At 46.2% G+C, this 144,179-nt stretch overlaps 1 protein-coding gene across 1 annotated transcript; it reads right to left on the bottom strand.

Annotated features, from left to right (window-relative positions):
- Positions 1–8,623: 8,623 nt before the first annotated feature.
- Positions 8,624–117,144, bottom strand: NXNL2 (nucleoredoxin like 2). The gene is made up of 3 exons (XM_069625659.1): positions 117,023–117,144; positions 70,395–70,996; positions 8,624–19,996 (listed from the first exon to the last, which is right to left on the bottom strand). The coding sequence occupies exons 2-3, from the start codon at positions 70,691–70,693 to the stop codon at positions 19,825–19,827; spliced, it is 471 nt and encodes a 156-aa protein (XP_069481760.1). The 5' UTR covers positions 70,694–70,996; positions 117,023–117,144; the 3' UTR covers positions 8,624–19,824.
- Positions 117,145–144,179: the final 27,035 nt, after the last annotated feature.

Raw genomic sequence — 144,179 nt, forward strand, 5'->3', positions numbered from 1 at the left:
CACATTTTCCTGAGGTTGGTCTACCATGATTCCATTTAATTAAAAACTTCAAAAAAGCCCAGGCGATCACACACCCACCATGCGGATGGTTGAATTCCTCACAATCACATTGCATAAACAGTTGAATGTCTGGTGGGGTGTGAATTCAGAAACGCGAGAATAGGGATATTACTCAGGGGTGCACGAATCATAACACTATATAGACTAAATTCTCATATCCAACAAGACGATGGGCAAAGTAAATGATTTCACCATTTTGCAGAAGGCCACTGACAGATTGTCCTGACCAGGTTGGGTTCATAGAGGGTAATTAGAGGGATCAATTTAGCCATGGAATTGGAGACCCTAAAATAATTAGACAATAACTGAAATAGATTGAAGTGGATATAGCAGAAGGAGATAGAGAATATGAAGGTAACAAAAGCAAGGACAAACTATGGAACATCAGAAACATTAGACCTGGCTTCAATGAGTTGGGCCACCAATTTGCCTCTTGCCAGAACTTGTGGGCAGGCCATTATTCCATGATAATGACCCCTCTTTCGGTCTACAGGGCTATATTACAGACATATTTCAAATATAAAATTCAGTGGTCATTCTCATGTTCTCTAAATTCTTGTTGCTTTTATGCAAATGGCCAGGTCTGGGTTCCTCAAACAGATTGGGTGCTGCTCGACACGGGCTGGCGCCTGCCCACATCACTCTAGCTACCACATTCTCTACCACCCATCTTCTGCGCAAGGGGGTCAGGGTTTCCTTGAGTCCATATTTTCCACTTCCATTATTAAACATAGGAACTGATATCAGGGTGAAGGGTGCTGGCCAGAATTAGGAGGCTGCGTGGGTACAAAACCCTATTTCTTGAATCTTTTCTGCTTCCCTTATGTGTATGCATCCCCTACTTTTGAAAGAAAAGCGTGTATCAGAGGATAATTTGGACAATTTGACCATGTGACCTATGAAAGTAATGTAAGATGGCCTCTATACATGGCAAGAAATCTATACATTCAGAAAATACCTAATACTGACGAGATGCCTGAAACACCTGAACAGAATATTCATGAGGTTGGTGCCCTATTGTCATAGAGGTTGAACACCTGATGCTAAAATGCTACACCTGCCATGGGAATTCAAAATAGTGCAGAACCTCTGGATCAAGAGGACTGGAGAAAAAAAGAATTTCTTGGGGTTTTGCATACCAGTAGATCCTATATGTATAGTGCTGTCTAACAGCTAGACCTCCCTCAGCCCAAAACACATGTGCAGGTACTTCTATGCTGTTAGATAAGTTCTGTTTCCAATTGAACTAGAAGTGTCACTTTGTAATGACATGGAGGAATGTCATTGTATGTTGACACACCGAACAATAAAGACCACCAGTTTTCTGAGAGGACTTTCAGTTGTTTCTACTGAGCCTTGACACAGCTTGTGCAGACTCAGATCAACACGATTGAATTCATCAACTTGGCACGTGGTAATTTTTAAAGGATCCATACATTTAATGTAGATGTAAAGAAGTATGCACATAATTTTTGGTTGATTGATAATGTTGTGTGCATATAGAGATTAAGTCTATACTACCTCTGTGGAGGGTGGTGCTTTGTTTCCTTATAGCCTTAATAAAGAAATGTAAAATAAAACAAATATGGCCTCTATGATCCAGTTATCATGTTTATCTCACTTAATTTATACTTTTTTTGTTTTATTTTTTATTAAGTGTATCTGGTTTACAGTATACATTTGCACTTTGCATCATCAGTCGATTGCAATCAAATGGGATAACTTAACCATAATAATCAACAATACCTAAAATAATTCATTCATCTCTTCCCAACATTAAAAGCCTAACAGTCTCGACAGTGTATTATTACACATTATAATTCAGTGTTGTTTGCTCCTTATAACATATAGTTTCACTAGCTTACAGCATATTCAGTTATAATCGAAAATCCATCAATACAATCTTCACCAGGCAATTTATATACATCATTAATAAAGTGTATAGTGCAGTAATAGTCTGTTTGCTGGTATCAGAAAACAAAGAGACCCGTCGTAGAACTGCTTGGTCAGCCGTTTTGCCAATAAAAAACTTCTGAAACCATCGCTCTCTGAGCATACATATTTCCTGACATTATGTGACAAAATGTCTCTAGGACTCGTTGCTGGTCTTACAAAGTCGACCCAGTCTTTGTTGGGACTGTTATCCAAGGTTCATCAATTGCACCTGAGAAAGTCTTACTGGTCAGAAGAGCATGAAGGTGAATTTACAGAGATTAAATGACAGACCTTGGATGTCCCCAGCCTAACTGGTTCTGATAATGGGTACCCCACCATTCTGTATATTGATGCAAGTGATGTAGGCATTGGCAGTCTTCTAGGGGAGAGTCTGGGGCAAGGAAACAATGACTGCTTTTCTGCTAGAGCTGTGAGAGTTCCTTGAGTGTGATACCTAATCATAGCAAAGGAGGCTGTTGGGGCTACTGTGCCATCCAGTGATTTAAAACATATCTCTGGGTGAGGTGTTTCACCCTGAGAACTGATAAGAAGTCTCTTAAACAGGTGTTTGCCAGAGAGGGGCTTGATGGAATGAAGGAGAGTGAGGTCACTACTAAATCAGTTATTTGTTTTCTGAAAGGGGAGGGGACAAGTTCCCTGCCAAGATCATTACAGACAATGAGAACCGCCTGGCCTACCTTGCACAACCTGGGTGTGATTCCCTTGGGAGGTCCTGCCTTCCTTGCACTTAACTCGGGGTCCTGGTGTTCTGGTGCACTTCTCCCCTCTCCTCTCCCCTGCACTTCTTGTCTGCGCACCTGCACAATCTAAATGATACTAGCCCCAGTAAGATCATTGTCCTGTTCCCCCAACCTTGACTGGTTTTGCCTTTAAACACTTGTGTATAGGTGCATTATAAATAACTAATCAATCAATCAAACTGGTTTCAAGGGAGATAGATGCTTTTCTGCAGGAGAATGGCATGAAGTGCACACAGAGTGCTCTTTACTATCCAGAAGCTAATAAGGGAATAGAAAGGTTTAATAGAGTCATGATGGTTAGTCTGAAATGAGCACTCAAATCTAATGTTTACTGGGAGTCCGAGGTGCAGGAAAGTTTACCAGCTAAACTTGTGTCTTCTTACTGATTTGGTGCCTTTTGCAGTATTGAGGAGGAAGAAACTGAACACCCGAGTTTGCATGGGATGGATGGGTTGCGTGCAGTTGTGTGAGTAGATTATAGCACGTTATGTCAGAGACTTGATAATAGGCAATGGAAATCAAAGCAGGACTATAAGTTTTCCTTCCAACATTCCGTCATTTTGGAGGGTGGGAGAATAAGGACCATATTGAATGTTTGGAAGCTCATTTAATGTTTTTTTAAAACAATGGTTGAATGAAGGGAGGTGTGTTTGGTTTTCCTCCACTTCTCTTCAGTTCCTGTCACCCTGCGGAGGGAAGCGCAGAAGCAAGCTTGGCGGTATCACATTGTGTGGAGTCATCGGTCTTCCATGGAACCCCATTGTGTGCCGGGTTGCCCATCATTCTTTGAATCTGGGCTGATTTATTCCATGGCTGTGTGTCAAATTATGCAAAACAAAAGAGGTGGTGGCTTGAAGGTTTGGAGTGAAACCTAATCTCTGGCATTGCTCTGGGCATCCCTCCAGACCATTGTTCTTCAGCCTGCCAAGCCATTACAGAAGGAGAAAGACCATATGCAAATCAGACCCGGTCTCACCCAAAAGGGGCAGTCCAGCTCAAACTGCTAGGTCACATCCCTTCTGCACAAGACCACAAGCATGTATCCTCCTCAGGGGGCATCATCAGTGAGGAGTAGCTTAGATCTCTAGGCCCAGCAGGCTTGGGACCCACATCTCGGCGTACACATCCGACTCTGGGTGATTTATGCAAAACCGAAGAGTTGATGGCTGCAAGGTTTGGAGTCAATCCTAACCTCTGGCTTCGTTCTGGGCAACCCCGCCAAGCCATTACAGAATGGGAAAGACCATATGCAAATCAGACCTTGTCCCATCCCAAAATGGGCAGTCCAGCCCGAACTGCTAGGTCAGATCCCTTCTGCACAAGACCACAAGTATCCCCAGACATGTTTCAGCCTCATTTTTCGAAACATGTCTGGGGTTGCTTGTGTTTCCGCGCAGAGGGGACCTGGCTTAGCAGTTCTGGCAGGGCTGCTCCCATTGGTGGCAGTACCTGGCAGATTTGCATATGACTGGACCCCTATTGCAATGGGGCAGCAAGGCTAAAACAGTGATGTGGAAGGTTGTCCAGGCAATGCCAGTGGTTCAGAGTAATTCGAAATCTTCCACCCATCACATTTTTGTTTTTAGTTTGTCTCCTTATATGAGAGAGGGTATGCCTAGACATGGGTCCCTTGCTCGCTGCACCATAGGGACCCAATCTGCACCTCACTGAGGAGGCCCAGCAATATCTAGGGTTGCTTGTGTTATTCAGGTATGAGTGATATAAGATGCGAGTAGGAATCAAATGCACTAATAAGGGTAACAATGTTGTGTATTACCTGAGGGCAGACTGCTGGGAGAACTTGAAATTGAAAATGTTGCTCCTGAAGTTAAAACAGAAGGAACCACAGGTGTATCACCCAACTGCAAAGATGTACATATGTATCTTTCATGTCCAATGAGCAGAAGAAGTTGTCCTGGCTGGCCAATGGAAAAGGGTGTTGAAGTGACTTCATGGTTTGAAGAAAATGACTCAGCCCCTGTAGGTGTAAAATGGGCGCTCAGGCGCCTTGAGACCTTTGTCCTAAAAAACATGACTGATTAGATGGTACTTAATTCAATGACTGGAACAGGTACACTATGGGTTCTTCTGTGGTAGTTCCAGGGTCCATGGGGCCACAGCTTCTCTCTTCTTTGCAGAATAATGGTGTAGTGTGATACGCTGCATCTTGCAAAATTATTGGCAGCATTTTTTCTGTGGTTGCGGAATATGAAATCCTGTCTTAGTATAAACAAGTTCTAGCAAGTTAGCATCCTGTAAATAATCATTGAGATAGCAGTCACTGCCAAATATCCAAGTACTCACCTCACACATGTATGCTTGCCCAAGGGGACACATTGAAGCATCCAGGTAATAATTTGACGCCACGTTGTTTGTGTGTTTTTTGTTTTATGGTCCTCCATTCATATTTATGTATTTGTCTGGCAAAGCACCAGAATATCACATTGCGGGTCCTTTATATCACTGAGATGAGGTGGCTTTCAGGCTAGATGAACGGACCCACTACCAGGATGCTGGCCACAAGGATCATCGATTCGGAGTCATGCTACATTAGTTCCGGCCAGATAACAATCTGCCAAGTCTTGTCATCAGCCCGGTCCTCTGGTTGTGGAAGGTGGGCTCCAGAAGGTGCTGAATGAGTGACAAAGGCCTCCTTGAAAAGGGCATTCTTTAATAATATCCAATCCATGAGCGTTTAAATGCAGAAAAAGAAATCATAGGAACTCTTGAGAGATGGGATATTTAATCAGCCAACAAAGCTATCTACTGAAGATAATACCACTGGGTGATACCCTACATTCATGTGGCTGTGGTGTTGCCTCGCAAACTGGTGCACATGTACTCACATGCGCTCTCATTTCTTTCCAGTTCTTAGCTGCAAGCAAGGAGCCCATCACAATGATATGAAGATGTAGACCACAAGCACACACTATCATAGTGTACACAAAGGAATACACAATTCACCCCCTGTCACGCATACAGAAACAAACACACCAAATAAAATACATTGCTGTTGTAATAGAAAACATATTTGTAACAGACAACATGGGTTCTTATGGCAATCAAGTCTATTTTGAGTACTGTTTTTCTCCTTCCAAAGATGGTTTCCTCTCTTCCCGGGTGCCTGCATCTTGCCTCAACCGCTTCGCTGCTCAAAAATGACTGATTAGTCAGGATGTATGTTAAAAGAACGTATCCCAAAAGATCAAATTACAAAATTACAGAGCCCACTTGCCCACATTTTGTTATTCGATCTTTTGGGATTTTGCCCGTTTGTCCCCCACACTGCCTTTAATGTATGCGGGGGGGCACCCCAGCAACCCATGTAGCCCATAATACCGAACCTGGGGAGCAGGGGAAACCCCTGCAGCCCCCGCTCCCTCTTTCGGTATTATGGGCTTCAATGTAATCTACTATGCCGAATGCACACTAAACGTGCATTCAGCATTTTAGATTCAGTCTTTTTGTCTCTTGTGTGTCTGAAGCTGGAGTCTCCGTGCAAGATTCTCCCTGGGTCCGTGTACCTTCCTCAATTTAGGGACTGCTCTACAAGCAGACGAGTTATTGGTGTTCTCCCTTGTTGCTACAGTCCTGGCACAATGTCTGGGAGCTCTGCATTCTAAATGCACATGACCTGAAGACCAGCGCTGCATACCCCCCTTTCTACCATTGAGGGCAACACTCAACAGCTTGCTTGGAGGAACCTTGGCAGCCTTCTTGGGAACAGCATGCTGGCCACCCATGACTGCCAGACCATCGGAGCCTGCGGCGGTGAGTTGGAACCTGGCACATGAAATAGCATGTTTCCAGCTGACTGTTGAGATATAGGGGCACCATCTCACCAGCTGCTTTACAGGGCCACATGCGGTTCTGGTACAGACCACAATCTGCTTATTTGTCCTGTGGGGAACTCCGCTGGGACCTATTGTGATAACGCTGGTCCGGAATACCACCTGAGGAGCTGCGACCATCCTCTATCTACTGTCCCTCCACCACGAAAGAGAACTGTCAGCCCGGTATTGCCAATACACAGTGAACTGCCTGATTGGGATATTCAATATCCTTGGAGCGCCCTCATCCCCCGCCAGTGATCCTCATTTTCACAGAGGATGACAAAAGGGAGCGCAAAAAAACAGTGCTCCATGAGCCAATACACCGATCTGCACCTAAACCATCAACCACTGGCGGTGCGACTGCAGACATAGAATCGGTATCCATACCGATGGAACTCATCGAAACTCAGTGCATGAAGGCATGCATGCAAGAGGGATTTGCCAAAGTGCACCGCAAGCTTAATGACATGACCAGCACCATTGACTCCATTAAAACATGTATAGATAAGACAGACCAATGTTTAATGGAGACTGAGACAAGAGTGGGCACAGTGGAAGATGATATGTTCACCATTAGAGTTGAGCTGGCTACACTTTACAGACAAGTACTCTCCAGGTGGAAAAGAAGAATGATGACTTAGAATCACGATCCCACCGCAATAATAGTCGCATTATAGGAGTCCCTGAGAGTAACACCGAAACCTCACTGCAACTGTAGATAGAGACCACCCTGTTGTCACTTCTGGGGAACACAGTATTATCGCTGCAGTTTGCAATTGCACGTGCCCATAGATCCTTGGCTCCTAAATTCAAACTCTGAGGGCCTCCATGGCCTATCATTGCCCACATTCTCAATTACCGAGATCGTGATGCTATTCTTCGGGCGGCCCACGAACAAGGAGACCTGATGCTGGGATCGAACAGGCTACATATCTATCCCTACTCCTCAGTGGCTGTTCAGCAGGTGAGGAAATCCTTCTTAGCAGTCAAAAAACGGCTGTGTGATAGTAACTTGAAATATGCAATGTTATATCCCGCCAAACTACGAGTAGAATGGAACAACAAGGCTTTGTTATTCACGCCACCTGGCGAAGCTATGAGGTTTTTGGATGAAACCTTACCAGCATCCTTAACTCCGAGTATGAAGCTCAGTTGTTGTCCTTGTGAAGATCTACTAGTCTCGTCAACCCTTGCACATTCTGTGGATCACTTTACATGGACAGTTTTGCATGCCCTTGTTCCTGCTCTGTTGTTTTCTACGATGCTGAGAGGGGACACTTTCTTTTCCACAGTACTGCGGTTGACAGCAAACTTCCTACCCCCTGTGGGGACAATTATATAAGAAGTATGTAAGCACTCATCCTTTTTATGTGTGGACCCGTGCACCAGCTTCCAAATGCAATGTTGTGTTAATGGTTGGGGATGTTCTTTGTGGGGTATCATCACCCCACTTTTTTTAGGGGATGCGGGAGACGGGTGCTGGGGGGTTGTTGGGGTTGTTAAAACACACTATATTTACAGTTGAGAGAGAAACGGGCACAGAGGGGAACTCCGGAGTAGTGGGGTGGTTGGGTGAATATGTTGGAGGAGATAATACATAGAGATCTGCACTGGGATGGGAGACATAACCTGCCTTAGTTGAAATATATGTGGCCTTGGTAATCCAATCAAACGACGGAAGATACACCTGTATTTTGAAAGACACACAAAGTTGAAATCTTGTATTTGCAGGAGACCCATGCCCTTTCGGCGGTCTGCGAGGCATTCGCTAGGAACTGGGGTGGGAACCGCTTCTATACGTCATATTCCTCACAGTCTAGGGGAGTTATGACACTGGTGCATAAGTCTCTTCCATCCCGCTGCAAACATGCAAAGGTAGACCCTTTAGGTAGATATGTCTTGGTGTATGGGTCCCTGGGCGGAGAGAGAAATGTTACTGATGAATGTCTATGATGGCCCTAATATTTATGACTCCCAGTTTTATACTGGCGTTATTGATGAACTGGCCCGATATCCACTGATCCTTATATTGTGGGGGGGGGGGGATTTCAACACTATTCTTGACCTGAAACTAGACAGATCCACCCACACTCAGAAGGCTCTTACACTGGCAGCCTCTACTATCAAGGAGAGCATGCACTCGCTTAGGCTGGTAGATGCTGGGAGAACACTGCATGCTGATGACCGCTCCTACTCCTTTTATTCAACGGTTCATGATTCCTTCTCCCGTATTGACATGTGGCTCATTTCTGATACATTACTTGGAGGGCTCAAGGACACCTGTCTGCTCCCTCGCACCTATTCTGACCATTCCCCAGTTAGTATCTCCCTGACATTACCAACACTCTCCAGGCCTCGTAACAACTGGCGTTTTAAATCATTAGCATTACAGGATGCAATGTTTGCATCCACTATTGATGATCACGTGCAATTGTTTTTCGATAACATGTAGTCTCTGTGCCCTCAGCCAGAATGCTCTGGGAAGCCTTCAAGGTCTACATTCGAGGGATAGCAATGTCGGAAGCCTTCAAGGTGTACATTCGAGGGATCGCAATGTCGGCAGAGTTCAGTGTCCTTAAAGCAACCCGACACAGTATAGCACAATGTGAGGGCAGACTGAGGGAACTAGAACGAGAGCTAGCTAATGATCCCCATATGGCCACATTAGCACAGATCAAGGAGGTCATCGACACCTTCAGGATGCATGCTGAGTGAGTAGTTACATTTTATTGATGCCCCTTTGTCTGCTAGGAAGTACGGGGAGGGTGACAAGGCTTGTAGACTGCTTGTCTGCATGGTGCATCAGGAAAATGGCAATGGGTGCATTCCATTCATAACTGCCACCTCTGGTAACTTAGCACACACATCTACGGCCATCAATGAGGTGTTCACAAGCTTTTATGCTGACCTCTATAGTAACAAAGACACACGCATGCTAGAAGAAATTGATACATTTCTTGATACTCTGCCGCTCAGTCAGCTTTCACAGGATACCAGGGCCCTACTGGATCTCCCGATCTCTTTACCCGACATTATTCAGGCAATTGACCATCTGACATCTGGGAAAGCCCCTGGCACTTATGGCCTCACGGCTGAATTTTTTAAACGCTACAAGGAGACCCTCGTCCCATACCTTTTACAATTGTGGCAAGAATCCCTCGTGTTCCAGTCGCTTCCTGGCCTCGCTTTAATACAGATGTAAAGGTGTTGGCAAAAGTACTGGCCACTCAACTGATGCCGATCATGTCATACATTATTTACCCGGACCAGTCGGCGTTCATCCCGGGGCAGTCCACAGCACTGAATCTGTGGCGCCTCTTCAACTTCTTGGTACAGATAGACCCTTTAACATCTTGGTACAGATAGACCCTGGGGTCCAGGCAGTGGCTGCTACACTAGATATTTAAAAGGCATTTTATTCTGTATCTTGGCAATTCATTTATGCCATGTTATCAAAGTGCGGGTTTGGCCAGACATTTCTTGATATGATGATATGCGGACCCGTGGATTGAACCTGTGTTGCTCCGTGTCGTCTTGCTTCCAAGGTGCGCTTGTTGCCGCTGAGCTATCCTCCCGAGACAAATCTCTTGAAGCTTTACACCTCCTTTATGCATCACCAGTAGCCAGGGTCAATACAAATGGGTTGCTCTCCTCGCAATTTGAGATAGGCAGAGGCAATCGTCAGAGATGGCCCCTGTCACTCCTGATATTTGATATTATTATTGAACCATTGGCAGACCTAAAAATAAGACGGCACCGTGGGATCAGAATGGTGGGGGAGCCGCAGATAATTTTCCTTTATGCAGATGATGCATTCTTGTATATTCGGAACCCCGAGGAACACTTAATGCCTATTATACAAGATATTCTAAACTTTGGAGAGCTTTCAGGTCTCCAGGTGAATTGAAACAAATCAGAGCTCTTTCCCTTCACAGGCGTCAACCCCCCACCCCAAGATCTACAGGGATTCGAGTGGGCCCCAGTGACCATGCACTACTTGGGGGTGACAGTTGCAAGACCTGGCCCTACGCTACATTACTGTAACTACACTCTGTATATGGCTCAATTATGGCGTAAACTCTCAAGCTGGGCCCATCTACCCATCATAATTGTTGGTAAGATAGCACTTCTCAAAATGACTGTACTCCCAAAACTTCTGTATCTCCTCTTCAATGTACAATTGTGGCCTGGGCGATAATTTTTTCAAGAATTGGAAAGCGAAATGTGTACATTTGTATGGCACTCTGGGACAGTACGGTTGAAATGGGAAACGTTAGCACAGTCATATGATAGGGGAGGGTTTGCAGCCCCTAACTTCCAGCTGTATTGGCTGGCCGCACAGGCACAATTTGCGGCCTCCTAGTTTGATGACAACTCACCCACCCTCACACACAGCTGGAGAGACACTCAGCGGGTGATAGGGATCTGCAATTGCTAGTTCTCCTTGCCAGATTTTCTCATGACTGCGTATTCGATCCTGCTAGCGTCACAGCATTGGCCTGGCGTAAAATATGGAAGGAGATAGGTGTAACTGGTCCATATCATGAGGACTTCCCCCTTTGGAATTGTGTCCCCTCCCTGCCGCACGTGGATACTGGCACTCGTGGTGTCTGGATGCAACACAGGTTCCACACGTTAGGATCGCTGTATGCGGAGGCTAACTTCATTCAGGCCTCTGACATCACTGGGCTTGTGTGCAGTATGACCTCACAATGGTTGCAATATGCGGGCCTGCGCAAGACATGTAAGAAACTGGAGTTGTTTCCCAGTTGAGCCTGAGAATGATGCTCTGCTGGTGTTTGTTCTGACGGCGTGCGACAGTTGAAGCCGAGTGTCATCCTTATATCACTTGATTCAAGCTCACGCTGACATACCACGCCACAATGCACGTGCTAAATGGGAAGGGGACCTCCAAATTAGATGTCACTGATGATCTCTGGTCTGATATGTGTGCACAAACACGCAAAGTGTTGTATAATTCTCGATTCCAACTGATATAACTAAAAGTGCTGCATCAGTATCACTACACTCCAGATAGGCTACATTTGTTTTCTAATGAGGGGACTGGGGCATGCCCACATTGTAATTCCGCCAATGCTAAATACTACATGCTATGGGACTGTCCGCAACCTATGCCCTTTTGGAGTGATGTGTGTGCGACGTTGTCGGAAATTAATGGTAATGCTGTTGATCCCCTACCATTGCTCTGTTTGTTCCATATCTTTGCCTCATCTTTGGGCATCATGAGTACATTTGTACGACTGTGCCTCCTCCTGGCCAAACGCTGTATTCTGCTACGCTGGACTAGTGCGCATACTCCCAACAAGGACTACTGGTTGAAAGATGTGGTGTGGGCTAACGATATGGAGGAGCAATGGGCACATATGCAACCACCTGAATCTCACCCAAGTGATACATGGAACCCACTTAAGATGTACCTTCTACGAACAATGTCCACACCGGATGCAGTCTCAGCCACCAAGTCGATGTGAACTATACCCTCCTGTTATCAGAGACTTTATAGGAGGGCTGTATGGGCCCACTCCACTGTGAACTCACGATTCATCCGTTTGCACTTTGTATTACCCAAACCCAGGTCCCGTTGGCCTGACCTCTCTACTGTTAACGATATCCTGCTGTTTCGTGACATGTGTTACCAAGAGTGCTAATAAAGAAAGTTTATTAAAAAAAAAAAAACGAAAATTGACAGCTTATACCTTGCCTTGGCATGTACTTCATATTCACAATTAACACATAATGCACCATGTCTTTTATAAATACTCTTCTTCGTATTAGAAGCTTGTATTGCATTTAAAAGTAATGTATCTGTGGCTTTATTTTAGTATGTATAGGAAAGCACTTATTTTACACCCAAAACTATATGTAACATTCAAAATGACTTTACATATTCAAATGGCTAGATTTCTCGTCAGTGTATTTACAAGAAGGGTTACCCATCAGGGCTCCATCCCCCCAGATGTGCAATCCTTGCATAGACTCCCAGTGAAAGAGAACTGTAAAATGAAGGTCCAAGTCCTTGTCCACAGGCTCTCTATACGCTGGTCCCAAACTCCTTCCCCCAATCCATTTCCCGGCACAAACCGTGAGAACTCCTCTACTCCTATGACATGAACTTGGTTAACCTCTCAGCTTCTACTCCTAATCCCTTGGGGTAGGAAGATTTGCTGTAGGAGGTGTTGCCCTTGGGGAACACTATCCTTCAATTTCTCTGCTTTCCTTGGCTATTGGAAGCCTGGTTCCTCTCTCAAGTGTTAATTTAGCCCCTTCCCTAGCAGGTCCTCTTTCCAGGTCCCAAAAGGTTTTGTTGGAACATTTTGCACCTCGAAAATGTCGACAATACATAAATAATATGCCACCTTCCAATAAGCTGCTGGTCGTGTTCCCATGATCCTCTGTCCCCTCCCCAATAATCTGATGGCAGCTTGCATTTATCCTCCTTCTAAGTTGTTTGTTCTGCTAGGTTAATTTTTAGTATTCTTTTTGCTGAAGCGCACTAACATAATTCTTTCAAAGCTGCAATGGTGTGTTATGGATTTTATTTTGTTTTTGCTGTTGCCTATCTAGGGCTAGAAGAGGCTTTAATCAGATCATAGTGACACAGATGCAGCCAATCCTGAAAGTGGTCTTGCCCGAGATAAGCAACCACGCTGTTTCCCTTAATTAGACCAACTCTAAACCTAGAACATGCTTCTTACAGCAGAATAGCATAAGACATCACCGCAGTCTCCTATAGTGACCAACGGAACTGTCCCAAAGTCAATTTAGTTCCCATATATGGCCAGTTTCGGAGACTCTCTCAATTAAGAAAAGCGCATCAGCTGCCTTTTTTCAGGGAAACTCTCCTGCAGCAGATGAACAGAATGATGTGATGACAGCACACAATGGATGTGGCTTAATTCACATTTGACAATATCTCAGTAATACACTGATTGGACCTTCCGCGTTTTAAGGGAGAGCTCCCACAACTGAAATGTTCCTTGACAATCCTCGCTTTAGGACTGCAAGGAACGCAGCACAAGAGACAGGAACGCAAGCCCTTAATGCTTCTGCTAAACCAAAGCAAGAATGAGGCAAATGTTCAGGTGGTAGGGGCCACCCAGAGGTAGTTGATTCAGATAAACAATATGCCCGCTTACAAAATCTATCTGGGGCCCACTGTCCTCAAAGACTGAGTTATTGTGTACCGAATCAGTGAGGAATTGCAACCTTATTCTGTGGCCCAGATCTCCTGCTGATTTCTTGACCTTCCACTTCAACCTCCAGTGAAATGCTGTGAGCATGCAAGGGCTGCAAAATTACAAAGCCCCTTAGATCCCACAGGGTGGAAACCTCATCTCCCAGAACAGAACAACATCCCAGCTTTAATGAGTGTTTCCCCAGACTTCCTTTTATTCTTGTGTTTAATAAATGCCAGTAAAGGTGTTTATGAAAAGTAGTGCGTCAGACCAAACGCTATAAACACTATACTGACAACCCTGAAAATTGGACTCTGACATTTCTTCCAGCAGATCCGAGACACAAACATTAAACCTGTCTAGATTGAGCAAGCTGATTTTGGATCTATGTGTTTGCATTGTGATAGCAATGCTGTACCTTATGGCAGAATTCATTGGCAAGTGTGATTCCTGCTGGCTTGAGTTTTCTGGTCTATGGCCAGAGGGTAAATGCTGTGTCTTTTGGCAGATTCTTTGTGTAACTCTTTTCATGCAGTCCCCTTGAGCCCTACGCTTGCAGTCTGTAGAGCGCTGCACCAGAAGCTCAGACAAAGAATGTTGCGCTCAAATCAAGTCATGCTGTGCCCCGAGCTTCCGGTACCGCTCTCTGCAGATTGTAAGCAGGACTAGGGAAGACCAGGGAAGACTGAGGCCGGAGCCTGCAGCAGATAAGTGGGTGAAGGGGTGGAGGGTGCTGGAAGGTGCTGCATAGTGGTTAGGGCTTTGGGGGGCCCCCAACAAAGAAAGGGAAGAGGGACATGCCCAAAAGATCACGCCTGCGGAATTGCGATGTTTTGTGCTACAATCCACAGTGCAACCTTTTGTGCACGGCCTTCAGACAGAGAGCCGAGCCCTATACTCTTCTTTTCATTCTGCCGCTTCCCCAATATCCAGGAGTAATGTGCCCTTTTCCTGGGAATAGCTAGGAAGTTTCGCCCCATAATCAACTTTTTTATTTCTTTCATGCCTTCTTTTAAAGTCGAATTTGTCAGACTACTCGCTCAGCAGTGTTAATCACCCTGTATGGTACTTTTTGGTTGATGTTATTTTGGGCAAGTAACCTCAAATAAACCAAATTTCCAAGCTCATGACGAGGAATCATCCCTCGGATAATAACCTTAACTTTTCTGAAAGAAGAGGCGGACTGCACTTTACGCACTTCTTATATGCCACAGGCCAAGCGCAATGAACCTGAAGGAAGGTGCGGACCGCACTTTACACATTTCTTATATGCCACAGGCTAAGCGCAATGAACCTGAAGGAAGGTGCAGACTGCACTTTACACATTTCTTATATGCCACAGGCCAAGCGCAATGAACCTGAAGGAAGGTGCAGACTGCACTTTACACATTTCTTATATGCCACAGGCCAAGCGCAATGAACCTGAAGGAAGGTGCAGACTGCACTTTACACATTTCTTATATGCCACAGGCCAAGCGCAATGAACCTGAAGGAAGGTGCAGACTGCACTTTACGCACTTCTTATATGCCACAGGCCAAGCGCAATGAACCTGAAGGAAGGTGCAGACTGCACTTTACACATTTCTTATATGCCACAGGCCAAGCGCAATGAACCTGAAGGAAGGTGCAGACTGCACTTCACACATTTCTTATATGCCACAGCCCAAGCGCAATGAACCTGAAGGAAGGTGCAGACTGCACTTCACACATTTCTTATATGCCACAGGCCAAGCGCAATGAACCTGAAGGAAGGTGGGGACTGCTTTTGTAAGGCATCTTAAAGGCAGTGGACATGGTGAACTATAATTTTCATTAAGTGGTCTTGGATGACCTTTTCAGAGTTACCATTCCAAAGGCACACCGCTACTATGCAAATGCTCTTAAAAAAGCAGAGACCACCTTTTAGAAGTTGTAAACCATGTGATAGAAAGCTGGGACCATCCCTACCAACGCTTGCAGATTGCACATCCCGTACCTGCTCGTTATGGTGTACACTTCAACTTGAAATGTTTAAACATGCGAATTCCATTGATCCATGCATATAACGTTTACTGAAGCCCTGGTGATCTGTCCACACTGATGGGTTTATTGTCTTCTTTAAAGATCCTCTAATCTGAGGGCACCGGATTTAGGTGAGATTCCTAAATGTGAGTTATTTATAGGCTTTGCAACAATATTGTAATCTTGCAGCTACCTTCCTCCTTCTTGGGGACCATATTGATGTCCATTCCTATATTGAGGTGCATTAAGGAGTTAGGGAGAAATCAGCCATCATCACCTTTGCTTTTGGACCATTTTGAGTCAGGTTGACACTTCTCGAGTAATGCCGGAATCACTGCAAGCAGTATAGAGACAATTGGGAACTGATGTAACTGCTGAAGACTAGATGGCACCCCGAGCTACCTACATACACACTGAAAACATATGGAGGTGATATTTGATTTTGTTTCTTTTTTTGTGCATGTATAATGGTCAGGGTGCTGTGTTTTTTTTAAGCTATTAGGGAGGAGGGTAGAAATGGGAAGGGGAGAGTGTCAAGGGGGCATGAAAGATAAAGAGCAGATACAGGTCTGAAATCAGGTATACGCCATTTGTGGACTGGAATAGATGGGGGTCCAGTCTCCTATGCAGCTACATATAGGGCCTCATTAAGAGGTCGCAGTAACCCGCTGGTGCCACTGGCGGGTTGTCACCGACCCAGAAACACCAAAACCGCCGCCTGGCTTCCTGGTGCCACCGGGACATTACAAGTCCCGGCGGAGCAGGATGTCTGGTGGCAGATTCAGTACCTCCCCATTCCTGTGAAGTCCTGTAGGACCCATGGGAGTGGGGAGACGGAAGCACAGGCACAGTTGCTAACAGTGCCGGTGCTTCCGTAACGATTCTGCCTACCGGGGCGGAGCGCCATGGCAGGGTAAGACCTGCCGGGTGCTATGGCCCCTACAGGCAGACTCGTAGTGTGGCGGTCCAGACACAAGGGTGCAGGTAAGTTTGGGGATATACAAGCAGGGATATACTTTCTACGTTGTGCTAATTTTGTTTCGCCTTAGGTTGCAGAAAGCACCACCTATTGGTTGAGCAAAAATGAATGCTTTAAATGTGGAGAGGAGCAGCTGGGCGTCGATCCTGAGTACAGTTTTGCTCTGCTGCGGAGTGTCTCATGAGCAGCCATTTTACGGTCCAACATTTTTCATTGCATTATATGTTGTTGCAAGCCTTGAAGCTTGGCAGTATCTCCACAGTGAACACAAGTCCCTTTACCAGGTCTACTATTCATGGTATGTGCGTAGACACTAATTTGCGCTCGACGTTGCACTTTTGAACGTAATTGCAATGAGCGACATAGAGAGAGGCTTGCTGCTGTTGTCCTCGTGGCCGAGAACGAACCATGTTTTCAATGAAGTAACTCTTACATCATGTTTTCAGATGGCGAGATTACCAGATCAGTGTGCTTACTCGTGTTGTATATAAATAACATCCCTAATGGACATTGTAAAAAAGCGGTGACGCGCCATTGTGCGAGAAAGATTTGTCTCTATGTCAATTACTGAAAAAAACATTGGCTTTGCCAATTCTCGGTAGGACGGGGCTCGCTAATGTTCATATAGGGCATGCTTCGTTAGAACTTTCAGACCGTTAGGACCATTTAAGGCTTCATGCTACAATGTTTTTTTTTTTTTTTTTAATTTGACGAAAAGGAAAAATGAAACTGTATCACAATAGTGGCCGCACCAATGTAGCCCGTTCTTGGTTCACGCAGAAACCTGGCGCATCTAATTTGAAACTAATCTTTTGATGCACGGCATGGGCAAACCATGGCCTTTGTACGGAAGAACTGGGTCTCAGAGTAACCAATCGGATGTCCTATTAATTTCCCCTCTGCAGCTCTAAAGTCACATTTGTCTAAACATACATATCAGCTTCATTGTATTAACACAAATACCAGTTTCCTTTTCCACATGTAGTTTTCAAGTACAATTGATATGGAACAAAACGTGCAAAGTGCGATTTAGACATTTCTTGTCGTGTTTTATATTTTTAGCTACAAATGAACTGATGAAAATTGGTGTGTGCTCTTCTTTTTGCACCATTATCCTTAGACCTTCCCAAGTTGTGTTCAAATAGTGAATGTAATTCAGCATGTATACGCTTGTCTGTTGTGCTCGCTCTTTCAATCTAGCAAGGTTCCTAAAAACCCAAACTCCTTAGCATTGTCAGTGGTCCCATATTCCATGCCCATGGACATCTTTAGACGCCACCTGTAGATGCCAACTCAGTGGCAATATTTATGCTCTCATCTATTTGTTATTTATTTAATTTTGGGCATTTCTTAAGCGTGCCCCTGGCTTCCAGTAGCAATGGGCAGCTGTTTATCTTTAGGGATTAGAGGGTTTCATGAGATGGTTTGGTTCCATGTGAAAATGTCCCCGCAAAAATGTCGCCATGCAAGAATTTCTTTTAAATGGAGCGGCGGACATCCCCGTAACTCCTGGCTCCCATTTAACCCATATATTGTCCCCATATATAAAGTCGCCTATGCCGTTTCCCGGCGATTATATATGGGGACAATATTACCTGATACTGATGGTTTCAGGTGGAGAGCAGTGCTTTATAACATTACCTGATACTGATGGTTTCAGGTGGAGAGCAGTGCTTTATAACATTACCTGATACTGATGGTTTCAGGTGGAGAGCAGTGCTTTATAACATTACCTGATACTGATGGTTTCAGGTGGAGAGCAGTGCTTTATAACATTACCTGATACTGATGGTTTCAGGTGGAGAGCAGTGCTTTATAACATTACCTGATACTGATGGTTTCAGGTGGAGAGCAGTGCTTTATAACATTACCTGATACTGATGGTTTCAGGTGGAGAGCAGTGCTTTATAACATTACCTGATACTGATGGTTTCAGGTGGAGAGCAGTGCTTTATAACATTACCTGATACTGATGGTTTCAGGTGGAGAGCAGTGCTTTATAACATTACCTGATACTGATGGTTTCAGGTGGAGAGCAGTGCTTTATAACATTACCTGATACTGATGGTTTCAGGTGGAGAGCAGTGCTTTATAACATTACCTGATACTGATGGTTTCAGGTGGAGAGCAGTGCTTTATAACATTACCTGATACTGATGGTTTCAGGTGGAGAGCAGTGCTTTATAACATTACCTGATACTGATGGTTTCAGGTGGAGAGCAGTGCTTTATAACATTACCTGATACTGATGGTTTCAGGTGGAGAGCAGTGCTTTATAACATTGCATTTATTTCCGCCTCTCATTTTGGGTCACAGGGGATTGTCAGGATTTACAGTTAGTGGGAAACATGCAGAAGTGCTAAAAGGAGGAGTGGGGTTTGCACAGGGATGGGGGGGCTGTAAAGGGTGGTCATCAGGAGGCATAGTGGGCTGGGTGGGCCTGGGGGAAGAAGGTGATGCTGTCACCTTGGTCATCTATCACCACCCCCCCGCCGGTGAACTGAAAGAGGTTCCTGAAGGCTCCATTGGGGTCCAGAGGTTCTCGCCCCTTGAACAGTGAAGTCACATGTTACATAACTTCACCCTCAATTACTGTCATTCTGAGGAGGTGAATGCTGGTATTACCTATTCCCAATTTGATATTATATGTACATTAAATGCAGCACCAGCTATTTTACTATTGTCGATGTGAAACTCTATGAGCTGTCCTCATGTTACGTCTGTTCCCAATGAATGCATGAATGTGTTTACTGGATAGTGAGCAATTTGAAGATCAGAGTGGTAGAACGTTGATATCTGCACGTTTTTCTCAGATCAATGGTGGAACAGGATGGGTCGTGAGGTATAGTGCACTGAAAACTAGCCCAGTTCAGGGGGATTATGTGCAGCCATAAATTGTAGGTACACCATGCTCCCACATGAAATGGATTTCAGGGAGCTGTGTTATACTACCATTGAAATACACGTTATGCAGTGCATATTATTGCATTGTTCACTGTCCTGTTTAGTCCTTTGGGAGTTCATATGTTATTTAAAAATATTCCATCTATCCTCTTGCATCATTTGCTCGGAAAATTCTGGAAGACGTCCGCCACCTCCAGCCAAGTGCGGAAGCAGGCCAGCCCGCGGTCACGGATCTGCTTTCTGCCCTTGTCAGTGATGACCTCCCCGCTTTGCTTCACTATCACCAGCTTTGGAATGGCCGTGATGTTGTACTTCTTCTTCAAGTCACTGTGAGGACACAAAAGAAAAAACTCAAGTGAACGTCAAATATCATGCATGGAATATTGCCTCATCTTCAGGGTAAGAATCATTAACAGCACCTCCTTTACATATAACTTAACTGTTTTTATTGACGGCTAGTTCAACAAAATAGGGGATTGGGTCTCAATTCACAGTCCAGATAAACAGGCATCCTATTTAGTATAGATGTATTATATAGAGCTGAATACACTCAAGACAGATTTTTATTACAAAATGAACATTGTTCCCTGTGCAGAAGTTAAGGAGATTTTAAAGAGTTTGCCTTAGGTGATTTATCCGTGGAAAGGCAAAAAGAATCATTCATATAAGTCAAGTCAATTGATCACTGAAAGAGCTCCACAAATCCTGGTTCCATGGCATCCTTGACCTTAAAAACTAAAACTACATTTTTTTGCAGAGGGTAATCAGGGCCATAGCACGCTTGATTTCTCCTACAAGAATTGCCCTTTAAGCAGCGTGCTCATGTGCTCCAAAAAAGGCCAGATATTTATCAGCTTACAATGCAGTAAATAATTGAGTATAATACTTTTTTTAAAATCACTTATATAGACCTATTTGTAGGGATCACCAGGATAGATAATTGAACGGTTCACACATTAACACTCATCACGATTACTGAGCTTGAGGTGTGAACCCTGATTGACTGTTCCCTGTTGCTGACCTATGGAAAACTGGAAAGCAGTTGACGATGGGTGTGCCATATGGGTAGCACCTTTTAACAGACATCCCACTCCTCTGCCCAAGGAAAAGGGAATATCAGTGACCACCTTACTTTCCGAAAATGTTCATACATTTCCAATTCAATTGTAAGAGTTCTCTGTCACCTACCGTGGTTTCCTGTTCAGGTCCTGTTTCTTTTAGCTTCTGTTACACCCTTTTTTCCTGCTTAAAAAAGCATTGTGAAACTGCCTGCGGCAGCATGTGATTCTATTTAGGCTCAAAGAAATAAAGAAAGAGGAAAATTTGCCCAGCACCTCACTGCTGTAACACCAAAAATCCTGGATTTGCATAACAGAAGAACGCTAATCACCGACTTGTCACTGTGACAACCAGGGGCCTTTAAACTTCTGCTTCCTTTGGAAGGAGCGATCTTCTAGGACATCTCCATTACTGATAGGGTGTAGCGGTCTCTCATTTAGAGAGTGATGCTAGGCTGAGCAATACTGATGAAACTACCCCAAACACTGTATTACCAACCATCGTGTCCCCCAAACCTTTGAAGTCTGCGCAACCTCTATCCTCTTCCATCCATGGTCAGCGAGCTATCCCCTACAATTTCTTGTGACTTATTAATCTCTTTTGTTTGTAACTCAGCAAGCCCCCCTTTTTGTCTCCAAGGAATCCTCCATTATCCATTGTGACTTTTGTTGCTGTATCAGTAACCCTTCTGCTCTCTCTTCAATTCACATTCTTGACCACTTGTCCACATTTTGCCTAATTTAAATTACCCCCCCCCCCACACACATGCCAGACTTCACCAGTATTCAATCCTTCAAGAAACACAGGCTGGATCTCACATTTCAACTCAATATAATCACCTTCATTAGATTGCGACCAGATCACTGACAATACCTCCCCGTGTCAACCTATCATCTCACCTGGGGAGACATATACAGGGTAATTCATAGAATTTCGCAGAAAAGTGCCGCAAGCGGCTGGCGCAGAGTGTCCGCGTGCGATTGTCTGCGCAAGGCGCGTGCGCTAAAACCAATTTCCGCGCACAGCGTATTCATGGATTTTAGGCTCCCAAACCAGCCGTGGCGCAGAGTATCGCAGCGACCCTGCAGCAGCGCCAGTAACGCCCCCAAGAACGCCCTTGCGCAAGGAAAAGCCATCAAAATCGCTAAATCATCGCAAAGGGCTGCGCTAACCCTGGACCAGTTTACAGGGCTGCCAAACAAGGAACGCAAAGCGGGTAACGTTTATATCAGGGGTACGCGGGAAGTTTTACATGCGATTAGCCAGGGTAAGTGTATTACAGGGGTACGCGGGAAGTTTTACATGCGATTAGCCAAGGTACGTGTATTACAGGGGTACGCGGGAATTATCACACGCGATTTGGCTGGGTACGTGTATTACAGGGGTGCGCGGGAATTATCACACGCGATTTAGCTGGGTACGTGTATTACAGGGGTGCGCGGGAATTATCACACGCGATTTGGCTGGGTACGTGTATTACAGGGGTGCGCGGGAATTATCACACGCGATTTGGCTGGGTACGTGTATTACAGTGGTACGCGTGAAGTTTTACACGCAATTAGCCAGGGTACGTGTATTACAGGGGTACGCGTGAAGTTTTACATGCGATTAGCCAGGGTACGTGTATTACAGGGGTACGCGGGAATTATCACACGCGATTTGGCTGGGTACGTGTATTACAGGGGTGCGCTGGAATTATCACACGCGATTTAGCTGGGTACGTGTATTACAGGGGTGCGCGGGAATTATCACACGCTATTTGGCTGGGTACGTGTATTACAGGGGTGCGCGGGAATTATCACACGCGATTTGGCTGGGTACGTGTATTACAGCGGTACGCGTGAAGTTTTACACGCGATTAGCCAGGGTACGTGTATTACAGGGGTAAGCGTGAAGTTTTACACGCGATTAGCCAGGGTACGTGTATTACAGGGGTGCGCGGGAATTATCACACACAATTTGGCTGGGTACGTGTATTACAGGGGTGCGCGGGAAGTTACACACGCGATTAGGCTGGGTGGGTCCTCACAGGTGTTCCCTGTACACCCTCCACGGCCCCTGCAGGCAGCCCACAAAACAGGGGACTACCCTGCACACCTGCTCATGTCTCCCACCCCACACCCCGCCCAGCAGTGTGGGGCACCCTCCACCAGGCCCCCACTCATGTCCCCCATCACCCCCACCCCCAGCAGTGCAGGGGCAGCCTCCACCAGGCCCCCACTCATGTCTCCCACCCACCCCACCCCCCAGCACTGTGGGGCACCCTCCACCAGGCTCCCACCCAGGTTTACCACCACCCCCACCCCCCAGCAGTGCAGGGGAAGCCTCCACCAGGCTCCCACCCATGTCTACCACCACCCCACCCCCCAGCAGTGCAGGGGCAGCCTCCACCAGGCCCCCACTCATGTCTCCCACCACCCCCACCCCCACCCCCCAGCCACCATGGGCAGCCCCCACCAGGCTCCCACCCATGTCTACCACCACCCCCACCCCCCAGCAGTGCAGGGGCACCCTCCACCAGGCCCCCACTCATGTCTCCCACCCCCACCCCCCCAGCAGTGTGGGGCACCCTCCACCAGGCCCCCACTCATGTCCCCTATCACCCCCACCCCCAGCAGTGCAGGGGCAGCCTCCACCAGGCCCCCACTCATGTCTCCCACCCACCCCACCCCCTAACACTGTGGGGCACCCTCCACCAGGCTCCCACCCATGTCTACCACCACCCCCACCCCCCAGCAGTGCGGGGGCAGCCTCCACCAGGCCCCCACTCATGTCTCCCACCCCCCACCCGCCCAGCACTGAGGGGCACCCTCCACCAGGCCCCCACTTATGTCTCCCACCCACCCCACCCCCCCAGCACTGTGGGGCACCCTCCACCAGGCTCCCACCCATGTCTACCACCCCCCAACCCCCAGCAGTGCAGGGGCAGCCTCCACCAGGCTCCCACCCATGTCTACCACCACCCCACCCCCCAGCAGTGCAGGGGCAGCCTCCACCAGGCCCCCACTCATGTCTCCCACCCCCCACCCCCCCAGCACTGAGGGGCACCCTCCACCAGGCTGCCACCTATGTCTACCACCACCCCCACCCCCACCCCCCAGCAGTGCAGGGGCAGCCTCCATCAGGCCCCCACCCATGTCTCTCATACACCCCCACCCCCCAGCAGAGCAGGGGCAGCCTCCACCAGGCCCCCACTCATGTCTCCCACCACCCCCACCCCCCAGCCACCATGGACAGCCCCCACCAGGCTCCCACCCATGTCTACCACCACCCCCACCCCCCAGCAGTGCAGGGGCAGCCTCCACCAGGCCCCCACTCATGTCTCCCACCCCCCACCCCCCCAGCACTGAGGGGCACCCTCCACCAGGCCCCCACTCATGTTCCCTATCACCCGACCCCCCAGCAGTGCAGGGGCAGCCTCCACCAGGCCCCCACTCATGTCTCCCACCACCCCCACCCCCCAGCCACCATGGGCAGCCCCCACCAGGCTCCCACCCATGTCTACCACCACCCCCACCCCCCAGCAGTGCAGGGGCACCCTCCACCAGGCCCCCACTCATGTCTCCCACCCCCACCCCCCCAGCAGTGTGGGGCACCCTCCACCAGGCCCCCACTCATGTCCCCTATCACCCCCACCCCCAGCAGTGCAGGGGCAGCCTCCACCAGGCCCCCACTCATGTCTCCCACCCACCCCACCCCCAGCACTGTGGGGCACCCTCCACCAGGCTCCCACCCATGACTACCACCACCCCCACCCCCCAGCAGTGCGGGGGAAGCCTCCACCAGGCCCCCACTCATGTCTCCCACCCCCCACCCGCCCAGCACTGAGGGGCACCCTCCACCAGGCCCCCACTCATGTCTCCCACCCACCCCACCCCCCAGCACTGTGGGGCACCCTCCACCAGGCTCCCACCCATGTCTACCACCACCCCCACCCCCCAGCAGTGCAGGGCAGCCTCCACCAGGCCCCCACTTATGTCTCCCACCCACCCCACCCCCCAGCACTGTGGGGCACCCTCCACCAGGCTCCCACCCATGTCTACCACCACCCCCACCCCCCAGCAGTGCGGGGGCAGCCTCCACCAGGCCCCCACTCATGTCTCCCACCCCCCACCCGCCCAGCACTGAGGGGCACCCTCCACCAGGCCCCCACTCATGTCTCCCACCCACCCCACCCCCCAGCACTGTGGGTCACCCTCCACCAGGCCCCCACTTATGTCCCCTTTCACCCCCACCCCCCAGCAGTCATGGGGCACCCTCCACCAGGCCCCCACACATGTACCCCTGCACCCCCCCCAGCAGTGCAGGGACACCCTCCACCAGGCCCCCACTCATGTCTCCCACCCCCCACCCCCCCAGCACTGAGGGGCACCCTCCACCAGGCTCCCACCCATGTCTACCACCACCACCACCCCCCAGCAGTGCAGGGGCAGCCTCCATCAGGCCCCCACCCATGTCTCTCACCCACCCCCACCCCCCAGCAGTGCAGGGGCAGCCTCCACCAGGCCCCCACTCATGTCTCCCACCACCCCCACCCCCCAGCCACCATGGACACCCCCCACCAGGCTCCCACCCATGTCTACCACCACCCCCACCCCCCGGCAGTGCAGGGGCAGCCTCCACCAGGCCCCCACTCATGTCTCCCACCCCCCACCCCCCCAGCACTGAGGGGCACCCTCCACCAGGCCCCCACTCATGTTCCCTATCACCCCCACCCCCCAGCAGTGCAGGGGCAGCCTCCACCAGGCCCCCACTCATGTCTCCCACCACCCCCACCCCCCCAGCCACCATGGGCAGCCCCCACCAGGCTCCCACCCATGTCTACCACCACCCCCACCCCCCAGCAGTGCAGGGGCACCCTCCACCAGGCCCCCACTCATGTCTCCCACCCCCCCCAGCAGTGTGGGGCACCCTCCACCAGGCCCCCACTCATGTCCCCTATCACCCCCACCCCCAGCAGTGCAGGGGCAGCCTCCACCAGGCCCCCACTCATGTCTCCCACCCACCCCACCCCACCCCCCAGCACTGTGGGGCACCCTCCACCAGGCTCCCACCCATGTCTACCACCACCCCAGCAGTGCAGGGGCAGCCTCCACCAGGCTCCCACCCATGCCTACCACCACCCCCACCCCCAGCAGTGCAGGGCAGCCTCCACCAGGCCCCCACTCATGTCTCCCACCCACCCCACCCCCCAGCACTGTGAGGCACCCTCCACCAGGCTCCCACCCATGTCTACCACCACCCCCACTCCCCAGCAGTGTGGGGGCAGCCTCCACCAGGCCCCCACTCATGTCTCCCACCCCCCAGCACTGAGGGGCACCCTCCACCAGGCCCCCACTCATGTCTCCCACCCACCCCACCCCCCCAGCACTGTGGGGCACCCTCCACCAGGCCCCCACTTATGTCCCCTTGCATCCCCACCCCCCAGCAGTCATGGGGCACCCTCCACCAGGCCCCCACACATGTACCCCTGCACCCCCACCCCCCAGCAGTGCAGGGACACCCTCCACCAGGCCCCCACTCATGTCTCCCACCCCCCACCCCCCCCAGCACTGAGGGGCACCCTCCACCAGGCCCCCGCTCATGTCTCCCACCCACCCCACCCCCAGCACTGTGGGGCACCCTCCACCAGGCCCCCACTCATATCCCCTTGCACCCCCACCCCCCAGCAGTCATGGGGCACCCTCCACCAGGCCCCCACACATGTACCCCTGCACCCCCACCCCCCAGCAGTGCAGGGACACCCTCCACCAGGCCCCCACTCATGTCTCCCACCCCCCACCTCACCCCCCAGCACTGTGGGGCACCCTCCACCAGGCCCCCACTCATGTCTCCCACCCACCCCCACCTCCCAGCAGTGCAGGGGCAGCCTCCACCAGGCCCCCACGCATGTCCCCCTGCCCACAGGCCCTGACAATCCTCAAGCATGGGCCTCATGGCCAGCCACCACAGCCCAAAGACACAACCAAGTATTACATGCGCCCATGATACTATTCCAATGGAAACAATGTAAATGAACACATGTGTCTCACACACACACAATGGTTGCAAGTGAACCTGAAAACCCATATCATGACATGCATGAAAACAATGAGATGAAACCACACATTGAAGAATGAAAAAATCAAAATAATGTATTAAAAACAACAGTAATGGCCATCAAAATTAAACAAAATACACAAGTAAAAAAAAAAAAAAATTAAGCGGGCTGTCCCTTTTCAAATTAAAATCAATAAATGATAATCCAAAAAAATGTCTTCCAAAGTTCAAGTCCATAAAAAGGAAATGAAGGGAAAAAAGAAATAGAAAACCATTGCTCCATGGAAAAAAATATTCATAGTAAAATAAATATCCAAATGCAAAGTCCAACTATGTACAAAGTATTCAGGGTCCATCATCCCAACAGAAGAAATGAAACCTACAAAAAAAACTAATGGAAAAAATCTAAAATGGAACTATATACAAAAGGTGGAGCAGTGTCCGTCGACTCCAAATAAAAATAAACAATAAAGGAAACCTATCACTAAATAACTATATACAATGGCGGAGGGCCAGTCCAGCGGCTCACTCAGTGGTGTTCCGGGCCAGGGCATCATCGAACTCCTCGTCTATGTCCCGGAGGCGGTCCTGTTCCATGGCCCCGAGGGTCCGCAGGGACGCCAACATGTTCACCTCCAACTCCCTGCGGATTGCCTCGAGGCACTCGGCCCGCCTCAGGGCCCTCCGCATGGAGTTCTCCGCCCTGACCATCGTGAGCCGCGCCTCTTCCGCCCGCCGCCGCTCCGCATCTATGGCGTGGCCCATCCGCTGCCACACGGAAGACACTTCCCGTCCAGGGTCCTCCTGCCCTCCGGCCGATGCCTGCCCCTCTGATGTTGAAGGCCCCGAGCTATCGTGGCTCCCACCTACAGCCTCCTGCTGCTGCAGCTGCTGCTGTCCATGTGCCCTGTCCGATGGTGCCTGCACATCCTCCTCCAGCTGGGGTGCAGTCATTGATGTGGCCACCCCTGCTGGACGTCCGACTCCCGACTGTGGCAGGGATCTGTTGTCCACCAGCCTGGCCGCACGGTCGGAGGCAGCTCCACAGGGCACCCAGGTGACACATGGGTGGGAAGATGGCATGGAGGACGACTGGGGCATAGAGGGTTCTGTGGAGGAGGGGGTCGGAACAAGGTCCAGGAAACGGAGGAATCCAGCCCTGATGAGCTGTCCCAGTGGGTCAACGCGGTCAACGAGCCATGCGAGAAGACGTGCAGACTCATCATGAAAAGACTGCAGGTCAGCTCGCATGGCCCGTTGACGCAACGCCACCCCACCCTGGACAGGCTCAACCTGGTGGAGGATAGCCACATCCGCAGGGAGAGGAAGGCCAGGTGTTGTAAACCAATCCCCTCCCTGAGAACGGGTCTGGAGGTAGGCATCCCCGCTGGTGCAAGATGATGCAGTGACAGGAGCAGGGACAGGATTGCACACAGGCACCTCCGCGGCGGCCTGTGCTGCCTCCTGTCCCTGATCCTGCACTGCACCACTAGCACCAGTGGAATCCCCACCTCCAGACCCTGCCTCTGTCACTTGCACGGCCTCCTCCTCCTCCAAACCCCCCACCAACCTGGATGACTCCGTGCCATCTTCCTCCGTTGGGCCCTGTGGGGTCCCAGCTGCCCCTTCTGCTGCCGAGGAGTCCAACTCCAACCTCTGCCTCTTGGACCTCCCCTCGGCAGCTGCGGCCTGGGACACGGCACCGGACTCCTCACTCCCCGACGAGATCAGAACCTGGGAGGGGATCCGGGCCTTGCGTCTCCGGCTGGTGGTGCGACCCCTGCCGCTGTGCTCTACAGCACCTTCTCCGTCCTCTTCATCAGTTGACGCTGCAGACAGGGAGAAAGAAAACACAGGCATCAGGGCACTGTACAATGGACTCATACACACATGACAGTTATACGTGAGTGGCATTGGTAAACCTCAGACATGGCATCACAATCCCCAACACACATGTCATTTCAACTTGCACACATGAGCCATACCACAGCCATATTGCAACAGCCAGCACCATCCATTCACATACAACAGCATGAGCAGCCAAAGGTCATCCACACATCACATGCAACATATGGAGTACACTACACATGCACACACACCACCAAACTTGCATGCATGTGTACACCTCCGCCAACTGTCGCAGTGTTCCGATCGACATCCATGTCACACCTGACAATCATTCCTCCACATCCTGTGCCATGCAAGCCCACACACACAAGCACCATCCATGTGTCACACATGAGACCCCTCGCATGTGTCACCCTCACGGCCCTGTACACCCTCCCTACTTGCCCACACAAAAATGTTCAACCTGCACACTCCTGGCACACCACCACACGCACAGCTTACAATCAGTATGCATGTACACTTACCGCTCGACTCCAGACGGGTCTGCCTCTCAAGGACCTGGACGTGGAGCGCTGGGGATATGCGTTCCAGGACCCTCATCTGATCTTCCGACAAGTGGCCCCGGCGCCCCTTAGCATCCGCTGCCTTCAGGAGGCACCGGGCCTTGTTGAGGGTCCTGGACCTGAAGTCCTCCCAGCGCTTCCTGACATGTTCGTAGTCGCGGACTGCCACCTCCTCCGCGTTGATGGCAGTCACGATGTCCATCCAGATCCGAGTCCGTCCTTCCTTCCTTGTCGGCGCGCAACCTTCCGAAGAGGGCATCATACTGCCCCAGGACATGCTCCACCAGGACACCAACTTCGGTGGCAGTGAAGCTGGTGCCCCTCTGCCTCCTTGGCCGGGGGTTGCCACTGGTGCCAGATGTTGCAGCGCCCGACATGGCAACCCCAGAGGCAGGAGTGCGTGGGCAACTGGGTCCTGGGGCTGGGCAGTCGGGCGATGGAAAAGCAGTCGGGAGTCTTCGGTTCCAGCAGGGGTGGTCACAGCAACAGCACCCCTGGCTGATGTGCAGGCAGCAAATGTCAGGGCACGTGGGCAGCAGGCAGTCAGGCAGCAGCAGATGGCAGGTGGGAGCGTGCTCAGGGCTCTGGGGGGCAGTAATTCGGCCTTCTGGCAGGAGCGTGGTCTTCCGTGTGTGAACGCATGGCCAGCTTGATACGGAGTGATTTTGCACGTGAAAATCCAGCACGTCTGCGTGTAATTCGAGGAAAGGCCCTTAGCACGTAAGCGCGTCAGCACACGTCTGTACATTCATTGGCCCAAAGGCCACCAGCGTATGCGCGTCTATGAAGTCACGTGAACGTTGAATATGGCACACGTTTGAAATGTTGCGTGTTAAAAAAATAAAAGACACGTCCGAGTATCAAAGCGTGTAATTGGTGGAAATGGCCTTAGCGCGTAAACGCGGAAGTGACAAAGCGTGTAATTGGTGGAAATGGCCCTAGCGCGTACACGCGGAAGTGACGCTGGACCTGCATAAAAGGTACGTGTAGAACACCATTTCCTTGTACGTGCTTTTCGTGGAGAGCAAGTGGGTGAAATCTGTACTTCTTGTCGTTTCACACGCGATTTACTTCACGGCGTTTCAAGTTCGTACTCCCTGTTACCTCTGACAGATTTTTCTCTTTTTTCTGGTTTTCCTGGGCCTGTTCCCTCAAACAGCGTTCCCTTCTACTGTTGTCCTGTCTCCTCAGACAGCGTACAATTCTTCTTTTGGCGGGGGTGTTGCCAACGTGCACACGCGCTTCTTTTTCACGCTCTTTTTCCTGGCAGACGGTGAGTCATGCACGTATCTAACATCTGTGCTTGCCCCGTGTGTAGCCTACCCCTTCAGAGGTCATTCTAGGCTGCGTACACGCATACGTTCATTCTTGTGTTACTGGGTGCCACAGCGTAGTGCAGGTTTATTTTTCCGCACACGTGGTCTAGGAGGGGTTGCGTGCACGTTATCTCTCTTTTTTGGGCTTGCTGTGCGTTGCGTGACCCGTCATCTTTCCCCAGGGGTCACATTCAGCCTTGCTAGAGCACTAGGGTACGATTACCATCTGGTACCCAACCCCTTTGACCCCCAATTGCCCAGGACAATAGTTTACAGCCACTCCCATACGCACATTAACATCAGTGCCATGGTTGGGAGGCGAGGAATCCGTAAGGGTGGAAAAGGTGGACGAGCCACAAATGGTGGCCGTGGTGGATCCAGTAGGGGACGTGGTCGTTACTTGCAGGGTGACCCTGTCCCCCCAAGTGTGGAGGACCAGTCAAGGGCACCCATAATCCCCCCCGCCCCCCCTGTTTGAGGGTGATGTGGCTGACACCATCCATGCTCAGCCCATGTTGGACCAGCCCCTTGTGGCACCAGACCTGGCTGACTCCATGGCTGACTTCCAGGTCAGCAGGCCTATGACACGTGCGCTGGTGCACGTTGATGTCATCAGGCCACGTGGATCAGGGGCAGCAAGGTCATCTGATGCCCCAAGTAGGCAGGGTGGAGAGGCTGCAGGGGCAGCTGCGGCTCCATCCACCCCAGCTCTCACACACCCAGCCAGGACAGTGTCGGTCCTAGTCCATCCTGCTGACATTCCCCCTGACACCATTACACTTGAGCCAATGCCTGCACCAACTCCCATGCTGAGTGTGCAATCCCACACTCCTGATACAAAGTCCACCAGGGCTCCTGCCCCTAGTGTCCAGAGCGGCGTAGGACACTCAGGATCCCCACCACCTTCCAAGCGGAAGAGGAATAGTGCTTGTCCGGCACAGGCTGATGCCCCAGACACGGCTACACAGTCCGGCCCGTCGAGGAAGCCCAGCTTCACGGATGCCAAACTGAATGCACTTGTCGAGTATGTGTCCGCACATGATAACGAAATGGTCATTGTTGCAGGATCCAAGACCACACTTGCACAACGCCAGGCACACTGGCAGACCATTGCGGACATCGTAAGTGCCCTTGGAATCGTGAGGCGCACAGCCAATGATTGCTATAAGTGCTGGAATGACCTAAAGTGCAGGGCAAAGAATAAGCTGGCCTCAAGTCATGCCGCAACTCTAGTGACTGGAGGTGGGTCTCCAGTAGAAGACATGGAACTCACTCCACATGAGTCAGTCGCTGGGACCTACGTCACGGAGGAACAGATCCAAGGCGTGGGAGATCTGCCAGATTATGAGGCATTGTGCGGTGAGTGCACATGCATGTGTGTGTCATCCATGTGCATGGTGTGTGTGTGAGGGCTTCTGTTTGTGTGCCAGGTGAGGGTGTGTGCGCCTGAGTTGTTTGGGTCACTGATGTGCTTCATCCAATATATTCTGCGCAGCAGCATTTGGCCATAGCAGTATCCCTTCTGCCAACAGTAGACATCTAGCCCAACAGCACGCCAGTTGTCCTTGAAGTGTCACCTTGCCACAACATTGTTGCTTATTTTTCTCTGTTCATTCAGGCAGATTGTTTGCATTCCACCACTTTTACTAGGCATTTGTCAGTCCTCTAGTCACATGTCTGACATGGCTATGGTAAAGTGGAGTGACTTTGTTACCTGGATATCATTTGTTTAGACATGTCCCAGTGCAATCGGACCATTTTGGACTGGCAGCTCCAGGTGAAAAATCAGACCTGTTTGAATTAGAAAAGCTATTACATGAGGGAACTGGACTGAATGAATAAGTGCTGCCCTCCTCTCCATCTTCACTCAATAGCAATGGTACATGCTATCTGTGTGATGGCATGTGTATTTCACCTGGCAATCACAGGCCAATGTGTGATGCCACTGCTAGGCAGCATGCAGCAGATGTGTTGATCTTCCATCTTGGTGTCATCAATGTGTGCCATTTGCATCCCCCTTCATACGGAGTGAGGGTGCATGCATGGGAGGGTTTTAGTCATGTGGGACATGTGTCAATCAAGTTCTGTTGCTTCTCAGCCCTAATTGTGTGCCATAGTGCTAATGCCTGTTTCCATTTCTTTTCTTTCATGTCTTTGCAGGGGATGACGCACTTGATACAGCTGGGGTTGTGGAGATGGTGCAGACCCAGGAGGGGTCTCAGGCCCGACCGACCACCAGTGAGGGACGTGGTGTGGTGGTGGGTGAAAAACCACAACTGCTGCAGGTCGTGCTCTCAAGGGGTGTCTCTGGGTGCACCTCCCCCGAGCTGTATTCAGGTGTCAATTCGGATGATGAGACCTATGTGGCATCGCAGGTGAGTGTTCCTGGGAGGGATTCTCTTCTGTCCGACCCACCTGCACCAGGGTTAGTACCCTCAATGGGGATGTCAGTGTTGGCAGGTCCGCCTTTGGTGGTTACGGATGCAGGGTCACACTCCGCAACATCTGATCCTGTTCCTGGGCCAGCAGATCAGAGGGGGAATGCAGTCCTGCAGCCTCAGGCAGTGCCGGCACAGCAAGGCGCATTTCGCCTTGCCCCAGACAGGTGTGGTGCCCGCCGACGTGGTGGCCGTACGCCACCTGGCAATACCGCATGGGAGCAATCCATATACGGTATGGCTACCCAACAGGCAGCATCATCAGAGATGATGGCTCAGGCCATGGATAGGGTGGCCACTTCCATTGTCCCCCCAGAAAGGCTGATGGAGCGACTGCAGCAGGCAACAGACCCCATCTGCCAGTCACACAGGGAGGACATGTTGGCGTCCAACAGGGACAGGCGGGCGGCACTGGCGACTCTGCAGGATGCCCTTTCCATAGAGTCCCAGGGCCACAGGGAAGCCCTGAGGGTGGAACTCAGTCAGATCAGGACGACCCTTGTTGAGCTCGAGGCTTCAACACAAAGAGCAGCTGGAGCGTCTCACACGTACGCTCTCAGCTGAGATGCAGGCAACTCGGGCGGAGGTCCGGTCATCCCGTGAGTTGTTGCATGGGGACCTCCGCACGATTATCCTCCAGAACCAGACCTTCCACACTCGCATGCTTGCTGCCATGGGGGAGCAGACTAGGGCTTTGCGTGGGCTGCCTCCCATAGTGCCACCACCTCCTGATGCAGCTGCAGAGTCTGAGGAGAGCGACCACAGTGATTCTCTCACAATAGGGTAGCCGTGTCGGCCACAAGCCCATGGAGGTGTTTTTGTTCCCCAGAATCCACACAGGTGGGTTCTGGTGTGCATCCTGACCTCGGGCCTCCTGGGTGGCCTCCCCCACCCCCCCCTGGCCCATTCATGGCCATTTTTGATTGTTTTATTTTTTATTTTTTGAATTTTGTTTTCATATTTTTTTATTACAGTGTGTTGCCTTGTGTGGCTCCCGTGGGCATCCGCTGTATTGTGGCTGGGCACATGCAGGCTTGTCCTGATTTTGGGTTAGATGCTTGGGTTTGTGAGACACACACCCCTCCTGCTTCCCGTTTCCATGGGCTTGCAAAGGGTGTCCCCAAGTGACATTGACTTACACGGTGACGTTGGACTCCCACTACATGTGTGGGTAGTCTAGTCCATACTGTGTATACATTCCTAGTGCATATTGCTGTTGTGTTGTACACTGCATGTTGCATAGATGTGTAACTCATCATCCATGTCTACCTCCTAATTTGCAGGTCCTTTCCTCATGTCTACACAAGGCCCTCTACTTTGGAGATGGAGTCCATGTTGGCAGCAGTGCACCTACAACTCTACATGGCGGCAACACTGTACAGTTGGAAGTGGTGGGAGTGCAGGCATTTCCAGGTGGTGAGACTACTAATTTCTTACATTCGTAATGTCATGTTAATGATAGTTTTGAGGGTCAGTAGCTGATAGGTGTTATTGCTAAATACCTGCTCAAGTGTGTTGTTGGTCCTGCATTACTGTGAGCATTTCAGGTGTCGCGAGTTTCAATTAGGGACACTGTACTTTGTGACACTTGTGTCATGTTGTGGGGATTACTTTGTTTACCCGCACATAGCATGACATGGCATGGTGTGTCGTGTGGCGGTGCTGGGGATGGGTTGGGTGACATGGCACTGTCCTCATGTTGCATTTTGCAAGTGGGTATTCATTTTAGCTGCATGAATGTGTTTTTTCACGAAACTGCATTGGTGGTGTCTGTGTAGGTAGGGATGCACACATTGTAACACTTCCAGGTGAACAATCTCAGGTTGATATGGTTTTGACGGTTGATTCTCCAGACATTCAGGATCATTGTCAGGTTGAGTCATCATTGATTGTCAGATGGTATGTGCCAGGGCAGTGTGCACTCCACAGGGGTGTGATTTCTATGTGAAGTAATTAGCCACTAGCTGTGTACGGGCTGCCTCCCCCCGTGCCCTTTCCCCTCCCATACGCAGCGGGCGTGCATGTGGTTGGGGATGTGGGGGCACCACCATGTCCATGGCCAGGCCCCGGCGTGTTGCAACGTTGTGCAGGACACATGCTGCCACTATGATCCTGCACACTACTGGGGGAGCATATAACAGCTGCCCGCCAGAACGGTCAAGGGAGCGAAAGCGTGACTTAAGCACTCCGAATGTGCACTCCACTATGCCCCAGGTTGCAATGTGGGCTGTGTTATATCTTACCTCGGGTGGCGTGGTGGGGTTCTGAATTGGCGTCATCATGTGGGGGCTGAGAGGGTAGGCACTGTCCCCTGTGGAGGTGGTGATGGGTATCATTGGTGGGGTTGTGACCTTGCTCAGTATCTGACATGCATGCATGTGGAGTGGCATTCATACTCACCAAGCAGCCATGTATCGCCATGCCGCCCAGCTTCTAGGTCCCGGCTTAGGGTGGACATTCGGTAAATGAAGCTGTCGTGGGTGGACCCGGGATAATTGGCATATACTGAGGTGATGATTCCCTTGGCATTACATACTACCTGCACGTTGATGGAATGCCAGTGCTTGCGGTTCCTATAGATGTGCTCAGATGCCCTGGGGGGACGTAGAGCCACATGGGTGCAGTCGATGGCACCTAGCACTTTGGGGAATCGTGCTACACCGTAAAAATCCAGGGCAACAGCACGCCTTTCTGCAGGTGTTCTGGGCAGGTATATGTGCCTGCGGACTGATGGGCGTGCAGTGATGATGTTCAAGACCTGGTGTAGGCAGCGTGACTGCGTGGCCTGTGACACCCCACCCACTATGGCACTTGCCTGCTGAATGATCCAGTGGCTAAGAAGTGCAGTACATTGAGGACCTTCTCCAGGGGGCGGAGTGCTTGGGAGCACAGGGTGGGTGATGTGAGGTCATCCTCCCACTCACTCACCAGGTCCAGTATTATGTGTGGTGGAAACCTGTACCTCCCATACACCTGGTCATCAGGCATCCCAAAGAGGCTGGTTCTGGGTGTGAAAATTCTGGCCCTGACTATCCTCCTCCTCCTCCTCCTTTGGTAGCCCACGGCCACTGCTGTTAGGAACGGTATATTCATCCTGGCGTCTGAGCTTGTTAGTTTTTTGCGCGCAAAGTTATGCGTCGCGGGTCGACGTATGTCTGCTTCCTACTGGCGTACGTGTTTCTTTGCGTGTGTTGTAGGCGAGCGTGTGAAACTTCCCGCGCACCCCTGAAATCCACAGACCCAGGCCAATAGCGTGTGGAAATTCCCGCGCACCCCGGAATGCACGTGTGCTGATGTACTCGCGTGTGTAAGTGCCCACGCACCCCTGAAATACACGTACATAGGCCAATCGCGTGTACGCGCACTTTTGTCCAATTACACGCGATGACACTCTGACGTGCAGTCTTTCCACGTGTGCTCCGTCATCACGTGCTATGAGGGAAACACCCATGCGGGTCACGTCACAGACGCGCTTACGCGCTGAGGGCCTTTGGTCCAATAGAATCGCGTATGCGTGCTGACGCGCTTACGCGCTAAGGGCCTTTCCTCGAATTTCACGCTGACGTGCAGGATTTTCACGTGCCAAATCACTCCGTATCAAGCTGGCCACGCGAAAACACACGGAAGACCACGCTCCTGCCCAGAAGGCCGAATGACTGCCCCCCAGTGCCCCGAGCAGCCTCCCACGTGCCATCTGCTGCTGCCTGCCTGCCTGCCTGCTGCCACCGTGCCCTGCCATTTGGTGCCTGCACATCAGCCATCTGCAGGGGTCCAGTTGCTGTGTCCACCCCTGCTGGAACAGAAGACTCCCGACTGGGATAACATCGCTCCACAGCCCAGCCCCAGGACCCAGTTGCCCACCCACTCCTGCCTCTGGGGTTGCCATGTCGGGCCCTTCGACATCTGGCACCAGTGGCAACCCCAGGCCAGAGGGGCAGAGGGGCACCAGCTTCACTGCCACCGAAGTTGGTGTCCTGGTGGAGCATGTCCTGGGGCAGTATGATGCCCTCTTTGGATCGTCCCACGCCAGCAAGGAAGGACGGGAGAGGATCTGGGCCGAATGTGTGGTTGCCATCAGAGGGGGTGGCAACCCGCAACGTCCAGAAGATCAAGAAGCGCTGGGAGGACTTGAGGTCCAGGACCCTCGTGAAGGCCCGGCGCCTCGTGGAGTTCAATCCAGATGAGGGTCCTGGAACGCATACGCCCAGCGCTCCACGCCCAGATCCTTGAGAGGGAGACCCGTCTGGAGTTGAGCGGTAATTGGCCAAGCATTGCTGTGTGAGACAGGGCATGTTGCGGTGTGCTGGTTATCTGATACTTGCCTGTATGTGTGACATAGGCCATGTACGCATGTATGTGTGTAGGGACATCATGGTAATGCATGTGCGACCAGTGATGTGTGAACCACATGGTCGTTGCATGTGTTTAAATGCGACATGGGGAGCCCTATGCAGATTTTACACATGAGAGCATGCCAGTCTCTGTTCCTGGACATGGGTGGGGGTGAGGGATGGGTGCTGATGCCAGGTACATATATGGTAGCCATGTCTGTGTGCCTGACCTGCGTGTCTGTGACTTGTGAATGCCATGGATGCATGACACATGTCTGTGACAATGCACAGATTCACTGATGCAGCCTAGTTATCCTTGTATCCGCTGTGTTTGGGGTGTATGAGGCCAGATGGATGTGACTGAGGTGAAGTGTGTGCATGTGATAGGCATGACCCATGATGCATGTGAGTTCCATATCATTGTATGTTTCAAGAGTCCATTGGACATGTATGGAAATGTCCACGGCATGCACCATGCCTGTTACACTGTGTGTTTTGCCTGGACTGACCCATGTGTTGTGGAGGGACATGATGGAAGTGTACTTTGACAGTGGTACTCATCTGCTATTGCTTCCTGTCTAGGGGACCATTGTACAGTACCCTGATGCTTGTGTTCTATGTCTCCCTCTACGCAGCGGCTAGTGAAGAAGAGGGCGGAGACGGCGCTGTGGAGCAAGGCGGCGGGGATGCCCCCACGGCTGCAGCAGAAGGGGTGGGTGAGCCCCCACAGGGGCCTGCTACGGCGGAAGACGGTGAGGAGCCATCCAGGTTGGTGGTTTCCACAGAGGAGGAGGAGGCCGCCGCTGAGGCGCACATGGGGCCTAGTGGGGGCATCCCTGCTGGTGCAAGTGGTGCAGTCCAGGGGCAGGAGGCAGCACAGGTCACCGTGGAGGGGCCTGTGCATGTCGCTGTCCCTGACCCTGTGAGTGCACCACCATGCACCAGCAGGGATGCCCCGTCCCAGGCCCGTCCGCAGGTAGAGGGGATGTCCATGTCACCTGACTCCCCTCCACCTGTGGACGAGGGGACCCGTGGCCGTATGGAGAAGGTCCTGATTGGGGTCGCGATGCGCAGGGGTGCAATTCGTGATGACGTGCGTGCTTCCCGGGCGGAGCACGCACGTCATCACGAAGAGCACAGTACTGACGTGGCCCAATTGGGATCTTCCATGTTCGGGGGTTTCCTGCATGTGTCGGCCAATCTGGCGGCCCTCTCCTCCTCTGTGGAGGCTATACGCCGGTCGTTCTCCTTGCCGTCTTCCGGCCAGATGCTACCAGGGCCCACTGTGGACCTGCCCTGACCAATGCAGCCAGCTCGGTGGGGATCCCATCCCTGCCACAGTCGGGAGTCGGAGGTCCAGCAGGGGTGGACACCACAGCAACTGTACCCCAGCAGATGGAGGATGTGCCGGCATCATCAGGCAGGGCACGTGCACGACGGCGTCGGTGGATTCCATCAGCCTGGATGCCGTCATGCTGGCAGAGGCGGTTGCGTCGGAGGCAGCAGCAGAGTCAACGTGGGAGGCATCATGGCTCGGAGCCATCAACATCGGAGGGGCAGGCATCGGCCGGAGGGCAGGAGGACCCAGGACGGGAAGTGTCTTCCGTGTGGCTGCGGTTGGGCCAGCAGATAGGTGCGGAGCGGCGGCGGGCGGAAGAGGCGCAGCTCACGATGGTCAGGGCGGAGAACTCCATGCGGAGGGCCCTGAGGCGGGCCAAGTGCCTCGAGGCAATCCGCAGGGGGTTGGAGGAGCAGATGGCGTCGTCCCTGCGGACCCTCGAGGCCATGGAACAGGACCACCTCCGGGACATCGAAGAGGAGTTTGATGATGCCCTGGCCCGGAACACCACGGAGTGAGCCGCTGGACTTGCCCGTCGCCTTTGTATATAGTTCTTTAGTTTTAGGTTTCCTTTGTTTCTTCTTATGATTTGGAGTCGACGGACACTGCTCCACTTTTTGTATATAGTTGCATTTTAGTTAGGGTTTTTTGTAGGTTTCCTTTGTTCAGTTGGGCTCATGGACCCTTGGATGTTTTGTACATAGTTCTTCATTGGATTGTTTTATTTTTTTGTTTTTATTTATTCACCATGGAGCAATGGCCTTTGCATTTATTTTTCTCTCTTGGATTGATTTTATTTTTAATGTGATTTTGGACAACATTTTTTTGAATTTGGATTTGTAGTTTTAATTTTTTTTGACGGACATGCAGCTTATCTTTTTTTTATTGCCATTGTAGTTTGTTTCATTTCATTTGCATTCAATTTTTTTTAATACAATTTTGTTTTCATACTTCACTGTGTGGTATCATCTCATTGGTTTCATGCATGTCATGTTGGGTGTTTTCCCATTCAATTGCAACCATTGTGTGTGAAGGACATGGGTTCATTTGCTTTATGAACATTGGGGGTGTAACATGTAATTTCCATTTCCATGTGGGTGAATGGGTTACTTGGTAGAGCCTTTTGGCTGTGGAGGCTGACCATAACGCACATGATTGGGGATTGTGAGGACCTGGGTGCAGGGCGACATGAGTGGGGGCCTGCTGGAGGGTGCCCCTCAGTGCTGGGGGGTGGGGGGTGGGGGTGCAGGGAGACATGAGTGGGGGCCTGCTGGCAGGTGCCCCACAGTGCTGGGGGGTGGGGTGCAGGGAGACATGAGTGGGTGCCTGGTGGAGGCTGCCCCTGGTGGCTGGGGGGTGGGGGTGATAGGGGACATGAGTGGGGACCTGGTGGAGGCTGCCCCTGCACTGCTGGGGGGTGGGGGTGACAGGGGACATGAGTGGGTGCCTGGTGGAGGCTGCCCCTGGGGGTGGGGTGTTAGGGGACATGAGTGGGGGCCTGCTGGCAGGTGCCCCACAGTGCTGGGGGGTGGGGGTGCAGGGAGACATGAGTGGGTGCCTGGTGGAGGCTGCCCCTGGTGGCTGGGGGTGCAGGGAGACATGAGTGAGTGCCTGGTGGAGGGTGCCCCTCAGTGGTGGGGGTGCAGGGAGACATGAGTGGGGGCCTGCTGGCAGGTGCCCCACAGTGCTGGGGGGTGGGGGTGCAGGGAGACATGAGTGGGGGCCTGGTGGAGGGTTCCCCTCAGTGCTGTGGGGTGGGGGTGCAGGGAGACATGAGTGGAGGACTGCTGGCACGTGCCACACAGTGCTGGGGGTGGGGGTGCAGGGAGACATGAGTGGGGGCCTGCTGGCAGGTGCCCCACAGTGCTGGTGGGTCGGTGCAGGGAGACATGAGTGGGGGCCTGGTGGAGGGTGCCCCTCAGTGCTGGGGGGTGGGGGTGCAGGGTGACATGAGTGGGGGCCTGCTGGCAGGTGCCCCACAGTGCTGGGGGGTGGGGGTGCAGGGAGACATGAGTGGGTGCCTGGTGGAGGCTGCCCCTGGTGGCTGGGGGGTGGGGGTGCAGGGAGACATGAGTGGGTGCCTGGTGGAGGGTGCCCCTCAGTGCTGGGGCGTGGGGTGCAGGGAGACATGAGTGGGGCCTGCTGGCAGGTGCCCCACAGTGCTGGGGGGTGGGGTGCAGGGAGACATGAGTGGGTGCCTGGTGGAGGCTGCCCCTGGTGGCTGTGGGGTGGGGGGTGGGGGTGGTGGGAGACATGAGTGGGGGCCTGGTGGAGGCTGCCCATGGTGGCTGGGGGTGGGGGTAATAGGGGACATGAGTGGGGGCCTGTTGGAGGCTGCCCCTCAGTGCTGGGGGGGTGGGAGACATGAGTGGGGGCCTGCTGGCCGGTGCACCACAGTGCTGGGGGGTGGGGGTGCAGGGAGACATGAGTGGGGGCCTGGTGGAGGCTGCCCCTGCACTGCTGGGGGGTGGGGGTGGTGGGAGACATGAGTGGCGGCCTGGTGGAGGCTGCCCATGGTGGCTGGGGGGGTGGGGGTGATAGGGGACATGAGTGGGGGCCTGGTGGAGCTGCCCCTGCACTGCTGAGAGGTGGGGGTGCAGGGAGACATGAGTGGGGGCCTGGTGGAGGGTGCCCCACAGTGCTGGGGGGTGGGGGTGCTGGGTGACATGAGCAGGTGTGCAGGGTAGTCCCCTGTGGTGTCGGCTGCCTGCAGGGGCCGTGGAGGGTGTACAGGGAATACCTGGGAGCACCCAGCCAAATCGCGTGTAGAATTTCCCGCGTATCCCTGAAATACACGTACCCAGCCAAATTGAGTGTGGAAATTCCCGCGCACGTACCCGGCCAAATCGCGTGTGAAACTTCCCACGCACCCCTGTAATCCACGTACCCAGCCAAATCGCGTGTGAAACTTCCCGCGCACCCCTGAAATCCACGTTCCCAGCCAAATCGCGTGTGGAAATTCCCGTGCACGTACCCGGCCAAATCGCGTGTGGAACTTCCCGCGCACCCCTGAAATCCACGTACCCTGCCACATCGCGTGTGAAACTTCCCGCGCACCCCGAAATACACGCACACGTTATTTTTCAGTCACCGGGTGTCCGTGTTTGTGGGTACCCTTTTGCACGTCATTTGTCCTGGAGGGCCACAGTATAGGACATTCATCATAGCTGTATATAGGTGCTATTTGTTGGCGCACCTTTTGGCGCACATTTATTACAGGCGCAGAGACGCTACCGCCTGCTTTCTTGTGGCGGTCGTGTTTGTGCCTGTGCGCTGGTTTGACCGTGCACTGTTTTGCCCTATTCGATTCCATGAATACGTGTTGTAGGCGAGCGTGTGGGCGTTCCGCGCACTTGCACCCTGTACTTCCCCCGTGACGCCCACATTTTGGCAAGTTGTTCCCCATTCCGAGTGTTACGCCCCGTGTTCCGCCTACTTTTGTTGTGTGCGCCGCGCTATGTGCGATTTTCGCTGTGGCCTGTGCGATTTTCGCTGTGACCTGGCGCACGCCGTTAGATGGCCTGTGCGCCAACTTGCGCTGCACACTTTTTTAGCGCACATCCAATGGTTTTCTCACGCACGGCCTTCCAAGAATCGATGTGCGCTGCTTTTCGTGCGAATTTCGCACTTGCACTGCGATTTTCGCTATTCCACTGCGAATCGCACGTTTTTGGCCACTTGCGCCGCGCTAATTATTCCATGAATCGGCCTGATAATGTATCAGCCGTCTCAATGTGTCGCAGGACCAAAGAACGCCATTCCACCTACTCTTCTTAACGTCTTCTTTTAGCCAGTTGTGAATGTTTGAAACTCACCATAACGAAAGCCCTATCACATAAGATGAGATACACCTCTCAAAGAATGGGCCTTGGTCTTCAATTGAGCCCTTAGACCTCAACAGATTCCTATTACTTGACCAATAACTCTGCACAAAATAACAGCATCTACCACATTTCACAGACTACTGGAATTATGCTAACCCCTACACCAAATTAATACCCCACTTGTTACTACCCCCTTAATGCACTATTTTCATTTAGTTGTCTCCACTTCATGAAAACTGATCCTGAAAAGATTTTAAAGGACTTCTTGCAGCCATTTGTGTCTTTATGGTTGATGTATGGGATATTTGGAAATGAGTGCCAGGTTTGTCCTTTAAAGGTTTCAGAAAATAGTCACCCACTACTTAGGAGTGCCTGAACACCATGAAAACAGCAGCAGTGCATGCTATATATCACAATAACAACATACCATAGCATACATTTTTGGGGAAATGGGGAAAGACAAGGGCTGAGGCAAACTATTACCCTGGTGCATTAACTGATGGATTTATCAGAGTCATTATTACTTTGGTCCCATGCAAGATATAGAATTTGGCTTATCCTTGGTCAAAGATATGTTTACATTTCGCAGCCCTTTCTAGTAATTTGTCCAAGAAGGATACATTGGAAAAAGGCCTAGAGTAGAAGCAGTCTATGGCTGATTGAGCAACAGCCGTCAAGCAACTGTTCAGAGTTTGTCTGAGCCGATGCACTAAGAGCGGGTGGCATGCCCGTTGATTACACATTTTTGGGTGGCATACACTGGCCATCAATCCCATACATTTTAATTAACTAGCTGCCCAGATATGGTCCTGTGTGAATTGAATGTAAGTGAGACATGAGGTTCCCGCATGGCCGTTGGAGAAGAGCCATCTAGAAAGATGATCCTGCCGTTGAATGTTTCCCCACCTACTTACTTGTTTTTACCTATTAAGAAGAATATAGAAAAAGTATGCTTTTTATAACATGTATGACTGTTGCTTACATATTAACTACGGATTTCCTTTATTGTTATGACTATGAGTTGGTCCACAAGAACCCAGCTGCGGAGGGTGGGTGGTTAGGGGGCCTGCTAATGAACATCCGCCACCCCCATATATTTTGCAATTCATTTAAAGAGAGAACATCTGGATAATTAGTCATTAAAACTAAGTAGTGTTCTTTATGGAACATACTCAGTGCGTTAGCCAATCAGGTATGAGGAATTCTGGGCACCCATCACAGTAGATTGCCTGCAATGTCTCCCTCCCTGATGCTGGGCGGCCATGAATGCTCCCTGTGGAGATAAGGCACCCTCCACCCTCCCTGATGCCCCACACCCATATTCTCGGTGCAGTGGGTTAAAACATTAGCTCAAGCAATGACATCAAATGTTTTGTACTTAGTGGAGTTCTTGTAACATTTGCAAGGAAACTCAGTCACAATTAGTGTATGCATGCTACAAACATAAGGCTGTTAATGTCAAATTACTTGTGACAATGAGTAGCACTCATCCAATAGAAGGGCAAAAGGAGACCAACAAAAAATATATAAGGTGAGATAAGTTGCTCTTACTGGATGCCATGGTGGAGAAAACAAAAATGTGCCTTATATGCCAAACTTTGCACAGTGTCTGAAGGGCAGAGGACCACTCAACATGTCCAGAATCCAGGATAAAATATGGAGGAATGTATCAGTGAACTCCTTTGGTTCATTATCACCGGGTTACGGCCCATGGATGATTATTGCTTAGTAATATTAATGTTTTTCTGTAGTAAAAGTACAGGTGTCCACATCCATGCCATCTAGGGGGGCATCTGCAGATGTACCCTCTATTGAGCACCAGAGTGTTAGAACATAGTCAAAATTACCAATGACTGGCCTCTCAACAGGGAGTAATATAACTAATGTATAAACTCATGGGCTTTGCTAGAAAATTAGTCCTAACTTTCAGTGAAACTCTCTAATACATTAGAGAGTGTAAAAGTACTTTTGATCAATACATCAAATGCCTAGTTACTTAATATATACTTTCCAAGAAAATAAACATTAACATTAGAACTTGCTGCTCTGTCTACCTAATCAGGTGGTGCATTTCAGAGTACTCGGACCTTGAAGATACCTCAAAATACATGGCTTGTTCTGTGGCACATTCTCCCTATGCTCTAATTCCAGATAGGGAATGGTCTTGGTGTATAGCAGAACCTTGTGAAAGGCTAATGTAATGACAATGATACCGGGCCTTCAATATTATCCAGTTCATTCAGAGAACTAAAGATGACATGGTCGTAGTCAGGGACATATCACGAAATACAGACAACTGGTCGAAGAAAAATAGAAACCTGTATATGATTAGAAGGTATGGCTACAACTCAGAGACCAGGCAATTGTACCCTAACCCACCACTCATGACAAGCTCATATCCAAGTGTTAAAGGCCATATATAGGTACTGAGTAATTAGCACACCTAAAATATAGAGTCCAATTGCCTGATTGCCACAAGAAACATATAATTTATCATATCAATTCACTGATGTCATTGAAGAACAACAGTAACCCAAACCTTATTGCCTGCCTGAAGGTTCAGAACAATCCCCCCCTCTTAAGATCTAGGCGCTGCCTTGATACCCAAAGAATACCCTGCTCTTCGAGAACATGAACTGCGAGACTAAGCTGTAAGGAATGTGATCAAAGAGATGTTGGACCTATAAGTCATAGGCCAAACCAATCCCAATGGTCCTCTCCAATAGTCTTTGTGAGAAAGGTTGATTGAAGGAAGCTATTTTAAATTGATGTTCGTGAATGTAATAAATGATTGCCAGTTTAAGCTTCCCCCTTTACATGGTTGGATAAATCGATAGAAAAGATGGGGAATTTCACAATTCCTTTCGATACAGACCTCACAAAAGGCTGCTGGCAAGTCCCCTTGCTCACAAGGGTTAAGAAACAGCCATTTCCACTCCTTAAATAAATGCACTGTTTTATCCTTTGGGTTGCATGGAGCCCCAGCAACTTTCTAACAACTATTGGATTTGGTTTTAAAGCCATTTCAGAAATGGGTCAGAACCTATATGGATGGCACGGTTATCCTTAGCGAATCCTGTGAAGATAACACGCATCATCTATACTTGATAGACCATGCCTTGCCAAGAGGGCGAGGACCGATCCAGTGAAGGGTTGTTTATCTAAGTGCACTGTTAAGCATTTGGGCATTTGTGTGGAGAATAGTATGGATTAACATCAGACTGAAAAAAGTGGGCTCAGTACACAATGTACCAGTCCAAGCCCCAAGAAGGAACCGCAAGACTATTTAGGGCTAATGGGCTAGTACAGGTTTTGTATGTAACTTCTATACCATAGCGGAACAGTTGACCGTGTAGTTAGCCAGGAGTCCCATAGACATAAAGGACGTTCATTCCTTGAAGGAGGCATTATGTAGCCCTCCTTTGCTAGAGATGCATGATTTCTCCCAACCATTACCAATAGATCTAAAATAGGCGCATGAGTGGTATTGTCCAAGAAAAAACAAGGCTTGGATTGAACACATTCCTATACATTAAATGAAAGGAATTACTCTATTATAGAACTAGAGTGGCTGGCACTTAAGTTGAATCTAGAAATCTTTCAAAATAACCTAATGGGCAGAACACTTTGCCTTATTGAAAATCGTGTCCCACCCATGTGGTTGGCAAGAAATGAAGTCATTGCAGGATCAGGCACTGGTTTTATAACCTAGATTCTTATGTTCTTTCAATGATATACCTAGAAGGCAAACTGCAATTTAATGTAGACTTCCTAAGCAGATACCTGACACCGGCTGATGACAAATGTAGGTGGAGCAGCCAGTAAGGAAAGAGCGATGTGATGGCGTCACCTTTGAGGTCAGCCTAGTGGGTGACTAGGGATTTTTAGGGTCAGGGTAAGCCACCAGCTCCATGGTGTGACACATACAGGTGGTAAATGGAGGATTCCCTAAGAGCTCCCTTAGTGCTATTTCTGCACCCTCATCCCTAGTCAGGCAGCGCTGCATGTTAAGACTTATTAGCACGTGGAGAAAGTTATTGACCTCCTATCAGCCAATCAAAATGTTTCAAATGCAGTCACTGTCTGCCGGTATTGACTATTTTCCAGCCATCTAACTTCAAAAGCAGCCAGGGAAACAAGTGAAAACATTTCTCTGCATTCATGACAGCAATGCAATTTCCAAGTAAGATTTCTTTCAGCAAATCCCTAAAACCATATTTAACACACCAAAGTTAAAGCAAAAAAAGTGAAAAATTGCATGTAAAGCAGGCTTCGGCTCACCCACTTTTACAATAAAAATGCCTACATTATAAAGACCACCTTGTTATTTAAATATTACAAAATAAAACAATTTTAATTTTACTAACATGTTTTCTGTACTTTCCACACTATTTAACTAGCATGTTTAATTTCACCACCAGAACTCCAAAACATGTATCGCTATTACAATCATGTGCTAATAGTCTTATAGACCTTGGTGAGGGGGTCATTATCACTTGGGATAATCGCCCTTCCCCAATTTATGGTCTTCGGAGTGAGGGAGGGTTCTCAGTGCTACCATCCTATGAGGGAATGAGATTTGGGGAAGAAACCTTGAGAACATCAGCCCCAGGGTATGTTTTCCATGATCAGTTCTTCTGTGGGTACGTGCAAGGCTCTGGCCACGGATCCACTGGTGGAGAGGGACAAGCACACAGCGGAATGGGGGCCAACTATAAATGCACAGCATCAGGGAAAAACAGGCAGACTAAGCTTAGGTGACCTGCACATAAACACTGTGAGCAACAAACATACCTTCATACTTTTCAGTGGAAATGCTGAAGCGCTTGGCTGCCATGGCTGCCGGACAAGCCATATGAGAGTTCAGACAATGGGGACCAAGGCAAGGCCTGGCTTAGATTATTAGAACAATCACCTAAATATAAGTGGAAGTACATTGAATGGCCATGGAGAGGAGGTGGAACCATTAGGTACGTAGTTACCTATCCCGAAATAATGGGGGAATGGACCCGCCAAACAGCAATTTCATGGAAAGCATGAGTGCCCAAGCTAAACTATGAAAAGAGGTAAAGGGAGTTAGGACAACATTCCATACGTGTTTTGAGATTTTAGTGAGGGCAGGAAGAGAAGGGAAGAACCAAACGTTGCAAACTAGGCCATACTGTAGAAAAGGTGAGAAATCGGTGGTGGCCAAACCAAATGAGTCGCACTGTAAGAAAACTCAGGGTAGAAGCGGGCAAACAGGCTGGGGGGCTTGATCCAGAAACCGGAAGGAGCTAGGGAACATTAAAGAGCAACACAGCGATCTGGGTTAGTACCTGCTGGGGGTGCTAGCCCTAATCCTGGCAAATCCTAAAAGCCACCAGAGATTAAGAGAAGCTTGGAGCCTGCAGATTCGAACCCCAGCATGTGATGGGCGAAAGCACAAGAGGGTCACCATTGGGAGGGGTCTATAGCTATTGAAGCCTGATAAAAACCTATGCAGGGCTAAAAATAACAAGACTTCAAAGATCCATGGATGTCTGCATCACTGTTACCATTTGCAAAGACCATGCAAAGAGGTTTTCTGGGGCACGTAAAACCATCATGAGACTGTGAGTGACTTGATGGACTATTTCCTGAGTGTAAAGCCACAGCAAGTGTGTGGATCAGAATAGGAATCAGGCTTTGGGCCTTAGATCCTTTAGCTTTGGAACCCCGTCGGCATCATATTCGCCCACAGGACTCCTACAATTCATAAAATAACTCAAGACGAGTCGCTCCTCCTCAACACTTAGGACATCACGTCGCCTACCACCAAACTTATAATGACCGCCATAGTCAATAATTAATTGCAAAGTTATTGTGACAAGCAAATAGATGAGAATCGAAGACGACTCCAAGATGTCAAGCTAATTAGTGTATCTTTAGAGAAGGGACTCAGGCTCAAGGTATTCCTGTGGGCATCTGTTTTTGTATAGACAATAGGCTGTTCAATTCCATATTGACATGTTTATCACGCAAATCCCTCTACAGCAAATTAATTTTAAATTATGTATGTGCTTTTAAATACAGCATCCATTCTCATAGTTTTCTGAATGTACCGGGACTTCCTTTGAGAAAAAAAATACAATGTTCAGAACCTTGCATTTTAAATTTAATAAACACCTGATACTTGGCTGTAAACAATTACAAAACTGGTACTTGAAAATACATTGTATATATATGCAGCATACACACACCTATGTATACCTGATACATATAGAGAATACATAACAAACACAATCTTTACTTTGCTTGCTAGTATACAAGGGGAATATTGGAATAATTATCACGCAGAAGGCCTTGCTGATCGTCAGCAGTGAGAACTTTGCAAGAGATGGATTGCCTGTGAATTTCATTTTTACTTTGTTTTGTCTGTTTAATATTACTTACTTGCTATGTCAATATAAATGATTGCCCTGACCTATCCGTTCATAGAAGGCATTACATTCAATCAAATCTAATCTAAGAGGAGCAATATAATGGGTGTTAAAACTGAGGGTAAAAGGATTATTCCTGGTTTCACACATCATTTTGGTTACTGGGTGATTTCCTATGTTTTGCAAGCAGAGTGGGGGCACAGAATAGGTTTTTCCATTAGCACGCCCTTTTCATGCCAATGTAAAATCATTTGATTCACATGGAATCCGCACACTTTCAAAACCTGCTAAAAACAGTTGGATTCCACAGGAAAGTATAATAAATGCATTCCACATGCCTGCATTTCAGGAGGCAATCACCCTACTTTCGACTACGAAATGCAATAAATGTGCGTACTTTTGTTTTTGCCAGGTGTCACGTACATGTTTTGCACTTCATAGTGAAAACAGGAAAAACTGCATAAAGGTAACTAAAGTGCAAATAGTCAGTCCCCTTTGTGCAAGTTAGAGATTTTAGAAATGGCTGCCCTTGTGCAGATTTCAAATGTCTGGTAGTGAATGAGACCCTACTAATGGGGAATCTAAGGCCAAATCTATAAAATGGTGCTATGATCATCCTACAGAGCCAAAGGCACATTGTGATACACATGAGCACTCCCTTGGCCATCCTGATTACAGGTGTGTTAATACCTGACTTGTAGTGCCACTAATTACAAATAATCGTAGTACCTCAACATATGATAAGAATAAATACTGTACACCAGTAAGGACTGCGCTTCTCCAAAAGGTTAAAGATGTGTTTTATTACACAAGGTGGACTGCAAGTCCTTCTAATTCAAAACCTGAATATATTACATGTTAAACGAAAGAATACTGTAAACTAGTTAGCCAATTGGCTCCTAGGCCTCATGATTCCAATCTTGAGAATATTACAAATGAATACTGTCTCCAGTCAATACGCAAAATAAAAAGTGGGCCCTAGCCTCAACATATGATGGCAAAGCCTAGAATTTGGTAGCTAACTGCCAGATCTTGTGCCATGTCATGTATGTATCTGGACACATCATTGCCAAAACATGGCAAATGAGGATTCTGCCTGGCCAATTGCCATAAAATGTCAGTTGAAATTGTGTGAGTTGTGCATATGATGCAAGTGCCTAGGAAATGCCCAACCAAGGTATGTACAAAAGCCAAAACTGTTGCCATTGACAGTTAATTTTCATTTGCTATACACTGAACTGTCTTTACATTGCCTTGTGTTCTCATTGAAAGGGCATAACTGGAGTAAATAAACGTCTCAAGCCCCTTTTATGGCCAATCCTGCCCATCTCCATGTTCCACTTACGCCAAGCTCCTTTGCAAGTAATACGTCACAACAGTGTGGGAATTCTTGTTTTGATCTTAGGCTGCAATTTAACGCTTTTACTGCAAGAATGACGTAACCCCTTCTTGTTGGACAGGAAAGTATATCACATGATTCATGATATGTGTAACTCAGGCAATGATGCGTAAATGTGGGCTGCTGTGCATTGAGCAATGTCGTTATATAAACGACTGAGCTGCCGCTTTGGCATTCACTGATACCGGTTTGCCTTCACATCACCTTGGTGTAACCGGCGTGTCTCCAGGCTCACCGGTGTTGGACAAAGAGGGATTAAGAGATTACCCTAGATTATAAGTGAGTGTCTGCCGGCAGCCTCTCTGCAATATGACCTGGACTTTCACAAGAGTATTGCCTGGAAGCATTTCTTTCGCTTTATTTCTACGCTGCTTGCTTTGGGCAAGTATGGAAATAAGCCTTGTACTCTGGGACAGAAATCAGTACTTGCTGGTACACGCTGCACCCTGATAACAAGTCAGACATACATTAATCGAACAACCTTTTCAACGAATCAACAGTCTTCTCATAAAGCCAGACGGCTTGTCTTTCAATAATCGAATTCAGGACGAATCTTCCTATAGAATTGCATTGGGTTTTTAGTAGGTTCATAAGAATGCATGCACCAACAGGCTCTGCCAAGACATTATTAGTAGCAAAGTCTTGACAGGACAGATTTGTAATAGAATTATAGAAAAAGAATGTTTGTTTGAGTCCAAGGTGAACGCCCATTGCCTTCCACTGTTTCAAAGCCTGCTATTAATTAATAGTTTACAACGCGCTTAATACCTGAGACCAGCTTCTAAGCACGGGACAAGGATTTGAACCTGCGCGCCTCTGTGTCCTCTTGCATCCAAGACAAACGCTTTGCCGCTGAGCTATCATCCCGGTCCCCATCATTGGTTTCACTCGTCCCATAACATAATAGTTTTCTGCTTCACAGCCCATAACATAATAGTTTTCTGCTTCACAGTAGTGTAGACGTTTTCCTAAAAATATGACATTTTTAGGTGAATTCTAGAATTAATATGTTATGCCTAGTCTAGGAATAAAGTGAAATTTGACAGATGGGACTGAAAAGAATTGACACTCATTTTGCACCTGGTCCTCAATTTCAGTGGATAAGGAATTCATGGGTCATACATTTTAACTGCCTTTGTGAAATACAGCATAGTTATGTTATTTTCAATTGCACTGGTGAGAAACATCTTGATGTGAGTGTGTGACTGAGTGACTAAGTGGTAGACATACATAGTACATGCTCAATCACAGTAATCTGCCCCCTGAGGTCTGCCACGGCTTTGAATCTTGCTGTGCCCTGAAGTCTGCCATTGCATTTGCCACTGCTCTAAAACTTGCTTTACCCTGAAGCTAGCCATTATGTTGAACCCAGGCACCTTCTGGACTTTACCACTGCCTATAAACTTGTGGATCTCTGAAACTTGCCATTGTGTTTGCAACAGCGATAGTGCTGTGTTCCACCACATTGTGCTTTCCTTCCACCGTCCTCCCTGGGTTGTATTCAGACTTGTCAACCTTGCAAGTGTCGTGCTTCTCAAAACTGCAACTCCTTACCCCCACAGCAGGTATAGCTAACGGCTGTAGTTTGCCACACTTGCATTACACCTGAATAACGATCCAACCTGATATCATGACTATAAAACTCTTACCTTTCGGACTCCAACTCTCAGTATCTCTAGTAACAATTCCTGAAACCTCAACCAGGCCGCCAATACTACTATTATAATATTAAAGCTCACAAGTACTACAAGGTTCAGAAAATATGTGGCAGCACCACAGGGAGGCTTTTATCCACTATGGACCTCATACAACTACAAAACGCCAGCAACCTGTGGCTGCCTAGCACCACAAGACTCTGAGATTTAAATGTAACCACCACAGAGAGGCCTTCACCATTGTGAAGCTGATAACTATACAGAACCCCAGAAGGGAAGATCAAACCACACGCTACCACAGGGAGGCTTTCGTCACTGTGAACCAGATACAACTACAAACCCCCAGCAATCTGAGGCTCGCAAGCTCCACGAGACTTTGAGACTGAAATGCAACCACCATAGAGCGGTCTTCACCACTGGAAGCAGGTAACTATACAGGACCCCACAAGGGAAGATCAAACCATCGGGAGAATGAAAACCAATCTGAGTCACTCATCAATATAAGGATTAGGAACCATAATGCATGAAGCACTGAGATAGAAACACAACCACCACAGCGAGGCTTCCACCACTGTGAACCCCATATAACTACAGAACCCCAGCGACACAAGGCTCCCAAACCCCACAAGACTCTGAGACTGAGCTACAACCACCACACAAATGTGGTTGATACAAACACCACACCTCTGGGACAGCTCACGCCTTGGGGACAGTCCCTGACTGGGGGATAGAACCAGACTCCTGAGATAGACACTGACCCATGGGACAGACCGTGACCCCTAGGGCTATTCCCCGACTGCCAGGATAAGCCCTGGTCCTCTCGGTTAGTCCCCAGCCCGGGGGTTCCCCCAACCCCAGGAACGCCCGACCCCTGGGATAGCCCTGAACCCTGTGATAGTTCCCATCCCTGGGATAGACCCCACTCTCAGGATAGACCCTACCACAAAGTGCCATGCACCAGGAAGGACCGAGGCCCAAGGAATAACCAAAACAGAATAAACCAATTGGAACAATCTCAGAACACCACACTCGGGAACCACCCTATACCAAGAGATGCCAATGAGTCACTTCACTAGAACAAGACCAGAAATACTCTACTTTTCACCCTGCCTTATCAACTTATCACCCAATTGCACAACCACCCATATTCAAGAACCATAAGCATGCAAAAGATGGGAAACTCACAGAAAGGAAACTGAAAGAAATGACATTGACACATCGTTTGTCACAAAAAATGGGCAAGACACACTGAATCTTCAACATCAGCAGGCAGACAATCATGAAGAAAACATCAATCCAAGACGAAACCTTGCTTAACTACTAAACAAAGAAACAGAAACAACAGCACTGAATACACAAGCTGGTGGAAAGATGTACCCATATCAATGAAATCTCCAAAATACACAGTGAAAAAGACCAAACAAACTGCAGAAAACAAAATGATACACTACAACTTAGTCAACGACAGATCACTGTCAAAACACACAACAGAAATATACAAACTGGTAAGCAATGGAGGTGTCAGTCTAGAAATACGGATACCTCTACTTTGAAACCGCAAAACGCATTTTGGTGGCCGTGGGCCAACCGTCTCATGCACGATATGACAAAATATAGGTTTTTGAGTTTGCCAATGAACGGCCATTTTTATGTAACAAGAATCGCCATTTTGTTTTCTAACCATTGCTCATTGCTTTCTGTTCCTATTGCTTCGCAGTATATTTTCCGCTTACACTGCTCAACTGTGAAACATTGTTGTCTGTATGTGAAAAGGACAAGGCCGCCTGGCCGTGAGGATAACAAGAGTTCGCTGAAACACAAACGTAGGCAGCCCCAGGAAGAATGCCCGGCTCCCTCCCGAATGTAGCCTTGAAGCAGAGCTGCAGGGTATTTAATCATTTCACAGCTGCCAGCCAGTCTCGTTATATGGTAGAATATGTTAGAATAATACTGCTAAAGGCTTGAATGATGCTTTTCTTACGGCCCCACTTTGCTGAGCCCACTAGAGCATGTCGGCTCCCAGGATGCGAATAGCACCTGATAGATAGCAAGGTCCGGAATGCAACTCCCCCCCACCCCCGTATGTAGTTCGCTTCCAAGAACAGAAGCGCCGTGTTCTATTCAATAACTGAAAGATGCCTTCGCACTCACAAATTGCAAATTGTTACTAGAATAGATGTTTGAAAGTGTCATAGTGTGTCATAGCGGTCGGAGATGTCCATCATCACACCAAGTTCAAAGAAACCCAATAAAGTGGGGTGTTAAACATGTCATAGCTGATTGTTTGATATGCATTTTGTATATATGTAACTGATGTACGTAATTCACTCTCCTGCATCCCTCGAGGTCTAGAGATACACGTCGCTGGGCGTGAGACTGAGTTGACCAACTGAGACTTTTGCTTTGCAATAAAACCCTAGCTTTGGGAATACAACCTCGTGTCTGGCGTCTCTATCGTGTGTGGTGACTTGCCTTGTTTCCATAGACGTCAGGGTCCCCTAGGGGCCCCTTTCAATATGGCGCCCGAATAGGGACCCTCCCCCACTTGTTCCATCGCGTAATGTTGTAATTGAGAAAGGCAGAGAACGGCGAGGACGGAACGATCGAGTCGGGATCAAGAGGTATTCAGGGCCGCCCTGTAAAAGTGATGAGAGTCGCCTTTGCAGATCTGCACACATCTGATCCCTGATCGACGTGCCTGGCTAGAGAACAAGGAGGCGAGGGTCCCGAAACGAGGCGGAAGACAAGAAACGCAGACACGACGTCCTTTGGTGCGTCAGTATACAGACGACTTGATTTATCAGGGGAGTCATTCCCCGACTCAAAGCATCCTGATATTGGTTGAAAGTTGACTTTGCAAAATCAAACGCGCTAGGTAAGGTTGATTAACCGGGGGAAGGTTGAAACATGCCTGGGGTATTGTCCACCGTAGCAGGGTATTTCCACTGTGGTAGACAATCTTTGGAAGATGGCCAAATTGCACCACCTGGGGGAACGCCGCCGTATGTGAAGTATGGAGTGGGTGCGATAATATTCTGTGAGACTTGGCATAGGCAAACCAGAAAGCAACAAGACCATCAGTTGCCGATTAATGGTAGTTTTGAGATAGCGAGGATAGATAACCTGGAAAGGGTGTTGATAAGAAAGAAAGCGCATCCTGCAGCATTTGAGACTATTAAAGACTGGAGAAAGGAAGCAATGCTCTGATTTAAAAGCAGAGCAAAGCATGCGTGCAGGCATAAATCAAAAGGTGAGGTAGGGGAAGAAAAAGAAGAGGAGGAGTGGACTGAGAGTCTAAGAAGGGCAGGTAGGTGTGACCAGTTGAATATAGAAAAGATATACCCACAACGAGAATTACACATAGCAGATGAATTGATAGAAAATATATTGACCCATACAAAACAAGGCCCAAGATCAGAAGTAAGACCAGACACGTCAGTAGCTATTGCCCAGACCCGGCCATAGCTCAAGCTCCCCCTCTGGTAGCTCAAGCCCTCCCACAACCACAGACCGCGCACGTAACACTTCCTATTAGCCAACCAGGCCCACAACAGACACTCCCTGTTCGCATTGTCCCATCTGCACCTCCCGCCTTAGACACAGACTCGGTACCGTCCGTTCCTCCCGGGGTTGACGTTGAAACCACTGGGAGCAAGAGGCGGGACTGACCAACGGGGGTGCACGAGGGTAACCCGCAGCGCAATCAGCAAAGAAAGGAAGGTGGAATTGCAGCAACAGGCAGAGATGTATATAGACGGGAATGATGGGACGGCAACATTGGCTTCAATATATGACTTCCATAGAAGCAACGAAAGACAGGTAGTGTTGGAATGCATGGGTGAATATTTGGAGGAGAAATGGAAACAGCTGATTGGGAAATTACCACCACAGCGATTGTTAGATTTGAATGCATTAGCACGCTGGAGGGAGAGGGATGAAGAAGTGAGCAAACATGTGTATAGACTTTTTGAGCTTAGAGATGAATTAGATAATGATTATGTCGAAACATTTACTGCACCTGTCAAAGTGTTTACTACACCTGCGTACAGGAGTAGGGAAGTCGGGAGACCTGGGAAGGGGGAAAAGGGGTCGCATAATAAACAGCAGCAGTTACCATCGCTGGGGCAGAATGAGATGGTGAACGAATTATCGTTACTAAAACAGGTGGGGGCAGACGTGAAGGAATGTCTAATTAGAACACACGTACTATTGCAGCAAGTAACAGGACATAATATAGGGCGAGGGAACGCACAAGGAAGGAGTAGTTCGAATATGCATGGGGGAACAGTAGGACCGAATCAGTGTGCATATTGTTAAGAGGAAGGACATTGGCGAGCGCAATGTCTGCATCTACAGAATAGAAATGGGTCTGGTCAGAGGAGACAGCATAGAGGACACCCAGGAGCGAATGGACCAAATAGGAATAGTATGCAGCAGCATCATAATAACAGAGGTAATCAAAACTAAGGCCAAAACCAAAATGCCCCAAACCAGATTCAGGGACAGAAAAATCAACAATATGGAAATCAGAGTGGGGGAAATAGAGGGAAGAGTGGAAATGTTTTCGATACACAGCCAAACACGTATTACAGTAATAGTAATGATTACACATCAGACGATGTGTTATTTCCCCAATAGGACAGCCCAGGACAGGGGTCGGAACCAGTGTCTATTCCCGTGAATCAGAGAGGACCCTACATAGAAATGAGAGTCGGGAATGAGGAGCACCGCTTTCTTGTAGATACAGGAGCACAGAAGTGTTCAATAGGCCATCACTTGGTTCCGGATATACCACTGTCAGGGCAAAAGAATATTTCCGTAGGGTTCGCAGGTACACCAGTCATAAACCCAGTGTCCAAACCAGTCCCAGTTACCATAGGACCATTTACTGAACATGTCCTTTCCTTCTAACAGAAAATTGTGGAGAAAATTTGTTGGGATTAAACTTGTTGAAAAAACTAGGTTCTGTTATACGTTGCACGGCAGACGTAGTGTTTCTAACGATATGGCCACACGATGCCCCTGTGTCAGAATTCATGTCTGAAGCGTTACCAGGGGAACTAAGTACAGTACCAACCTGTATATGGGCAATGCATGACAATGATGTGGGATGTTTAAAGATAGAGCCAGTAAAGATTATTTTGAAAGAAGGTGTTACCCTACCGCGAATACCCCAATACAAAATTTCGGTTGAAGGTGAGAAAGGATTGAAGAGTATTATTACTGATTTGGTGAAATTAGGGGTAATCGAGGAAATCACAGGGAGTACATGCAACAGCCCGATTCTTCCGGTTTATAAAAAAGGAGGTAATGATTACCATACCGTTTCATAATTGATCTACGCACATTGAATAAGGTAGTAGATCTGCAATTTCCTCTAGTGCCAGATGTCACTACAATATTGACAATGATACCTGTTTCAGCAGAATATTTTAGTAGATTTGAAAAACGCATTCTTTAGTATTCCAGTGGACAAGACAGTAGATATTTGTTCGCGTTCACATTAGGAGGACGATCATTTACATTTATGCGGATTCCGTAAGGTTACACGGAAAGTCCAAGTATTTACAGTAGAGCATTAAAAGAACAGCTAGACATGCTCGAATTACCCAATGGTTGTGTACTTTTGCAATACATAGACGATCTATTGCTAGCTGCAGACACAGAGGAGATTTGTAAAGAAAGCATTGTATTACTACTGTCACACCTAGAGGCACATGGCCATAAAGCTAGTTTGAAGAAATTTCAGTATAATCAAAAGGCGGTGGCTTATTTGGGCTACCTACTTTCAAAAGGAGGGAGAAGACTAACGCCAGAACGCATAGAAAGTATTTCTTGTATGCCTATTCCAAAGACACAAAAAGGAGTCAGAGCCATAATAGGCATGGCGTCATATTGCCGACAATGGATTGGTAATTTTGCGTTAATTGTGAAACCATTAGTGAATTTAACTAGAAAAGATGTGGTTATGCCTTTGCAGTGAGATGAGGAATGTCAGAAAGCATTTGATGGATTGAAAACTGCATTATGCTCGGCTCCAGTTTTGGGTACGCCGAACTATGAAATCATTTTTAGACTATTTGTGTGTGAAAGTTGTTAGGGAGAATTCTCTGTTTAGGCTGAATTTCCTAACCTAGTGAGTCCCCCATCAGCTTTGCTGGATTTCTGGAGTTTGTTTTTTTCCATCCTGCCAAGAGTGAGACTCTTTTCTCCCACTCTTGGACATAAATGTGGTTAATTCCTTTGAATGTCAATGTGTTCTATGGGCTATGGGGTCTTTTACTCCATAGGGTCTCATATGTTTTTCTATGTGTGTTACACCGCACCCTCTGTGCCGTAACACTGGGGCGTCCTAGAGGATCCCCACCATAGGCTCCATACCCTGGGACTGACTACTGTCTCCGAGGGCATGTAAAGTCACCATTGGCTTTAATAGACCTAAATTTACTAACAGAACTAGTACAAACCATCCTATTGTGGACGTACTAGGAGGGGTAATTCGATTACCCCTGGGTCTGTTATTCGAGGGGGCACTGTCCTGTTCCACCTCGTCGAGTTTTGGCTGGTGGCAGTGGAAACTACTTGTTATATTCGACCCGGAATATAACTCTATGGGATTCTTCCCATTGTTGGAAGTTAATACTTTTTCTCGTTAATCTCTAACATACCACTGGTTTATTTATCTTAAATAAATCTATCGGTTGGTATTTTCTGCCAGAACTCGGTTTTTAAAATGGCGTCTATGTTCGTCTCTGTGACTCCTAAACCAAGGGTTGGGCCCTTTGTTCCACTTTTGGCTGGCTTCTGCACAGAGGCCCTCCAAAGTGGTGCCATTCTGTCTGGGTACCACGGGGGGTGTAGGAGGGGGTTTAGGCACCCTGGACTGAGTTGCCTTGCCAACTCAGGTTGCCAACTCAGGTCGCACTCCGGTGTGAATGGACCAAGTTTTGAGCCACCCCGCTCAAAACTTAGCGTGTTTTGATTGACAGCTAGGCTGAATGAATGGGGGTTTTCTGCATAAAAGCAGGGCTTTTGGGACTGGATATTCAGAAGTCGCCACAGGACCTAAGAATCCGACGAGGGTAAAGCTGAGCCGACCTGCAACGACGACACCTCGGTGGAGCCCTGGGGAAGTCTTCTTCCCCTGACTGGTGGGAACAACCAGTCCCCTTTGCTTTTTCTTCGCTTCCAGGGTGTAGTGGTCGAATTGCCCGTGCTGAGCACCCCGGCAACCGGATAGCCACTAACCTGTACCGCGACCAAAAGGTGGTGCCTTGTGATGGGGCACTCCGCGGCTGGTCTCTTCCCTGGTGGTTCAACGATCTTCAACTTTCCTTCGACGACGAGAACATCTCTTCTCTTGGCAAAGCCCCGACTTGTATCCACCACCAGGAACAACTGCCCCCGCCGGAGCTGTCTCTCCACATACAAGGTACCATGTCCGCCTGGCTTCCCTCGTGACGGTTAGCGTGAGGTGTCTTAATCCTCGCCTCTCCATTGGGTCACATCCAAGCCTTCTTAAACTTTCTGTTCTGAACTGGTCCAATTTTTCTGTGACAATTTGCGACAAAGACTCGAAGTGCATTTCCACTGTGATACTTTTTGGGACATATCGCCTTGCCTCTCTCCGAGTGGGCCTGGCCTCTGAACTTTGCGATCTACAGTAGACCCTGCCTTACTTGCCTTGCATTTGTTCGTAAAAGTGTTGGTACAGAGTTGATTTCATACCCTGCCTTTTCTCTCCCATCCCAACGAATACTAGAGTGCCATCTAGGTTAAAGCATTCACCTCTGTCTGCAAATAAGTGGTGCCGTTGAACCTAGACTTGTTGAACTATTGTTAGGGGGATTGATTTACTTATAGTAATTGTGCTTGAAGTTGTTTGCCGTATTAGTGCCAGTGTGTTTTTCATAGATGTGTCTTTTATAAATAAATAACTATATATCTTTACACCGAAGCTCTGTCCCATGTTTGCTTGTGCCACTGTGTAAATTGCCCTATTTTGTATACTCCACATACTTCCCAACTCTTCTTGAGGGAAGTCTGACTGCTCAGCCACAGCTACCAAGTGAATCTGTGTGGTACAGACTGCTACCAAGTGAGTTTACTGCCAAACACCTGTGGTCCTAAATCTTTTGCAGTGGTCCCAGAGGGAACTGCACAGGTTTCCGCCTAACTAAAGTGAACGATGTGCATTGGTGGTTTTGACACAGGAACAAGGTGGAAGAAATAGGCCGTGCGGCTATTTTTCTTCTGCGCTGGACCATGTAGCGCGCGCACTACCACGATGTTTGCGATCTGTCGCGGCGGCTGCTGCGTCAGTGAAACAAACGGAAGGGATGGTATTGATGCACACTTTAATTCTGATGGTGCCACATGCCATAGACGTTCTATTAACTAGGACACAGATACAACACCTCACCTCTGCTAGATTGACAAGATATGAGATTATCTTGTTCACGCCCCATATCCAAATTATGAGGTGTAGCGCTTTGAATCCTGCAGAATTAATGCCACTGACCTTAAAAGAAATTGGGAAGAATGAATCACCCCCCCACGATTGCTTAATGGTCACTGAGGAAGAAACCAAGGGAAGAAATGATTTAAGTGATATTCCACAGAAAGAGCCGGATGGAGAGTTATTTTGTGACGGCTCATGTTTTAAATTACCAGATGGCACGACAACTGCCGCATACGCTATCACTACCCTAGAGAGTGTTGTAGAAAGTAAAAGAACCCCTTATAATTCAGCACAAGCCGCGGAAATAATAGCATTGACCAGAGCCTGCGGGATTTCTGAAAATTTGAATGTGAATATATATATTCTCATAGTCAGTATGCTTTTGAAGTGGTTCATAACTTTGGTCAACTCTGGGCTGAGAGAGGGTTTCTGACATCACATGGTGCCAGAATTCAACATGGCCCTTTGATTGTACGATTGCTGTCTGCACTCACGTTTCCAAAGCGCCTAGCAATAGTCAAATGCGAGGCACATAAAAAAGTAACATGCAAAGTAGGAGAGGGAAACGCGTTTGCAGACAGAATTGCAAAACAAACTGCCACTGATTTGAATACCAAGATGATGACGGTTCAGACAGAAGAAGTACCCTGTATGATAGAAGATGGAGTTGCGACTGTTAAAGAAATTCAGGCCGAGGCTACGGCCGATGAAATACAGGGATGGGCAGAAGGATCTGCTGAGTTGGATTTGGAGGGTTGTTGGGTGGACAAGGGAACTAGAAACTGGATGTTGCCAAATTCGTATGTGACTTCAATGGTCACAATGGCCCATAGCCCTACGCACATCTGTGCCAAGAAAATAATACAGCACCTATCTACAGTATGGCAGAATGTAAACATAAAAAAGAATGCAGAGAGGTTGGTGCAGAACTGTATCACGTGTTTACAACACAATGTAGGAAAGGGTACAGTGATTCCAACAGGCAGTTCTGGCCAGCCCTTCATGCCATTTGAGGTAGTTCATTTTGATTTCATAGAGATGGAGAGGTGCCAAAACTTGAAATATGTCTTGGTGGTGATCTGTGCATTCAGTAAGTGGGTGGAGGCATATCCTTTGAAAGATTGCACAGCAATGAGTACGGCAAAAAGTAATGTTGAAGGAGTACTTTTCCAGAGTTGGCTTGCCCCGAGTCCTATGGTCTGATAATGGACCGCATTTTGTGGGTGCAGTGGTATTACAGATATGTCCTGTCTCCAGATTGATAAGAGATTCCATAGTTCAAGGCATCCGAGTTCTGCCGGTCTTTTGGAAAAGCACAACGGGATTCTTAAATCAAAGATTAGTAAGATTTGCGCAGGAAGCAAGTCGAGTTGGGTGGATGCATTACCAATAGCACTATTATGCATGTGTACATCTGTACAGGCTAAAACTGGGCTCTCCCCGTACAAAATCGCAATGGGGAGGCCGTCAAATGTTTGGTGCGCACCTCAACCAAAACGACTTAGTGAGATAGAACATCCTGTGCTTAGTACTTATTGTGGCCTTTTAATGCAGAATTTGCATTTGATTCATCAGCAGGTGCAGGAGGCATTACCAGTGAGATACACCGGTCCGGGGCAGGCGCTGGAGCCAGGAGACTGGGTGCTGCTAAAAAACTTTGAAAGAAAGTAATCATTAGCACCCAGGTGGCGCGGGCCCCATCAAGTAGTTTTGGGGACGCAGACGGCAATACGGGTGGATGGAAGGAAGTCGTGGATCCATGCCACCCATGCCAAGAAGATTCCAACTGCACTGAAAGACTTGCCTGACACTGATGACCGGAAAGAGACAGCGGTCCCAGAAATGAAAGAAACTGTTGCCAGTAAGCAGCCACCTAATCTGCCAAAACGAGAAGTGAAACTCGAAACAAAGCCTGAGACGATTGCCAAAGAGGGGGAAGGGCAAAGAGTGCCCCAACATTGCCCAGCAAAATCGACATCACTGCTGACCGACGCGAAATCTGCCTTGCAGATACCAGCAAAACCAAATTGTGTACCCCTTTGGTGCCCACCAGCACTTGCCAGCATGCCAAAGAACGGATCTGCATCATTGGCGTGGTGCACACCAGCACCTGCAGTAGTGCCACAGGCTGACTTCAAGCCTGAATCTGGAAGTGCACCGGCACTGTTCACGGATCATACGATCCCAGGAGCAAGGCGATACAACCTGCGGCCTCGTGAGACAAAGTGATCCGCAGTCTTTTTGGTGTTTATGTCAACCTCTGGTTCAGCTCATGGACGGAGAAGGAACCAGAGGTGTGGAGGAGAGAAGCGTGAGAATTGTGCAAGTCGGACAATTCAAGACTCGCGGCTCCTCGGTGCGATCATAAAAAGTACATGTGTCCGGAACCAGAGCGGACAAGCTGGGCACACATGGTACTATGGCAAGTGAGATAACTGATTAACAGTACATGTGTCCGGAACCAGAGTGGACAAGCTGGGCGCACATGATCCTGAGGCGATAACTGATCAAAGGTCCTCTGAGCAGTGAAAGAGGGGATAAGTGATCTCGCCTAAAAACGAGTAATCGAATCCAGGCTAAAAAAAAAAGGACAGGCAGAACTGAACTGTGACAATTTCATTGAACTTATTAACATCAGAGCAAGTGCGACGAAGAAAGATATCCACAATGAACTGTGATAAAAAAAGAAGAAGGACGACGAGAAACATGCCGGGACCGGTTCCAGCCTCCTCCTGCACCATCACCACTGATAATGAGTCAGTTATAAAGACTATAAACTTAAGAAAAATGCATGGTAAAAAAGAATTGTATGCTGGTACTAACGATAATAATGTGCTTTATGAGCGTGGTAGCACCAATATCGACAGCCCTAATATTATGGTGGGTAGAAACAATACACCCATTAGAAATGTTTTTACCAATAATTAATATATCCACTACTGAAACCCTGGTTCAGGCGATCACTTATACCCTACCCCCAATGGAAGGAAAACACAGGGAAGGTTTTGGAAATAACACCTTACTGCTGATAATGAACATGACGCATCCAATCCTGAAGAAAACAAACTGCTAGGTATGTGCCCATTTACCACAGGATGCCAGAAAAGGAATAGGGTGGTATGTGCAGCCATTACCATTAATTTCTGCATCTAGTGCATCTTTAGGTGCAATGTCCTATGGGAAATGGAAAGAGTAATACGGGTCAATTAGACAGACAACATGAATGAGTTTGAGGAGATAATAATGAAGCCTGTGGGTTGTTCCATTTTCCATAAAGCACAAGTAATAGCCCAGAGCCCACGAGGAAAAGTACATGAAAGATAACACGACAAAATAGACGAGATAGATTGTCCCCGCCAGAATAAACATCTGTAATGACTTTTCGTGTAAACACAGAAGGGGACAAAGATGCAATTCCTCCATTTTACACGGTGAATTATAGCCCAAGAACTGTCCCTTTTTGTCTAAAAAAGAAAGGCTCTTTTACAGTCTGAACATATACTGGTTGTATGAATACAGTGGTACTAAAATGGGAAATAGAACCAGTATACGTAGGTGATCCAGTTTATTTTATATGTGGAGAGAAAACATACCCTTGGTTGCCCAGAAACTGGGGAGGTACATGTTACCTAGGGCTACTGTTTCCAGGAGTATTCCTCTTAGAAACAGCAGCCATGGCCAGATTATCCAGAACTAGAGTCAAAAGGACTGACAAAGTTGTTTTAATAGCAACTGATGTAGCTAAATCATTCATTCCATTCTTAGGACAGATAGTGAACTCCTATAATATAAGGCAACTGTCCAGAATCCTAAAAAATACAATGAACACAACAACAGATATATTATTTAACATGACGTTGGAAGAAAGAGGAATAAGGTTAATGACGCTGCAAAATAGAATGGCTCTCGATGTAATCCTGGTTGATCCTGGGGGAATTTGCAAAATAGTGGGATCAGCATGTTGCGTTTATGTCGATGACTATTCCCCCACGATCTTTGAAGCAATAAAGAAAATGCACGTTCTAAGCTCTGAACTCCCTACTGGAGAAGGGAGCTGGGGAATAGGACCTTGGTTTTGGGGAATACTACGATCTTGGGGATGGAAGTTGATCTCAATATTAGTAGTGGTGTTCGGAATATTCCTAACGTGCTGTTGTTGTATACATTGTTTACCCATAGTTTGCGCTGAAGTAACTAAGGGATGTACGGAAGGATGCATGCATATGATAAGAAAAAACAACCTCATGATCGAACTAGCCCAGACCCAAATGAGATCAGAGCAGTTGATGGCAATAGATATTGATGAAGACAATGATGTCCATGACAGCATGCAAGACTCAGACATAAGTACTTCAGATTCATCATCACTAGAGGAGGTTTCAATAAATAGGATGAGACGTTTGGCATATGGCCAAAGGAGGGTTTGTCAATCTAGAAATACGGATACCTCTACTTTGAAACCGCAAACGCATTTTGGTGGCCGTGGGCCAACCGTCTCATGCACAATATGACAAAATATAGGTTTTCGAGCTTGCCAATGAACAACCATTTTTATGTAACAAGAATCGCCATTTTGTTTTCTAACCATTGCTCATTGCTTTCTGTTCCTATTGCTTTGCAGTATATTTTCCGCTTACACTGCTCGACTGTGAAACATTGTTGTCTGTATGTGAAAAGGACAAGGCCGCAGGGCCGTGAGAATAACAAGAGTTTGCTGAAACACAAACGTAGGCAGCGCCAGGAAGTATGCCCGGCTCCCTCCCGAATGTAGCCTTGAAGCAGAGCTGCAGGGTATTTAATAATTTCACAGCTGCCAGCCAGTCTCATTATATGGTAGAATATGTTAGGATAATACCGCTAAAGGCTTGAATTATGCTTTTCTTACGGCCCCCCCTTTGCTGAGCCCACTAGAGCATGTCGGCTCCCAGGACGTGAATAGCACCTGATAGATAGCAAGGTCCGGAATGCAACTCCCCCCGTATGTAGTTCGCTTCCAAGAACAGAAGCGCTGTGTTCTATTCAATAACCGAAAGATGCCTTCGCACTCACAAATTGCAAATTGTTACTAGAATAGATGTTTGAAGGTGTCATAGTGTGTCTTAGCGGTCGGAGATGTCCATCATCACACCAAGTTCAAAGAAACCCAATAAAGGGGGGTGTTAAACATGTCATAGCTAATTTTTTGATATGCATTTTGTATATATGTAACTGATGTACGTAATTCACTCTCTTGCGTCCCTCGAGGTCTAGAGATACACGTCGCTGGGCGTGAGACCGAGTTGGCCAACTGAGACTTTTGCTTTGCAATAAAACCCTAGCTTTGGAATACAACCTCGTGTCTGGTGTCTCTATCGTGTTTGGTGACTCGCCTCGTTTCCATAGACGTCAGGGTCCCCTAGGGGCCCCTTTCAGAGGGACAGGCATTCTAGTCCTCACTGAAACCTGGCTATCTGAAAACTGCAAGCTAAGAGCTCATGATTGCCTACCCAACAACTTCAAACATAGATAAGCCAACAGAGAAGGAAAAAGAGATTGAGGTCTTGCTGTAGCATACAAGGACCAGCTCAAAATAACAACAGCACCACCACCATTAAACATCCCAAATGGTGAATCACTTCTCCTGCACTTAGCCTTAGATCTCCAAACCAACCAAATGTTTCTGCTTGTTTACAGGCCACCAACTTATAACCCTACCTTCATAGACACTTTTGTTGGCTCCATCACCAACATCACCATTAAACATGATCACCTGATTATACTGGGAGACTTCAACATCTGGTTTGAAGAAGAGAACATCAACTCACCCAAAACTTGAACTAATCAACAAGCAACAATGCATCTACAACAACTGTTGAAAGGAGGCACACACAGCAGGGCACACACTAGATGTAATCTTCTGGAACAACACCTGGTTGCTACTGCGCCCCCAGTACAAATCCTTTGGAGCAATCACCTCATTATATCCTTTGTGACCCAACCACCAACATGGATACTTGCAAACCTCCCAAAAAATCTTCAAATTCTGAAAAGAAAATTGGAAATCCATTAACAGCATGGAACTAAACGCCAGACTAGAAGCCACAAAACCATCAACCACCTAGACTCAGACAGCATAAAAGAAAGGACACAACCCAAAAATGGATCGCAAAAACACTGCTTGACATTACACCAGATAAACCCTTCACCCCCTTGCTAAACAAAACAAAGGCAAGATGGTTCACACCAAACCTCAGCACTGAAAAAGAGCTAAACAGAAAACTGGAGCAAGAATGGAGGAAAAACTAAGACCAACAGAAAAAAAGAGCATACCAAAGACAGATACGACTTTACAAAGCCGAAATACTCAAAGCAAAAAAGACATTTTACAACCTATGGATAACAAACTCAAGCAACACCCGGAAGAGATGCTCAACATCTTAAACAAATTAGGAAATGCAGCAGCATGCAACAACACACCAACCCCACCATAAAACTATGAAATGACCTTGCAGACCACTTCAGAAACAAAATCACAAGCATCAAGCAAATCATTGAGAGCAAGCTGAAAAGCACCATTCACCATCTCTGCCAGTCAACAAAGGAACCATCTACTAGGCTAAACCACCTCCCGCTAATTTCAACAGAATAATTCAACAACCTGATGAGCAAAAGTAACTGAGCCGGCTGCCCAGCAGACCACTGCCAACCAGACATATACAGGACCATCCTCACATGCAGAATATTTCCTCAACCATTTAAACGACGCACTAGAAACAGCAATCAAGCCACTAGCCCCCAAATTGGCGTACATCAAGACTCTCCTTAAAGATCATCTGTAAAACACGGAAGACCTAACCAACTACCGACCAATCTAAAACATCCCAGACCCAGGGAATCTACTAGAAAGCTACATCTACAAACAAATCCCAGAACATGTGGAAAACAATCAGGTACTAGATCAGGCACAGGTAGGCATCAGACCCATGAAAGGAATGGAAACTGCATTACTATCTATATGGGATGATCTCAAAACCAACACAGAATCCAGCGTCAGATCAGCACTAATATTGCTCAACCTGTCAGCAGTGACACAGTACATCACAAAAACTCATCCAAAGATTCAAAGGTATTGGGACCGGCAACACAGCACTCATCTGGTTTAAATACTTCTTAACAGAAAGAACAGAAACAACTCAGCAACCTGCAAAAAAACATGTGGCATCCAACAGGGCTCATTACTATCACTAATTCTCTTCAATATCTCATTAACCACATCAACATCAAAAAACAGGACCTCAACTGCTACAACTACACAAATGTAGACTCATATCATCTACAAAATCAACACCATTGAAGACCAAAACCCAACAATCACCAATTGTTCCACCGAATTAAACTAATGGATGAGCATCAAAAGTCTTAAACTCAATCAGGACAAAACAGATATCGTGATTGCACCCAAGGACCTGTTGAATAACCACCACATCCCATGGCTTACCGAACTGAGAAACCCACCAGAACCATCCAAAGTGGTCAGAAATCGCAGGATTCTAATGGACAATGTACTAACACTAGAACCCCAAGTCAATGTAGTAGTTAAGAAATGCTTCTTCCACTTACACACAATCAAGATGATACTCCCCTTCTTCACCTTCCGACACAGAACACTTGCTGTCATCTCTCTCGTCATGACAAGAGTAGACTGAGCCAACAGCATCTATTTCAGAATGCCAGAATACCTTATGAGGAAACTACAAAGAATGCAGAACACAGTAGCAGGACTACTTGTCAGACTCATTAAGATAGAACACATCACACCAGCACCAGCACCGAGAAACCACATTGGTTTCCAGTCAAAAAACAAATCTTCAAAACACTTTTCATAACACACAGAGCAATCCACAGCCAAGGAGCAGAATTCATACAAGGAAGAATCTCCATCTCTTAACCAACACGAACATTAGGGTCCAGCAACCAAAATAAGACGCAAAACGCACATTCTGGAGATCAGTATTCTCCTGCATAGCAGTGAGAAAGATCACCTAAAATTCAGGAAACTGTTAAAAGCATGGCTCTTTAACTCAACTAGCCAAAGGGAACACCAGCAAAGAAAAATTACCAATACAATCACAATAGAAAACTCCGAAACTGGATCACCCAGAGAAATAAAACACTCAACCCCAAATACCATAAAATATGATTAACTGAACTGAACAGAAAAAGGCTCAGCTGCTCCCCAACTAACCCTACTGAAAACTCTATATAATACTCTACATACCCATCACCCAAAACTGAAGAAACAAAATGCATACGTTTGTCACAAAAAATAAAAAACACTGCAAAATACAAGCACTCTACTGACTCTCCACAGCACCCAAGACGCACATAAAACACTCACATACAGCCACCCACAAACACCACACATCATCGACCAACCAAAACCATACCAGAACACAGTGACCAATTCTTTACAATCTTAAGCTACCAACAGCACATCAAAGCTCTCTTGCATTTTTCCCTCTCAATGCCACTAACTAACCCATTCCAACTCCCTTCCTTTTCAGGTCCACCAGGGCACCTTGAGGCCATGGAAATGGCAGCAGTGTGCTGTACAAATCTCAATAACATAACATCTCAGGTTGCTTGTTTCTACAAGTGCAAAATGAATCGTTCATTACCATTAAGTTAAGCGAAAAGATTTTCTTTAGTTGACCTAGAAAATTAAGAGAAATTCTATTATACTGTTTTGCCTCCAGCTACAAACTATATGGGTATTAAAGTGTTATTTGCACCCGGACTGCAAGCCCAGGCCCTATGTTTTCATTTTTGGTAAATGTCTTTATAACTCAGATGCAATACACTTGGGCCGCAGACATGTTTGCAAAAGAGAAAAGAAGAACGACAGATGTGTTTCTCTTGAGAAAGAGTCCCCTTCATTCTTAAATGGAGGAGATGGCACTGGGCTCTACACTGATTAATGTCTCATTCCTACTACCTGATTGAACAAGGTGCACATCTCAGGCGCCAATATCTACGAAAATGAATTCATTCAGTCAAGTATCCATAACTGCTTAAAAGTTATTATTCAAATCCATTTGTGCATAATCACATCCCTAAGAATGTAAGAAAAACACCAGGATGCACAGGCCTAGGCAGCTTTATTATTGCAGTGGCCATATTTGACACAACCTCAGTGAAAAAGCATTGGCAAAGCAAACAGTTTTTTTGTGTGTAGGCATGGCATAGGCATTTGCGAGGCACTGCCATAATGGTACTCAATGGCCATAAGATGGCAACAACTGGACAATGGTGTGAGGGCCTGATAAATGCCCATTTACTACATATACACAAGTCAAAACTGTTGGCTTTGCCAATGCTCCAGTCTCCAGAGATTAAAAATCAAGTGGCTGAAGGCACACTTGGTGAATTACACCAGTAGAGCAATTACATTAACTCACAAAAAACTGGTTTTAAATACAGTGCAGAGGCCTTCACACCAAAATGTTTGATGTTGCTACTTGATAGGGTTGGCTCAAATAGATGCTAGGTGGATGCGTGTTGGGTGGGGAGGGGTAGGTAACGTGTGGGAATGCCCATAGACATCACCTTGGCAATGGGCAGTCAAACAATTGGTAAATAACCAAACACCGACAAGCTGTGTGTCCCACCTCACACCTCATCTATCTCCTATCTGTACTCCAATGCAATAATGTCAGCTTATATCTGATGCTTAAGCGCCAAGTAATAACCAAAACTGAAAGGCATGAGGGATGGATTTAGGTGTTATTTCAGATCATCATTGGCATATGATGCCAATGCAAATAACAGCAATACAAACTGAAAAGACCAGAAGGCAGGGAAGGACTATGATGTGCAGTGTAAGGTAGGCAATTCATCCGAGGGGCTAAAATCACAATTCTATTCTAATTGCATTAAATCATATGTATGGATGAAAGGTGTTTTAACAATCAACATAATATTGCTACTCTTAGGTCACTTACTTTTGTTTTTTCCATTGCTATTATGCTAGCTGTCTAATTAGGAGTTAACCACGATGCTTGGACCATACTTACTGTTTATATGGGTCGTGCCAGGGCAAAGCCAGCCAGTCGCCATGCATTTCATGCATATACTCCACCATGTCTTCTGGGGTTTTATCGAGCGAGATAAAGACAATCTCGAACTGGGCAGGTGGATCCGATTCTTCCAGGAGCTCTGCGTAGAAGTCACATAGTATTGGAGTGAAATCTCGGCATGGAGAGCCCCAGCTGGCGGAAAAATATAGCCCAACTATTTTGTTCTGTAGTGCCTCCTCCGGGTCAACATTGTCCCCATCTTTGTTTATCAAATTTCTCCCACAGAATAGATCCATTTAAAAATCTAGTTGAAAAAGCAGAGTGGAAGAAATATTGTATTTTTCTCCAACGTTGTGGCTTTTCTCTATTTTGGCTTCTACATTATCATGGGTTATATTGCCTTGCATTTCCAGAAATTGTCATGCTTTTGGCCTTAGATACAACTGCAGGTGGTTCTGATGCTTGACATGGTCTTCGAATGCCAGCAAAGTCCATTAATTGTGCACTTCCCGCAGCAAGTTGTTCCACAGAAGGCTCGTCATCGTTTACATCTGGTAACTCTTATGATCATTTTGATGGGTTCCCCTTCATTTGTTTTCCTGTCAAAGTAATTGGAAAATGTTATTTGCATTTTCATGACTTAAACCCCATTGTCAAATTGTATGTGTCCTCACAAATTGCAAGGACATCTTCAGACAGGAGCCTAAAACTGTATCAGTATGCACCACGACAAGAGGCATAATGGAGCTCATTTTGATCTTATTCGTAATTTGAAGGCGGGGACCTGGTACGTTTACACTCAGCCATAGCCAGGTCCCTGCCGCAACATTTTCATCATTTGCATGGCAGAGCGCAAATGTGTAGGGCAAATGGTAAGCAGCATTCACAATTACAATTAAACACTGCCCGACATTTCAGCATGTTGGGCAATGTTGGCAATAGATCCCTATGGGGTCCACCTGCTTTATGTTGGTGAATGAAGCTGGTGGACCCCATCTCCAACATTTGCGCTGGAATGAAAATCCAGCCCGTTCTATGGCCTTCCTTGCCGCAGTACTGCACCCCGAAGCCCAATGCACTGAAATACCCCATATGACTTATGGTACATTAATTATGTCACACTTGAAGAACCATAGTGTTTTCAGAACCCACTGCCCGATGCTATTTATATGCTGCAACCCCCTACGTCCGACGCTCTCAGTCTCCTGGTGTGGCTTTCCCGGTACGTGCCCATGACACAACATGCCAAATGTGTTACACTGCTGTAATCTCACACGCCTACCATGCTGCACTGTGATTCTAGCTATTGTGGTTACCTTCCCCACTGTTATCCTTGGTGTGCATAGCGCCATTTCCCATATATACCCCTGCCTGCCATATCCAGCGTAGCCTAAGGTGAGGCTTTACTGGAATGTGTATTCACATGAATATTGCCTCGTTTACCTAATTGTACACCCGATGTAGCCCTGTACCACGAGGTGAGGCTTTACCGGAAGGTGCATTCACATGAATATTGCCTATTTTAGCTAATTGTACACCCGATGTAGCCCTGTACCACGAGGTGAGGCTTTACCGGAAGGTGCATTCACATGAATATTGCCTATTTTAGCTAATTGTACACCCGATGTAGCCCTGTACCACGAGGTGAGGCTTTACCGGAAGGTGCATTCACATGAATATTGCCTATTTTAGCTAATTGTACACCCGATGTAGCCCTGTACCACGAGGTGAGGCTTTACCAGACGGTGCATTCGATAGCTTCCCTTTGTTGTAACATCCTTTGCTTGGTCCTCATGCTGTGGACTGCGCTACTGCACTTTTACTGTAAGTAGCACGTAGATTCCCCAGGGCTTTGTGCGCTGCTATAAATGTAAATATAATAAAAGAATAATAAAAGTACCTCCATATAAGCAGTCCTCTACCCTGCGGGTTCCGAGAAAAGGGCATGTAATTGTGTGCAACCATTTTTGAGATGCGCTATCTGTTCCTTAATAGCACCGAACTTCCAAGTTGGTCGAAGTCTATCTCTGTAGTTACAACACCAGATGTGCTGTAAAAGAGCTATGCCTGCTACAGCTCAGAGGGTTCGCGTGGCATCCTGGGGTTTATCACCTGCTCTTTGATGCAAAGGGGCCTCTGGTTGACCCACAACCGCACTGCTCCACCGCCCCGTCCATGCTCTCTAGGCTACCTCCTTTCTTCCAAATGATCCCTTCCTGCACCATTCAACGGATAATCCTTCAGACTTTCTGCAGGACCCCAAACATTATTTTAATAGTGCTAATGAATTCAGCTGGACCCATATAATATAATGCATATAGCCCCATAGATACCTTCCCTATTACCCGGACCCTAAATAATACTTGAAAAAGTATTCTTAAACATTTTTCCAAGAAATGTATGAAAACATATATACATTGTATTTTTTTTTATTTCAATTGGTCAATGAGAATTCTTGAAAAAAGTTTCCCAACATTTGAATGTCCTCCAGTGAAGTGTATGTCCCCACATATTCGTAGAGGTCCCACCTGGTTGATGTTAGCAATGGAAAAAGGAATAATTCTTCACTCCACCCCACACTGCCACTAGTGCAACAGTGATCTAGTCATAAAACAGGAACTCAACTGAATTGTGTACCTGCTTCACCCCGTAAGGAAGAATGGGCATGCTATACTGTTCAACGATGCATAACCCAGAGCGGAATCATTCGAACAGCAATAACACAGTGGCACCAAAAGAAAAGAAGTGTCTAGGCAGGGTTCTTACAAAATATAGATACTTTCCTAAAACACTCCCAACCCTGGAATTTACAGATACAGACATATTTAGACATTTAGGCTGGTAACTGAGTATTAATGGCAGGAAGGAGGAACGGCAATCAGAAGTGCAGAAAAACTAGTGCAAATCAAAATTATTTCTTTTAAAAGGGCATTGTGCTCTAGCTTGCTTTCTCTAGGACCGAACATGTGAAGGCCAGGTCGTCAGAACCTAGAAAAGCCTTTGTTGTTTGGGGTTTGCATCTTTTAGTCCATTCAAATACTACCTTAGTCTTTTGTAGCAATTGGACAGCATTGATCCAGGCCTCTTAGTGTAAGTACTGCCGTCCACGTGTGGGTCAAGCAGGTGTCGGTGTCCAGATCCGGACCAAGTGGTTCCAGTTGTCATGGTTGGAAAGCCCAACAGGTGGCCTGAAGATGAAAAAGCAGGTGAGTCTACCATTATGGTTCGATTCATCGAGCCAGTCTCCAATGCACAGGATCAGGTGCGAGTGGATTCTACTGCACGGATCAACTGGTTTCTCTGGTAGCTTGACGCAGAGAAGCTGAGAAAGTAGGGTCGCACCAGCAGCTTGATGGTAGTTCAAATAAACCTTGATCAGCTGAAAGTGATTCAAATTAGGAAATGTTGAATTCTGCAACCAGCATTGTCAAAGACAGCACCGTTCAGCATGCAGCACACTGCAGGTCTTTTCACCAGGCCCTGGAAGAAAGCAATGCTTGGTCTGGCCATTACCAGTCCAGGGAAACACTTCAGAGATGCTTGCATGGTCTGTGCCATAATCCTGGACAGAGCTTCCTGGGTACCACCAGACTTTAGTAGACGATAGGCTTTCTTCAAGCAGTCACCTCTCTTTTCTTCAGTGGCAGTTGAGAGGAGAGATGTTAACTCTCCTGGAAATCGTGTCTTTACCCCATGCGAAAAACAGTGGCAGTTTTGGCTCCAACATTAGTTCTGCATTGATCCTTTTTTCAAGCCTCCTGTTAATGGCCAATCCGCATCTAAGATACATATCTTTGCTTGTCTGTATTGTCAAACCCAGAGTCTTTGGTTTGCTGGAAGTGGATGTGTTCAGAGGGAAGTGATATAGAATAAGATCCAAGATGGCCAAAGTGTAGGATTCTGGTCTCTTGGTTTCCCTACACCTCCCCTTGCCCTTGTCTGTCTTGGATCTCATGTTCTCCATGCTCAACCCAATGGGATTCCTGGGTGTAACTACACTCATGTGCTGTGGGGACAGCTTCAAAGGGGAAAATACTGCAGCAGATGTATCTTTCATCTGTAACCAAAATTGTGGGGGATAAAGTATTCTAACCACATTTGTTTTTTGGTGATTCATTCAATTCCCTCAAGAATCTCTCAATATTTTAGCAAGATATATAATTTTATCTTTCCTTTAGCATTTTCCATAGTTTCAAAAGGACAGTGGTCCTGACACCAGATTCATGAGGTTAACAATGAACCATTTAACTGGGGTACTTTTAAAACAGTTGCCCCAGTGCAGCCAAAGATCCATTTAGTTTTAGTCTTCTGTTTGTAAATCCAAACCATACTTTCATTGTGCTGCTAATATTTGATTAGGAAGATAAGGAACATCAAAAGACAGCTATATGATATGAAACTGTTTCATTGGAACCAATAGCCCTTTTAAAAGTAAAACCTACCTGAGAAGCTGCTAATCAGCTCCTGCATGTGCACATTTGAAGTTTGTGATAGTCTTCTTTGAAAGGTCACCAATTCACATTTTAATTGCAGGGATTTTTGGAGACTGTGTACAGTAGAAGTATGTATGTGTCAGTTATATGACTGGCAGTGATCAAGTTACACACTCTGAATGCCTGAAACCAGCACAGGTATAATCACTGGCAGTACTTTTTTTAGCAATAGAGCATATGTGGAAAGTGTGTCTGTTTAGCAGAACCGCTATCCTGTAGAGAAATATTAGTATTGCTATACGTCCCTGCAAATAGCATTCTATCCCAGATGGACTTCCAAAAAGAAACATTTTGGTCACAGCCTTACACTTTTTATCAGAGGAAAGGGAGACAAAATATGGCCATGGGTTATCGACATAAATATGAAGAGCTCCTAACCTATATTTTTCAGATGCACCTCAACTGTTTTATTAAAGAACACAATCCACCAAAGTATAAAAAGCATACAAAATGTATTTGCTCTCTTATATGATCCCAAAAGCGGCATTACAATGATACAAATCGAATGTTCATTATTTCCTTCATATCAGATTCGTTCAAAGACAAAAAATTATATAAATGAAAATTATATAACAAACTGTTCTATAAAATTACTCAAGTACAATAAATGACTGATAAAAAATTGTCTCGCATGAATTTCCTTTTGTAAAATTTGTGAATTTATAATTTAAAAAAATGTGTTTTCTCTCATGAAATTTCAAGAAATTTGTCATGCAACTGGTCTAGCGCTTTCTGCCTACCCGAAGCAGTGTGGACCATGCATCCAATTAACCTTTATCAGAATGAATTCACCTTCCAGATATAATTACTCATGACTAACCCTCTGGTCCTGCCCATATAATGGCATCTTACCTTTTTCCTCCACAATATCTGTAGCTCCAACATTAAATCTTCTCTGCAGAACTATGTGTCTTAGACAATTTGAAGACACCCTTTCACTCCTTCCACCTGTTCCTGGGTCTTTACCTTGATTTATTTGGGTATAGAGAACTCCTGCCTTAGAAAATAACTATTACCTCAACCACGAGACCACCACGCAGTCTCTTACAACTGAAGAAGATCCCAAACCCACATGAGGACTGAAACGTGTCAGCGTTCCTATACACCAAATTGGGAAAATAGTGTACTCTATTAGATTGTAAAGACACATATTTTATAACAAAATATTTATTGATTCAAGAAAACAGGGGCAGGCCATTGTTGATGCTGCTTTATAGATGGGGAAGAATGTGTAAAATATTGGTGGTAGTTCCTTGATCATTTGACAACTGTAGTTCTCTCTGGGGAAAAGTTAATGTTATAAAGATGACAATAGCCCTGACAAATGAATTACTTTCTAAATATCATCCCTTACCCTCCAGATAGAGGTACGCTGGGCAATATTGACAAACTGATACAAGAGCTTCTATGGGACCACAAACCTCTGTGCTTAAAATTGTGGACATTACTACTCCCGATGCGAAAGAGGAGGCATGGGTGTGCCCATCATTTCTATGTACCATCTGGCTTTTACAGCCATGCCAATGCTTCCTTTTCTAGAGGAATCTCCGTACGAATGGACCCGGGCGGAAGCTTACCTAAACACGCTGCTGGAGGCTAGAGCACTACTGACATGTAATCATAAAGGGAATAGGACCTTGCGCCGACTGAATTTGTGAGGTAATGTTCTATTAGATTATCGAAATTGCTGTGTTATGATCCGTTTTACTCAGAATTTTCATCCATTTAGCTCAACCCTGAAGTGAAATTCAAGATGAAGGTACTCTTCTGTCCTACATGGCTTGTGGGGGGCGTGAAACGGATTGGTGACCCGATGGAAAACAATAAATGGGTCTCTTTCAAAAAGCTACACACTGAAAAAGAGCGTGTAAACTTTAAATATGGAGAATATCGTTTGTTAAAGAAAATGATAGGGTCTGCAAAACCCATTAAGAAGGGCGAATTAGGAGCGTGCTAATTGCAATTCAATAAAAAAGGGCATCTGGCCTCGTGAATATGCAATCTCTTGGTTAAGAATAGTGAAAGGAAAATTGACTTACTTAAAATGTGGTCAGCTAACTTTGGTTCTGAAATAATGCATAGTAGATGTGTTAACATTTGCAGGGACAATGTCTCTGAACCTTGGGGAAAGTGAAGATACCGAATAGAGTGTATGGGACTCGTGAGAGGCTATACACATGAGGCATGACTGATTCAGAGGCCTGCTGGGGGTGCATGCATAAAGTGGGTTCATTAGAACACAGGTTATTGGAATGCAGTAAAGTAAGGAGTTCTTTGGAAGAAACACAAAGATAATGAGTGGAGTACTGAGAATGGAAATAGAATTTGATTTTTAGACACTGGTTTTGGGGGAAGGTTCTCCTTTGGATGATTCGTCATAAACTAGAGAAATGTTGGATTCTTAGGTTTGCGTTAGCAACCAAAAAAAGCGAATCCTAAGAGAACGGAAATCAGACAAATGTCCATTTGCTTCGGATTGGAGTCAAAAGCTTCACAAGCTATCACTGACTGAAAGGGTCATATTGCAATGTCAAAATAAAAGTAAACTGTACAAAAAAACTGGGGTAGATTTGTGTTTTTTGATTTAATGTTTGCTATGTTAAATTATGACAGAATGTGGGGAAGGGAGGGTTTGGGATGGAGGAGAAGAGAGTGGGATATCATGTTTTCATTATAGCTAGTGTTTGGTGATATGTTCATGTAAATTGTGAATAAAATATAATTGAATTAAAAAGAAATTAAAAGAAGTGTTTGGCAAATCAGATGGTTGCTCCAAGGTCTAAACCATTGGTGGCTGGTTAATTTGTTAATTGGGGGCACATAAATACTGAGCACAGCGAGGAAGATCCAACCGGCCGAGATGGATTCGGGGGTGGAGGGGTTCTACCCTCAAGAAACATTTTTTAAAAATGGGTTAAAAACAAGCATTTTCAGCACACTTTCTGTAAAAATGTGGGTAAAAAGACACATTTTGCAATAGGTTTTAGTAGGGTAACAAGTGTAAAAATCTAATGGCTGCAACAAGTCACCAATATCGCACAGGACCATTTTCCATCTCTTTTTCTTGTCATGATGCCTTTGCCCACAATATATGCCAGTATAAAAAAACACAGTCATGCTGGCTGTGCCAAAACATGTCCAGTATTACCATATTTTTAAATTATTATTAGTGTGATATGGTTATAAACAATAACTAATACACAATTACTGTTAAAAGAAGGCAAGTGGATGAAGTATGCCTGAAGTGGTGTGAAGTGGAGATCCTAGGTAGTTGAGCTAGATATAACCTCACACAGGCTGGGCAGTGATGCGGCACTGTGCAGGCAAACACTGGTTTGAGCGTTGTGGTATGGAAATCTGTGTGGCCCAGGAACGGAGGAACTGCCCTGTGCAAGCCAGTTGCTACGAGTGGTCAGGGAATGCACCCACCGGCACCACGGTGGAAGGACACAGCAGAAAAGTTGTGGGTAGCGGCGGCGAGTTTGCTGGGACTTTCAGAACATTTAATGAATCTGTGAAGTTGGCGGAGGTCCAGAGGCATATTTTGCAGCAGGAAAGTGAACCCTGCATGTCTGCATTAAGGTAAATGGGACAGTGCAGAGATCTGCTGCGGGGACAGGGAGGTGGACACAGAATGCCTTGCACAGCGAGTGGGCATTCCAGCGATCAATCAGATGTTGCTACAGGTGTGGTGGCTGTCTGCCAGCAACGGAGATGAGGTTTGGAGAGAGGAAGGAGGAAACTGACTTTGGAATAGGTGTGTCTTGAGACCTGTGCTCTTTTATAACCATGTTGTTTGTGTATTTTGTTAGTGGTCTCATTTTTAGTGTGGCAATAGTGCCCCCCCCACCCGGACGAGGGGGCGAATGTTTAATTGTGGGGCCTGCATCATTTCTTTTGCTGTTTGTGTATGTGTTGTGGCCTTGTTTAGGGACATGTTTTAGTGACCTTGGATTTATTACCTTTCTTGTGCACATTTATTTTTGTTTCAGTTGTTTTGGGGTTTTTCCAGGTGAACAGGTTTGTTTTTTTCCCTCTTTGAGGTCTTGGACATGTGGGTGTGGGGATTCTGGGACATTGCCCAGACTTTTTTTCCATCTTATGTATCTCTTCAACCTGAGGGTGAGGCATAGTTGGTTTTGGGACATATTATGTATCACTGGAAAATGTTTGCACTCGGTGGACATTTTGGAAATTATTTAGACTTGTGTTCAACTTTGGGGAAGTGTTGTTTTTCAATTGGTGTCATCGGGGAATGCACATTCGTCGTTTGTTCATGTGTCACTGTTATCTGTCGAGGACTATGGCACAGTAGGGTGCTGCGTCAAACAGGTTTTGTGCAGTGTGTGCTGTGTGGGTTTCATGAATGCAGTGAGGTGCTGTGTAGGGTTGTGGTCTGCTGGCATGGTTTGTCCTACAGCCATGTACGGCAGCGAGTTGTGTTTAGCTGGCATGGTTGGCTACATGGGCCATGTGCAGCAGTGTTGGGATTTTTGCGGTTGAGATTCAGGTTGCCATTGGGCACGGGATTTGCGCTGCAGTATTTTTGGGGGCATGGTGTATCCTGTGTTTTTTTGGGGTTTTACCAAAGGTATTGCCTGTTTTGGTGTTGCCTGCTTGTTTGATTGTATGGGTGGCAGCCTCAAGCTGCAGGTGAGGTTGTTGACCGTGGTGGTGGGGTTGTTGTTTACCTGCCACATTGTCGCACTGCAAATACTTCATCACAGCGAGAGGCTGTGAGAGTCCACGAACTGCAGAGTATTTAATTTCATATACTGTACTCGGCGGGGTATCACAGCATGTACTGCATCCTATGTGGTGGGGATTTGGTCCTGTTTGGTAGGTTTACCATTAGTGATTCACCGTCGGAAACACAGAAGAATGTCTGATGACTTTTGCAGTCATGGGTTATGAGAGCGAACTCATGCATGAAGCTTTGTGTAACGCCTTATGCGTTTTAGAGGTCAGCAGGCGTCAGCTTTTGGACGTGGTCCCCCTTGTTGAACTGTGTACCCCTCACTCGCGGCATTTTGCGTGTGTGAGTTTTGATGTGAGTTCATCGCTGATGGTGAAGGCTCTCCTCTGTTGTTCTGTTACTTCATTTGGGCTTCCGCCTTTGGAATATACACCGACATCTTTACACTGTGATTTCTTTTATATTATTTACGTATGCATAGCATCCTTGGTTCATTCTTTTAGTTTAGTAACCTCATTCACATGTTTCTCGTTCTGGGGTTCACGTGCATGCTGCACAACGGGTCAACAAGCACTGTCATGGTTTGAGGTGCGTTTGCCTGCTGTGCATTTTTATGGTTCAGTTTATTTGGTGGTTTAGATTCTTAATGGATTCCTGTTCGATATTTTGAGCCTCATTTTCAAACGTATGTAAATGAAACCAGTATCTCTGCAGTGCGCATTGCCTGTGTGCTGCGGGTATGAACATCCCTGCGCGTTCTCAGTGTTTCCAGCACAAAGGCACTTGCCTAGAAGAAATCCACATATAACGAGTTGGCCGTCCAAAATAAAGTGCACTACACTCCTTTTACTTTATATGTTCTGCTAGTTTTAGAACCAACACAATGTGCACACGTTGCAATTCCTTTCGTGTTTGGAGATGATCAAACATTTCGATGCTTGCGTCTGACGGAGCTACGCGCTTGAGGTTTACTAGTACCGACCACCCAGTTTAGGGTAAGTTTGTGGGTAAAAATGTGCAGAGAAAGTTTGCGTACGATACTTCCCAATGTACGCTGTTTGACTGGACGCAATAAAGGTCTGACTATTGACTATAATGACGACATAACCCCCAAAAGTACTGGGCCCCCACCACTGGAAATCCAGAGGGCCAGTGTCCCCAAGAGGCAGGCACCATTTAAACGCAGCAGCTCCTTTACAGTCAGTTCGTAAGTTTAGAGTTGCAAGTCAACATTTCAACATCGTGACTAATGGCGCCATTTCCTCTTCCTCGCTGCCATGGTTTGAAACCAGTGGCTTGGTATACTAGGGTTCTGGGGCATGCTTCTGCCCTAGAGAATTCAAATCACTGGTAAAGCGCTGGCTTCTGATGTGGGGCAAGCACGAACTTAGCAAGTTCAGAGCCGATTGACCCGCTTACCATCCCAAAATTGGTTAAATTGAGCGATGGCGGCAGCTCATATTTACTTTTCTTTGAAGCAGCACAAACCAGGCTTGGTGTGCTGGGTACAACCACAATATTGTCATTCTTTTTTATTATAAAGGGCATTTTCAACCTATTTTTCTGGGCAGTTCTTCCACGCATCCACTACTTTCGCCTGCAAATCAGTACCCCAAATTCAATCTCTCAGAATCACGGCCTCAACTCTCCATGCGCTGTCACTCTTTCTCCATGCACGCTTTCTCTCTCCATGCGCTGTCACTCTCTTTCTGTGTTCTTTATTTGTGCACTGTCTCTTTATCTCTCTCTGTGCCGTCTCTCCACCTGTATATCAGTCCCCCCAATTCAATTGCAAAGAATCGCGGCCTAAGCGCTCGTGTGAAGTCGCTCTCTCTCTCCATGCACTGTCACTCTCTGTCCATGCACTGTCACTCTTTCTCCACGCGCTCTCTCTCTCTCTCTGTGCACTGTCACTCTCTTTCTGTGTTCTTTCTCTGTGTGTTGTCTCTCACTCTCTCTCTCTGTGCCGTCTCTGTGCACTGTGTGAGACAGGCTTGGTGACAACAGAGACACAGACTCAGAAAGTAAGATTTCAAAACCTTTATTGAAAGGTTTCAGGGTTGGTGTAATACCTAACTAGCTCTACCTCTAAAGGGATGTTTCGCTGAAATGATGCTTCTAAGAGCTGTTGATGTCTGAAAGTCCAAATAAGAAATCTGTCTATGTCTAAACCTATGCTTGCCCTCAATCTATACAAAAATGTGTTAGGGGGTCTTTTGTCAAAAATTAAAAGTAGTGGTTCAATAGAAAAATAAGGAAACCAGGGTTGGTTTCCAGTGGCTTCCTATCCAGGTGTGGTTTTAACTTATCAAAATTAGTTCAAACAGGGCTACTTTCTAGACCTTCACCACATGGTCCTTGCAGTGAACTCCAATACCTTCAGTGTCTTTAAGTTCCTTGGGGTTCCCTTCAGGCACGTCATTTAGGGATTGCCAAGGGGTTGCAGCGGTGACCCCTGAGGGCTCCCTTGCTACCCCTAAAAAAAGAAGAAAAAAAAAAACTTTAGTTGTTTTCTTTTTTTTTTACATGTAAGCTCCTGGGCTGTGGCCAGTGCTGTGTGACTTTGTTTCTGGAGTGGCAGGCTTTTTGTTCAGGCCTCTTTAAAAACCAGGGGGTTCCACAAGTGTAACACTTTAAGCAGTCACCCTAAATAAGAAAGAATAGGAATAACAAATAATTTGTCTTTCTGGAATTCTATACAATCATTGCTTGTCTCATTAAAGGCTTATTTCAGGCACACTTCAGGGGGTGAGTCACTGATTTAGTCTGTTCTTAAACACCTAAACTCAACCTTTCATCATTCTGAGGTCGATAAATGAGAATCAACACAGTTTGGGTGATATTGTATGTATATGTGTTCTATATGAAGCGCCTAAGCGTAAGTGCTTTATGATAACACATCATTATCATTTGGATGTCTGCTTGCACTCACAGTCATTTGGTAATATGGAACTATATACACCGATATTAACCCAAAGAAATGCAACACATAAATAGTGGCATTTTTCATTCGGAGAAAATACAGTACTAAAATGTGAAGATTTAGACAGAATCATGTTTTAACAAGTTACAATGATGGCACAATTATAAAAAGAATATTAATAAGAAAATCATAAATATAAATTCATAAATTGAAAGTAGCCTGGATGTCTGCTTGCATTCACAGAAATGTGGTAATGTGGGACTGTACACACTGATATTAACTATACATATGGCGATCCATTTTTGTATGAAATGTATATGACATTATAGTAATATCGTAAGCACATTGTTCATAGTGTACTTAGGAACAATGCTTTGTGATGCCACTTTCAATTTTGTCAAGGCGTAAAAGGTTGTGTCCCATCGCTTCCTGTGATGTCACTTCGGGGTGGGGTCAAATGACATCACATCCTGTGATGTCATCAGCGTTCAAGGGTCATGTGATGTCACTTGCACTACCCCTGGCATTTTGGTGAAATGACATTTCTGGTTCCCTTCCCCAAGCTTTAGTCCTTTCAGTACTATAAAGCAAACCAGTAAGTTTCCAACTTAGGCGGGCCTCTTAGGGTTCCCTTCCCCAAGCTCAGACCCATTCCAGCTTTCAAACACAAAGGGCCTCATTACGATCCAGGCGGTAAGTTACCGCCTGGGTCGTACCCTTACCACCATGGCGTAAACTATGTTTACGCGATGGTGGTTGGCGGATTTACCGCCCCATTCCAAGGTGAGTGGGGCGGTATATCCCCATTTCCCATTTTACCCTTCCCCATTGCCATTTTTGCCCCATAGGGCATAATGGGAATGGGGAAAGGCGCTAATTACGCCACCGTAAATTACGGTGGCGTAATTAGCACCAAGGTCCCTTTGGGGCATGGGTTTTAACGCCTGCAAAAAGCATGCATTAAAATCACCATCCCGCAAAGGGACCTTGGAATCAGGCGTTAAGGGTCGGTGCCGTTTACGGCGCCGTAAACCCCTTAACGCCTGGGTCCTAATGAGGGCCCAAGTCAGTTTTATCAGGATGTACCTTGATTTCTTAAGTAGGCCGCTCAGCGTTCCCTTCCCAAAGGACAGACTTCTTCCAGCTTTCAACACAAACATATATATATATATATATATATATATATATATATATATATATATATATATATATATATATATATATATATATCTATCAAGATGCACTTTATTTTCTTATGTAGGCCTTTCAGGGTTCCCTTCCCCAAGCACAGGCCTCCTGCAACTTTAAACACAAAACAACATATATCACAGTTCCTTTTTAGATTCCGCAGGGCCTTTCCCCAAGTTTAGGCCCTTCTAATTCCAAACACAAAGTCAGCTGGTCAGGATATGCCTTTTTCTTTTTTACAGCTTTTCTTACATACAATCTTCTCATGGGGGGTAGAATCAGAGGCTTTAGAAAACGCCAGGCTCTTTGCTTTTCCTCAGCGCGACCACTCTGACCCTTTGCCCCTCTCTGTATTTCTTACTTGCACTTTCCTTGGTACCTTTTATCTCCGGTATTTATTGTGCACACTTTCATCGTCTTTCATTGCTTTCACTTGGGGTGCACACTTGCACTGTTCTTTTCCACTCTATGCTCCTTCTGCGCCTCTTGCACCTTCCTGTCTCAGTGTGCTTCTTTTACCCTTCTGTTTTATTCACTTCTGTCTTTGGCTGGGCCCACTTGCTCTTCTTGTCCTTTGCTGTGTGTCCTTGCACCTTTAATACTGTCACTTTCCTTCTCCGTGCTCAACCGCACCTTTTCCTTACTTTCCTTTCGGGCCACTTGCCTTCTCTTGACTTTGTTTTTGTGCGTACTTTTAGTTTTTACTTTGCTAAAGTCTGCTTTTAACTTTACATCCAGGCTGCTTGTCCTTTCTCTTAAATCTGTTTACTTTCTGTCCTCTTATTTCTGCGCAGCTCACGCACACAATTTACTTGCTTTATTTCCTTCTACTTTCTGCTTCTTGCTGTCCGCTTCATGCCGTTTTATCAATCTTGCTTTTTGTCTTTTTCTCGTTGCAGCCACCCGCACGCTCCCGAGATTCTTTCTCTCTGTCATGCGAAGCTCACTGAGTTGCGTAGCACTGGCAAAAGGTCTCTCCGGGCTGCTTTGGGTCGAGGTCAAGGTGTCCCCACCTGCCCTTCAGACACCCTTGGGCCCGGCACATGGCCGAAGGGACCAAGCACTTGCACAGACTTTGCCAGCAGAGTCCCAGCTGCCTCACTCTGGTTCTCATGAGAAACGGCCTATTGGCCACACTGCAGCCCTCCTCACACACCGGGCCAGCGTTGCAGCATACCACACTCCTCCAGATCCTCCTTCCTGCAGCTCCTGGCTTCTTGGCTTCTCTGGTCCAAAATGCTTCTCCAGCATGAGTAATCATTCATCTGTGTTAAACCACACCTTGTATAGTGAAAAAAACAGTCAAGTGGAGTCAGGTGTAAATGGTCACTATTAACTGCCTGATTCTATTAGTGGGACAGCTTGAGTTCTTTCTAGGATAGGTTGCCCTTACTTTCCCCATGTTATTCCCATGGGTAATATTTACTAATCTTAGTTGCCTCTTCCTCATCTCAGTATTTGTTGGAAATGGGGAGGGGGAGATGGGGCGAGATTGGAGAAACCCCACAACGGCTGAGGGGGAGTAGGATGGTGTAATTTTGGGGCTGGGGGAATACTATGTCTCGCCCTTCAGCATCCTTCTCCCAATCCCTTCTAACCCCCACTCAGGTGATCCTGCCTCCCTTGTGCACATCCAGGGTTGGTATCCAAAAGCAATGGCTCTTCCCTGGCCACCTTAATGGAATATCCTGAGTGAGTGGGAGAATACCATCAGGTTTCTCATAACTGTCTGTTTCTCTATCTCTCTCTCTGTACACCGTTTCCCTCTGTTCTGTCTCTCTCAGGGTACGCTCTCTCACTGTCTCGGTCCATGCGCTGTATTTCGCAATGCACAATCTCTCTATGCACACTCTCTTTCTTTCTCTGTCTCTCTGTGCGGTCCCTCGCTCCTCTCTCTGTGCTGTCTCTCTCTTTGGGTACTGTCACTCACTGTTTCAGTCCAATGGGCTGTCTTTCTCAATGGGTGCTTTCTCTATGCACTCTCTCTCTCTGCGCTCTTTCCCATGCGCTGTTATTCTCTCTCCATGCGCCTTCTCTCTCTTTTTCAGACTCTCTGTGGTGTCACTCTCTCCTTTTTGTGCGCTGTCTCTCTCTTTCTCCTCCCTGTGCACTGTCTTTGTCTCTCTATGTGCGCTATCTCTCTGTGCGTGCAACTCATTTACACTCTTTCACTGTGCGCCATCTCTTTCTCTGTGCACTGTCTCACTCCCTCTCAACCTGAAGAAATCCCCTCTCTCTTGCACCCTCATTCCATCTTCTTCAAACTCACCTTTCATTGCAGCCCTTACTTTTTTCTTAACCCTCCGCTCACACCCTCGCTTTTTATCTTACCCTCCTACTCTCATCCTTTCTCGCTCATATTTCTTCTTGCTCATCATGAACGGCACCCTTTCTCAATGGCTTCCTCCCTTTCCCTATTCCACTTCTCATTCGTATGCACACCTACATCCCTTCCAACATCCACTGTTGAATCCTTGTGTTCTATACCTTGCACCCTGGTGCCTATAAATGCAAAAAGCAAAGAACAGCAGTAAACGCCAAAACTATTGGCTTTCCCAATACTTGTTGGAAATGTAATGGCAAGTTCATCTTCACCAGATCACCAACATGAACACTTTCCTTGCAGACAAAATTCTCAACCGTGTACTATTGTGTCCGTCTGTGTATGACCTATTCTCTCAGGCAACATCCCATCATCGCCCAAGCATAATCCTGTCCTATCCAGTGATGCAGGAAACACTTTGGCCTGTGGTTTGTTTCTCCTCAGGACCTAACAAGGCACCAACCATGCAATGCGATGGGAGCTTAGGCAATAAACGGCCACCCTTGCCTGAATTTTTCATTGCCAAATGCAACCTCACAATGGCCATTGACGTTGTATCGATCCTCTCTGTACCACCATTAGATTTGGAGTGTTGTTACTATAGTTTGTCAAGAGAGCTGGGATCTCCCAGCACACCATTTTTACCACATAGTCAGTGATGCTTTTAGTGGGGAATCCTCCTCCTAAAATATCTCTTCAAGGAAATGTACAACTACCTTAGTGGTGATTTCATTTGTAACACAGTCCACCTGTAGTATATGCCTACCCAAGGCGAAACATACCTCAACCTCACTCCAGGGACACCCATAGCCATACAAAGTCACGGCAAACATTCCTTAGGGCAATTTGAGAAAAGTAGATCTTCCTAAAGGTTAGCTACCTAGTGTTAACATATGGTCACTGTACTAGCACATCTTGCAATGTTGGACCGGTTGCTCAACCTCAACATCTAGACAAGGCCACAAGTAATCCTGACATAGAAGTCCTATGGTCTTTTTAATTCACAGATGTGACTCATGTTCTAATTCAAAATGATTGTCATGCATATTAAGGGGATGGCCCACCTTTGCACCCCACACTACCATGTTACTATGCAGGCAGATCGCATGATGCAATCTTTTGTAATCTTTCATGTCAGCCAAGTGAGCTCCTTGTGAGTTGCACACAGTGTGTACACAGTGCACAAGGCTGGCATAGACCCTATCAGTCCTTACTGTCTATCTTTCCTCATACACCTTGTTATGGAGAATGCCTGCTTTCCCACCTTGACATCAACCACTGCCTCCTCAACAGTATTCACTTTTATTAAGAGAACATCAGCCACTACATATCTTTTTCCAACAATAAACTCCACCTTGTTGCTCAGTCCCTGCAAATATGTCAGCCACCTGGCAACCCTGCCAAATAAGCCATCCAGCCACTGCCAGTAAATACTCATATGAAAGGTTTGTGGCCACACTGATGAAACATCCCCCAACCACACACACAGGTACGTTTTGAATGTTTCAGATGTACTCAGCTCTTCCTTTTCAATTAGTCAATATGTCAACTGTGGGCCACTCAGGGCTCTAGATGTGAATACATGTGCCTTTTACTCTCCTCCCTGCACTTGACAAAGAACTCTCCCAATGTAAGCACTACTGGCATCAGTGTACAGAATGATGGGACTTTCTACATCAAACCTGGTAAAAGTGGGAGATTCCCAAATCTCTTGTTTAATTCCCTGAATTTAATTTCATATTCTTAAATTCAGGAAAACTTGACAGCTTTCTTGAGCAAATGTTTGGTTTTATCTGCAGAATGCTTGATGACACTTTGCCCAATATTTCAATACTAGAAGAACAGACCTCAAACCATGCCTGGACTTCGGGAACCCGAACCCTTGAATTTAGAAGATGATCTCTAGGCGCAACACCTGCTTCAATGAGCACATGCACTGGGTATACTATTTTACTGACCCTGCACGTACAATTATCCAGCCAGACAGTCAATCCTGCACCTCTAAGTGTGCAAAGAATCCATCAACTAGCTCACTGTGTTCACCCACCAAAGATCGAACTGTCATCTTGATAGCAGGCAGAACCCAACTGTTTCCCAAACAAGTGCTCCGTTGCCTTTTGGAAAACTGTCACTGCAGAGACAAGTTCAAAAGGCATCTTCTTAAAGTGAGTAAGCCCAATGCTAATAAAACGTGTGGGGTACATGGAAGGTGGGTGCAGCTGCACCTCGTGATAAGTCATACTTAGAAGAATGGTGCAGAAATATCAAGTATATGGAACAGCTCTGTAATGTTATGGAGGAGAAATCTCTCCTCCACCACATGTTTGTAGATGTCACAGAGGTCATCACATAGCCAAATTGTCCATGGCCCTTCCGGGCAACTACTATGGAAAAACCCATTCAGTGCTATCAATTGGTTCTAAAACGCCCTCATCTTGACGTTACTCAAACTCAATGAGAACATCATCAAACATTCTTAATGGGGCATTCTATTTTTCTCCTTGAAGACAACTGGGACTGCATTTTTCTTAAGAACTGCTCAGTGGCAAAATCCATTTAGCTTTCCATCTTTCTTAGAGAACATCTCTGAACTTCATCTGCCTCGTGGGGCTCTTCAGCTTTTTCCCTTTTGGTCATCACCAACAACACATGTGCCTGTTTTCTGGGAGCTCGAATGATCCCTAGTTCTCTCTGCTCATCCCAACCTAATAGGTATCCACCCAACATAGTCCTTGGTGTTTGTCTCTCTCCAATGGAACCTGGCCCTTGCTTGTAAAAGCCCTAAAATATCAATGGGCTTGGTTCCTATATGCATTTACACAAATACCATATCTCTCATGGGAAATATAGAGATAGGGCACCTGTTGTAAATGTCTTCCCATGACTACTTGTTTGTAATGGTATAGTAAGCTCCAAAGTCTTCCAGCAATGCTACCAAACATTCACCACACATTTACCATACTGTTTTTCTTTTCCGCTTCCCCTTTACTTCACTAACAATTAGAGCAAGGTCACACTAAGACAGCTCTGCCACCTCTGCGACTTCTCTCACACTGAGATTATGGAAAGGTCTATAAAACATGCAGAATGTATCTTTGTACTCACACGCCTCACAGGTGGCATCAAACCCATGGACTAAACCTAGACTTGGCCAAATTATTGGTACTATTGCAGTAGTAGCATTGCCTTGCCCCTTCTGGCCAAATGGAGAAAACAGGCCCAGAGGAACTAACCACCCCATGCAATGGCTTGGGACAAGTTCTGATGTGCAATTTGGACCCTCCTTTAGTTTTTAGGGTATTCTTAACCTCCATATTCTTTATCTTATATATCTCTCTACATTTCATCTCACCTTTTCGCTTGCCCTCCCTATCGCTTCAACACATTTCATACAATGGTCTTCTCTTTTGACCAAAACTATTACCTCCTCCAGAGCAGGATATTCCTTCACCCAAATCACTTTCCTTACATTTGATTAAGAATTGGTCACATGTGCTCTCAATATGATCTCCCCAGAAATTGCAGGGGGCTGCAGGACCACACATATCTGTAACACATTGTACAACATCCTCCCCATCCTTTTTCTTCCCCTTCCCCAACCAATATCTTTCAAAAACAGCATTATGTTTGCGGGTGTGCAGTTGCCGATCAACATATTTTTGTATGGGTTAAATACATCAGAATCCTATGTATCATCATCTCTGAGTTGAGGGAGCCTCTTCAGTACTTTCCTTCATCCATTAACCAGACAATGTAAGAGAAAATACGTTTTCCTCTCCCATTAGAAGACCACCCATGAACAGCAAAAACATGCCTTTCAAAACCTTCTGGAGAGTTTGACCATTTTACCAGGAGATCTCCTGTCGAGGGAGTTAAAATAGTTGGGCCTGGAATATTGCGCGCTTGCCTGACTCAAAATGTGGAGTCGTTCAGGCAGAACACAATGCAGTGTGTCTTTCCTGCTTCAGGTTTGCTGATTCAAATCCAGCAGTTGCAGGGTTTGAAATTTGCCAGGTCCTAACTTTTCTTTTCCTAACAGCTATTTTATATGTCTGGGCGCCATGGAAATTCATCAGAATAAAGTTGTGAAAAGGGCTTTTCAGTTACTTTTTTTTGTTTTTTCTGACTGCAAGCTGGCCCCACGAATGCATGGCCACTCAACAACACTATAGACACGGTGCTAGGTATCTCTGCTACAAACAACAGCAACTGCCACAGTCATAATCAGTCAAATGCCGTACACCCTTTACCAGCAATATATGACACAAACCACAGAGTGACCACTATCTTTCTCTGTGCACCACACTGCAAAAATGATGATGAATATACTTTATGGAAAATAGAGAAATAAATTGAAATAACGAAACAGATGTGTTTCTAGAAAATCTATTGAACACAGACTAATGTAAAACATAAATAGTGGCATTTTTTATTCTGAGAAAATACAGTACTAAAATGTGAAGATTTAGACAGAATCATGTTTAACAAGTTACAATGAGTGCACAATTATAAAAAGAATATTGATGAGATAATCATACATATAAATGCATGAATTGAAAGTAGCCTGACACGTGGCCCATGTGTCACTTTTTCAAAGCAAAATTTCGAACATATCTAACATATACACCAAAAAGGTGTTTTAAAAAAATCCAATCCTTTGCCTTTTGTTGTACTGTGGGCTGAGGTAAGGCTATACTCCCAGGAGGGGTGGGAGGTGATAACAGCAGAAACACAGACAGCAATGGTACAAAGACGCTAAAACCAAAGAGTCTTCAATCAAGTTTCTATGATAACATATATACTTTATTTTACCAATCAAAAATGCAATCAAGAAACCCAAACATCAATAGTAAAGAGAGTCAAAAATAAAGTAATGACCAGTGAGGGTTCTGTAAAAATTGTGACCAGGCCAGTGTCATCACCCTGTCAAAGGGGGTCCCCTCTCAACGTGGAACAATAGGCTGAATTAAGCTAAACCCAGAACAAGCTCTGCACCAGTTTTGGAAGTGAGAGTTGTGGGAGGTCACCAGTCTATGTCCCCCCTTAATTAACACATACACACTGATACTACTCATTGTCTCCCAGTACCTCCCGAAACAGCTGCTGGCTACAGTTGTCTGTTTTTTTCAGAACTGCAACTCCCAGAATACACTTGGGAGTAGCCTAGAAAACCCAGATGAGGAAGCAAATAGAAAAATGATAACCCAAGCAAATCATGGGCCTTTACCACTTTCCAACAGCAGCCAGCACATCAGGAATGCAGAGAACCCATCCTTCAAGCAGAAAAACAAACGTTCAGCCCATAGCACAACAGTAAAAGAGCAGACTGTCTGAGAAACCGTGCTGGAAAAGGGGGGGATGAGCTTAGAGGGTTTTATAAAGCCTCTCAGCTGGTTAGCCCTCCTTCTGCGGGAAAGAAACATACTGATTGGTGCAGGAGATCAGGTGAGCACTGCACCAATGGGGAGGAGAGAAAGAAAGTGCACACAGCCCAGCACTATAAAAGCAGACAGCAGCAGAGGCAGAGTGTGGGTTGTTGAGGAGGAAGGATGGCGGAGCATAGTGTTGGAGAGTTGGTGGAAAGATTTGAAAATATCAGGTTTGTTGCAGAAAGTGGTGTCAGTGGTGTGTAGCGTTGTGTATTATAGTGCAGGAAGTGGGGAGTGGATGTTTAGGAGGTGAATGCGAGAGAGAAATATAGGAGATAGTTGAGTAGTGAGCAAAGCAGTTAGCATGGGAGAGAGTGTGGCTAGTAGAGATAGTAGAGAGAGGTGTAGAAGTGGGGTGTGGGAAAAAGGATGTAGTAGAGAAGCGGCGAGGGGGTGGGACTAGTGAGAGTGTGTGTAGTGAAGGTGTGAGCATGGCACCATGTCCCTGAGTTTCATGGAAAGGAGAAGAGCAATGGAACTAGTGGTGAGAAGAGCATTAGTAGTCTTGAGGAAGTGGTAGTAGTAGGACAGACATGGTAGTGAAATCAAAAGAGGAAGGTGAGGGCTAGTAGTGAGAGGAGGAGTTGGGAAGAGGAGTCGTTGTGAAGGCAGTAATAGCAGAGCATAGTAGTAGTATAGCGGAGTGGTATAGAGAGAGCATAGTAGTAGAGAGAGAGTAGTAATAGAGACAGTGGTAGTCGTAGTAGCAGAGATAGAAGTTAGTAGTGAGAGTGACAGTTGTAGTAGTACCGAAAGTAGTTGTAGTAGCGGTAGAGCAGGAAGAGTGGCAGCAGTGCCGAGAAGGTAGAAAGAAGAGGAGAGAGTGGGAGGGAGAAAAGGCAGTGAAATCAAAGAGCGACGTGGGGAGGGGAGAAGTTTGGTGGAGTTGGTAGGTCAAAGGAGAGTAGGGGAAGGAGTATAGTACTAACTAACTAACTAAATTAATTCTTGTATAACGCAACACTAACCCAGAGGTCTCAGGGTGCTCACATGACAATAACGAACAAGAAACACAGAAGGTTGTAAAAACAAACTGTAGGAACTGCATCAAACAGTCATTCCAGAGTGTCAGCGGTTATGTTCAATGTTGAGCTAGGCACCAAAAAGAAATGTTTGGAGAAGTTTCTTAAACTGCTGAATAGTGAAGAGAGGGGGGATAAGATCAGAAGGCACATATAAAGCTCCTCTAGGACTAACATCTTTGCTAGTGTAGAATCGGGTAGGAAGTCCCTGAGGGAGATAGATAGCCAGCGTCTCAGGGACTCCTGCTTAGAGCAAGGCATCAAACAGACAGTAGGGGTTACTGTGCTCTTGAAACTAACTGGGGCTACGGACTCCTGGGCTGCGGCGAGACTCCCAGGAGAGTTGAAAGAGAGAGAGGTAGCCCTAGTACCACCTTCCCAAACCCCTTTTCCAGCCGGTGCACCCTACTGTACTAACTGCCTGCTTTGTTTTGCTTAAACGTCTATGCGCCAAGAAAAAGTCCATCCCTTTCAATGTATTAATAAAACATGTGAAACTTTCAGCGGGACTCTGCAAATCATAATTACACTATCAAAAATACAATCAACTAACTAAAAACACAAACAGAAATGCACTCCTGTGGAGAGAACACAGAGAATGCAGAACTAATAGTATAGCGCTCTAAGTACTTGAGCACTGGTGATCATGCAAGCAACTGCAGCAATGTCACTTTTCAACGGATATTTCTTTCAAGGAAATGATTCAAAGGGGGCTTTTAAGTCACGATGTTCCTAAACATGGACTGCGGAAAGGGCTTCTTAGTAGTACCTTATTCTTGTTCTTAGGTAGTTTGACAGCATCGAGCTGGGCTTCTCAGTGATTTTTCTATGGTCGAACCAAGTTCAAGATGTGAAGAGTTGCCTTGATCCAGCGACGATTCAGCATTGAGGCAGTTAAGCGATGGCAGCTCTGTGTGGTTCGAGTGTGCATTTGAGGTGATGTGTTTCAAATGGTCCAATAGGCTAGGATTGGCGGTCGAGTCATTTGGAGACAGTATTACTTCTGGGTTGAGTTAGCGTAAGACATGATGGCCCGGTGTCCGAGTTGCATTGAGGTAAGGTCCTCGTGGTTCTATGCAGTGCTCAAAGATGCAGCTGGTTGAAAGCTTCTACAGCGGTGAGCCAGTGATCCAGATGAGGTGTCAATGTGCGCTACTAATTCAAAGCGCCGTTGAGCTGGCTCAAAGATGCAGGCACTGGTCTAAGTGGGTGTGAGCAGTTGGGAGCGGTTCTCCAATACTTTTGTTTTTAGGTGTTACTGTTCCTATTCTTTTATTTTAAAAAGGACCACTCCGAAAGGTTTTGTTTTAAAATACAAGTGTAGGAAGATGTTGAAACGTGCACTTCAGTGCACTGCACTGAACATTCCCTTAAGCAGCAGGTTTGTTTGTTTGGGGGTTTGGATTGCATTTGCGAGGGGTCGTGACGATGGGGTTTGTGAGGAGAAAGGGGGCTGGGCTGCAGGGAACATAGTTCCACTACTTCTTTTCATACACTTCGACCAATGGATGCAGGCGATCAGTTCAAAGTCATAAAGAGTGTCAAAAGCAGCACTGTGTGTCCTATTTCAGTTCAAAGAGCATCACACGTAGACAAGTTGAATCGAAGGTGGTTCAAAGCAGCCAAACAGGGTTCCTGCTGCTCTTGGGCTTCATGGGCGATGTGATTCACAATACAGGAGCTCTAGGACAAGGGAGTTTGGTTTACACCTGCAGAAGTTCCTTCACCTCCAGTGAGAAGCCAGGTTGCAATTCAGCTGACAGAGTGCAGGCTTTGGTCCATAGCAGTTCACTCTCTCTGTTCTCAGGGGATGCTGAAGGGACTGAGCTACCCTCTCTCTTGGATGCCTTCAACTCATGTCAGAGGACTTTGTAATAGACTGCACTCCCAGCAGAGGTCCAGTGAATAACCGTCTTCTTGAAAGTCCAAAGATGAATCAAGGAAGGAGTGGAAGATGTTGTCCTCATAAAGGCAAAATGTCATAGGTGATTGGACAAAATCAAGTCTGCTTAAAGGGCCCAATCCCCGTTGCAGTAACAAGTAACCCTAGCTTTCTGACATCATACCAGAGCGGCTTGTCCTGCAAGGAATGGAAGGGACCCGAAAGGAAAATAACCCTAACAGAAAACCAAGATGGTGGAACCCCTTTTCAGGCCACCTTTCCTCTTTGGTGACTTTAACTCTGCCTGTTTCCCATGCCTACTGACTTCAAAGGCATTTTGTTGTACACCACCCTTTTGTGAGGGTGGCATTTGTTATGCGAGTGCCTTTTGAAGCAGAAATCCCAGGAGATATCCTAGTGAGAGCTCATGCACCTGAAGTGGAGATGTTATCCTTCCTGTCGGATAATCTAAGGAAACCTGCCTCACTTGGAGAAGTGGAGAAAGCCAAGCTACCCATTAATACACATTGGCTTGTTATTACTTGCCGGGGATCACATTGTTAAAAATTGCATGATATTGAATTGGGGTGGCTTTAATAATTGTGTGCCCTTATCAGTCACCATATCATAACCATCTATATGGTGTATCCCTACAGATGATCCTTCCACCAGACTGATCAGGCAATAATTATTTTATTTTAGTTCCACAGGCAGAGGTTTAAATGCTACCCTTGGCTGCAGGGACCTGGTGTCCCAGCAGCTGTCAGGAATGCATGTGTGACTGTGGAACCTGCCCTGTGCCACTGGAAACCCCAGGGGCTGCAGATGCCAGGAAACTGGTGCAGCAACGTTACATGGATGGACTATGCTTTTGGTATGGAACTTTTATGAAAGGGGAGTCTGTTCAGTAGATCTCCCATTCAAAAACATATTTCCTGCATCATTGTTTTTATTAATAAAAATCAAGAAGCTGGGCTTTTACACACACCCACAACTGGAATTTCGATCTCTGACTAACATCAGGGCTGTGTCCTTGTTTAAAAGCAAACATGTGAAACAGCCACCGGTGGATCCCATTTTCAAGGTTGGTAGCAGACTGTTTAGGGGTATAACAAACCTGGGATATAATCCTAAAATGTTGTGATATCATTGTCAAGACATCTAAGCCAAGGGACATTGTGGTGCTATTCTCCAAATGCCTGATTCTCTGAAACTGTTGTCCGACTAGAGCCATGCATTCTGATGTTGTAGCCTGCATGGGGATACCTTTCCACCATAGCAGAGTTCTGTGAGCAAGGGTCCACAAAGGGGATGCCCCAGTGACATCATGGTGCTCTTAAGTACTTATGTCTTCTGGGAGCTCTGCCTTCTCCTCACTATCTTCAACATATTTTGAGTCTCCACCTGCCCTTCCCTGCCCTTATAACCTCTCCTTAAGGGACCTCTGCCAGGGCGCTGAGCTCCGACTTCCAGTGTCGGAAATACTCCAGGACTGGTATCTTCTAATCTGCCAGGCAGTTGCCGAGGACAATATATCCAATCTTGAAACTGAAAGCAGAAATCCTGGTGAAAAACATTCTGCAACTGCATTTTCGGTTGCAGGTCCTTGCAAGCCTACTGAATGGTATCCTTCCTCTGCCAGGAACCGCACTGAATGTTCATCTTGCTCTACCAGGTTTCGCATACACTCAACTTGCATGGTTATATGGTGGTGGGGTATAATTATAATTTTTCGTTTATAAAGCGCTTAATACCAGAGATTGGTTTCTAAATTCGGGATTGGGATTCACACCTGTGTTGCACTGCGTTGTCTTGCTTCCAAGACAAACGTGTTGCCCCTGAGCTATCCCCCCTCACCATGTGCGTAATTGGTATCTGACATGTGGTATGCTAAGCGTCATGAGGTGTAGTGTATGCAACATGGTGTGGTGTGTGGCACGTGGTATGGTATGTGCTTTGTGTTGTATGGTATATGTGTTGTAATGTTAAGTGAATCGTTCTGTGATAGGTGACGTATGTGTTATCTGTGCATTGTTTAGATACATTGTGCAGAGTATATTGTTTGACATTTGTGTTGTGCATTGTGCACATTGTGCGGCATGTGCATTGTGCGGCATGTGCATTGTTATATGAAGCGACTGAGTGAATATATGCCATACATAGATTCGTCATTGGAAGCGCATAACCACTAATGTAATAACTGCCATAAAATAGGGAAATATTTTATGGGGAACAGCACCCTCCCTTGCAGAGGGTTCAAAGCACTCCTCACAGAAGCCCCATACATTGCATGGCCATTTCCCCCCTTACAATGTTGATATACTAACACCTGGGTATGTGTTGCTCACAATCATGATGGTGGTCCTTGTCTGTCCACCAGCCTGGGTTCACCCTTCCTCTTAGAAACATTTTCCACCATGCCCCCTCCTCTCCATGTTGTTTCTCACAACAATATATTTTATTCAGGGAAGCAGAAACGCACGGGCGGACAGAAACACCATCTGCAGACAGAGAATGTTTCAGGCACCATCAATATGCCATAATATTGGTACTAACTCCACGTTCTAGTAGTTTGCTGTTCCTGGGTTCCCCATTCACTGTATCATTAACTAGCACAATGAGAACTCAATGTAGCATTTTGAAAATTGATTTTTTCAAGAATCTAGACCCAATTATAAAATCGTCCGAAAAGGATATACCAGATTTCTATAGCAGGCTGCCTGATCCCAAAGTCAACGTGGAGGAACTATTTGTCGCCATTGATTTACACCTGGTCACGTCACGTGATAAATGGGCCTTCCGATCGCACTTGTCAACATCTCAAACACATTTCTTCCCCTTACACCAAGGAGGAAAACAACATGTGAACTGAGTCATCGGACCCAGCTGATGGTTACGGACAGGAATGATTCCTTAATGTCCCACTGCTAGTAGATTTAAGACCCACACCAGGTCTACACAGGGTGAGTGATGAATGCATCGACATACAGTGCAATCGCTGGGACATCCCTTCTTTACCCCCTTCTGCAGCCAGTCTGGTTTCTGAAGCCAAAAACACCAATAAAATCGGTTCTATGTTCTTCGACAGTCAATTATACTAGTACACAATTACGAAAAAGGTCATCGACATTTTTTTGGGGGGGTTCCTCCCACAAAACCCCCCTACCAACCTATTTTTTACTATTCCCGACCCCACAAACCCTTATCTGCCCTTTCCCACCGCTCAAAATTTGGACGCCTTTTTTCGTTATTCTTTACTTATAAAAAAAAAGGCAGTCGTAAAAATGACTGTCCATGAAACGATAGTATACCATAGAATCTAGCCAATGTGTGAATGGGGGCACTCACTGGCAGATTCCACAATGACAACCCACTGCACCACACCTGGCCTTTGAACAAGTGCTCCTCCATCACTGACCTTATGAGTATTCCCACCAGGAACGGCTACATCGTTTTCACAGATGTAGAGGTTTTAAAGACACAGAGGGTATCAAGGGTGCTGGCATATACAGTGCCAAAGCTTCCTATCCATTTAATTTTATCTGTTTACCACTCACCAGCCACAGCCAAGTAGTTGGAATCGGCCTTTCAACTACTGCCCTTGGATCTCTAACTGAAATTGCAAGTCTGGGTCAATTTCCCTACTGTATTTTGCCACTAATTGCAGAGAGGAAAAAGGACTGTGATGCAGACCTTAGTCCATCATTATATGCAATGCCACCTCTTTTAAACCCCCCCCCGTAGTGCAATGGGAAATGCAACATCTTTATTAAGGACAATGGGCCTCATTACACGGATGGCGGTGAACCATGGCGCTATTAGCGCCATGGTTCATGCCGGTAAAATACCGGCACCGCCTTGGCGGAAAGGGGAATTACCGCCCCATTTCAAGGTTGGCGGGGCGGTAATTCCCCCTTCCACCAATGCCCTTCCCCATTCCCGTTTTTGCCCCATAGGGCTCTATGGGAATGGGGAAGGCGCTAATTACGGTACCGCAAATTGCGGTACCGTAATTAGCTCCCTGGGTCCCTTTGCGGGTTGGTTTTTAACGCCTGCAAAAAGCAGGCGTTAAATTCTCCAACCCGCAAAGGGACCTCGTAGTAAGGCGGTAAGGATTTACCGGTACCGGTAAAATACCGGTACCGGTAAACCCTTACCGCCATCCGTGTAATGAGGCCCAATAAGTTTACTGTTCGAGTCTACAGTGGGTAATCATGGAAATACACATCAGCCATAATATCACCCTTCCCCCAGTTCTAATCCATCAGAGAAACGGAAAATCTCCTTTAACAAAGTGAAACAGGTGCAGTGTAGCTCTGGGAGAGTGTGCAGTGACAGCATTAAATCCCTGTTTGACTCTCAAAAATCAGGAAAATCAGGAAAAGCTCCTCTTCCCATAAGCGCCCGATTCTAAACTACCAAGCAGCAACCCTTTCCAGCGCCCCGATCAACCTTGTCTGATTCAAATTGCTCTGGTGACCAGACACAGTCTATTTTCTTATCAAGTTATTTACCTTTATAGAAACCTCCTTCCTAAGAGTACAATCATCCAGATATGTACCATGCACTGGCAAAGGAATAATGATGTCATTGGTATGGTGGAATAGGTTTCTTTGCTGCCAGTTATTGTCATCATGTGGCCGAGAACTCCCGCAATATCCCAGGTATTGGCATCCTTTGCCCAGATACAGTGCCCTCGCTATTTGTCAGGTATGGACGATATGTTCCCAGGCACTCAGATCCTTTGTCAGGGTACTCATTTGTGGGTAGCTTCTCACGCTTCTCATGCCATGTCGATGTCCTCCCAACCATATGGCTAGGCACGCCAAATGGTGGGAGAGGTACTTGCATCCTCTGCCAGTGTGCATACCATATTCCAAGTACTCACGTTACATACAAGGGTTTGCCATCAAACGTCCAGGTGCTATCTTCTTGTAGTATGTGTTGGCATCATTTCCGCAGGTGGTCACACCATTGTTCATGTATTGTGATCATTTTCTTTTGATCTCACTCCATATGCCAGGTATTTCCATAATGTTCCCATATAATCACATTATTTGCCAGGTATTGGGCCTCATTACAAGTCCGGTGGTAACCCTGCCGGTGCAACTGGCGGGTTTCCGCCAGACTTGCAATATTTACCGGCGGTTAGCTTGCCGGTAACACCAGGGGATGACACCCCAGCATTCGGGAAGTCAGGTGCCGGTAAATTGTAAATCCCCATTCCCATTTGAGTCCCATAGCACTTAATGGCAATGGGGACCATGGACGCACTGGCACCGTAAATTGCTTCCGAGAAACTCTGCGAGAAACTCTGCGAGCGGTGCCGTTCCGTCCGCCAGGTCTGACCCTGGTGGGCTGGACGGCTCCTGCCCGCAGAGTCGTACTGTGCCGGTCCAGTAACAACGGTGCCGGTAGGCTTACCGGCACCGTTGTTGCCTTACCGCCACAATCGGAATGAGGCCCATTGTCTTCAAATGCTGACATACTCTTACCATTTGCCACTTTTTTCTAGAATTGCCTGGATAGTTACATAATTTCACAAGTATTGGCATCATATACCTTGAAACGTATGACATTAATAAGATATTACTATCATTGCCTGAATACTTATATCGTTTGCTAGATTATGTCGTCAGGTGGCCATGTTTTCACACTTTATGCCAAGTTGTATCAGAATATTTCTATGTACTCAAAGATTTGACAGGTACTAACATCCTTTTCCAGGTACTCAAATCATATTCCGGTTTTGGCGTTCATATGTCCACGTTATTACAGCATTTAGCAGGTATTGTCATCATATTTTCAGCTATCGGCATCCTTTTACAAGTATTGATATTCTATGACCAGGTATTCACAACATTTTAACACAGATCTCCATTGTTAGCTTATGAACTCACTCCGTTTGCCATGTTCCAGATATTGCCATACCTTTGATATTCAGATCGAATATCCATCTATTCACACCACTGGCTACGGGTTTGTCCTTAATTGCAAAGGCACTCACCTCAACTTACACCATTCACAAGGCATTGCCATCAAATGTCCAGGCCCTTGCAAGACTGTGCTACATTTTTCATAGGAACTCACACTGTTTTCCAGATACTGGAATTATACGGCTAGGAATTCACAAGATGTAGGTATTGCCATGATTTGTCCAGGTACTTGCACCATACAACAGGGATGGCCAGCAAATACTAATTGACTGAAACAATTTGGCAGGTATTGTCATCATTTGCCAAGGTACTCCATCAAGCAGTTCTTCCTGTATTTCACCCCAGCAGTTTCTGATGCCTTTGAGTATCACAGTCCAGCTATCCACCAACGAAGGACTACCACGCGCCTCTGTTTAGGTCGATTGCATACAATACGCTGCCACGGACATCCTGCCTCTTGAAAGGATCCCTCCTTGCTCTTTTCACTGCACTGTAATCTGCAGCTTCTATACCAACCGTATCTATGTTCTTCATTCCCATTTCTGTAGGGAAGTCAGAGCTGTTTTTTTTTTATGCTTGAACAATTACCCCGCTTTCTCAATTCCTCGCTTTCAGCTGATGACTATGCCTACTACTTCTCCTAGAAGATCAGCAAAATACGTAACACTCTGAAGACCTCCAGTCCCTCACTCCACCAGCCTCTTTCTCGCCTCTAACCCCCAGATGCACCCGCTACTTCTTAATGGACTTCCATTGTCCCACACCCGATGAACTGGCAGACATTTTCCAGTCCCCCAACATTTCATTATCTGTGCCACTCCTAACACTTTTACAAACCAAACTGTAAAGGTCTTGGCATCTATAACTTGCTGGCACCTATTCTACTCCCTTCAAATTATTGTTCAGCACAAGGATATTCCCAAACTTCTTTGAGGTGGCCAATGTTTTACACATCCTGGAGAAACCTACAGCTGACTCCCAACCATCCTGCTATCTACCTGTGTTACACCCCCACCGTAGGAGTAATACTCACAAGGTTGTTGGACACCACCATCGTAGAAGTAATACTCACGACATATACGAGGAGACTGACATTCTATTTTGTTCTGCTTTGAACCCCATGAACTGGGGTCTCCTGAATACAGGGGGTCCTTTTTCTCTACACACCATCTTAGTCGATCATTTCTGCAGACAGGACAGCAATTAGAGCAAAAGAGCAGTTCTACCACCTGGTATGCGGCAGGCTGTAAAGAAGAAAGGACAGATTTAGTACTAGAAGATGGTAATGATATGTCGGTCTGGTAAAGGTAATATAACAAACATGATAGCAAGAACGCTACTTCCTTTATCCTATTCTTTGGTGATACTGCTCTGTCTTCACTCTCTCTAATGGAATGGAGGACGAAATTTCCACACTTGATGAGGGAGGAAGGGATCAATCCAGTAAATAGAGTAATCCAGTGAAACGTGGATGATAAAACAAAAAAAGAAAGGGAAGTACCTACCCTGAACAACACAAGAGCGCTCTAACAACTCTTCAGTAGGCACCAGAACACTGCAGAGCGTCTTTTTCTGGGAAGATTATCCTTAATGTTATATTTCCAACGGAATCCAAATGGAAAAAAACCCATAAAAATAAGGTCCAATTACATCCAAGTCCAGACAATACAGTAAACGGTCCGAGGTCAGTTTCAGGTTGGTCTGGGGACAGATATCCGTGGGATAACAGAGGCATTGGCTGCGTGTCAGCAAGGTCAATTCATGGGAAGCTGCAAGCAGTCATTCAAGGGAGGATCGATGTCTTTTTGCTGCAGGATGGCAAGGAAAGAAAAGTCAGTTTGCTGCGGAATGGCAAGAAAAGAAAAGTCTGTTTGCCGCAGGATGGCAAGGAAGGGGTTGTCGCTTGACAGCAAGGAAGGAAGCGCAGCAAGGTAATCCAAATAGGGGAACCAAACAGCAATCGAGGAACAAGTAAGAGCAGCTGTTCAAGAGGGACGAACAGCGTTAGAGAAACAACGTCAACTTCAATTCGAAGCGCTGATACCCAGAAGTGTTCCTCCTTTATGGAACCCAGAAGTCCCTCGGGTTTGCGGCGGCACCTCGTATTGGGTAATCATGGCAACAATGGATTCTAACTGACGTGAGTGAGTAGATGCAGTTTGGTTACACCGAGTACATTGCCATAGGTGCCATGACAACCTCGACCTGCACCACTGCGATAAGGGAAGCCAAAGCAGCCCACCATGGGAGCTGTCCTTCACATGGTGGGCTGTGACAGTATTCTTCTCCAAAGAGCCAGACACCCTGTGGGAGGCGTGAAACCGAGAAAATAACAGAGGTGCGTGAACATACTCGGCCCGCTCCCAAGTTCTATCCTCCGGGCCATAGCCCTTCCAATCAATAAGATAGAAATGCACCGCCTTAGATACCTTAGTGTCCAGTTTAGTGCTCACCTCCTACTTCTCCAAACCTTTCCTCATCATTGGTGCAGGAAGTTAACGTACTCTGGTATTGGAATGAAAGGGCTTCAACAATTAAACATGGAACACTGGATAGATACGCTAGTGCCGGGGAGATCCAGGCAAACAACCGCAGGGTTCAAGACTCAAGCAATGTTGTAGGGACCAATTTCCTTTTCCCCGGCAACTTGATTTTTTATCAAAATCCGCACCTTCAACCTTGTCTCATATAAGGGGTCCGGGAGGTGGTGAACATCTGCATATTTCTTGGATCATTCTTGGGCTTGTGTCCAATGTGTTTTCACATCCATCTGTAAAGAAGACAGGTCACGGACACAATCCGCGGCAGAAGGATTTTCCAGTGGAAGGGACAGGTCCAGGGGAATGGAACAAGGATGTTGGCCATACAATGCATAGAAAGGAGATATCTTAGTTGAAGACTAAAGAGAGTGATTATACGCAAACTCAGCCGTAGGCATTACAGACAACCAATTGTCCTGGTGCTGGAGACAGAGAAAACAGAGATACTGTTTTAAGGTGGCATTCAGTCTCTCCGTTTGTTCATTGGTCTGTGGGTGATAAGCGCTGGAATAACGATCCTCAATGACAAATGAAGTGGTCAAAGCCACCCCAAAAATGGGGCCTGAATTGAGAACACCTGTCTGAAACGATGATAGAGGGCAACCCAAAAAATCTGAATATGTATTTTGAAAACATATCAGCCAATACTGGGGCTGATAGTATTCCCCAACAAGGAACAAAAATGGCCATTTCCGTAAAATAATCAATAACATCCGAGATCGTGTCATAGCCCTGTACAGGAGGAAGTTCCACAATGAAGTCCATTGATATCATGTACCAGGGTTTATGAGGAACTGGAAGAGATTTTAAAAGGCCCATGGGTTTCGTACACTGGCTTTTGCATTGGGCACATAAGGAACATGTGATAATATACTCAAGAACATTGCGTGGCATAGATGGTAACCAACACAACCTTCACAGCAGGTCCAGCATTTTTTGCTGGCCCGGGTGTACCGCTATCTGTGAATCATGACACCATTTGGAGTGCACTCCTTCTCGTTTCTTCAGTAGGAATATAGAGCTTCTGTTGAATATAGGGCAAACCATTAAGAACAGTAACATCCAAATTTAAGAGTTCATGGGGTGATTGCAGTACCCATGACTGAAGTTGTTTCCTGAGAGAGGATTGCCACGTGCATCCATAGGCCACCTGGTGAGGTAACAAGAAGGTTAGGTCTTCACTTGGTATAGCAGCCGAGTCACCTATGCGAGAGAGTGTGTCAGCCTTTGAGCGATGAGCGGCTGGGCGATAGGTAATAACAAAATCAAACAATGAAAAGAAGTGCTTGTTGAGCAGACAAGCATTTTAGGGTCTTAAGGGCCAAAAGATTGCAGTGGTCAGTATACACAATAACCATATTCCGAGCTCCAAGCAGATGGTGTTGCCATTCTGAAAAGCAGCCCTAATTGCCAGTACATTGCATTCTGTGATAGTATAGTTCTTCTCTGAAGGGTTTAGTTTCCAAGAAAATAACCCTACCTATTCCTGGACCTTTCTGTGACAGGACAGCACCTACTGCAATGCCAGATGCATCAGCCTTGACAAAAATTATTGTAAGGGTTCCGAGTGTTGCAGCACCAGAGCAGTTGTAAATTCCATCTTGAGGGTATCAAAGGCTATTTGTGCAGCCGGGGTCGAGTGAAATGGTGTTTTAGTACTATTAAGGCTTGTCAAAGGCGAAGCTATAGAAGAAAAAGAATGCACAAACCTTCTATAGAAGTTAGCCGAGCCCAAAAATGATTGCAACTGTTTGACGGAAGTCGGAACAGGCCAGTCCAAAACAGCCTTGACTTTGGCATTGCACATCTTAACACCCTTGACTGTTAAGTCATACCCCAAGAACTCGACCACATTGGTGTTGAAAACACATTTCTCCGCTTTGGCATATGGATTATTGACTCTTAATCTGAGTGATGCTGAACAGACATGTTGTGAGAATACATCAGGATATCATCCAAATATATAACAATGTATTGATACATGTCTCGAAAAACATTGTTCATAAAGTTTCAGAAGCATTGCAAAGCCGAAGGGCATTACATGTATACGAACAATCCATAAAATGTTTTTAAAGCTGTTTCCACTCATCTCCATTCAGTATACGCACCAGATTGTACGCCCCTCTGAGATGCAATTTAGAGAAGATCACAAAGGGACCCAACTGGTCCAGCAAGATGGAGATCAATGGCAGCTGATATTGGTACTTAATAGTGATTGCATTCAGGGATTTGTAGTCGATGCATGCTCTCTAATCACCCCCCTTCTTAGGTACAAAAAACAGTGGAGAAGCAGCAGGTGATTTTGAAGGACGAATGAACCTGTGGGCCAACGAGTCTGCGAGGTATTCTTTAAGGACCTCCTTAAGAGTCAGGGAGTATACCCGGCCAGTAGGGACTTTGGAGCCTGGAATCAGGTCAATAGGGCAATCATAAGTATGGTAAGGTGGTAGTTGCTCAGCTTTTATCTTGTCAAACACATCAGATTATTCTAGATACACGTCTGCGAGCGTCATAGCGAGGTTCTTAATAACTGCCCCAACTGAACAGACTGATTCAAGGATGGGGCAACAGGGAGATATCAGAACAGAGATTTGTATTTTGTATTTATTTATTTGTATTGCGCATCAAGACCGCGGGGCAACTGAGCGCATATCTTACATGTTAAAAGTTCACATTGTACATCAAAGATATCTACAATTTACAGCAGCATACAGTGGCAATTGTCATAATAGCAGTAGCTATACAATGAATGGGGACATATATGCAGTGTCATAGTCATAGAAGAAAAAGCTTAGTTTATACTAAGATATAGATATACAATGAAATACAATAGGAGTCACAGAAATCAGAAGGAAAGGTCACCTCCTGTTTAACCCAATCTACCTGAGGGTTATGAGTCTGTAACCAAGGCAAACCCAATATAACACTGTACTGAGGTGTTTTGCGATTAGGTCGAAGGTGATCTTTTCGTGATGTCCTGAGCTTGTGGACATCTGGATAGAATCAGTCTGTCCCGTTTACTAGGCCAGAAATTAGATTAGTACCATCAAATGCGTTAACAACCTCAGTTTTGATTTTACACAGAGTAGGAATGCCTGCTTGTTTGGCAAACCTTAAATCCATATAGTTGCCAGTAGCACCTGAATCAATAACGGCATGGGCATGCAGTGGTGTTTCACGGCCATGCTGAAGGGTAATGGTTAAGTACACAGGAGATGGAGCGGGGCTCAACTGGGAGTCCAAAGGACAACCACTCAGCAGGAAGATTCCATCTATGGCCGAGCTTTGACGATTCCCGACTTCCTAGCTGTTTTTTTGGGACAATCACATAAGAGATGATTGGAAGAGCCACAATACATACTTAGATTAGCCTTGCAATGATGTTCTGTCTCAGCGCTGGTTAAAGGACCACGTACCACCCCTATTTGCATGGGTTCGGCATCAGTGTAGCAAACAACCGTGTCCTGGTGTTCTACCACCATCGGACCGGTGGTTCTTCATTCCCCAGGTCTAACAGTTCACGAAAACCTATGGGCACTACTGGGACCGTAACAAGCATATCCTTAAGACCTTCGGATAAGTCTTTACAGAATACAGCGGCCTTCTTATCTTCAGGCCATCCAGTTTCCTCCACTAGTTGATTGAACCTAGCCAAATATGAAAGCAATGACGAATTACCTTGGCTAAGACTAAGGAACTCCAAATCAGTGGCTGGCATTGTGTATCTGGTATCAAAAACACGGTTCATAGCCGTGATCAAGGCATCACAATCATAAACCATGCAACTATTTGTTTCTAGCAGCAGATTAGCCTTAGCAGCTGCCACACCATAGAGATAAGAAAGTACAAGTGCTGCCTTGGTAGTGGAGTCAGGAAACAGGGCAGAGCAGCAAAGCAAGTGTAGCTTGCATTGATTTATAAAGGTCCTGTGGGCCTTAGGATCACTGTTGAACCTTTCAGGCAGGGCCAAGGAAACCTGGGAGGACATTAACACTGGTACGGGAGTTTGACCCAAAGGAGGGTAGGAAGACCCGGACACTGAGGTACCAGCCTGGGCACCGTCCTGGATATTGGAACGTGCCTAATCCTGGAAAACATCCATGCTATGATGGAGGTTGTCATGAGCAGTGATCATGTCGCCACTAACTCTACCAATAACTGAGTATTGGCAGCCAGAGCCTCAGTGGTGTCCATGACAAGCTTCTAATTCTGTTTCACGCCAGAAAAGTCTGTTTACCGCGGAACGGCAAGGAAAGAAAAGTCTGTTTGCCGCAGGACAGCAAGGAACGTGTTGATGCGTGACAGCGAGAATGGAAGTGCAGCAAGGTAATCCGAATACAGGAACCAAACAGCAATCAAGGAACAAGGAAGAGCAGCTGTTCAGGAGGGATGAACAGCATTAGAGCAACGTGGTCAACATCAAATGAGAAGCGCCGATACTCAGAATTGTTCCTCCTTTATGGAACTCGGAAGTCCATCGGTTTTGTGGTGTCTCCTCACGTCAGGTAACCATGGCAACAATGGATTTTACCCAACGTGAGTGAGCAGATGCCGTTTGTTTACGCCCAGTACGTTGCCATAGGCGCCATGGCAACTGCCACCTGCGCCACAGCGATAATGGAAGCCGAAGCCGCCCGCCATGGAAGCTGTCCTTTGCTTGGCAGGATGTGATGACCTGTCTCCCTTTTCCCCAGTATTGCACAGCTCTTGAACTTGTGGCATTGAAATGTATTACCACTTATTGGAACAGGGGAACAAACTCTGGAACTCACTTCAAATCAGGATTCTTATCAGGATTCAGAATTCTTAAGCAGACACATCACAGCAATGTCATGCACACACTATCTAATTTACACCCTACTGCTCACCAGTCCCACCTGTCCCACCACCCACCCTCTTCCTCACTGAATGATCTGTCCCCTTCAATACTTATGATCAACCTTCTCTCCGCCTGTCCAGGATGGCCATCAGCTTTCAAGACCCTGTCCTTGACTGGGTCACCTTGTACAACACAGATCAATTAATCACTTTATCTCAATTTCCTGGAACTATTGCCCTTCCCTGACACCCCACATCTAGTAGTGTTTGCCTCAATGCTCTTTCCTTTGTCCCATCTTATTCATGCTCTTCCCTCCTCTCTCACTAACTACTTTTTCCTTTGGTTTCTCATACTATCTCTTTCCTGACAGCATTGTTTTGTTTCCTTCCCCTCCATTACCCTTGGACTATCTTCTCACGTCACCAGATGACTCTTTGCCATTTGTCAATGGATGGGGCTGTCAGCGGTGGCGCCCCCGGGCTATGAAATGTGACAAATACAACATCATCTCCTTATTTTCACCGAATGTAGGGAAGGTAAAATGAATACATACATGCATACATACATACATACATCTTTATTTCGGAGTGCAAAGCAGCCCATAAAAGTTCAGTCAATATATCCGTGCTGAGACCAATGCAGTCATAAGGGAAATGCAAAAATGTCCATGTTCAGAATGAAAACCCTCTGCTTATGTTCACAGCATTGCATGAATACAGTCCCAGTGTACAGCATACCTGGATTATTGCACATCATTAAAAAGGAAAGAGCTAATCGGTAACCCATCAAACAAATTCCCTTTAAGATCGGGGGCTGAGGGGTGGTTCTCTTCCATATGACCTTGTACAATGGGCAAAAGAAGATAACATGAACCACGTCTTCCACACCCTTGGAACACACGTGCACCCAGATGGCTCTTTGCCTTTGATCCATTTACTGGTTTTGCTCTTTAATGGCAAATGTTATACTGAGTTTTGCTATTAAAGAGCTGTCATACCTTGGGTGGGGTGTGGGGGAGGGTGACCCAGGATAAATAAGGCTCACAACTCTGATCCACTTCAAAGAAGCATGAATTGTCACCCGTGGTTTCGCAAGCTCAAAAACTTCTCTCTTATGAGCTAGTATTCTTTTGATGTGGGTTTTCATACCAGTCGGCTAACCCCAAACATGTTAACTGTTCTTTCACATAATTAGGCCATTCGATCATATTTGCTACTTTGCTTTTCCGTAGATCATACAAAAGGTTTTGTATTAGGGCAGCCCAAGAGTTGGTCCATATTTCAACCATAACAGAAGTGGTTTCATTTTCAGATAGTCCACAAAATACATGGCTCCGAAGTTTAAATGAGTCAAAAAAGTCTGTTCCCCTTGAAAAACTCTTAGCAGTTTCCGAAGGAACTCATTTTCACAGCATTCCATGGGGTGTCTTTGATATAACGCCACATGCCAGCACCGTATGTCACGATTTCCACCATTTTGATTCTGTATGTCCAGGCCATATAATGTATGGAAGAATGTCCAATGTTTTTTGCCAAACAGAAAATAGAAGCATTTGCTTTTTTCAAGCTAATTAGTGCTTTTTCAATATTGTTCCTCCATGATAGAGATCCTCAGACGGTAATAGCCAAATAATCATATTTAGATATCCACTTCATCTTTTGATTTTTACTCCATATACCCATGGCCAGTAGTCTCCTTTTCGCCAACATTATCACTTTGACACAACGTATTATTAAGCCTCTTCTGTCCATGAATTCAGTAGATGTATTGCCAAGAGCCCGCATGGCCTTCGGGGTATGAGCTAGCAAGACTATATTATCTGCATGGAGTAGTAGGGGTTACATATGGTCCGCTACCCTTGAGACATCATTGGTGCCAGCGAGTTCTACTTGCAGATCGTTGACGCATAGGTTGAAGAAGAGTGGGGCCAACACAAAGCCCTATCATACTCCTCTCTTTGATGAAAGGGCTGCCAATAGCTTGCCATTTGGCCCATACCTTGCCTTAATTGTGAGGTCCGAATGCAAGCTTTTCAGAACGTTTAACAATGTAGTGAAAATCCCTTTGTTCATCAGCACTCACCACAATTGGGCCCTAGCCACACATTCAAACGCTAATGATAGATCTATAAATGGCAAGGACGAATGCCATCCTTGGCCTGCTGATACCTTACTAGTTAATAAAAGTAGAGGCAGAGATTGTTCACTTGTGGCGGTCCCCTCCCTAAAGCCATGCTGGATTTCAGCTAACGGGTAAAATTCCTTTGCCCAGTCCAGGGCTCGAGCTGCAGATCAACGTTTCAAATAACTTGGCTGCTGCATCTTACAGACAAATGGGGCGATAGCATGATTGATCCCGACTATTTGAAAATAGGGATCAGTACTGCCGGTTTCCAAGAAATAGGAACAACACTGGACTTACTAACTTCAGGGAACACAGCTGTTAAAATTGGGACCCAGTACTCAAGGTCCAGTTTGAATACATCCGTTGGACAGAAATCAGAACATGGACTCTTATGACTTGTTGCTTTCAACAGCACTGCCTTGACATTCTTCACTAGAAGCAGCCGGGTTAGATTTGAGCTCATGTGGGCTTGCCGTGTCGCAGCAGCCCTGTGTCAATTCATATAATGCGCAAAATGCTTAACCCAGGCAGCCTATATCATGTTGCTTTTGGGCCCTGTTGTATCATGTCCACCTCTGGTTGCTTCTGCTATTAGCCCCAAATACCTGCTATGATTTCCTTCTTGGGCTGGTTCATTTGTTTCTATGTGATATTTCTGCCTTTTGAAGGATGAACACAAAAAAGACCAGTTTATTTCAGCCGATTCTGTGTGCGTAGTCGAAATGGAGAAATATCACCTATTGAACCCCGACCTCCACCCTCTAACGTGCTGGCGGTATTTTTAGTAAATCAAGGGGTTTCACCCTCCGGCTCCTCTTTCATCCAACAGCACCCTCTTCCCTGTCCCCACACATTCCCCCACATTCTCCACCACTCAGGCAAAAGCACTTTTACCCCAGAGTACCCCATTCCTCTACCTTCCCCAACACACACACACACCCACAAAAAGTACATAACTCCTGCAACTTCCCATGCCCGTCAGCACCTGCGTGCACTAGTGTGCGTTACAGGGAGCAGCTGTCGTCCAAAGATGGCGGGCACATCAAGAGGAATGGAGCAGCGTAGAGAATAAGGTAAGTGATGGGGGGATTTGGGTTTGGTTATGGGTTGGGAAGGTGGGTTAATGGGTTTTGTATGATCGATTTAGAAAGACTGAATAACCGGATTGAATCGGTCATTCTAAATCGTGGGCGGAATAAATGAACGGGAATTTCACTTAATACCCTTCATTTAGGTTCTCCCACAACTTTTCTCTCTTCTCTTTCTTCTCTTTGTTCATTGTCTTCATTTAGACACGCTTTTTGTGAGTTATTAACATCTTATCTCTTGTTTCCCTCTTTAGTTCTACCAGAGGTTCCTTTTTTGCTCTTCTACACTCTGTGTTATAACATGGGGGAGCCTTCTGATTCCTACTCCTGGGTCGAATTTCACTTGACAACAAGGGAACCAAGGAAGCAATTAGTTTGGTAAAAGATTCTTCAGTTACGCTTGGTTCTCTTCACAGCAATAGGATATTGAGTATTACATCTTTTAGGCTCTTAAACAAAGACCCTTTTTGGGATGAAGCGGATTTTAACGCCCGCCTGTTCCTCACTACTTGTCTTAAGACGTGAGCCGCTTTCATCAGGGTGTATTTGGTGTTTGAGACTGTTCCAAGGTCCAGCAGAACAACCAGAGTATTATGATCATTTTCAGGGCTCTCTACCGCCCTCATATCTTTCACCAAGTATCAGTCCTCTAATCGTAGCATGAAGTAGTCTATGATGCTGCTTTTTCGAGAGCCACTCTTATATGTTAGCGTCCCTCGTAGATCCAGGGGTTTCCTCCCATTAAGTATTTTTAGCCCCCCTTTCATATACGTAGACCAAGAAATGCACTCCTCGATCGTCCCTCTTGGGGTCAGACATCAAAGTGCGTGGCATTTTAAAGGTGGCATGCCCTTCCTCATTGAAAGGTGGTGCTGGTCACTATGTGAACCTATCTTCAAGTTAAAATCCCTCCAATCAGTATTCTTTCAGCCTCCCTTTGTCCCTCTCAACAAAGTACTGAACTATTCCACCTGCTACGATAATCCTCATTCACTGGCGCCTGCTGCCGCCATGCCGTGTGGCTCTCGATGCAAAATTGCCCCCTTTTAAAATTCCTTTTTCCAGCCACGAAATCTCTTCATGAGATATCCCCCATATGGCTGACCCTATCTCCTGATATTTCCCCCTCACGCTCTATGATGCCAAGCTTTTGTCAGTTTCACCACTCCCTGTCTAGCCTGCACTTCCTCTTGCTTCCTCGTGTTCACCCCCCTGGCCACCCACCCCTGGAATTCCTCCCCCCCGGAATGAAAGTATTTTCCGACATTGATGAGATTCACGAACTCAGTAAAACTATTTACTCTATTGAAGGTGACCCAGAGATGGTCACGGTCACCATTCCTTGTCCTTGGTCCTCTTTGATCCCCATCCCACGACTGAAACGCTGTAAGTCATAGGTAATGTTACGTGTTTCACTATACACTCAGCATATGCACTGTACATGTGTATGTGCCATCTCCTTTTAATGTCCCCTCCAACGCCCTCCAGATCCATTACCAGGTACATGTATAATCTGGTACTTCACATATCTTTGATTCTACACTTTCCTTCTCTAACCACATCTCTGAGGTCTCCAAAAAGTCAAACTTCCCACTTCACCTCCTCAGAGGTACTCTACCTTTCCTCTCTTTCCCCCAGAAGCTCACTGTCTCCCAAGCTCTGGTTCTCTCTAGGTTGGATTATTTTAACAGCCTCTTTCTAAATCTACCTGCCTCTTCTCTCTGCCCTCTGCAACTAATCCAGAACAGGACTGCAAGACTTTTCCTTGGCCTCAAGCCCTGGGATCGTATCTCTCCAGCTCTGAAATCTCTCCATTGGCTCCCAGTGGATGCAAGGATTACATTTAAAACCCTCTGCATTGTCCACAAGGCTTTCTGGGGCCTGGGTCGAAAATATCTTCAGCTATCCCTCTGTAAATACCTCCCCTCTCGAGCTCTTCGCTCCTCCTCCTCCTCTAACTCCCTCAGGGTCAGTCATTTTTCAAAGAAACAAGCTGGGGTCGATCTCTGTCTTCGGCCTCCCTCTAGAACAGCCTCCCTGCCACTCTAAAACTTGAGAAAAACCATCTCAGGTTCCGGAAGCACCTCAAGACCTTCCTCTTTGCTTCTGCCCTCGCCCCCACCCTCTCCCCTGCTGATCTGCTCTCTTGGCACCTCGCATCAGGACACCCTCTGTCTCTGGTCCCAGGTTCCTGCTCACCCTGCCACCCTACTGCACTGCCTCCGGGCCACTCCTTGCACTGGGGTTTGTATCTGTACCCATACAGCCTCCCCTGTTTTTCCCTCCTGCACTTATCAGACCCACCTAATCTGCTGCCTCAAACCTAGCACTTGCCACTTGGCTGCACTACCACTTTGTGCTGATTTTATTATTTATTTATTTTTATTTATTATTATTTATCCTGTTTCTCCTTTGCTCTGCACTTTCCACTTTCTCCCTCCCCTCCATGCACTTTTCACCTCCCCCTCTTCCATGCACTTGCACGTTCTCAATGTCACTGGGCCTAGTAAGATTGTTGTTTCGTTCTCCCCTGTTCCCCTCCCTTGCCTTGTCGCGCTGTGTATGAACGCGATATAAATAAAATATCATATCATATGTACTATTATCAAGCATGCAGATCTGGGACAGCTCTGACTGCTGTTCCTGTTGGAAGCACAGTGTTCATTCACAAGTAAATAAACAGAAAATACAAAGTAAAACAATACAAATATTCACAGTGTTTGCTAGGTTTCGAGAGCTAGTGAACCTGTGGGGGAATGGAGGGGTAAAGTTGGGGCTACGGTCAGAGATTAGACCAGAGCAAGATGAGGTCTTAGTATAGTGGCAGTGGTGGTTCTATTTTTGTGTGTTTATTGGTATTTATTAAAGGAACACTATGTCTCACCCAAAAACACTTGCAAGCGACAATAACAGTCAAAGGGGGAATCCTTAATCAAGTGCCATACAGCAGAGAGAGGGGTAATGTTGGGGAATACATTGTAGAGGAAACGGGTGCATGACAGAACACGCACCACATACCGATAGAAGACTGAAGAAACTGAGTGTTTACAGAGTCATATATAGAGTGAGTTATGTACAAGGCAGTCAGGGTCCAACCGTAATGGGGGAGGGTATGTCTTCTTGGTTGGGGGTAGTTCAGATTTAATAGAGTTGATGGTCATGGACTTTTTGAATTGGGGAAGAAGGGCGACCCAGAAGCACAGGCCAAGGAAAGAGAAGGAGCAAAAGAAAAGAGGATGCCTGTGGTGATTAGGAAATTGAAACTTTCAAGTGGGTATTGTAGTGCTGACTATGCGGAGGAGAAAAGAGGGCGAGAGGGTTAGGGAGGCAGAAGGGAGAAAATGCATGCAAGTATTTGTAGATAAACACTAGGTATGGTTTAAGAAGGACCACCTTTTCATGCAGATTCAGCCAGCATGAGGGATACATTTGGAGGTGGCAAAATAGTGGGGAAGATTGCAGAGGGTTTAGGTAGTGAAGTTGAGTACTTTGTAAAGTTGGGGGAATGAGAAGGCCTGAGAGGAGGCTCGCAAAGTAATCAGGGTGTCTGAGTACAAGGGTCAGTAAGAGGCTTTTATGAAGGTTGTAAGTGAGGAGTGGGCACATGTTTCTCATATTAAGCAGATTAATTGGCAGATTGATGAGGGACGGGTAAACATGCAATCAGAGAGGTCGGAAGTAAGAGTAGGGAAGGAGAAAAAGATGTGCCTGTCATCCACAAAGAACATGTAAGGAGGTCAGATCTTAGATGCCTCTGTTTCAGGAGAAGGAGAAGAACTTGCAAGAAAGTTATGAAGGCACCCTCATCCAGATCAATGACCTGGAAGCTACGTTCGGCAATCGTCCAAGGAAGCGAGAGTGGTCCACCATATCAAAGGCAGCCAAAAATGATAGGGAAGTTGGAAATGGGGGCGAGGGTGATTTCCATAGAATGACGACAGGAATACCAACTGGAGAGAGTTGCAGTGGTTGCTAACGTCTGGATAGTTTGAGATCCTCTTAAAGAGGAGTCTTTCAAGGATTTTGGGACAGTGAGAGGGGAGGAATACAAGCTGATGGCTGACAGATGGCAGGGGTATTGGGATCAGCCAGGGTCTTCTTTAGGATTGATAGAGCAGTTTCTACATTGAGCCCAAGGGAAAGCGAGAAGTTGAAAAGCCAACAGAAATAGAAGCAGGTGAGTGGTGTGAGCTCCTTTACCATCTGCATGGCCAAAAGGTTGAACAGGATACAGGGGGGTTGGCAGTCCTCAGAATGGGGGCCAATTCAGTGGGGGGCGTTTTGATGAATGAGCGTAGATGGGGGACAGTGTTGAGTGTGTCATGAATGTTACAGATTACAGAAGACATGAGCTGGGCAAAGTCTTCAGTGGATAGGGAAGAATGGAAGAATACATTGCATGAGAGCAAGGAGGGGCCAGCATGGCATGATGTGTGGTGGAGAGTGTGTAGGGGTGAGAACGAAAACTAGTAATCAGATTGGTGAAGTAGGCTAGTTTGCAAGAGTCGAGGACAATAAGGTATACAATGACGCAGTAGGACTACGAGTGTCCAAACTGGGGGAATCCAAAGCTAGCACTCCAAAATGGATGATGGCCACAGATTAAACAAGGCAATATGCGACACAAATTCAGGTAATGAGATTAAATGCAGGTTAAAATATTAAACAATTCCCATCTGGCCCCTTCCTAATCACTCCCCTCCCTGCTCAAAGGTGACTAAACTACCCAGTTGGGCTAATGGCACCCCCCCTGCCTAATATGTACAGGCTCTGACAATCTCCCTGGGACAACAGACCTACTCCATTCCCTACTCCCGGCTCCCCCTCAAGCATCCTGTGTTTGTCCCCCCCCCCCATTTGCAACCAAAATGTAACGTGGTTGATGGTTTGTTTGGCTTCCTTCTCTTGAAAGCTGAAACTCTAAATGAAGTTGAGTTAAAAAAAATTACAACGAGCAACTCCTTAGTCGTCCACAAAGCAGGTCATCAGATTAAATAAAGCCAAAGCAACCAAAATGGAGGTCATCGGAGTAAACAAGACCATGGGCTACTACAATGCAGATAATCAGATTAAACAAGGCCGTAGGCGACCAAAAGGCTAATAATTAAACAATACCACACAGGCAACCAACATGTAGATAATCAGATTAAACAAGGCCATTGGCGATCCTAATGGCATTATACAAGGCGATCGATATACGCGTGTATATAACACCTGATAGTGCCCGCCACACTTTGCTGTGTCTGATAAAGTTCATATGAACCTGAAAGGGGATCAGGAGGAAGGTGAATCTGTTGATACGGGGGTGCTGGCCTCGTGACGGTGAATGGAACCAGCCCTACTGTGGACAGTTCTCTGGCAGTGACACTTCACGGGCACCCAGCAGCTCTCCAAACACTGCGCCGCCAGCTTTACGCATTCCTCCGGAAGTAGCACTCATTTTACCCCACTGACCAATAATGGCGCAGCGGACACTGTCATCCAACATGAACAGATGAATAAAGTACACGTATAAACATTGGTTTGTTGAAAGGTACATGTGGACAAAAGACAAAAATAGGTTGCCCTATAAGAAGTACACTTCTTATGCATACACAGTGCAGTTGGGCCCTGAGACCACATTTCAGACAAGTACTGCACATGCGCAACATGCATTAGGGAGAACCTATCAGTGATTCCAAAGCCCTATTGAAATCCATTAGGCAGAAGGTTATTTTATAGGACATAAAACTAAATACGCACAAAATGCCTCAATCAGATTTCAAAACCAATATTCCTTTCCCAGGTGTGAATACCTTAAGGCAATATGGAGAAGGAATACGGAAATAACTCGCTCTGACGTAATCATCTGATGGAAGATTGTTTAATACTTTAATAAAACATACTGAAAAGGCAGCCTAAAGTCAGCGAACTAAATCACAGAGTCAAAGCAATGAAAGGCCGAGGCTAATACAGAGTGTACATTTCACCCTGTATCTCGCGAGGTGGCCGTGTAATTAGGGACCTTTTAAATGGCATGGAGCATATGGTGTGTAATGTGCTCCTGGTAGCGGCTGATTTGCATGTGTATGTAAACAGCTGGCTTAAAGAGGACCGGACAGTTTCCTGTGAGTAATTGCCGGTGCTTATGTTCGGCGCATGTGCCCCCTCTGCCGTACTTACAGTTGTTGCCACTGTCATTGACAGAGCGTCGCCTCTCCGGGCTCCTCGGCCTTCCTCTCGCAGCGTCAAGAGTTTAGTGAGCCCTGCTAGTAGCAATTACTTAATTAAAGACAAAGCCCCGCCTCCGACTATTATCGTACTTTACTTACTGCTTTTAGTGACGGGCTGAAGCTACTTAGGCCCGCTGCTGCCACCGTCTGGTCAACCTGTTTATATAGCATGAATGTCAATTGACAAGATAATTAAAACATACTGCGATGAATAGAATCCTTTAAAGTATTGAACATGGAAATAACAAATGTTCATTTTTTATTTTGTGCTAAATACCGGTGTTAACAATACTGTACGCGCTCTCACTGTCGGTAAATAAAGGGATAGAGAGGAAAGGAGATGACGCCAGGGGATTAAGAAGGATTCTTGGTTTCACATTCAACCAATTGGAGGCTAGACAACACCCCTTATCAGTGCAATCAGAGACGTTTTTATGGGAGGGCAAAAGGGGCACTTGCCCAGGGCCCCCACCTTGGAGGGACAGCCCCACAGGGCTGCCTGATCTGAAGAAGTAAGATTCCATTGTTCACCAGCCTTAAATAGCACACGTCAGGATATTTTATGGGGTGCTGCTGAGGCTCTAAACCCATTCCCTTTCTATTTTGACAAGTACATTCTGCCTTGATCAATTCATCATTGCTTTCTTTGTTCTCTGTGGTACACATAGTTTGTGTGTTCCTTACGGCACAACTCTGTAGCATTCTTTCCATCCTGTGGGAATTATGTTGATCATGTGCAATAGGCAACAGTGAAATGCATATTGATAAATTGAGTGCCACGATGGTTCAGAAATTAGCTCAGTGTGTGAAGCACCCATTGCAGAGATATGTGTTCATATGCAAAATTAGAATATCACATTCCAGCAAGGCTGACTGAGCCTTTCCTAAGTCTGATAAACCTACCTGCATATGTACTTGGTTTTGCAGAAAAACATCTGCTATTATCAGCAATGTACCTGCACCAGATAGGGGTTGCTATAAAAACTAACATATCCGTATGGTGAAGGTCTAGACATTGGTTTGTTCAGAAGGGGTGTTGTAAAACCTAGGCAATCGCCTCCAACGATGGCATAAACTGTTAGTCCAAGAGGTGAATAGGAATTCAAATTCAAGTCTATGGAACGAAAGCGTTCATGCTTGTATCCTGGACTTGCCAGCAGACGATACAGTGATCCTGGTCAAATCATCTAATATATCTTCCATTACTGTGCTGTCTCCTGTGAGGTTTGCCTTCTCGCATGCTGTTGGTATTATTCAGCCCATGTCTTGATCATTCTTCTTATGTAGGCCATTTGGGTAGAAGGGTTGGTAGACAGAAGAGAGCGGACCAGATGCTGCGGGCTTCAGGCAAGCATATTTGAAGGTCTGCTTGGTTGACGCAAAAAACGTTTGTCAAAACGTTCATCAAAGGTTTTTACGCACGTTTATAAATGAAAATGTCACAAGCCATTGTTTTGGAAGTATTTAAAGATTTAAAATACAAAAGACAAACCCAGATTAAATGTGTTAAATCACATTGATTGATATGCTGGTACTTATATACTTCCCATGATGATGGTGAGAATGAAGCTATGACCATTCCCATTTTGCATAACACCCTTCTATAATATTTTGTTTAAAAGTGGTCATATTTGGTAATGTGATTTGTGTACTTTCCAAGTCCGTTTTATAAAATGAGATTGTTTTAGTTCATGGTAAGAACTGGAAAAGAAAGTGTTCAAATGCAGAAATTGCAGAGTTGGCACAAATCACAGCTTCATCCCTTCACCTCTTAACCAATGTGTGATCGTGGGCATCTCATTTAATCTTGTATTACCTAACCTCTCAAAATTGCCAGTGCCTAAACCTTTCAAGATTGTCAGCCCTTCAGAGCGATTTCCTTCTCAAGGTATGATTTTCATGAAAGCCTTATTCATGGTTTCACTGGCTATAGGGTTTCTTCCACTTTAATAGTGAGATATTTATATTGCACACCACAGGCATTTGCTCTTTTGATATCTAACGGCCACACTATTTGAAAACCATATCGCACTTCTAATCTCAGTCTGTCTGGATAAGTACACCTTCCTGGTAGCTTCTAATCACCATCCACTATCGAGGCTACAGTAAGTGTTGCTTTCTCCTTTGTGAGGCAGGTAATCTGAGTTCCCTGTCTATTACGGGTCACATGTACCTTTTACATACGGTACTCCATTAATACTACAGGCTGCATACCTTCCTGGATGCTATTGATAAAATGTATCCAGTATGTACTAGAACAGTAACCTCTTCGTAGACTGCTAATGTTGGTGTTTAAATGCTAGTTATTTATCATTCTGATTAGAACAAGAATGAAGAGGGTAAGGGGACTTAAAGAGAGTAACCATGCTTATTATGCTGTGAGACAGCATATCAACCTATATGTTGTGAGCGCGACGGGTGGGTTGCGGGGGCACGACCAATATTCTTGATCCCTTAATTACTTTGGTTTGGTGGAGAGGGGCCCCAAAGATGTCTGTGCCCAGGGCCCCAGAAGTGCTTAAAATGGCCCTGAGTGCAATCTTTCAAATAAAGTTTTCAGTTTTCATGCGAGGCTAACTTAGACCACGTCATCAGTCGTTACTCCGTGCGTCACCATTGTGTCTAGACATACATCTCATCCACCACTTCGCCTCACAGGGACCCTCTCAGACCTTCCCTGCTCTCAACAGCTGGACCCCGGCTGCCAGTATTCCCTAGCTTTACCAGTTCACTCTCTAACATGTCTGGATTTTTCACCTGGAAAATACAGTTCCCAAACTAGGACGACAGGTCCCCTTCAGCCGTAATTCCTTCTACTAGTGGGTACATACTTGCCAACCCTACTGATTTAGGCAGTAGGCTACTGCTTTTTAAGCAGTCGTACGGCCTACAGATTTGGGTGACAGATCCTATTGCTTTTTACAATGGCAGGTAATTTGTGTGACTCCAAGGCAATTCATCTGTCTGTGAGGTGGGTGGGTAAATGATACATTTGAGTGATGATCTCAGATCAATCCACTGACTTGACAGCTACATGACTCTGCCCTGCACTCTAGCCGGAACAAACCTTAGGTGAACCACCAGAGAAGGCAAGTGACAGAGCGTACCACCATCACACAGCATCTGCCTATCAGACTGAGAAGGGTATCAGTCTCCATGTTGTTCAGTGTTCAACCTGCACTGAATATTTTCTGCCAGCACTGCTGCTACAGAGCAGTGGCAAACGTTGCCTACCAGCTCTGTGTGATTATTTTCTGTAGAGCTAGGTAATTGAATTTGGTCTTAACTTACCATTCACAACTATACATTTGAGCATCTTTCCATGTTGTGCTGTTTGATGGGTTGTGCATTTTAGAATGCTCCAGTGGTGCCAACAATGTATGTTTTGTAATTTCATGTGATGTCATTGTTATGCTAAGTATAATTTTTGAAACTTGAAAAATCCTACATCTTTTTGGTCACAGAATGATGGAAAGTATGTGGTTATCGTGTTGCACAATCTAGGCCAGCTCTCAGGGGGAGAGGAGGCGGATGGAGGGGGAGAGGGGGCGGTTGGAGGGGAGGGACAAAGTAACATGGTGTCGAACAGCCCCATTAAGTCACCTTGTGCAGTTCCCAGTGGGCTTCAGTGACTTCTGCTGTGGCGCTCCCAGCACGAGCAGCAGAGAGCCCGAGGGGGCTGCTCTCAAAGGCGGATTATGTCGCAGACCTTCCAGTTCAGTGAATACACAGCTCAGGCAGTGCCATCCTAAGCACTTTTGGTGCGCGGTGCCCCCCCTCCACCGAACCAAATTAATGAAGGTATCCAGAATATCTGGTCGTACTCCCCCCTCCTCACGATTCATAGTTTAATATTGCTACGGTCACAACAAGGTGTGGGGGAAGTGGTATAACAGAACCAGGATCTAGGAAGGATGCAGGAAAATGTATCAGTGAAAGACGAGCGCCAAGAGTGGATGTTTGCCGGATGCCGAGTGGGTTGCAGGTGATAGGACATTGTGGGCGAGGGGGAAAGGAATGTGTTATGTGTTAATTGTTTGATATAGTGTTGAGGGGTGAGGTGTCTGCAGGGAAGGAGGGAAGTGAATGAGAGGGCGTAGGCAGCAACGTTGGGTGGTGATAGTATACAGATAATGTTAACATTGTTGGCTTGCTGTATGATGGTCAGGCTGCTGCCTGGCAGTTTGATCATTTTATTTTTTTTTAAAAAGCAATAGTACTACTCCCTTTCAGTCCCCCTACCCTCTTCATTGTTGCTATAATCAAATGATAAACAAGTATCATTTCCAGGGCTACATTCGCAATCCACGACACGGGTCCTTGTGTTCTAGTGTAGGTACAGTACACTTTTCATCAATAGCGGCCACGAAGAAGGTACATCGGCCATAGTATAAATGCAGGAGACAGATAGTATGAAAAAGATGCACATAATCCAGAATAGACAAATGATTTACACTAGCTGCCTCACAAAATGCAAAAGTGCTCAAGCAAGAATATAGGACAGCAATTGAAAGATTAGTAGCTACCAGGAAGGTGCACATATCCAAACTGACTGAGATTAGAAGAGGAACATGGTTTTCAAATAGTGTTGACATTAGAGAGCAAAGGAAGAAGCGGCTGTGGTGTGCTATATATTAATGCTCACTAATATTATAGAGGAATCAACACTATAGCCAGTGAAACCATGAGTGGATCTTTTTTGATGATCATGACCTGAGAACGAAATCACTCTGATGGGCGACAATTGTAAAGGATTTTTGACTGGCAATAATTACAGGTTAGGCAATATGAGATTTAATGAAATGCCCAGGATCACACATTGGTGTAGAGGTGACACTGAGATTTGCATTCCCTCTGAAATTTCCTCACTTTACCACTTTCTTCCAATTCTAAGCATGAACTAAAATATCCTTTTTTATAGTACTGACTTGGAATTACACAAACAACATAACCCAAGATGACCATTTAAAAAAAAATGTTGTTGAACCGTATTTTGCAAAATTGGAATGATTCTAGCTTCATTGTCTACGTCATCAAGGGAAGTACATATGTAGCAGCATACTAATTGATGTGATCTTAAAAGATTTTACATGGGATTCTCTTTTATATTTTTTGCACTAGGAGAAATGCTGTCAGGCCTAGTATGCTAGTTTTCTGTTAGATCATTCAGAAACTTCAAGGCCTAAGAATGACTACTGTATTCCCTTCCCACCTTGAAGTGCTTTGAAGCACTCCACCTGTGTATAAGCGCTGTATAAATAAACAATTACAAAGCACAGGCTTATAAAATAGTTATTTATAAACATGCCAGAAAAAACCTGATTTCTATAAAAAAAGAATACAGTTTTTTGTTCTAAGTGATCAGACCTTAAAATATGCTTGCCAGGGACCTGCAATATCTGGTCTGCTTTCTTATGTCTAGAACCACTTCTACTCAAATGGCCTACATAAAAAGAAAGATCAGGTAATGGACTACGCAATGGCACCAGCATGCGAGAAGGCAAACCTTTTCATAGAAGACAGCACAGTAATTGTCAGTGATATGATGATTTGTCCAGGATCACTGTATTGCCTGCTGACAAAGCCAGGATACAAGTATGAACACTTTGGTTCCACAGTCTTGAATTTGGATACATAATCACCTCTCCTGACAAGCACTTTATAGTCCTCATTGGAGCTGGCTGCCTGGGTTTTACAACTCTGCATCTGAACAAACCAATTTCCAAAGCTTCCCCATACTGATGCTATGTTTGTTTCTATAACTAATACCTGGTACAGGTACATTGCTGATAATAGTGCCTGTTGTACTACAAAACAAAGTACATATGCGTGGAGGTTTATCAACTTCAGATAGAGGAAAGCCTGAGTCGGCCTTGCTGGAATTTGGTATTGTAATCTTGCATATGAACACAGATCTCTGTAATGTGTGCTTAACACACTGAGCTATCTTCGGAATCATTGCAGCACTCAAATGTATCAATATGTTTTTCAACTTTGGCTATTGCACATGATCAATATAATCCCCACAGAAAGATGAGGAATTGTGCTGTAGAGAATGCACAAACTATGTATTCCACAGTGAACACAGAACGCATTACAGGATGCATCGATCAGAGCAGAATGTACTTGTAAACAACAGACAGGCAATATGTTTAGAGCCTCAGCAGCATGACATAAACAATTCTGATGTGTGCTATTTACGTTTGGTGAGCAATGGGTACTGACTTCTTTAGCTCAGACATGGTTGTTGCCCCCCCCCCACCAGGGCCGGGGCCTAGGGCAAGTGCCTCTTTTGCCCTCCAATAAAGATGTGTCTGATCTCAGGCAATAGTCGCACCCAGTAAGCTGTAGGCACACCCCAGAAGAGAAGAAACAATGATAAGACAATCAAGGAGGAGTGAAGGTAATGTGACAGGGTAGCACCAAAAAGTGAGCTTATACCATTTTGCATTTGCATGTCATTGAACCTGTTTCCAGGAGGCAGTTTCACTTCTTTATCCTGGGCTGGTGTAGAGCTCTAGTCTCCCAAAAGCATCTCCGGCCATACTCTTGCAAGACTTTATCCACATGAGTGGATGGGGCCACGGGATACAAGAGATGGAGCGACCGAGGAGGCGAGTGATCGCAAGATTGGCAATCCTCTTGTATACAACGACTAATAGTATTAACCTGCAGAATCCCATATTTGCGGAGAGACTCTATGATATCTATATATTACAGTGACCCCCCTTATCTGTTCAAGTGACTCCATGAGATATGACATTGAATGCAACTGCCCATTCTGTACCCCAGAATGCAGAATGAGCTTCCTACTACTATCTGAATGAGGTGCATCATTGCCAGGCCACAACATAATTGGCTACAAGGATGGGTTCAGACCAGTGTTAGCACAGACATCTTGTGAAGAAACATGCAAGGAGCAACACCACGCTCATAGTTTCTACAGACACCAGGTAGCCCAGTGATTCCATGGCCTCACTGAGAACCACTATTTACTATGGATGTGGAAAGCTGGGGAGGGGCAGACTACACCCCAGGAAGGAAGAAGGCCATGCTTCTAAATGCAATGGGGGTGGAAGCGCAAAGAATATTTGCCGGACTGAGCCTGAACCAGCCGATGATGAGGAAGGAAGATGATGTATAAAAGGAAGCTATCATGAGGATAGTTAAGAGATTCCCCAATAAAGAGAACACTGTTCTGCACAGAATATGGGTTTACACCAGAAAGCAGGAGAATATTGAGCCTGTAGATAACTATGTCACAAGGCTGCGTGAGATGGTGGCATTGTGTGAGTTTGGCGACAACACAGAAAATATGAAATGCGACATGCTGGTGGTGCACACGAATTGCAGGAAGGTACCAGACAAGTACATACTGGAAAAGGCAATACAGTCAAGGCAAATACATTCAGATCACCAGAGCAGCAGAGGAGACTACACTGAGACTCAATGAAATGACAGGAAGTTCAGAGAATGCAGATGTGCACACCCTTCCATATCAAGGAAGCAGAGGAAGGTCAGTGAATGACTCCAGAAAAGAGAGAGACAAACCGAGGGAACCTCTGAGATGCCACAGATGTGTTAGCACTCGACATCTCATGAATGATAAGGCATGTCCAGCCAAAGGCAAAGAGTGCACCAACTGCAAGAAAATTGGACACTTTGCCACAGCATGTCGCTGACTAAGCCGGAAAGTGACCTCCTAAGTGGTGAAATAAGAGATGGTGAAAGAAGAGTCATCAGAAGAGGATTAACCCACGATCGTCATGGTGAAGAGTCATGGTGAACAGTAGTGAACCAGAAAAGAGAAACCTCACTGGCTGATTGAAGTGGATGGAAATGAAACCAGAGTGATGAAGGATTTGGCAGGGACATCATTTCAATAAAATGCCAGGGGTAGCGGAAGTGACATCACATGACCCGTGACCTCTGATTGCCTCACAGGAAGTGATGTCATTTAACCCCCACCCCGAAGTCACATCACAGGAAGCGATGGAACACGACCGTTTACCCCTTGACAAAACAGGAAGTGGCATCACATAGCATTGTTTCTAAGTTTCTAAGTACACTATGAAAAATATGGTTACAATATCACTGTAAAGTGATATACATTTCATGCAAGGATGGATCACCATATGTATTGGCAGAAAAAACATGCTATAACTGCAACTTGTGAAAAGCAAAATACATAGTCCGAAATTGATGCTTATTCTACTCTAAATGCTTTTTGGAGGATTTTGTCAGCATTGTGAATTTGAGGTGTTTAAGAACAGACTAAATCAGTGACTCACCCCCTGAAGTGTGCCTGAAATAAACCTTTAATCAGTCTAGCAATTATTGTATAGAATTGAGAAATATAGATTATTTTTTATTCCTATTCTTTCTTATTTATGGTCATTACTCAAAGTGTTACACTTGTGGAACCGCCTATTTTTTTAAGAAGCCTGAACAAGAAAGCCAGCTGCTCCGGAAACAAAGAGGCACATGGCATTGGCCACAGCCCAGGACCTTCAATTTGTAAAAAAAAAAAAAAAAGAAAATCATTTTTTAAAATTTTGTTTAGGGGTAGCAAGGAAGACCACAGGGATAGCAAGGGAGACCTCAGGGGTTGCAAGTACGATCCCTGGTGACCCCTAAATGAAGTCCCTGGGATTTGGAATTGGATCTGACCATACTGCCCATTCACACCTACAAAGAGATGGTGTGAAAGCACAAAGTGGAGGTTCGAAAGACAAAGCACCGACCCAAGGTATTTGGAGATGCCAGATTACACCTGCTGGAGTACATAAAAGGAAACATAGAGTTTAAAGGCAGGAAGACATTAATGAGAATGTATTTCTCAGAAGAGGGACTGCCAGTGCTTGGGTGGGATGACCAGGCAAAATTGAATATGATGTTGGATCCCAGCACCAAAGATCAAGTCCTTTCAATAAGAGCAGGAGGAGCATCGCTATCCAAAGAAGAGTTCCCAAGATTGTTCTCAGAAAGTCTGGGAAGAAAAACATTATTAGGTTGTAGGGGAGCAGTTACATGCCTCTGCAGGAAATCCCGCCCCCCTCCCTCCTATATGTTGGAAGCCTGATATCATGCCATGCTTGACACCAGCAGTTGTGACCATACCACGGCCAGTATTCAAAATAAGGTACCCACTGAGAAAACCCTATCAAGTGTATCCCCGAAGAGATGATAATCTGAAGGAATATGAGAAGGAGCAAAAAGAGGAGCTGGTGACATCATAAAAAAAGATGAGTGTGACGCCCTGGGGATACTGGCTGAAGAGAATGCAAATATTAGAAGCTGGCTACATGTAGTGAATAGACTGCAGAATAGCTGCCATTGTATAGAAACTGGACATCAGTGTTATGATTTTAGTAAGCCAAGACCCATGGAGAGGAAAGGCCGAGAACTGTGTTGCAGCAAGAAAAAGCAAAGATTGTGGAACCGAATGGCAAGGCTTTCTGGTCTGGTGTCAACACTGAGGCAACCAAGGTCGTTATCTATTCTTGAAGGCAATACACGTGTGAAGCTGAATCATCCCTTGTTAAGGTGCAAAGAAATAACACCAAGCGTGCCAAGTTTTATTCATTTAAGACATTTAAATGCTGCAAAATTGACCAAATCATGGTCTCCCGTCATGTGAGCCAAGGATGGAAATAGAGTTGAGCATGGAGTTCTAGAACAACGATAGTGAAAGCCTGTACTCCCTTATATTCCCAGAGACAAGAATAATTTGCAAGGCCAAGTTCAAAGACAAACTTCATGGCAGAAGGGATGGGTGATGAGAGATTATGGTCTAATTGGGTGGAGAGGTGAAGTCAAGCCCACCTCCTGGCACCTGGGTCGGAGCTTGAATGCTGTGAAATGAACCGAATGTTCCAGACATGGCATGAGCGTGCCAACCAATTATAGAGGGCCGTATAACGAAGGGCCTTATAGTTTGAAGAACAATGATATACTGTGTACTTAATAGTGTTGAAGATGGCATTTCTTATAGGTAGGCTAAGTTGTCTACCTGACAGTAGATAACCATTCAAAATCCCACCCCTTAAAGAAAGCATACTTAGATGTTCCCCTTGAACGTATCACAATCCTTCGTAGGTTTTTCTTATTTGCCACGTAGTATGACATCATGTCTGATGTAGTTATTTGCATAAGAGGCTGTTTTTATGAGAAATGCACTGAGAGCTCGAGCAAACGTCGGTTGATGTCCGTTGTAACTCCCTGTTTTAAATTGTTAATAAAACAGTAACCTTTGCCATCTTCCTGAGTTGGTCCGATTAGTTGGTGTCAGAGTTATTCTGCATCCCCATCCATTGCATGCACGATACCCAAAGGGCCATATGCTCATGTGGTAGCAGTGCGGAAGGTTGGAAAAGATACAAACTGGTTTGTCTCCAGATATTCGGATGATCGGGCATCCTCTGCCATTAGCCGGAAGATCGCTGGGTTTCCTTTGGGAAGCGGCCGATAGAAATAAACTTGCAAGAAGAACTGAGACGGTGGGCAGGTCCCCATTTAACGGAATCCTTGCCCGGTTTCCATGGGTGCTCTGCAGATGGAAGGCGAAGTGGTCGGATTGGAGCAGGAGTCGATACCGAAGGCCTCGAGTCGATTAACGAACAAATGGTGAGTAGACTTAGGAGAACGGCAAATGAAGGGGATGGGGTTGTGATCATTTTTAAGTAACTGAAAATATTGTTTGAAGAAAAAGTAGCGCCTAGAGTCCTGGCTCAAGGCAGTTTCAGAAGGAGACGTTTCAAATTCCAAAGGGGTAGAGCAGAAGCATATAACGCGTAAACAGGTTTACGTAAAATGACGTCTCAAACCCTGTAGAGGGTAAAGGCGAGAGAGAAAAAGGTGATCACAGTGTTTATAAATGTGTAATGTTGACTAGTCTGTATGTTTTTGAAGTAAAAATATCGAAAAGTGATAGAAGTTGTGAAGTAATTGAAAAAGTTGAGGAGCAATAGTGATTGAGCATAGCAAAGTGATTGGTACCAATCAAAAGGTAGACATAGCTAATTAAGAAACTAGAGGCTTGAGCAAGTGCTTGTTCATATTTGTTGTTTTAAAGGTGCTGAAAAAGTGGTGATTTAAGCAAAAGTATAAAGGTTATTTCATAAATCTGGTAAGTATTGACAGTCAATTGAGACTTGTCATTATGGGAGCTACTCCTCTGATGCACTTATGTAAAACATTACCAAAGCACGTGCCCAAGTTCAAACAGCATAGTACGGAATGGGTGAAAGGCACAGCAGATACAATATTCATGCCATGCCCACAAGGGGGATCATGGTCAAAAGCGGTATTAAAACATATGACTACATACTTGCACGCTGCATACATGGAGAAGAAATTAGAGAAATATTAGCGATTCAAGAGCTCTGGAAAATGCTTCAGGAAGAAAGGCAAGATTCGCCACCTGAGGAGTGGGTGCTTAGTCAGCGTAAGGAGGAAGGTGTTGAGCCCTAAGCGCCCCTTACCTTGCCTGAAGTAAAAGGTGCTAGCACAGATGAAATTGGGTTATATCCTTTAAAGCAGTTGAAAGCGGTGACAGTGTATAGTAATCCAATATACAAATACCCATCTTACAGTAGCGATGATAGTGCAGAGGAGAATAACAGAAAAGAAGAGATTTATGAGATCATACAAGACAAAGAAGAAAGGAGTGAGCAATTGAATCTACGGACAGAAATAGATAAGGAGGTTAAGAGAGGGAAAGGAGAGAAGGATAAAGCTGACGAGATAGCACTCGTTCAGAACAAATGGATCGGAGGACAGATATTACTTAAAATGGATGAAAAAAGCATTGAGGAAGTTAGACAAAAAGAAGATAAGGACGAACAAGAAAGAAGAGACAAAGAACGAGAAAAGAGATTGAAAGAAGACAAGCAGAAAAGGAAGAGCAGGGAGCAACTAGAACCGATATACCAGGAGGAGCGAGAGAAAAAAGAAGAACAAAGAAATGACAATAGACAGAGAGCGATAGAAGATAGGGATAGAAGAGAAAAAAAGAAAGAAGAGGAGGAAGCACAAAGACTAAGGGACAACAGATTACAGAGACAAAGGGATGAAGAGGAAAGAGCAAGGAGAGAACAACAGCAAGAGGAAGAAAGAAATAGAAGGTATGTGAGAAAGAAAAGAGAACTAGATGAAGAAATAGAACGAAGAAGAAGACAGCTGGGTCTTAATACCAGTCCCGTTCTGAACGAACCAGTAGGGCCAAGCCCAGAAAGATGATGGGACAGAATAAAAGAAATTCCTCTGATGAAGGAAGCAATGCTAACGGCATCTAGGGTAATATTGGAAGAAGAAAGATTTGATGCGGAAAGTATCGAAGAAAGGATCGATAAGGTCTATCAGCAGTTGAGGTGAAACAGTGAGTATGAAACTTGAGGGAACGATGATCGATCCCTAATGCCTCGATCATGAAGAGAGAAGGGAATCCTGTCCAGTGATGAATGTCTAGCATTGTCTTTAAGTAGATTGAATCTGGATAAGGGTAAAGGGGATAATAGTCACACTAGTTGGGGACAAGACATGTCAGATGAGGAAAGAGAGTCTACCCTTGAGGCAGGAGGAGGGGGAGCAAGGCCACAGATGAACAATGATAATTTAAGGTGTAAGCTCCCGAGTTTGACTTTGGGCGCTGGGAAATGGATGTACGAATTAGAAAAATGAAAGGAGGAAACAAGTTGGGCATAGGGGACATAAAAGGTCTCCTGGCAGGTATTCTTGGGGAAAGGGCTGATGACATATGGAGGGGAGCAGGATATTCAAGTGTGACAGTACAAAACACAGCACATGACGAAGCATCGTTTAATAATTGTAGAGCAGACATGTGGAGGGCTCTCAGGGTACAGTACCCCGATACATCAGATATGGGTGCAATTATGACACGTAAAATGTCATAAGATGAAGACCCTATTGCTTACATTCCGGATATTCAGGAGAAATGGCAACTTGAAACTGACGAGCAGTGGAAAAAGACTGATTTACCAAATTTCATGCCAGGGGTTGCCTGAGCCAGTGCAGAGACAGATGAAGAAACAAGTGGGGATGGAAGTGCAGCCTTGGGCTGAGATACAGTTGACGATTACAAGAGAAAAATATGAAGAACGATGAGAAAAGGAAAATCGAGGATGGCAAGTTAGTTCAGAAAGAATTGTCAAAATTTGCCATAGAAGGGGCGGTATTGACAAGTGGAGAAGGATTGGGAACGGAGGAAGCAATGGGTGCATCACAGGCGAGTAATCCGCACCCGATGGATCATGGATCATGGTGGATATGGGTTTGTGCCACAAGGCAAAGGTATGGGCTATAGAGGAAGAGGAGGTGGGTTCCAAAATAATCAAGGTGGGTTTCAGAATACACAGAATGAGAATCAGAGGACCAAGGGAGGATCTGACCACGGGGCACTTGTCAGACGGACACCCCCAGTATGTTGGACTTGTGGGATGACAGGCATATTGCACACATATGTGGAAGCCAAGGGCATGTACAAAATGGCCAATTTTGAAGAGGGGGGATAGCTTATCCTCCACCATATAGCACACAGACTAGAGCAGGGTTTGCCCAAGATCACAAAGTTTAGCAGACACAAGCGCCCCGAGTACAGCAGGTACAGCAACAAGAGAGAGTACAAATGAATCCACAAGGGCAGTCGCAACAAGCCCCTATGCAGACACAGCAATATGCAAGCACAGGACAAGTGCTGACACTCAGAATAGGAGGTGTCACTGTAGTAGGAGGAAATCCTTTCACAGGGATGGGGATGAGCCTGTACCCACAATAGGACAGCTCAATAGGGTGACTTGTTGTGTTCAGTACTATCTGTGACACCAGACCCCCAAGAGGAACCAAGGGTCAATGTGACGATAGGATGCAAATCCTTTTTTTTTCTAGTAGACACTGGAGCTACTTGTTCATGTATACGAGAGGGAAAATATTCAATGTAGAGAATTGCCATGAATGCTCAAGGGTTCTCTGGAGCTACGAGTCGAGTTCCTTTTACTAATGAATTACCAGTTTCTATAGGAAAGTGTGACATGTCTGTTCCTTTGTTTTATTCACAACAGACACTGGTTAACATTTTGGGAAGAGATTTAATGACAAAACATAAGATGGTGATTTTATTTACTGATCAAGTAATAGTGTTCTCCACTCCAGGAATACACTATTTAAATGTTAGTGAATGTATACTGGTGTTCACAGGGCAAGTGGATCTGCGAGGCGTTCTAGTAGATCTAGAGATTTTTCTGTATGGAGTGAGCATTCTACTGACATGGCTACCTGGCTTAGTAGCAAAAATTGCAAGGATACCTGACACGTTTTTGTTTAGACTGCAAATGCCTATGGACGAAGAGGGGGGACAGACAACTCCTACAGAATTAGAAGCAGCCATAGTACGAAGGGAAATGGCAATGCTCGAAGGAGTAGATGATGAGGGTAGAGCATGGAGAACAGTTATAGCTCTCGAGAAAGGGTACAGATTGACAGACATCACTGATGACGACATGTTCAGGGAAGACGAAACAGACAATGAAGTGGTGTTGATTATGAGCATCACATACTGGATAAGGATAGAAAAGAGGGAAGTACCACTGCGAATGTCAATAAAGCGGCAGCATTATTTCAAGAAGTCTTGGAGACAGTGCCAAGCCCACAGGCCTTTATGATGTAGGTTTATTGAAAGGAATAGACAGGTTAAAATAAAGCTTAAGCCAGGAGCGATTTTACCTCGAGCAAAAAACCCCATGTCTTGAGAGGCTGATGAAGGTATATTTCAGACCATTTCAGCATTGATGAAACAAGGGATTCTGGTGCCATCAGAATTGTTGCGTAATACTGCAGTGCATCCAATCAAAAAATCTAAAGGAGGGTCGTGGAGATTTATACAAGATATAAGACCGATTAATCAGATTGTAGATGAAGAGTTTCATGTAGTTCCTAATCCGGCGACAATACCATGTAGTATCTCGGTGGAAGCTCGATATTTCACGGTGATCGATTTGAAGAATGCGTTTTTCTCGATCCCGTTGCACAAAGATTCGCAAGATTTGACTTCCTTTACATTCCGACAAACTCGACTGAAACATAGTATGCTGCCCCAGGGGTACTGTGAGTTCCCATCGATCTCTAACAGTCGTACAGATGGATTTAGGCAATATTCATCTGAAGAGTGCAGAAGATGAGTGCAGACAAGATTCTACTCAGTTGATGACTATTGTAGCAGACAAGAGACATAAGGTAGACAATGAGAAGTTACAATATGGCCAAGAAGAGGTGTTATACATAGGCCAGTTGATTTCACATGAAGGAAGGAAGGTGACACCTGAAAGAGCTGAGGCAATTATGAAAACCTCAAAGCCAAATACATTGAAACACAGATGGAACAGTTTTTGGGGTTATGCAACTATGTCAGAGCCTGGGTGTTTGATTACAGTACATACACAAGATCCCTTTTGCAAGCTTTAAAGCAAGCACAAGTGGATGAGGTAAAAACAGAATGGACTGAAGAAATGGAGGAAGGGTTTGAGGAGCTGAAAAAAGCAATTTGTACAGCCCCTGTTTTAGGAATTCCCAATTATGCGGAGGAATTTTATTTGTTTTCGCCCACAAATGGGAGAGCCATGACAGCAGTGCGTACGCAGAGAACGACATTGGGGTACAAGCCTTTGGCATGTTATAGTGGGATTTTAGACCCTGTTATGAGAGGACACTTTCCTTGCGAACAGTCATTGACAGCTGCCGCTTTCGCAATTGAGAAGTCTACAAGTATTGTCATAGGCTGCTCTATGACTCCCTTTGTGGAACATGCTCTATTTGCCATTTTTACTGAAATCCAAAGGCACATTGACATCCCAAAGAGCTTCAGCCTATGAGGTAATGATTTAGAATGCGATTAAGATCGTAAGATGTAAAATAGTGAACCCTGCCATGTTTACAGTTGAGCCAACAGAAGAAAGTGATCATGTGCATGACTGTGCTAATTATTTTGAAGGTTATGATGATATGCCTCGAGTGAAGGAAAATGCTTTGGCAGGAGAGGTAATTCTTTTTATTGATGGTTCTTCGAAAATTGATTAGACTAGTGGGGAAAGGAATTCAGGCGCAGCAGTAGTGAGACATAGATTAAATGGAGAATTTGAAGTTGTAGCAAGGGCAAGATTTTTGTCTCACTTTTCAGCCCAAGCAGCAGAATTAGTAGCGCTTATTGTCATGCTTGAGAAACACAAAGGGCAGGAAGTGACCGTTTACAGTGACATCGCCTACGTGACGTCAACCGTACACATAGGATTAGCATGTTGGAAAAGGAGGGGTTACCTCCATGCGGACGGCACTCCAATACAGCATGCATCCTTATTGGACAGGCTTGTTAAGGCACTACAACTCCCAGTGGCCATAGTGATCATTAAATGTGGAGCACATAAAAGGTAAATAGATTGTATCTCTTGTGGGAAAGAAGTCACAGACGAAGAAGCCAATAGGGTTGCATATTCCCCATATATTTTGAGTTTTGATACTGAGAGTATTAAAGAAAAAGTAGTTACAACCATGTTAGTGCAAGAAGGGTTTAATAAATTGTTGATAACCCAGTTAATGGCGCTTCAAGGGAGTGCACCGCAGGAAGAGCAGGAATTATGGAAGTGAAGGGGGTGTTCTTTATCCCCCTCAGAAGCATTATGGTGACAAGACAGCACTGGAAAGCCTGTGATGCCAGCAGCATTATTAAAGGTTGGGCTTGAACAGCTGCATTACCCCGCGCATGTAACTAGGGAGAGTCTTGCTGGTACAATTGGGGAAGACTGATTCATTCTGAATTTGTCAGAGCATGTTGCACAATTTATGGTAAACTGCATCGTGTGTCAAAAGTTTACTGCTGGGCATACACTGAGAGCAATTAGACGTGTAATACCTTAACCGAATGATCCATTTCAGCATTTACATATTGACTATGTCAAAATGCTGCAAGTATCTAATGGATGTAGGTATTTATTAGTGGTGGTGTGCCCCTTCTCTAGGTGGATTGAGGCAGGTCCATGTACACACCCTGATGCTACTTGCACAGCAAAGTTTTTAGTGTGCAAAGTCTTTCCGCAATGAGGTGTGTGTGAATGTCATGATCTCTGCTTCCAAAAGGTCAGGGTTTTCCCAACTCCCTTGGAAGCAGATCCATAACCCAGGTTCCGAGGGCCAACCAGTCCCAATTGGGACCTTTTGGACCCAGTCCTGGCGCCAGTGGCACCAGGCTCATAAATGTGCCCAGTCCCAGCGCTGGAAGCGCCGGGCTCATGATGCTTGGGTGGACTTACCTGCAGCAGACCATGCTGCTTACTTGCCTGCCAGCTGAGCCTCTGATCCTCTTCTGTTTGGAACTACTTTTCCTGTTGGGTGGGGCAGGAGCCACTCCCTAGATTCAGAACACTGGAACTCTTCTGGAAAGCAGGAACTCTTTTCTTACCTAGGCGTGGCTGTGGAAGGAGACACCTAAGCACTACAGGAGGCTATTTAAACCACACCCGGTGGATGAATCTTGCTTTGCGTTATTCTGCATCCTCTGCAGCAGAACGCTCATCGTGTCTTCTGCATCGGATCCTGGGCCTAAGGAAAAAGGCTTACCATCCTGAATCCAGTCTTCAGCAACACCTATAAAGACAAGAAAGAACAGGTTAGCATTCCGGCATCTGAAAGACAAAGGCTTACCTACTCTTCATGCGCTCCGGAGGTCTTCACACTGCATTACGGCATCTGAAAGACAAAAGCTTACCGACTCTTCGCACGCTCCGGAGGCCTTCGGCGCTGCATCCTGCATCTGAAAGACAAAACAAGGTGCGTTTAAAGACATTGGGGAACTTTGATACTCACGTGCCATTACTCCTTTCCACATCAACCCCAGTGGGTATTCCGGCACCCTGCAGCCGCTCCGAACTCATACCTGCAAAATAAAAGACAGTTAGAGCGCATCGTGAAGCAGGCAACAAGCGCTTACTTACGTGCTTCCAAGTGCTTCTATTCATCATACGGACTCCATCTTCAACTCACTTCAGCCCGTTATCCGCCATCGCCGGAACCTGCAAAACAAGAGACATCATTGCTAAAGACTTTAAAGACAATAGAATTACTCGAAACTTACCGTTCGTGCAGTAAACGACGGACAGCAGTCCTCTGAAGTCAAGAGGCCTGCGCTACCGATCCAGTGAAGAAACTGGTTACAGCACCCTGCCCCGAGGCAGATGGAGAGCTCGGCATTCACTTACCTAAGACATCTTACTCTTGAAGTCAGGCATACAGTGCACAGAGGTCCAGCCCAAAGAGCCAACCGGGTGCTACACATCACCTTTGAAGATACGGTAGTCGCCCAGTCAAGACCGGCGCCTCTGCGAGAATCAGGTGAGCGTTACAGTGAAGTGCTGAGATCTGACAATGGGCCACATTTTGTTAATGAGTTATTTGAACAAATAGGGATTCTATTGAATATAAAGCACACGTTTTCTTCTGCTTACAACCTGCAAGTGAATGGACTATGTGAGAGACTCAACGGTCTCCTTAAAGAAAGGATTGCCAAGATTAAATTGACTATATTGCCTACCCCTAGCATTATATGCCCTTCGGAATCACCAAGGATCAGACCATCACCTCAACCCTCATGAACTAGTCTGTTTGTTTGTTTGTTTGTTTATTTATTTAGTATGGCGCGCAAAACCCAGAGGTAACAGGGCACAACAGATAACAGGAAGATAAGATTACATAAAAGCTTAGTTGCATGATAAGGCACATAAGAGTATAAAGCATAGCATTACATTACGTAGAATCTGGTGAAAGGATATATTTACATATATACATACAGTTAATTACATTTCGGCAGGTCAGCTAAGGGATGTACATATATACAGTCAGGTTGGCTATAGTTTGTTAGTGTGAGAGGGCATGGATCAATCATAGGGATCATTAGATCGTAGCCAGGTGAGAGTGTTTTGCCTAAAGCTGTAATAGGATTGGTCTGCTCTGATGTTAAGTGGGAGGGCATTCCAATGTTGGGCTGCCATGACAGGGAAGCTACTGCCGCCCGTTTTCTTTTCTCTGAATTTGGGTACCTGAAGGCAGAAAGAGTTTGTGAGAGTGGGGCGGGTGGAAGTTTTTTTTACTATTCTGGCTGCGAGATAGGGGGGGCTACATTGTTTAAGCATTTGAAAGTGAGTGATACTGTTTTGAGTGAGATGCGGTCGCAGATTTTGAGCCATTTGTGTTCTCTTCTTTTGTTAGCGATGTGTTCCTTGGAGGGTAAGTTAAGGGCTGTTCTGAGTGCATTGTTTTGCAGTGTTTGAAGCTTGTCGGTTATATATTTGTTGGCTCCTAGGTACATGGCATTACAATAATCAAGTCTGGAGAGTATTAAGGCATTAGCGATGATGATGCAGCTAGCTTGGGAGAGGAATGCTCTACTTGCCCTGATTAGCTTGCACGTGTAGGCGGTAGAGGATGCAAATTAGTTTACTTGTTTTTTTATAGTGACAAGGCTGAATCTAGATAAAAGCCTAAAGTTTTCACTGTTTTGGCAACTGTGATGGTGTTGCCATCAATGTTGAAAGCCTTGTAGTTGGGGCTGAGTTTCTTTAGATTGGCGTTGGAGCCGAGGAGCAGGATTTTGGTTTTCTCATCATTCAGGCATAAGCCGTGATTGGCCAACCATGCCTGAATGATGAGATATATTCTGTTTACCAAGGCCGTATCTGAGTCAAAGTTGCCCGAAAGGGGTATGAGTATCTGGGTGTCATCTGCAAAATTAGTGTATGTGACACCCAGTCTGTCCAACTTGTCAAATAAGGGCTTGGTAAAGATGTTGTAGAGGGTTGGGGAGACACAGGAGCCCTGGGGTATACCGCAGGTTATTTTGATGGGGTCTGCTGAGGCTAGTGAGGAGAAGACTCTCATAGTTCAATTGTCCAAGAATGATTGGATCCAGGCTATGGCCTCTTTCGAGAAGTGGGCAGCTGAGGTCAGGTGTTCGCACAGGACTGTGTGATCCACCAGGTCGAAGGCCGCCGACAGGTCGAGGAGAAGTAGCATGGTGGTGTTTCCTTTGTCGTTAATCTCATTGATCTGGGTTTTAAGATCGATTAGGGCTGTCTCGGTACCGTGCTGTGGTCTGAATCCAAATTGGCGGGCGCCTAGTAGTTTGTGAGTTTCTAGATATTGCTGGATTTGCAGGTATGCTACTCTGTCTATTATCTTTAACAGGAACAGTACGGTGGTGATGGGCCTGTAGTTAGTGGGAATAGCGGGGTCTAGGGTTTGCTTCTTGAGGAGAGGCAGAACCCAGGATTCTTTGAGATTACTTGGTATGCTGTTGGAGGAGAAGGATGTGTTGATCAGTTTGGTTATAAAGGGGGCTAGGTCCCTGGCAGCATCCTTGATTATTTGGGGTGGGCAGTTATCGCCTTTGCAGTTGGATGGTTTAAGTGAGGCTATAACCCTTTCTGTTTCTAGGATGGATATTTTAGTGAATCTGAAAGGATTCGGTCCTGATGGTTTGGTTGTTTTGGCATGATTGCTAGGAGATGATACGTTAGGGGTTAGAGAGTCTTTTTTCAGTGTGATTTTAGTTTGTAGAGTTTTGATTTTGTTGGTTAGAGCATTTTGGACGCTGGTACACCATTTTTTGTCTTTAGTTATGTTGTCTGGTGGGGGTATGGGGAATTCTAGTTCCCTTAGTATAGCAAATAGTTCTCTCGTATTGAGCTGGATTTTTCGATTCTTTCATTAAATATGTTCTTTTTAGTGAGAAGGATTTCTTTTTTGTAATTATTAGCGAAGAGTTTAAGTTGTAATTTGTTCTCTTCTGTGGGGGTATTGCGCCATTGGGTTTCTAATTTCCTTTTGCGCAAACTTAGTTCTTTCAAATGGGGGGTGAACCAGGTGTTCAGGTGAGCTTGTTGTTTGCTTTTTTGCATTTTTTGAGGGGCAATGATGTCTAGTCCTTTTTTCATAGCCTGGTCGTAGCTTTCTACTAGGCATTCTGGATTTAGGTTGTCGGGGAGAGCATTGAGGGTTGGCAGTAGAAGTGGTAGGAGGTTGTCAGGAGTTATATTTTATTTTTTGCTCTAGTGGGCAGTGGTGGTGCCAGGATCTTTTCTTTGCTGACTTTTTTATTGAGTGATAATGTGAAGTCAATGAGGTAGTGGTCTATCCAGTGTTGAGGAGTGGCTTTGGTGATGGTGGTATCGCAGTTCAAGGCGGTGATCCAGTCCAAGGTCCTGCCTTTGTTATGGGTAGGGGTAAGCACTTTTTGGATTAGGCCGTGTTCAGCTAGCATGTTGGCTATGGCTTGTGCTGGTTTGTCATCAGGGTCTTTCAGACCAAGATTCAGGTTGCCTACTAATAGTATTTGCAGGTGTTGTTTGTATTGTTGGCTATGAGGCTGGATAGGTCTGTCTCAAATGAGCCAATGGGGCCAGGTGGCCTATATATAAGGTAGATGGTTAAGGTGCGGCAGTTAGAGATGGGTAATTTGGCTGAGAGGAGCTCGCAGGATTTGAGAGGTGATTGGGTGAATGGTCTTAGCTCGAGGTTGGTCTTTGCTGCTATGATGGCCAGACCACCTCCTCTGTTATTGGGTCTGTCCATTCTCATTATTTGATAGTTTTCAGGGATGTCTATTGAGAGTGCTGGGCCTGCTGCTTCATGCAGCCAGGATTCGGTAATTGCTAGTAGGTCGAGGTTGTTAGTGGATAAGGTGTCTGCTATTTCCGTAACGTGGGCCACTAGGGATCTAGCGTTGATCAAGGCTCTGGATAGAGTGGTTGTGTTGGGTGAGTCCTGGATGGTTATAGGGATACATTTGGGTTGGGTGGAGTTATTACAGGGCGTGGTTAGTTTAGGACATACTTTAGGGTGTCGTGAGGTAGGTCTCAGAAGAGGATTAGGGATTTTGTTATGGCAGGTGGGCTCATAAAGGACGGGGTAGTCTGAGCGAAGCCTGAAGTTTCTTTCTGTGATCGAGCAAGGTACATTTTCTGCTGGGTGCATGGTTACTGCAGCAATAGTAATGGTAAGGTGTAATAGGGGCATAAGGAGGTACAGTAGGGTGGCCGTTTGACTCTTACTAGCGTACATTGTATAATGAGTGGTTATCTCAAATTACATTTGGTAGAGACAGTAGTGATATATCACCTCGACTAGCATCGGGTAGAACACAGAAACTGTAGGGCTAGTTTAGCAACAGCAACAGTAGTGTGGTTTAGCGGCTATCAACAGGTAAGTCACAGCAACTAGGATAAGGCAGGGCTAGGCTAGCAGTGGCAGCAGTAGTATGGCACATCAATTAGCATCAGGCAACACATAAGGCAAGGCACAGCAACTAGTGGGAGGCAGGGCTAGGCTAGTAGTGGCAGCAGTAGTATGGCACATCAATTAGCATCAGGCAACACATAAGGCAAGGCACAGCAACTAGTGTGAGGCAGGGCTAGGCTAGTAGTGGAGGCAGTGGTATGGCATATCAATATCAATTAGCATCAGGCAACACATAAGGCAAGGCACAGTAACTAGTGTGAGGCAGGGCTAGACTAGTAGTGGCAGCAGTAGTATGGTACATTAGCTAGCATCAGGAAGGTATGGTGCAATGTATATGTATAGCGATCTCAAAGGAGGAGCTTTAGACCGTAGCCAGAACTGGTTGTAGGTGCACCAAGTATGAGTACTGGTAAATGCCGTAGACTAGTCTTGGGCTGTATGGGCACCTAGATTCGATTTTCATAAATATAGCAAAAAATTCACAGAGGTGCCTATATGACAATCTGATGTGCAGGCAAGCTCTGAGTCAATTAATGGACTGGCTAGAGGGTGCACCTAAATACAATTATCAGTGGATGAGGCGGGGGGCAGCATTAGGTCTGATTGTAGTAGACGTGATTATAGGGTGAGCCCTGATAGCTGGTGACAAGGCAGCATATGAGAACGCCCCTCACTCCTCCATCTAGAAGTAAAAGTGATGCCCAGAGTGTAGCTAAAACGTTATGTGATGAATTGCATGACTATTTGACATGTATGACCTCTAGCATCTCTCTCATTTTAGATCAAGTCAAGCGCAAGGGTGTTGGTCTCAGATCACAGAAGAAAACAATTCAACAACCAACCCACTTCAACTACTATTGGCACCTGAGTTATATGTTGGAGACCTGGCAGAAAAAATCTGGTGTTACCATGATGGTGGTCCCACTGGTTTCACTACTGCAGTGCACCGAAAAACAAGGAAGGAATACGCCTTGTCGGCCATGCACATCCCCTATCTGTGGAACCGGTGCCACAGCTATCACGGTAACACCGGTGGAGACAGATGTACCGCCACCAAGGTTGGTGGTGCATCCGCCTCCGCCACGTGCATGCCGGATGTAGCAGCACCATGGACATGGAGTTGGAAACACCAGAACCGGAAATAACATGATCGAAGAACCAGAAAGAGCCAGGCGGCCTATAAAAAAATCACAATCCACTGCAATCTCCTTGTGCCTGATGCCAGCCACCCCTTTTGAGTGCCTGAGCCAATCAAGGGACATGTCAGCCAGGATTCCCCAAACCCGCCAGCACAAGCCTCGCTTTGGTGAGGCTGAGCTGAACATGCTGGCTGATCACATTGTGGAGCATGCCGGGGAGCTTTTTTCTGCGGACCAGCACCGCAGCACTCAGCTCTGGAGGAAGGCAATCTGGGCGGAAGCTGCCTGGAAGGTGACGGTTGTGTGGGTGACACAACACAGTGTTAAAGACTGCCATAAACAGTGGGACAACCTGTGCCTGAGGATCTGCAACCTCCTTGCAGCATACTGCAGGTACTGCACGGCTACAGGTGGCAGATAACCCTCACCCATCAATCTTCTGCCGTGGGGGGAGTTGTGCAGCACTATGCTGCATATGGAGGGTATTGAGGCAGTCTGTGCAGCAGAGGCAGGAGCTGGGACACCCATTGAGGCTGCTGAGTACAGAAAGTGCCCAACCCCTAACCACCACTGCATTGAAATGGCCATAGCACAGGCCACATCACCTCGACCCGACCCATTACTCCCATGGCCCCCCACCTAGTGAATGTTGCGCAAAGCAAGTCACATGCCCTACCTCCCAATCATGCCCCATACCCAACCACATGACAAGGCACCACAAAGGCTTGTATGTGTACAGAAACAAGGATACCTGTAAGTTCACTGGACTGGCAAACACATGATGATGTCCAATAACAGTGGCTGTCAGGGCTGCATCGCTCAACAGGTCTGTCCCTTGCGGGGGCTGCGGGCCTGACATGCTGAGTTGCCATGGAAGCACTGGCACAGTCAACAACGTTGCTGCTGCATCCGTGTACCCAATCCCATAGATTCCCATGGGACTTCATGAGAATGTGGATCAAGAACATTTCTGGTGCCTGACTTCCCGGCCCCAGGACTTGTTATAGGCCAGTGGCACCGTGAAGTCAGGCACTGCTAATTGTTAATGGGTCCAACAGCAACCCGCCAGTAGGACTGGCAGGGTTAACACCAGATCCATAATGAGGCCCAGTGTCACCTGCATACTGCATCACACCCCCACCTGCATGGACACCCATACACACCTGCATGGATATCATGGGTACGGCGTTGACCAAGCACCCTACACCCCCAATAACCAGCACCTGAGAACACTGATGAACAACTCATAGTCAGCCTCTACTGACAATTGAAAAAGACGGAATCCACAACGCAGACACTGTGCATCCTGGCCACGAGTACTGCATGTGTGCCTGCCATGCTGCCACTGTCACCACAGCACAACACTGGTAGGGCCTCACCTGCATGCACACATGGCACCCACCCAATGGGGAGTGCATGTCCCTTACATGACCCTACCAGGCCTACCAGAAAAAACCCACACACATCCTAGGCATGCAACCAGGTCACACATCGACTCCAGGCACGCACCCCCATGAACAGCCCCCGCAACACATCCCAACTACCTGCACATGGGCAGACCGGCATTCCACCACCCACAGCCAAACATGGGTGTACATGTGAGCAGTTGCACCACAGCTGTGTTGCATGTGCCGCCTGCACAGTGCCTGCATCTGTGGCCACACAACACATGCATGAGTTAAACATACCCTGCAGCACTGCATGCCCCCACAATGTAATTCTGCATGATCACCATGTTACATGCAACTGTACAATTGTTAACCAGCCAGGTCACTGATATCATGCCTTTCATTGACCCACAGGAACATCATCTGACACGGACGGTGGCCAACCTGAGACATCGAGGGGCACCGGATGTGCAAGGCGTACGTCACAATGCCCATCAATGTCCCATGCGAGCACTTATGGCACTGTGCATGTGACAACTGTCACTGTGCACCAGGCAGCCCCTCGCCGATACACCAACTGCCCCTGTGACCCAGGAAGCCCCTGTGGTGGCTACACCAGCTGCCCCTGTGCCCAGGCAGCCCCAGCAGCTATACCAGCTGCCCCTGTGACCCAGGCAGCCCTGGTGGCTACACCAGCTGCCCCTGGGATCAAGGCAGCCACTGCGGTGCCCCCCCAGCTGCGATAGACCACCTGCTAGTATCCGCAGTGCCACGGGCACACACAAGTGAAACGCCATGGGGATGTGCACCACCCCCACCCCAGCAGCCTGACTCCCATGCCACTGACACCAGTGATGGGGATGCAGCTGGAGAGGCTGGAGTTAACACTAGGGATGACACTGATCACACCTGGGATATGTTAGGCACATTCAGCCCCATGTGCTATCCAAGTCCATAGCGCTCACCCTACCCCTCTGTCCGTGAGATGAATATGCATCTCAGGCGCATGGAGGAGCGTCAGGACACCCTCACTGCCCTGGTGCAGCAGCACTTGGAAGAGTCCGCCTGATCAGGGAAAGTAACCAGGCCATTGGATGGTGGGTTGTCCGTGCAATTGGGTGGTCAACTGCAGCCACCGTACATTTGGCTTTGAGGGTCCATGGGGGCAATAGCATCCAGTCCACTATTGCCGAGACAATGGCACTGGCCCTTCAGACATGCATGTCCCAAATTGCCAGTGACAACACACCGCTGGCCTTCACCAGCTCCACACCTGCAAGCTCCCAGGCAGCCAGCCGTAGGAGGTGATCACACAAGCACACACATGCAGCAAAATGTGGGCGCAAGTAAGGCGTAACTCTGGACATTGCAAGACTCACACATGGGCATACAACACTTGCTCCATGTGTGACTAGTTAGGGAGTGGGAGGAGGAGGGTAAGTTGGTGAGGGCGAGGGATAAATGTGAGTTGGGGAGGGGGAGGTGGGGTTCATAGTTGGGAGTGATAGTTGGGGATTAGGAGGGGGGAGAGTAAATTGGGGAGGTTATTGCTGATGCACCTGCTTTTCAAATGCTTAATTAACAATACACTTGTTTCCGCACATAAATCACGACTGGGCTTTCTGTTTCTGTGTGATTATTAAGTGTTTAACCGATGTTCTCATAAATATGTGCCACCAGTTGTGCTAAATTTAGGAGGGAGTCCCATAGAATCCACCTAGGTTGTAGCTCTATCTTCTTATGGGTAGTAAGAACTAATTTAAACAAGAGATAGATAGCTAGTATCAACTCAACAGTTACAATCATTAAACATCAACTGTTCTTTACACACATATAAGATTTAATCCTTTTATGACATAAAAATTACAAATTTATCAAAAACACATTATAAAACACTGTATAAAAAATACAATTCCAAAACCTGTGACAAATCGTCGCCTATTTGGCTAAACGGAGATCTAAATAGATTGTGTTATTAGTAGTTTTAGAGGCTGAAATGATTGTCTTTAAATTGATATTGTCATTAACTTGACATAAGTGCAGTCTCAATGGTTACTACATAATTCTTGAGCACGCAAGGTGAACCAGAGTACATGAATATGTCGAGCAGACATGAATGTGTATGACAACCTTGAACACCTGAAATGAAAATGCATAGAACGGACCTGCCCGCACAAAACTGCGTGACATACATAACCTGTTTTGGAATGCAGGGAACACCTGAAAAACATACATCAAACCACACCCCACGCTTGCTCTCTCCCTTACACCACCACTCAACTAGAAC

This window comes from Ambystoma mexicanum, chromosome 6p (genome assembly GCF_040938575.1).
Source record: "Ambystoma mexicanum isolate Mex_15411 chromosome 6p, UKY_AmexF1_1, whole genome shotgun sequence".
Classification (NCBI taxonomy): domain Eukaryota; kingdom Metazoa; phylum Chordata; class Amphibia; order Caudata; family Ambystomatidae; genus Ambystoma; species Ambystoma mexicanum.

Coding starts and splice junctions, on each gene's coding strand:
- NXNL2 (XM_069625659.1), bottom strand. CDS start 70,693: ATGGATCTATTCTGTGGGAGAAATTTGATAAACAAAGATGGGGACAAT. Junction 19,997..70,394: donor TGGCACGACCCATATAAACA/GTAAGTATGGTC, acceptor GTGTCCTCACAG/TGACTTGAAGAAGAAGTACA.